The sequence below is a fragment of the Pelophylax lessonae genome, assembly GCF_965119305.1.
Source record: "Pelophylax lessonae genome assembly, chromosome: 12".
In the NCBI taxonomy this organism is placed as follows: Eukaryota; Metazoa; Chordata; class Amphibia; order Anura; family Ranidae; genus Pelophylax; species Pelophylax lessonae.
In genome coordinates this window covers 45542476-45686654 of record NC_138779.1, presented here as the reverse complement: position 1 = coordinate 45686654, position 144179 = coordinate 45542476, and the positions used below count along the sequence as shown (strand labels likewise).

The window sequence follows — 144179 nt, the reverse complement described above, 5'->3', positions numbered from 1 at the left end:
CAGCATACGCCTGAAAGGAGTGCAGATGGCAGACCTGCAGCAGACCTCCCCCCTGAGCTGCCTGCTTGATGTGACCCCTCCTCCCAGCCAGCATAAGTTTTACTTGCAGGATTAAGCACTCCAGATCTCAGAGCTGCACCATTGTTTGCAGGAGCATCAGAACCCCCGCACTGCAAATCACCACCAGAGGCAGCAGCTGTCACTCCATCCACCACCACACACAGAGGCGTAACTAGAACCTTCAGGGCCCCGATGCAAGAAACCATAAAGGGCCCCCCAAACCCCTGGCCGTGGCCCTTCCCTTCAAGCCCGGGGCTCTTCCCACTAATCCTGGGGCTCTTTACTCTCATTGCATGGCCTTTTATTATGGTCCCGCATCAGGATCCTTTCACAAGTTCTGCAGTGGGCCCCCTTCCTGCAATCTTGGGGCCTCCCCACAGTGGTGAAATGCCAGGGCCCGGTCGCAAGTGTGACCTTTGAGATCCTAGAAGTTCACCCACTGGTTTGCTACCGGGCCCCCTGGAGCATGGGGCCTGGTAGCGATTGCAACCCCTGCAACCCCTGTAGTTACGCCCCTGACCACACATACATTCCCCTTTCCAGCATTACAAGCAGCTTTATCATTCACATTAATTTTTCCATCTGTGGCACTACTGCTCCCAGAAGACTCACTCACACCAGATGCTGCTGTCCTCACCTCCTCCTCCCCAACATACTCCTCTTAGGAAAAAGCCTTCCACTCCTTGTCACTCTTCCTGGGATTTCAGTATCAGAAACACCTTTCACAGTGCAGCTGTCATTTCCTTTCCCATCATTATCTGCTATATCTGCAGCAACCAGTGGGGACTGTTCAGCAAAAATGGCAGATTTCCCTTCCTCCCAGTAGAGTTCACAGTCATAGTTTTCTTACTGTCATTGTTCAGAGACATAGAATTCATAGCAGCAGAGTTCACAGTAATAGACATCTTATGGCACTTTTCCACTGCAAGTACCGGCTCGGCTCTACTCGGCCCTGCTTGGCCCGGTTTGCTTTTCCACTGCTGGTACCGCATGGTACGGTGTTGGAACGGTTCGGTACGGTACGGTATGTTTTGCTTTTCCACTAAAGTAGTACTAAGGTTAAGTGGGTGGGATAACAACGGGGTGGGTGGGATTCTCTGACCAATCAGTGGCTAGTAGTGACTGCATGCAAAGGATTGTGGGATATGGTACCAGTTGTGGTACCTGTTGGAACCACAATCGAGTAGGTACTGTTTTTTCAGAGCCGTACCGTGCCGTATCGTTCGGTTCCATGCAGTGGAAAAGTGCCGCCGTACCGTACCGTACCGAACCGTTCCGACACTATACCATGCGGTACCAGCAGTGGAAAAGCACAAAAGCGTGCCGAACCGTTCGGTTCCATGCAGTGGAAAAGCGCCATTAGTAGCAGAGTCCAGTCCTGCAGACACAGCAGCCATCTTCACTGCAGAGTCATGTGCAGACACAGGAGGTTTTCCCTCCAAAACATTGCTCTGCATGTTGCTCTGCATGCTGGAGTCCATACTGCCAGTTTTTACAAAGCATGGCTTCTCAGTCACTTTTACCTTTTAGGGTCCAGGTACAGAGTCCTCATCATCATCATCCTCATCCGCAGAATCTGCTGAAAAGCGAAAGGTTCTTCCACTTAAGGGAGACTCCATTTCGTGAATAAAGTTCAGGAGCCCTCCACCATTTTCCTCTACCTCCTGTACTGTTCCTCCCGCATGCTGGGGAGGGAGGGAGGCAGACGCCGCCATTTCCTCCAGTGAAGCAGATCCTGAGGTGGATGGGCTTTCAGGGGCAGCATCCAGGACCCCCTCCTCCCTCTCCACCAGTACTGCCACCGCTGATGCTTTTCCGTGACTGGCGTCATCCTTCATTCTCCAGAACCTTTTCTCATTCTGGAACTTCTCCTTGAAAGCTCCGCTTTTCTTCTTCAACACTTTGACCAGATTCTGCTTTATGGCATCTGGTTTCTGAGTCTGACGCTCCTTGCTCCACGCTTTATCATGCACAGCTTTATTTTTTCTGTAGTCAGCTTTCAGACTCACCAGCTTTTTCTCCTTCTTTATTCTCTTTATATGATCAGCAACCCACTGTCTGAAAGCGGGGGTCGATTTCCCTTTTTAGGGCAATAGCCGAGGTCTTTAGGTGAAGATGTGGTTTGGGATTGAAGGTCAGATCCCTCAGGGGTACCAACGCCTGGGTTATCCCCAGAATCTCCCATCCTCACTGGGGCCAGGTAACTCACCTGGCCTCCTGGTGTCTGGAAAGGGAGAGCTATAGCACACTCAACCTCTCTGGTGCAGAGACTGATGTGACTGGCTCAGTGTTCTCTATACAGCACTGTGGCATATTTTAGAGCTATATAAATATATAATATTATTATTAATAGTGTGTGACTGTGGTGGGACATTAGACTGTAAGCTCCTCTGATGCTGAGACTCAGGGGTCATTTACTAAAACTGGAGCACTCAGAATCTGGTGCAGCTGTGCAAGGTAGCCAATCAGCTTCATACTTCAACTTGTTCAATAAAGCTTAAACAATAAAACCTGGAAGCTGATTGGTTTCTTTGCAGAGGTGCACCAGCTTTTGCACTTTCCAGTTTTAGTAAATCTCCCTCTCCGTGTTCTTTGTACAACACTGCAGAATGTGTCAGAGCTATAAAAATGGATAATAATAATAGCGTGTGTAGCCGGACTACAGTTATCTGACTCTGCAGACTTATTCTCTGCTCGCTGAGACTGTCTCTGTGCTCCCCTAGTGTTGGTCTCAGATCTTCATGCATCATACTCCTGAGACTGGAAGAGAGCATTGTGGGAACTGTAGTCTTCTGAAATATATTACTGCACTGTTGAACTGTTTGTGGACTACAACTCCCAGCAGGCCATTCACTCCAGAGGAAATTTGTGGGAGAGACTATAAAGTGATCGACTGACGAGGTCCACGCTCTCTTGCTTCTCGGGATCCATCGCGTGTGCGTGGGTCGGCCTTGGAGAAAGCTGACTGCGGCCTACTGCACAGTGGAGTGGAGAGTTAACTTTGCTTGTTCTTCCAGGAGTTATAAGAGGGTCATCAGGATTTGGGAGAGAGCACCTGCTAAAAGCCCAGTTATCAATTGCTACAGCATCTCTTGAACCCTGTATACAGACACCTTATAATTGGATCATCAGCAATCAGAACCAGCTATATAACATTGCCTGTCTCACACTGTGCTATACTTGGGAATTGTTTGTTCTTTGAGCTCCAACTTCCGGTGAAGATAATAGCAAGGACTTGCATTCTAAACATTGCTATTTTATTGCTTTTAAGGGGGACACGCTACTGGTATCTAGATTACCTCATCTCTCATTAGGATACAGGTACTGTAGGCAGGCCTGGGGTTCCCCTTTAGTAGGAGTATTTCATATAGCAATTCATAGCTTTTCTGTTAGATTCATTCACTTACTGTCAGATACTTTGTATATTGGTTTTATTTGCTTGTTACTATAACTGGTTGTTTAACTGTTCTCTTAGTATTTATATGAACGAAGTCCTGACGGTTTACCTAGGGCCTAGTTGATTATTATCTCCTTTAAGCCTTCTTTTTGAGTAAATTAAATCTAACAGTTAAAATAGACTTGCATTGTGTCAGTGTGTCATTTAACCACTTAAGCCCCGGAAGATTTTACCCACTTCCTGACCAGGGGGTAATTTGCGATTCGGCACTGCGTGACTTTAACGGACAATTGCGCGGTCGTGCGACGCTGTACCTAAACTAATTTGACGTCCTTTTTTTCCCACAAATAGAGCTTTCTTTTGGTGGTATTTGATCACCTGTGTGATTTTTTGATCATGCGCTATAAACAAAAAAAGAGCGTCAATTTTGCAAAAATAACAATATTTTTCACATTATTTTATATGAAATTCCCCCCCAAAAAAATGTAAAAATCTAAATTTTTTAACATTTTCGGCCAATTTGTTTTATGCTTCATATGTTTGGTTAAAAAAATCGCAAAAAGCGTATTTTGATTGGTTTGCGCAAAAGTTATCGCGTTTACTAACAAAGGGAAAGATTTTTGTCATTTTTGTTGTTTTTATTTTTAACGCGTAATGGCGGCAATCTGCGATTTCTTTTGCGGTACTGCAACATTGCGGCGGACAGATCGGACCCTTGACTGACATTTTTGACACTTTTGGGGTTACCAGTGACATTTCTACAGTAATCAGTGCTATACATATGCACTGTTACTGTAAAATTACACTGGCAGTGAAGGAGTTAACTTTATTTGAGAGGGAGGGGCTGTGTGTGTCCCTAGGGGCGTGATTCTTACTGTGATTGGCTGTGGCTTGAGCTGTAGGAACAATGATCAACGGTCCTACATAGTAGAACCGTATGATCACTGTTTCTACACAGGGGAGAATGACAGGCGGCTTGTTTACACTAGCCTTTCTCCCTCTCCACCGACGATCGCCGAGTGACCGGCGGACATTGGGTCCGCCGGTCACATGCGCGGGGGGGTCCGTGACCGCGCGGGAGCGCGCCTCCGCCAGCGCGCGCTCGCTTCCCAGAGCCTCACAGGCTAGTGACGTATATATGTCACTTTGCCTGTGAGGGGCTGACCGCCACAGTATATGTACTTGCGGCGGTCGGCGAGTGGTTAAAGGTATACACAACATATCTGAACCCAGGAGGGCTGGACAATTCACAGGGTCATGCAACCACCAGTAACCCCCAAGGGGGCAGTGCTACACGTGTAACTGTGGTGGAACACTAGAGTGTAAGCTCCTCTGGTACAGAGACTGATGTGACTGTCTCAGTGTTCTTTGCACAGCACCGTGGCATATGTCAGAGCTATATGAATATAAAATATTAATAATAGTGTGGGACATTAGCATACCTCTCATTTTTTTGCTATAGGAATGAGGGACCCCTATTGGCAAAAGTATATGGGCATAGGACACGCTCCCCTGTCACGCCCCCTTAAAGGAGAACTATACAAAAAAATTGTTGGTTAAACCCAAAAGTGTTTTTTTTTTTAATCACTACTATTCCTTTATACTGGCTTTGGAAATTACAAATGCAACAATTTAAAAATTGGATGAAAAGTTTAGCACTGGGAAACACTTTTTGATGATAAAAAAGAACATTTTAATTACAACTATATTGATCAGACCAAAATGAGGGACAAATGAGGAGAAAAGAGGGACTTCGTTCCAAATCAGGAACAGTTGAAAGCTATGCATTAGAGTGTAAGCTCCTCTGGTACAGAAACTGATGTGACTGGCTCAGTTTTCTCTGCACAGCACTGTGGCATGTGTTGGAGCTATATAAATGTATAATATTAATAATAGTGTATGACTGTGGTGGGACATTAAAGTGTAAGCTCCTTTGGTTCAGTAATCCCTGTACAATGTTGTGGAATATTTTATTACTAATAACTGCAAAGGAAATGATCTATGTCTCCTATAGGAACCCCTCAGCTGCAGAGAACACAATCCCGTCTCAGATGACATCATATATGAGACCCAGCGAACGTACAGAGCACGGTGAGTGTGCCGATCTCTGGCTGGACGCAGATCTGCCTCTTCTGTTCAGTCCTGGATTCACATGACTTTTTCCATGTATAGGAAACATCTGTACGTTTGTCATCGGGCACACCCATGTAACGCATACATGTGTTTATTATGTGAACACACAGATCACGGGCCAGGCCTCTGGGTCTAGCGGTGTATTTATACACACACTCAGCAGGGGTCTTTTCATGACACTCCGGCACTTTGCTGGTTTTGAAGCAGTTGTAAAACTCTTAGTCACAACATTAATCTTTTTTATCGTATATTTATCTGCAATCACAGCATTTTAGTTTTAGTAAGTTGGACATCATTGGGCTCCTTCACACTACCTGCTTGTAGTAATGCACAGTAAACTCACAAGTAACCACAACGTATGGAACCAGCTATCTAGCATTGCCTGTTTCACACTGTGCTATACTTGGGACTCGTTTGTTCTTTGATCTCCAACTGCCGGTGAAAATCACAGCAAGGTCTTGCTTTCTGAATATTGCTATTTTATTGCTTTTAAGGGGGACACACTGCTGGTATCTAGATTACTGGTATCTAGATGCATATGTGCATGTGCAATGGGGCCCCATTCCCTCCGGTGCAATAAACCTAAGAGAATTGCGGGCAGGGCTAGCCCTACTATGGGTCCCACTGGGTCCATTGGACCCAGGCAGCACTTGGAGAGGGGCAGCAAATTGACTCCCAAGATTTTTTTTTTCAGCAGTTTTTTGAGTCATCAATTTTCAGGGTCTTACAGGTGGCATTTCCCCATCTCATACTGCCGCCTGTAGTGCAAACTGATGAGTATGAGGAGGCAGAGTGTCTCCTCGGGGGAACATCCCTCATGTGATTGTGGTGTGTGCAAAGATGTCAGACAGCAGCGCACTCCATCTCACGCAGGGCAGGCTGGATCTTCTAGAGCGGTGGGCATTGCAGACACAGGAGTGACAGGAGGACTGAGGACAGACAGTGGGTGTTTGGTGGACCGGTCCGGTGGTGAGTTATGGAAGAAGATAACAGTATATATAATATTTTCTAAGGGTTATATTTATTTAAAATAATGGATGTGGGGGCCTTTTGTTGGGCATGATATATATATATATATATATATATATATATTTTTTTTTTTTTTGGGGGGGCGGGGGGCAGCATTTCATTCTTGGACACAGGCAGCACAATGTCTTGGGTCAGCCCTGATTGCGGGCATGCATTATTTTATACAACAGGTTTTTGGAGAAGAGGCATTGGACCATTTATAGCAGCAGGGAGGTGAAAATGTCAGCCAATCCTGTACAAACAGTAATTAACCTCTTGCTGACCGCCGCACAACTATATCTGGCGGAGGTCAGCCCCTCACAGGCAAAGTGACGTATGGGTACGTCACTAGCCTGTGAGCCAATAGGGGGCGAGCGTGCGCCACCGGAGGCGCGCTCCTGCCCACGCTCGTTCCCTAAGCAGTAGGCGCGTGTGACCGGCGGACCCGATGTCCGCCGGTCACGAGCGATCGTCGGTTACAGCGGGAGAAAGGCAGGTGGCTAATGTAAACAAAGCCGCCTGTCATTCTCCCCTGTGTAAGAACAGAGATCATACGGTCCTGCTATGCAGGATCGTATTTCTCTGCTGTTACACACACAGCCACATCCCTGCACAGCTAGAAGCACGCCCCTAGGGACACACTTAACCCCTCCTTCTCCAATAAAGTTAACCCCTTCCCTGCCAGTGTCATTTTTACAGTGACAGTGCATATTTATAGCATTGATTACTGTAGTAATGTCACTGGTACCCCCAAAAGTGTCAAAAATGTCAGTCAAGGGTCCGATCTGTCCGCCGCAATGTCGTAGTCCCGCAAAAAAAAAGATCGCAGATCGCCGCCATTAAATAAATAAATAAAAATTACAAAAATCTTTCCCTTAGTTAGTAGACGCAATAACTTTTGTGCAAAGCAATCAAAATACGCTTATTGCATTTTTTTTTACCAAACATATGTAGCAGAAAACAAATTGGCCTAAAATGTTAAAAAATTTTGATTTTTACATTTTTTGGGGGGAATTTCATATAAAAAAATGTGAAAAATATTGTTATTTTTGCAAAATTGCCGCTCTTTTTTTGTTTATAGCGCATGATCAAAAAATCGCACAGGTGATCAAATACCACCAAAAGAAAGCCCTGTTTGTGGGAAAAAAAGGACGTCAATTTCATTTGGGTACAGTTTTGCATGACCGCGCAATTGTCCGTTAAAGTCATGCAGTGCCGAATCGCAAAATAGGCCCTGGTCAGGAAGGGAGTAAAATCTTCCAGGGCTTAAGTGGTTAATTCTGGAAGTCTGTGGGCTGTCCATACATTAGACCTCAGTTAGGCAAAGTTATATATCATTCCAATGCAGATGTCGTACTGTGGTATTCTGCCTCAGTGTATGCAATGCCACCAAGCTGGGCTGCCAGATGCTGTGTTGGCGCTTGCCCGGTCAGAGGTCTGATTTTTTTTATTTTATATAGGCTGCAGGTAGTTTTTATAAAACTATTACCTATGTTGCTTGCCTTTATATTACAAAGTGATTTTGCAGCAGTTACAAATGTTCCTTTAACCACTTCTGGACTGGAAGGTTTTGCCCCCTCAATGACCAGGCCATTTTTTGCGATTCGGCACTGCGTTACTTTAACGGAAAATTGCGCGTGCAACACTGTACCAAAATAAAATTGATGTCCTTTTTTCCCACAAATAGATCTTTCTTTTGGTGGTATTTGATCACCTCTGCGATTTTTATTTTTTGCGCTAAAAACAAAAAAAGAGTGACAATTCTGGAAAAAAAGACAATATTTTTCACATTCTGTTATATACCATTCCCAAAACAAAAATGTAAAAATCAAAAATTTTCCTCCCACTTTGTATTCTGCTACATATTTTTGGTAAAAAAAAATCACAATAAGTGTATTTTGATTGGTTTGCGCAAAAGTTTTCGCATCTAAAAAGTAGGGGAAAGATTTATGTCATTTTTATTTATTTATTTTTACTAGTAATGGCGGCGATCTGCGATTTTTAGTGGGACTGTGACATTGCGGTGGACAGATCGGACCCCTAACTGACACTATTGGGGGGGACCAGTGACATTACTTCAGTAATCAGTACTAAAAATATGCAGTGTTACTATAATGACACTGGCAGGGAAAAGGGTTAACCCTGGGGTGATCAAAGGAATAAGTGTGAGCCTAGGGGAGTGTTTTCTAGCTGTGGGGGGTGATGGACTTGTGAAATGACCACAGAGACCTCTGATCCTATATAGAAGGATCACAGGCGCTCTGTGATCATTCCAGAGAGAAGAACGGTCTGCTGTGATTACAACAGCTGACCATCCTTCTCTCTCAGCGGGGAGCGATCGCGGGTGCCCGGCGGCTCACCAACCATCACCACTTGTGCGACCAACATAGCCCTACATCGTTTTGCGCAGCCGAGCCAGCCTGCCGCAGTAAAACTGCGGCGGGCAGTCGGCAAGTGGTTAACCACTTAAGCCCCGGAAGATTTTACCCCCATTCCGACCAGGGGGTATTTTGCGATTCGGCACTGCGTGACTTTAACGGACAATTGCGCGGTCGTGCGACGCTGTACCTAAACGAATTTGGCGTCCTTTTTTTCCCACAAACAGAGCTTTCTTTTGGTGGTATTTGATCACCTGTGCGATTTTTTGATCACGCGCTATAAACAAAAAAAGAGCGTCAATTTTGCAAAAATAGCAATATTTTTCACATTTTTTTATATGAAATTCCCCCCCAAAAAAAATTTAAAAATCAAAATTTTTTTACTTTTTCAGCCAATTTGTTTTATGCTACCTATGTTTGGTAAAAAAAATCGCAAAAAGCGTATTTTGATTGGTTTGCGCAAAAGTTATCGCGTTTACTAACAAAGGGAAAGATTTCTGTCATTTTTGTTGTTTTTTTTTTTAACGTGTAATGGTGGCGATCTGCGATTTTTTTTGCGGTACTGCGACATTGGGGCGGACAGATCGGACCCTTGACTGACATTTTTGACACTTTTGGGGTTACCAGTGACATTTCTACAGTAATCAGTGCTATATATATGCACTGTTACTGTAAAAATACACTGGTAGTGAAGGGGTTAACTTTATTTGGGAGGGAGGGGCTGTGTGTATCCCTAGGGGCGTGCTTTCTACTGTGATTGGCTGGGGCTTGAGCTGTATGGACACTGATCAACGGATCTACATACTAGATCCGAGTGATCAGTATCCTAACAGCAAGGAGAATGACAGGTGGCTTGTTTACACAAGCTGCCTGACATTCTCCCTCTCCCCCGCCGATCGCCGAGTGACCGGCGGACATCGGGTCCGCCGGTCACACGCGCGGGGGGGTCCGTGACCACGCGGGAGCGCGCCTCCGGGGGCGCGCGCTCGCTCCCTAGACCCTCACAAGCTAGTGACGTAGCCCTACGTCACTTTGCCTGTGAGGGGCTGACTGCCGACGTAGATCGGCGTTAGGCAGTCGGCAAGTGGTTAATGAGAAAAGCATCATGCATACTTACCAGCATTATGGTCCTACTTCCTGGGACACTGTTAAGTCTGCCCAGAGTCTGCAGTTTGCCTGCCACTTTCTGGGTGGGTGTGGCCAAACCACATACACATTGTGGGTTTGTCCAACATACATCCCACCTCTAAACACATGGGAACCAGCCACCATGCCAACTTTATAGTTGTTCCACCCAGACTCCACCTGTAAGTAGGCAGGGACCGCCCACTCACAGCCCCAATGTCAGGAAGGGCTTACCAGAAAACGAGATGGTTCCTGCAGGCAAATCTCTGTTCCCCATACTTCTCCTAGAAGAGGTGCGACAGTGGCTGCTAACGCGCGTGCATGCTCAAATAATATGTGCATGCGCGCATTAATGTGCACTGTGCATCCAGTGACAGATGAGGGCGCCTGTAACGGACCGTTTCAGCAGACAAGGGGTTAAAATCCGTTTAGGCGATATGCCCCTTTCTGAGAGACAGGCACAGCTACTGCAGAACACCAAATTCCCGAACTGGATACAAAAGAGCACTCCAACCTGGAACTTCTTGAATAGCTGCTAGCAGACGAACAGGAAAAGCATACATCAGCTTACACTCCTAGCAATCAGCCTCCAACAGCATACAGTGAATCCCCCCAAGAACGAGACAAAGCTCCGCGTTGAGGGTAAAACAGGAACAACATTTATTGGAAGAACACAGCACACTTTTATACAGAATTTGGAACATCCTTCCCCCAACAACCGCTTTCCCATTGGTCAATTGCACAGTACCTGCAGTTCCCAATAAGGTCCTCTCCAGCCATGCAAATGAGGGCTTGAAAATGAGTCAACAGGGATTGGTCAGATACAGAACAATGGTTCCCTAACGAGCCCTCAATACACATTACTCTGAGTGTCAATACATCCCTTAACAGACAACAGGTGAGGTCATTAGCACACCTGACAATAGGTGAATGGAGAGCCACCTCAGACAGTCCGTCTCCTCAGAACTTCCTGTAATGACCATATTAGGAGTTGACTTCCTGTTCAGAGACCTTATGGCAAATGGGAACAAAAATCTTCATATTACAAGGGAGACATTATTCCTGAATATGACTGTCCCATTTGTAGTAGTCCAAACCATATTTTCGGTGTTCACCACCCTCCTGGTCACCCTGCATCCATAACAGATGCAGGGTGACTTAAACATAAGAAAGACACACAAGGCTGGACATAGTGCCTCCCAACCTCTTTAAAGGAATTTGGGGTTCACAACCCCCATGCCCAAAGTGACTCCTGTCACATTTCTCCCCTTTTCCAAACAGACTAACAGGGTATCTGACCTTCTGCCGGTCAGTGCCCTTGTTAGTCCAGCAGCCCACCCGCAAAACAGAAACAGCAGTACAGCCCACCCAAAATAACTGGTTACTACACCTGGGTAGAAGAGAAATTTGTCCATGTCCAGGTGCCTCACCTTGGCTGTGTGGGGGACTGGTAGACTGCCTTGGTGGGTTGCTGAGTGGGCAGAGACCAGCGGTACTCTGCCCTGGTGCCAGCGCTACCACAGAAGTAGCCTGGTTGGAGACGGGTTGTTGGAGGGGGAGACCGCCTGTCTCCCCTTTAGATACACCACCATGCTGCTGTGGGGGAAGACTGACTGTCTTCCCTTTGGCTAAACAGCCCTGTTGCTGGGGGTCAGGACCGACTGTCCCTACCCCCTGTGCTGTGAGTGCAGAGACCACGGTCCCATCTGCACTGTTGGGGGGCTTACTGTCTCCCCCTGGTACGTTAAGCTGCTGCTGTGGGATGGAGACTGCGCTCCCAATTCCCTGGATATCACTCTGCCAATGGGGAGAGGGGGTAACAAGCTCCTCTCCCAAATATACTTCCAGCCCCTGGGGAGGGAGACCGACTGTCTCTGCTCCTAATACAGTGTCCTGTTGCTGGGGAAAGGAGACTGGGCTCTCTGTTCCCTGCAGGACACTCTGCTGCTGTGGGATGGAGACTGGGCTCCCAATTCCCTGCACTTCACTCGACTGCTGTGGGATGGAGACTGGGCTCCCAATTCCCAACAAATCAAACTGTCCGTGGGGAGAGGGGGTAACAAGCTCCTCTCCCAAATATACTTCCAGTCTTTGCGGAGGGAGACCGACTGTCTCTCCTCCCAACACAGAGTCCTGCTGCTGGGGAAAGGAGACTGGGCTCCCAATTCCCTGCTGTATCTCCCTCTGGGGAATGGAGACTGGGCTGCCAATTCCCGGCACATCACACTGCCGCTGGGGAATGGAGACTGGGCTCCCAATTCCCAAAAAATCACGCTGCCGCTGGGGAGGGAGGACACTGCTCTCCTCTCCCTGTACTTCACACTGCCTTCCCGGCATATAACTCTGCTGCTGGGGGGCAGGAACAACTACCTCTGCCCCCTGTAACTCAGCCTGGGGAGGGAGGACACTGCTCTCCTCTCCCTGCACTTTACACTGCCGCTGGGGAATGGAGACTGGGCTCCCAATTCCCTGCAGGACCGGTGGAGAGACCTCGGTCCCATCTCCACTGGCCACCTGGGGTTCTTCCCAGTAAAACTGTACAATCTCGTCCCCTCTGAATGGTTCTGGCTCTGGGTCTGTCCTGCTGCTCTCCTGCTGAGCCTTCTCACTGTATTGGAATAGCTACTGGTAGCCCTGTTCTAGCTCCATCTCCCGGGTCACCAGGTGGACCAGGTCTTGCTCAATTTCGTGAGCGTCGTCCCAGTCATACCTGCTCTCCCTCCACTCCAAGAGATCACTGAACCGGTCTTGTGTAGGGCTCCCAAATTCCAGCTCTGAAAAAGACTCCCATAACAAGCCAGGACCATCAAACTCCTCTCCCTCTGGCTTGTCATGCTCGGCTGTCCAGGGCAGGTACTGTGCAACATACCACCACAGCGCCTGGTAGGCATCCTCCAGCCACATCTCCTGCCATACCCGGAGCTCCAATTCTTTTACCCATTCCTCCCGGGGCTGCTCCCCCAGGAAGGGCATCCGCAGGGCTACTTGCTTCTGCAACTGCTGGTCTTCCTTGGGGAGTCTCTCACCCTGTTGGTACTCCACAATGCCCAGTGCCTGGTACCAGATGCCTTTACGGACTGCATCTCGGTCATCCATGGCACCCTCATCGAACTCCACTGCTGGTTCCATGCTGGTGCTGTCAGGGTCGCTGTACTGGGACACGTGTTGCCCTCAATTGTAAAATCCAGAGCAATGGTGTCTCCTGTAGCTGTCCTTCTGGCTGTAGGAACGATCCCGCCACTTGCCACCAATTGTAACGGATCGTTTCAGCAGACAAGGGGTTAAAATCCGTTTAGGCGATATGCCCCTTTCTGAGAGACAGGCACAGCTACTGCAGAACACCAAACTCCCGAACTGGATACAAAAGAGCACTCCAACCTGGAACCTCACGAATAGCTGCTAGCAGACGAACAGGAAAAGCATACATCAGCTTACACTCCTAGCAATCAGCCTCCAACAGCATACAGTGAATCCCCCCAAGAACGAAACAAAGCTCCGCATTGAGGGTAAAACAGGAACAACATTTATTGGAAGAACACAGCACACTTTTATACAGAATTTGGAACATCCTTCCCCCAACAACCGCTTTCCCATTGGTCAATTGCACAGTACCTGCAGTTCCCAATAAGGTCCTCTCCAGCCATGCAAATGAGGGCTTGAAAATGAGTCAACAGGAATTGGTCAGATACAGAACAATGGTTCCCTAACGAGCCCTCAATACACATTACTCTGAGAGTCAATACATCCCTTAGCAGACAACAGGTGAGGTCATTAGCACACCTGACAATAGGTGAATGGAGAGCCACCTCAGACAGTCCGTCTCCTCAGAACTTCCTGTAATGACCATATTAGGAGTTGACTTCCTGTTCAGAGACCTCATGGCAAATGGGAACAAAAATCTTCATATTACAAGGGAGACATTATTCCTGAATATGACTGTCTCATTTGTAGTAGTCAAAATCATATTTTCAGTGTTCACCACCCTCCTGGTCACCCTGCATCCATAACAGATGCAGGGTGACTTAAACATAAGAAAGCCACACAAGGCTGGACATAGTGCCTCCCAACCTCTATAAAGGAATTTGGGGTCCACAACCCCCATGCCCAAAGTGACTCCTGTCACATTCAAATGGACTATTTAAACTGGGTCAGTGCCTAGGATCAGTGTTGTCTTGTCTACAGGGTTCCCGTGATTGTCCTGTTCCTGGTTTATCTACACCTGCTTCCAGTTATCTACCCAGCTTGTTCTTACTACTCCTACTCTCCACCTGCACCGACCCCGCTTGTACCTTAATCGCTCTCCAGTCTCTGCATCTGTACCTGATCTGATGGCGCTGTGTATGACCCGGTTTGTCTGACTCTGTTTATGTTATAGTCCACATCTAACTGCAAGCTTCTTTCCATCTGCCATTGAGACCTGCGACCTGCTCATTCGCTGTCATCTGGCATACCACTCAACCCGGAGCCCAGCAGCTAGCATGACTACCGACACTCGTGCGACTCTGCCCTCCTGCTCCACCTGTCTAATCTATCAAGGGCCCTCAAGTTAGAGGTGTAAGAGAGGCCTTCCTCTGCAAACCAGGCTTTTCCTATCAGATGTTCCAAAAACAGTATCTCTCCTGCGCTCAAGTGGTATGCGGGAAGGTAAATGTTCTAAATGGTCTTTGTAACACAAAAATAGGTGGCCTTCTGCCCCCTCAGGGCCAAGGGTATCTGAAAAACACTGAAAGACAACAACAAGAGAAGGGCGCACCGACCTTGTGCAGTAACACTAAAAGTGTAGTGACGATTTTGGCTCTGAGGAAGAGGGTTCTCCCTCGAAAAGCGTAAGCCGGTCATTGTGCATCACACCATCCAGCAGTATAGAAGTAGTCTGGAGGCGATCTTTTCCCAATTCCTACATGCATGTATACATCTTATGTTTGTGAGTATAATATATGCTACCTATTTGGATTTTTATAAACTTTTTCAGTGGTAATGCACAAGGTCAGTGTGCCCTTCTCTTATTGTTGTCTTCCTACCAGGTACATGATGCCTGATCTTCACTATAATGCCTTTATAAGTTACTTTGCCTGTAGGCAGGTGCAGCCAGTTTTCTCTACTGGAGGTGGCACTCAACCATAGCGCCTCTGCAGCTGGAGAGGAAATCATGGGGAACAGGATTCCTTTATTCTTTCCCAGGGCCACCGGGAAAGCAATCTGGTTGGATGCTGTCGCCCCATGTGACTGTGGTGGCCATCTTGGGTCATGCAGAGCAAATTTAAGGCCCTGGCTTCCATGTTTGGTGCAGTTTATGCGAGTCGTTAGCATAGGGAAAGGTACCCATTTACTAGGGACAACACTATAGATAGTAAAAGGTTCCTGACTAGGAGTGAAAGTTTAGGGTTGCATACCTTCCCCAGTAAGTCACTTCCAGGTATGCTGAATTTTCCAGCGCCTTTACTTGAATTCCTCCTCTACATATTGTTATTAGCTCCATTTTAGATAAGTAGCCCCTGATTATACAACTGGCTGTAAGGTTGTATTGTTTGGTAATTATACTGCAAAACAGGGAATTTGTTCTCCACTTCTAATTATTGCTATAAGCCGGTCTTTGAAAAGTCATGCCAGTTGTTTTCCTGAACGAACCTTATGATTTCATTTTCCTTTCATGCACACAACACGCCATCATGCATGAAATATTACTTCTTCCCCGTAATGGCTGGACATTCTCCACATGTCTGTTCTCAATTATCACAGATCATCCTAAACACAAAGGTGTCCGTTTATGAAACAGAGATGAGCAGTGATGATCGCAGCTCATCTCGGATCATTATTAGTTTATGAAACAGAGATGATTGGGGGAGAATATGTTCTCCGCTGATCATCTCCACACACGGAGAATCTGTCATTGACTGACACAGAATTCACATTCTTCCCTTGGGAGCTGCTGGTTACGGATTCCCAAGGGTTACCCATAGCAACAACTTGACAATATAGCGTATTCTAAGTGCTTGGCTCAGTCAGAAAACAGTCCAGGGGTTTTGTTTTTTTGTTGATTTATTTGAGAACTGGGATGGGAGAAGGGATGAGTGGGATGCTCCAACTAGACAAACTATGCACAATTGCTGGGACTTCTATGTAACGCTAAGTGCGGCAAGGCTGCTGCTTCACCTTGCCGCTTTAGTGAAGAAGAATTACTGAACTGTACTGCACTGGGAATCACTCTTCAGGGTCCTACTTGGCCCCCCACTTTGTCCCTACTCTTCAGGGTTCTAAACGGCACCCTCTTTACTCTGACACTCTGTGTGAGCTGGCCCCCTGATCCTCTGACTTCACTGGAGTGGTCCCCCTTCCTGGGCAGACCCTTTGGCAAGTCCCCTGGTACTCACGGACACTGTTTTTCCTGGAAGACTCTGCCAGCAGCTCCACTGTCAGCTTTACAGGATCCTCTGCAGCTCAGCTCCACACCTGGTTCACTAGGCTGTCTGCCTAAGACCACCTTCCTCATACAGCAGGAGGAGAGACAGCCGTCTGCCTCCTCCTTGGACTCTGCTTCCCGCCAAAGACGCCCTGTCACATGTCCCCCAGCCTTTATGAGCAATCCCAGGATGCACTGCGATTGTGCCTTCCCACTAAGACCCTCACAAAAGCCTATGTGTCAATGGCTGGGTTTCCTCCACTGTCCAACAGGCTCCCCTATTGAATGCAACATGCCTGTTGCATGTTCCCATGTGTGAATCACACATGGGAACATGCAACAGGCAAAACTAGTAGATCAGGCTCCTCTGATAAGCAGATGGAACATACAATGCTTTTTCCTAGCACCTATTTAGGAGGGTGCTACACTACACTGTGCTTCATACTACACTGTGCTTCATACTACACTGTGCTTCACTCTAAACCGTGCTTCATACTACACCGTGCTTCATACTACACTGTGCTTCATACTAAACCGTGCTTCATACTACACCGTGCTTCATACTACACTCTGCCTACTACACCCTGCTTCATACTACACTGTGCTTCATACTACACTGTGCTTCACTCCAAACCGTGCTTCATACTACACCGTGCTTCATACTACACTGTGCTTCATACTAAACCGTGCTTCATACTACACCGTGCTTCATACTACACTCTGCCTACTACACCTTGCTTCATACTACACTGTGCTTCACTCTAAACCGTGCTTCATACTACACCGTGCTTCATACTACACTGTGCTTCATACTAAACCGTGCTTCATACTACACTCTGCCTACTACACCCTGCTTCATACTACACTGTGCTTCACTCCAAACCGTGCTTCATACTACACCGTGCTTCATACTACACTGTGCTTCATACTAAACCGTGCTTCATACTACACTCTGCCTACTACACCTTGCTTCATACTACACTGTGCTTCATACTACACCCTGCTTCATACTACACTGTGCTTCATACTATACTCTGCCTACTACACCTTGCTTCATATTACACCGTGCTTCATACTACACTCTGCCTACTACACCTTGCTTCATACTACACTGTGCTTCATACTACACCCTGCTTCATACTACACTGTGCTTCATACTATACTCTGCCTACTACACCTTGCTTCATATTACACCGTGCTTCATACTACACTCTGCCTACTACACCTTGCTTCATACTACACTGTGCTTCATACTACACCCTGCTTCATACTACACTCTGCTTCATACTACACTATGCTTCATACTACACCCTGCTTCATACTACACTGTGCTTCATACTACACTCTGCTTCATACTACACTCTGCTTCATACTACACCATGCTTCATACTACACTGTGCTTCATACTACACCCTGCTTCATACTACACTGTGCTTCATACTACACTGTGCTTCATACTACACTGTGCTTCACTCTAAACCGTGCTTCATACTACACTGTGCTTCATACTAAACAGTGCTTCATACTAAACTGTGCTTCATACTACGCTGTGCTTCATACTACACTCTGCTTCATACTACACTCTGCTTCATACTAAACCATGCTTCATACCACACTGTGCTTCATACTACACCCTGCTTCATACTACACTGTGCATCATACTACACCCTGCTTCATACTAAACCATGCTTCATACTACACTGTGCTTCATACTAAACCGTGCTTCATACTAAACCTTGCTTCATACTACACTGTGCTTCACTCTAAACCGTGCTCCATACTACACTGTGCTTCATACTACACCGTGCTTCATACTACACTGTGCTTCATACTAAACAGTGCTTCATACTAAACTGTGCTTCATACTACACCATGCTTCATACTACGCTGTGCTTACACTCTGCTTCATACTAAACCGTGCTTCATACCACACTGTGCTTCATACTACACCGTGCTTCATACTACACTGTGCTTCACTCTAAACCGTGCTCCATACTACACTGTGCTTCAAACTACACTCTGCTTCATACTACACTGTGCTTCATACTACACCGTGCTTCATACTACACTGTGCTTCATACTACACTCTGCTTCATACTACACTGTGCTTCATACTACACCGTGCTTCATACTACACTGTGCTTCATACTATACTCTGCTTCATACTACACCGTGCTTCATACTACACTGTGCTTCATACTACACTCTGCTTCATACTACACTGTGCTTCATACTACACTGTGCTTCACTCTAAACCGTGCTTCATACTACACCGTGCTTCATACTACACTGTGCTTCATACTACACTGTGCTTCATACTACACCCTGCTTCATACTACACTGTGCTTCATACTACACTCTGCTTCATACTACACTGTGCTTCATACTACACCGTGCTTCATACTACACCGTGCTTCATACTACGCTGTGCTTCATACTACGCTGTGCTTCATACTATGCTGTGCTTCATACTACACCGTGCTTCATACTACACTGTGCTTCATACTACACTCTGTTTCATACTACACCATGCTTCATACTACGCTGTGCTTCATACTACACCGTGCTTCATACTACGCTGTGCTTCATACTACACTGTGCTTCATACTACACTGTGCTTCATACTACACTGTGCTTCATACTACGCTGTGCTTCATACTACACCGTGCTTCATACTACACCGTGCTTCATACTACGCTGTGCTTCATACTACACCGTGCTTCATACTACGCTGTGCTTCATACTACACTGTGCTTCATACTACACCGTGCTTCATACTACACCGTGCTTCATACTACGCTGTGCTTCATACTACGCTGTGCTTCATACTACGCTGTGCTTCATACTACGCTGTGCTTCATACTACACCGTGCTTCATACTACACCGTGCTTCATACTACGCTGTGCTTCATACTACACTCTGCTTCATACTACACTGTGCTTCATACTACACCGTGCTTCATACTACACCGTGCTTCATACTACGCTGAGCTTCATACTACACCGTGCTTCATACTACGCTGTGCTTCATACTACACCGTGCTTCATACTACGCTGTGCTTCATACTACACTCTGCTTCATACTACACTGTGCTTCATACTACACTGTGCTTCATACTACACCGTGCTTCATACTACACCGTGCTTCATACTACACCGTGCTTCATACTACGCTGTGCTTCATACTACACTGTGCTTCATACTACACTGTGCTTCATACTACACCGTGCTTCATACTACACCGTGCTTCATACTACGCTGTGCTTCATAGTACACCGTGCTTCATACTACGCTGTGCTTCATACTACACCCTGCTTCATACTACACCATGCTTCATACTACACCCTGCTTCATACTACACTGTGCTTCATGATAGCATGAAGAAAACCCTCCAATTTCCACCCATTAATAAAAACATAACACCAGGTTTAGGATCATGACATTAAAAAAAGTTTGGGGAAGTACAAATTGGCAAACTTATCTCCAGACAACATTGAATTTTCTCACTGTGTCAATATGTTCCTGGAGGACTCTGCTCCTTCTGCTATCTAACTCTTCTCTAATAAAATACTATGCTCTGCTGGAGGACTTTGCTCATTCCTCTATCCTTCCTCTATCTATCTCTCCTCTCCTGAAATACTCTGCACTACTGAAGAACTCTGATCCTTCCTCTATCCAACTCTCCTCTCCTGAAATACTCTGCACTACTGAAGGACTCTGCTCCTTCCTCTATCTAACTCTCCTCTCCTGAAATACTCTGCACTACCGAAGAACTCTGATCCTTCCTCTATCTTTCCTCTATCTAACTCTCCTCTCCTGAAATACTCTGCACTTCTGGAGGACTCTGCTCCTTCCTCCATCTAACTCTTCTCTCCTGAAATACTCTGCACTACTGAAGGACTCTGCTCCTTCCTCTATCTAACTCTCCTGTCCTGAAATACTCTGCTCTTCTAGAGGACTCTGCTCCTTCCTCTATCTAACTCTCCTCTCCTGAAATACTCTGCCCTGCATGAGGACTTGTCATATTTCTCTTCCTAAAGCTGGCCATACACTAGCCGAAAAATCATTCAAACTCATTTTAGAAAAACGAAAAATCGTCCGTGAGAGCAGACGATCGTGCCATCATATAATAACCGAATTTCAAACGATAAATTGTTCAATGGACGTTTTTAGTTGAGTTTGTCACATATGCCTAATGCAAACAGTTCGGCCGAGAAACACATTAACCTTTCAATCTATCGTTCGTTCGGCAGAATTTTCCAAACTGTTCCTTCGATTTTTCGGCTTTGTAAAGTTAAAAACGATTTTCTATTTGTTCCCATTAACTGGACGAAAAACGAACAATTGGACCAAATGACAGATTTTCAAATGATTTTTCGGCTAGTGTATGGCCAGCATTACTCTCCTCTCCTACAGTTTTTTTCAGGCTGGTTTACCTCTGTTTGCAGTCAGTAGAGGAAGATATTCTTATCATGCTGAAGATGAAGAATATGGTGTTAGGTCATTTCTGACATAACTTATATTTTTCTGAAAACCTGTAACCAAGCTACATAATATTCCTGGAATGACTGGCATGTTTGTGCTGTGTGATTAGGAGGGTGGTGCTTCGCTATCTAGTATTACCCCACCACAGTACAAAGGTAGCAGCACTCTTCTACCTGCTCCATCTTCTTAGGATGTATAGGTGGAAATATAATGTGATTTCATCCCTAAGTAAATATATACTGTATATTCTAAAACAGATATGGAAGAAAGTCAAACATAGACTGATTAGTCCTGTGTGAATGGGATACATACCGTACATTCACCCCTTTCCTTTCACTTCTTTATCTGTGATTGTTGTGGAAACAGATGTTCTGTTGTAGTATTTTCTATGTTTGATGCCTGGAGAAATAAGATATGTCTCTATCACTTATATGTCACTTTTTTATTTCTTACATCATCTTTCATTTTGTTATCTTGTCAGAGGTTCTTCTCAGTAGTCCTCCAAAACTTGGTCAGTTGTCCCTTTCGAATGCTCTGCAACCCTCTGCTATATCTTATATATCCTTTGTGCATTGGCCACTTTTACCCCAGTTATCCTCCTGACTTAATTTATTACTCATCCTCATTTGTCAAATATGTTAACCTATCCTGAGCCTTATGACTTATACATATTTGACTTGATGTTACAAGTGCTTCTCACCCCTACCATTATTTTCCTTGCTTTTCTGTATGCTCTTCCTCCATTCTTCTCATTTGTCATTTCCCACACTCCTTTCTATCAATCCTCCTCTTCCCTTATTCTCATGCAACACATTACTCCCTCTTGCTCTCTTCTTCCTATCCCCCCTTCTCCATCCTTCTCCTCCTTTCTTCTTTTACATCTTTCTCCTGCCTCTTCCCTATCAATCATTCTCATCCCCCCTCCAAATCCATCATTCCCCTCCCCCCTCCAAATCCATCATTCTCCTCCATACATCTCCTCTATCACTCTCCTCACTCCTTCTCATACATCCTTATCTTACCTGCTTCCCATTCATTATTCTCCTGCCTCCTCCCTATTCATCATTTTCCTCCATACATCTCCACTATTACTGTCCTCCCTCCTTCCCATTCATCATTCTCCTCAAAACATCTCCTCCATCACTTTCCTCCCTCCTCCCTAGCCATCATTCTCCTCCATACATCTCCTCTATCAACCTCAACCCTCCTTCCTATTTATCATTCTCCTCCCTATCCATCATTCTCCTCCATACATCTCCTCTGTCACTCTCCTCCCTCCTTCTCATACATCCTTATCTTACCAAAAAAGATAAGTGCTGGACAGCACCCCCTTTCCTGCGCTCGGAACCTGGTCCTCAGGCTGTTTCAATCCTGGAGGCAGGTGTATGGAATTGATGTGCCTGAACTTCTTGTTTGTTTGTGAGTATTTGATTTTAAACAATTTTATCCAAATAAACTTGCTGAGGATAATGCGCTAGGCTGGTGCGCCCTTCTTTTGCTTTGTATTTTCAGTATCCTTATCTTACCTCCTTACCATTCATTATTCTCCTGCCTCCTCCCTATCCATCATTTTCCTCCATACATCTCCACTATTACTGTCCTCCCTCCTTCCCATTCATTATTCTACTCCCTCCTCATCATTCTCCTCCATACGTCTCCTCTATCACTTTCCTCCCTCATCCCCATCCATCATTTTCCTCCATATATCTCCTCTATCAACCTCAACCCTCCTTCCTATTTATCATTCTCCTCCCTATCCATCATTCTCCTCCATACATCTCCTCTGTCACTCTCCTCCCTCCTTCTCTTACCTCCTTCCCATTCATTATTCACCTCCCTATGCATCATTCTCCTCCATACATCTTCTCTGTCACTCTCCTCCCTCCTTCCCATTCATTATTCACCTCCCTATGCATCATTCTCCTCCATACATCTTCTCTGTCACTCTCCTCTCTCTTTCTTATGCATCCTTCTCCTACCTCCATCCCATCCATCATTCTCCTCCTCTCTCCCTGTCCATCATTCTCCTTTATACATCTCCTCTGTCATCCTTCTCTCTCCTTCTTATACATCCTTCTCTCACCTCCTTTCCATTCGTCATTCTCCTGCCTCCTCCCTTTCCATCATTCTCTTCCATACATCTCCTTTACAACTCTCCTCCCTCCTTCTCATACATCCTTCTCTCACCTCCTTCCCATAATTCTCCTCTATACATCAACTCTGTCACTCTATTCTCTCCTTCTCATAAATCCTTCATTTACCTCCTTCCCATTCATCACTCTCCTCCTTCCTCACTCTCCATCATTCTCCTCTATACAGCTTCTCTGTCACTCTCCTCTCTCCTTCTCATGCATTCTTCTCTTACCTCCTTCCCATCCATCATTCTCCTCCATACATCTCCTTTACAATTCTCCTCCCTCCCCCTCATACATCCTTCTCTTACCTCCTTCTCATTCGCCATTCTCCTCCTTCCTCCCTATTCATCATTCTCCTTCAAACATCTCCTCAGTCACTCTCCTCTCTCCTTCTCATACATCCTTCTCTTACCTCATTCCCATTCATCAAACGCCTTCTTCCTCCCTGTCCATCATTCTCCTCCATACATCTCCTCAGTCACTCTCCTCTTTCCTTCTCATACATCCTTCTCTTACTTCCTTCCTATTCATCATTCTCCTCCTTCCTCCCTATCCATCCATCATTCTCCTCTATACATCTCCTCTGTCACTCTCCTTCCTCCTGACAAACACTTCTCCTAGCTCCTTCCCATCTATCATTCTCCTCCCCATTCATCATTCTCCTTCATACATCTCCTCTGTCACTCTCCTCTCTCCTTCTCATACATCCTCCTTTTACCTCCTTCCCATTCGTCGTCCTCCTCCTTCCTCCCTATTCATCATTCTCCTTCAAACATCTCCTCCGTCACTCTCATCTCTCCATCTCATAGGTCATTCTCTTACCTCCTTCCCATTCATCATTCTCCTCCCTCCTCCCTTTCCATCATTCTCCTTCATACTTTTCCTCTGTCATGCTCCTCTCTCCTTCTCATGCATCCTTCTCCTACCTCCTTTCCCATCCATCATTCTCCTCCATAAATCTCTTTTACAACTCTTCTCCCTCCTCACACATACTTCTCCTACTTCCTTCCCGTCTATCAATCTCCTCCCTATCCATCATTCTCCTCCATACATCTCCTCTGTCACTCTCCTCTCTCCTTCCCATACATCTTCCTTTTACCACCTTCCCATTCATCGTCCTCCTCCTTTCTCCCTATTCATCATTTTCCTTCAAACATCTCCTCCGTCACTCTCCCCTCTCCTTCTCATACATCGTTCTCTTACCTCCTTCACATTCATCATTCACCTCCCCATCCATAATTCTCCTCCTATACATCTTCCCTGTCACTCTCCCCTCTCCTTCTCATACATCGTTCTCTTACCTCCTTCACATTCATCATTCACCTCCCCATCCATAATTCTCCTCCTATACATCTTCCCTGTCACTCTCCCCTCTCCTTCTCATACATCGTTCTCTTACCTCCTTCACATTCATCATTCACCTCCCCATCCATAATTCTCCTCCTATACATCTTCCCTGTCACTCTCCCCTCTCCTTCTCATACATCGTTCTCTTACCTCCTTCACATTCATCATTCACCTCCCCATCCATAATTCTCCTCCTATACATCTTCCCTGTCACTCTCCCCTCTCCTTCTCATACATCGTTCTCTTACCTCCTTCACATTCATCATTCACCTCCCCATCCATAATTCTCCTCCTATACATCTTCCCTGTCACTCTCCTCTCTCCTTCTCATACATCGTTCTCTTACCTCCTTCCTATCCATTATTCTCCTCCATGCATCTCCTTTACAACTCTCCACCCTCCTCCTCCTCATACATCCTTCTCTTACCTCCTTCCCATTACCCTTTCTCCTCCTTCCTCCCTTTCCATCATTCTTCTTCATACAGCTCCTCTGTCACTCTCCTCTTGCCTTCTTATACATACTTGTCTTACCTCCTTCCCTTTCATTCTCCTCCCTATTCATCATTGTCTTCTATACATCTCCTCTCTCCCTCTCATACATCCTTCTTTTACCTCCTTTCCATTCATCATTCTCTTCCCTCTTCCCTATCCATCATTCTCCTCATATCTCCTCAGTCACTCTCCTCTCTCCTTCTCATACATCCTTCTCTTACTTACTTCCCATTAATTATCCTCCTCCTTCCTCCCTATTCATCATTCTCCTTCATACATCAGCTCGGTCACGCTCCTCTCTCCTTATGCACACTTCTCTTACCTCCTTCCCTTTCATCATTCTCCTCCCTCCTCACTCTCCATCATTCTCCTCTATACATCTCCTCTGTCACTCTCCTTTCTCTTTCTCATGCATCCTTCTCCTACCTCCTTCCCATCTATCATTCTCCTCCCTTCTCCCTATCCATCATTCTCCTCCATACATTTCCTCAGTCACTCTCCTCCCTCCTTCTCATACATCCTTCTCTTACCTCCTTCCCTTTCATCATTCTCCTCCCTCCTCCCTTTCCATCATTCTCCTCCATACAACTCCTCTGTCACTCTCCTCCCTCCTTCTCATACATCCTTTTCTTACCTCCTTCCCTATCATCATTCTCCTCCCTCCTCCCTGTCCATAATTCTCCTCCATACGTCTCCTCTGTCACTCTCCTCTCTTCTTCTCATGAATCCTTTTCCTACCTCCTCCCTATCCATCAATCCTCTGTCACTCTCCTACCTCCTTCCCATCCAATCATTCTCCTCCATACATCTTCTTTACAATTCCACTCGCTCCTTCTCACACATCCATCTCCTATATCCTTCCCATTCATCATTCTCCTTCCTCACATCCATCATTCTCCTCCATAGATCTCCTTTATATCTCTCCACCCTTCTTTTCATACATCCTACTCCTACCCATCCATCATTCTCCTCCCTCCCCATCCCTCATTCTCCTCCATACTTCATTTTTATAACTCTCCTCCCTCCTTCGCATACTTCTTTCTCCTACCTTCCTCCCATTCATCATTCCTCTCCCTCCTCCTCTATTATTCTTCTCCATACTTCTCCATCACTCTAATCCCTCCTTCTCCTACCTCCTTACCATTCATTCTTCTCTTTCCTTCCCATCCATCGCTATCCTGTAATCCCTCCCCCCTTTTTATGCACTCTTTTCCTCCCTCCTTCTAATCCATCACTTTCCTCGCTCGCTAATCATTTATCATCCTCCTTCCTCCCTCCTGTCCATCACTCTTCTCCCTCCTTATCATCCATTATTCTCCTCCACCTAATCATGCATCCTTCTCCTACCTTCTTCCATTCATTCTCCTCTTTCCTGCACATCCATCACTTTCCTCCCTTTTCCTTCCTCCTCTCAATCCATTATTCTCCTCCCCCTCCCACATCCATCACTATCTTCCCTTCTTCTCATCTATCACTCACCTACCCACTTCTGTCCGTCACTCTCCTCCATCCTTCTCATGCATCTTTCTCCTCCCTCCTTTTCATACATCATTCTCCTCCCTTCTTCTGATCTCATCAATCATTCTCCTCCCTCCTTTTCATACATCATTCTCCTCCCTCCTTCCTACCCATCTTTCTCCTACCTCCTTCTCTTCCATCATTCCCCTCCCATCTCTTTCTTCCCTCGTTTACAATTATTATTCTCTTCTTTCCTTTTCCCCCTTTTGTCCTCCATCCTTCTCATGCACCATTCTCCGTCCTCCATTATCAATCTCCTCTTTCCTTTATACAAGTTTTACCTCTTTTTCCCCCTTCTTCTTATCTATCCTTCTTCATAGCTACTCCTTCATCCTTCTCTTACTTCTTTTTCCTCCATCATTCTTATCCCTCCTTTTTATTTATTATTCTCATTCCTCATTCACCTCTATATTTCCCATCCCTCCTTCCGTCTTCTCTTCCCTTATCTTCCTGTCTTCTTCTCCCTCATTCATTTTATTTTTATTCTCCACCCTCCTTCTCCTCCGTCACACTTTTCTCTCTGTCTCTTCCAACCTCCTCCTCTCTCCTTCTCCTACATCATTCTCCTTCATTCTAATCTTTCATTCTCCTCCATCCTTCTCCTTTATCATTCTCCTAACCATTCTCCTTCATTTCTAACCATCATTCTCCTTCATTCCTATCCATCATTCTCCTCTCTCCTTCTCCTACACCATTCTCCTTCCTCCTCCTTCATTCTAATCTTTCATTCTCCTCCATCCTTCTCCTCTATCATTCTCCTAACCATTCTCCTTCATTTCTAACCATCATTCTCCTTCATTCCTATCCATCATTCTCCTCTCTCCTTCTCCTACACCATTCTCCTTCCTCCTCCTTCATTCTAATCTTTCATTCTCCTCCATCCTTCTCCTCTATCATTCTCCTAATCATTCTCCTTCATTCCTATCCATCATTCTCCTTCATTCCTATCCATCATTCTCCTCTCTCCTTCTCCTACATCATTCTCCTTCCTCCTCCTTCATTCTAATCTTTCATTCTCCTCCATCTTTCTCCTCTATCATTCTCCTAACCATTCTCCTTCATTCCTATCCATCATTCTCCTCTCTCCTTTTCTTCCATCAGTCTCTTTTCTCCTTCTCGTCTATAATTCTTCCCCCTCCTTCTCCTCTATAATTTCCTCCCTCGTTCTCATTTATTATTCTCCTCTCTTCCTGCCACCATTGACCCTTCTTCCCCTCACAGACCCCTTCTGTTTGCTGGGAATTGTCATGAATGAATATTTCTTCTCTTATTTGCACCCATTAATCCATTTCACATAAATTACATAAAATATTTATTAGTGTTAACGCTGTTTAGGGCATGGGTGCTCAACCTGTGGCCCTCCAGCTGTTGCAGAACTACAAGTCCCAGCATGCCTCTGCCTGTGGGAGTCATGCTTGTAACTGTCAGCCGAGCAATGCCTTTGGGACTTGTAGTTCTGTAACAGCTGGAGGGCCACAGGTTGAGCACGCCGAGTAAACATATCCATATGAAAGAAAATGATATACTGTACTTTTGATTTTTCTAAACTTTTATTGTTAAATACTCCCTGCTGTGTATACCCTGTTTTCTGTTTATAGCTTCAGCCCCCGTACACACTGTTACATAGTTACATAGTTAGTGAGGTTGAAAAAAGACATCAGTCCATCCAGTTCAACCTATGATGTGTGTGTGTTTGATGTTATCCGTACATTGTATACCCCTGTATGCTGTGGTCTTTAAGGTGCCCATCTAATCGTTTTTTGAAACTATCAATGATCCCTGCTGATAAAACTGTTTGCGGAAGCGAATTCCACATCCTTACTGCTCTTACAGTGAAGAACCCCCTATGTATTTTAAGGTTAAACCGCCTTTCCTCTAGTTTTAGTGAGTGGCCACGTGTCTTATTGTATTCCCTTTCTCTGAATAGGTTTTTCCATAGGCTAGGGTTGCCAGTACAGTATTTGTACATTGATATCATATCCCCCCTCAATCGTCTCTTCTCCAGAGAGAATAGGTTCAGTGCTTGTAGTCTTTCCTCATAGCTGATGCCCTACATTCCCCTAATTATTTTTGTTGCCCTTCTCTGGACTCTTTCCAGTTCCAGCACATCCTTCCTGAGGACCGGTGCCCAGAACTGGACAGCATACTCCAGATGTGGCCGGACCAGAGTCTTGTAGAGTGGAAGAATAATCTCTTTATTTCTGGAGTAAATCCCCTTTTTTATACATCGCAGTATTCTGTTGGCTTTGCTTGCGGCGGCTTGGCATTGCATGCCACTGCCAAGCCTGTTGTCTACCAGTACCCCCAAGTCTTTTTCCATCCTAGACTCACCCAGAGGTCCCCCCCCCCTAGTGAGTAGCTTGCTTTCTGGCACCCAAGTGCATTACTTTACATTTTTCAACATTAAACCTCATCTGCCATGTAGTTGCCCACCCCGTTATTTTGTTCAGGTCCGCTTGTAAGGTTTCCACATCCTGCATAGAAGATATTGGCATGCTTAGTTTAGTATCATCCGCAAATACTGAGATTGTACTAGATATCCCCTCCTCTAGATCATTTATCAATAAATTAAACAGGATTGGCCCCAGGACAGAACCTTGGGGGACCCCACTTTCCACACCCGCCCAATCCGAGTACTTCCCATTAATCACCACCCTCTGTACTCTACCCTGGAGCCAGTTCTCTATCCAGGTACTCACCTTATGGTCCATACCTACCTTCCTTAGTTTGAACAGTAAGCGTTTGTGGGGAACGGTGTCAAAGGCCTTTGCGAAGTCCCGGTACACCACATCCACAGGCTTACCTTTATCTAGGTGGCAGCTCACTTCATCATAGAAGGTTAATAGATTGGTTTGGCAAGAACGATTTTTCATGAATCCATGCTGATTACTACTAATAATACCGTACCGTACATAAAGACATGGATGAGCGAGTTTGAGGTGGAGGAACCTGACTACCCTGCACAGAGTCCTGACCTTAACCTGATAGAACACCTTTGGGATGAATAAGAGCAGAGACTGCGAGCCAGGCCTTCTCATCCAACATAAACATTCCCATAGACACACTCCTAAACCTTGTGGACAGCCTTCCCAGAGGAGTTGAAGCTGTTATAGCTGCAATGGGTTGGCCAACTCAATATTGAACCCTACAGACTAAGGCTGGGATGCCATTAAAGTTCATGTGTGTGTAAAGACAGGCGTCCCAATACTTTTGATAATACAGTGTGTGTGCTTTATACTCCTTGCTTGAAAAAAAATGATTATTGATGTGAAACGTTGCTATGCAATTTTAGAGGGAATGTTTTTTTTATGATGTTGCCAAGACTACCCTTGTTTTTGAGTGACTCAAGATATGGAGGTGGTGTGTTTTGATTCACAAGGTAAAAGCTCTATTTCAGGTTACATATTAACCCCCTAGCTCTGGATGAATGTGGAAGCCGTGATTGGTGCAGTTTACACATCTGGGAAATGTGCAGTATTCCTGGAATGTTGCTGGATTTTACTTTCTATCAATAATTAAAGTCCACTCCAGCCTGTGTTTTGTTACCTTGGGGGAATACAAGGAAGAGATTTATAGCTACCGTAACAGTTTATAGCTCCTGTAACAATTAACCTTCACCCCTGATTTATATATCTCCCCAATCTCCTCTGTGCACCTGACCTGAGCCAGGCCTTCCCATCAGATTAGCCAGGATCTGCCATTCCCAAACTGCTCTCTGTTGGGGAACGTTGGTCTGGATTAGGTTTTGCACACAAAGAATGTGTCTGTGCCACTGAGTTATCTGAATTTACAACATTATATAGTACAAATAATAAATGAATAATAATAATAATATTAATTAATATTAATTTAACCACTTGCCGACCACTCACATTGACCATACTGCGGCAAAGTGGCTCGTTCCCGTCCAGCGGCGTAGACCTACGTCGCTGGACTCCTCCCCTTGTGGGCGGCGCGCCGCCGGAGGCTCGCTCCCGCTGTATTCATTCACAGCGGGAGTCGGGCCAGGGGAGGAGCAGCGGCGGTAATCACCGCCGCTCTTCCCCGATCGTCGGGGAATCGAGTGTGGAGATCCGCCCGCTTGTGTAAACAAAGCGGGCGGATCTCCTAAGTGACAGACAGGGTCAGATTGCAGGGTTCAGCATAGCTGAACCTGCGATCTGTCCCTGTGTCACTCAGTCCCCTCCCCCCACACACGTCAGTAAGCACCAGGCATACATTAACCCCTTGATCACCAATAAAAATTAACCCCTTCCCTGCCAGTGTCATTTTTACAGTAACAGTGCATATGTATAGCACTGATTACTGTAGTAATGTCACTGGTACCCCCAAAAGTGTCAAAAATGTCAGTCAAGGGTCCGATCTGTCTGCTGCAATGTCGCAGTCCCGCAAAAAAAAAAATCGCAGATCGCTGCCATTACTCGTTAAAAAAAAAAACCACCAAAAATGACAGAAATCTTTCCCTTAGTTAGTAAACGCAATAACTTTTGCGCAAACCAATCAAAATACGCTTATTGTGATTTTTTTTTACCAAAAATATGTAGCAGAAAACAAACTGGCCTAAAATGCTAAAAAAATTTGATTTTGACATTTTTTTGGGGGGAATTTCATATAAAAAAATGTGAAAAATATTGTTATTTTTTCAAAATTTACGCTTTTTTTGTTTATAGCGCAAAAAGTAAAAATCGCACAGGTGATCAAATACCACCAAAAGAAATCTCTGTTTGTGGGAAAAAAAGGACTTACATTTCGTTTGGGTACAGCGTTGCATGACCGCGCAATTGTCAGTTAAAGTCGCACAGTGCCGAATTGCAAAAAGTGGCCTGGACGTAAGACAGCAAAATCCTCCGGTGGTAAAGTGGTTAATAATAAATAATTAATTAATTAATAAATAAATAAGGTTGGCCAAACTACAACTAGATTTTTTTGATTTAGATCAGGCGTCTCCAAACTTGACTAGGTACCAAAGAAGCTTTTTTTCCAGACAAAAACTGCCTGACCACCACTCTACTAACCTATTCTCATGAATTAACTAGACACGACACCAACTGGAGCTTAATAGCCATAGCAGCCTTTTATTACCCAAATAGAAATAACATTAAAACATATTAACATATTAACACACAGATAGTATTCCCAGGGGCCCCAAGGTCCTCGTGTGCCTACACTTCAAGTACCTGTGAAACACCATTATAGGCCTCCAGCCACAGAAAACAACGGCTCTGAGACAAACCAGTATCACAGGTACCACCATCCATAATAATGGGAGCCGTACCCAAGATAAGTCCCTACAAAACGTACCTTTACTCACCTAATCATGATACCCAAGGACCTCGTGCCCCACCAGCCGCTATGACAAATCGCCAATGACTGATAAAACAGCAAAGACCAAAACACCATTAAACCATTTACTGTAAAGGGGGGGAGGGTGGGAAGTTGTCCCCTCCCGGCTAACTTTCCACCAATACGGTAAGTCTACCTCTTTAACCACTTGCCTACTGTGCACTTAAACACCCTTCCCATCCAGGCCAATTTTCAGCTTTCAGCGCTGTCACACTTTGACTGACAATTGCGCGGTCATGCTACACTGTACCCATTTGAAATTTTTATCATTTTTTTCACACAAATAGAGCTTTCTTTTGGTGGTATTTAATCATCTCTGGGTTTTTTATTTTTTACAAAAAAAAAAGAATAAAGACAGAAAATTTTGAAAAAAAAAAAAAAAGTTTCTTATTTTCTGTGAGTAAATTTTGAAAATAAATTTTTCTCCTTCACTGAAGGGCGCTGATGAGGCGGCACTGATGGGCACTGATAGGCTGCACTGATGGGCACTGATGAGGCGGCACTTATGGGCACTGATGAGGTGGCACTTATGGGCACTGATGAGGAGGTACTAATATGCCGCAATGATGAGCACTGATAGGCGGCACTGATAGGTGGCACTGATAGGCGGCACTGATGAGCACTGATAGGCGGCACTGATGAGCACTGATAGGTGGCACTGCTGGGCACTGAGAGGTGGCACTGCTGGGCACTGAGGTGGCACTGCTGGGCACTGAGAGGCGGCACTGGCGGGCGGCACTGCTGGGCACTGAGAGGCGGCACTGATGGGCACTGGCGGATGGCACTGATGGACACTGACGGGTGGCACTGATGGGCAGCACTGATGAGCACTGATGGGCAGCACCATCAGTGCCCACACTCAGTGCCCATAGTGCTGCCAGTCAGTGCTTATCAGTGCCTAGATGAGCAGGCACTGATGGGCACTGACTGGCAGAACTATGGGTACTGATTGTGGGCATTGATGGGGACACTGATGGCGGGCACTGATGGGGGGGCACTGTGTATGTTTTTTACCTTGTAGTAATCAGGGCACTGGTGATCAGTGCCCTGATTACATGTCTCTTTGTCCCTGGCGCTGTGCAGCTCTCCCTCCTTCCTCACACTGCAGGCTCCGTGTGAGGAAGGAGCGCCGGCAATGAGAGATGATCTCATATGTTTACATATGAGATCATCTCTCATTGGATGATCCGATCACGTGGTGAATGGCCGCTGTGATTGGCCATTCACCACGATCTGTTATCGGCCGTGTCCAAGGGACACGGCCGACACAGATTCTCCCCGCTGCGCGCTCGCGGGAGCGCGCGGGGGGCGTGTCACTGGGAGGCCGTTTAAAAACGGCCTCCCGAAAATTCGAGTCCGCGCTGCAGCCGTATATAGGCTGTAGCGCGGATGGCAAGTAGTTAATTAACTATTACTCCCCCAACTCCTCCTATTTCCGAAAAACCCTTTCTACTCAGTCATGCCGGCCCTGCGTCTATGCTTCTCTTTTTACTCCGGGCCTCACTTGCTAAACAAAGAGGAGTTTACTGTCTGTCAAACATTAGGGTGGGGGGGGGGGACTGTGGCCAGCGGGAGTGGAAATTTTCCTGGCATCAGTGGGTGCAAACATTACCACATTTAGTATCATTTAGCATCAGGTGGAGGAATAGTGCCCCATTGTTGGTATCATTGGGAGGAATGATGCCCCATTGTTGATATCATTGAAAGGAATAGTGTCCCATTGTTGGTATCATTGGGAGGAATAGTGCCCCATAGTAGGTATCATTGGGAGGAATGTTGCCCCATTGTTGGTATCATTGGGAGGAATGATGCCCCATTGTTGGTATCATTGGGAGGAATGGTGCCCCATTGTTGGTATCATTGGGAGGAATGGTGCCCCACTGTTGGTATCATTAGGAGGAATAGTGCCCCATCGTTGGAATCATTGGGGGGAATAGTGCCCTATAGTAGGTATCATTGGGAGGAATGGTGCCCCATTGTTGGTATCATTGGGAGGAATGGTGCCCCATTGTTGGTATCATTGGGAGGAATGGTGCCCCATTGTTGGTATCATTGGGAGGAATGGTGCCCCATTGTTGGTATCATTGGGAGGAATGGTGCCCCATTGTTGGTATCATTGGAAGGAATGGTGCCCCATTGTTGGTATCATTGGGGGGAATAGTGTTTCTTCCTTGGTGCCCCATTGTTGGTATCCTTGGGAGGAATGGTGCCCAAATGTTGGTATCATTGGGAGGAATGGTGCCCCACTGTTGGAATCATTGGGAGGAATAGTGCCCTATAGTAGGTATCATTGGGAGGAATGGTGCCCCATTGTTGGTATCATTGGGAGGAATGGTGCCCCATTGTTGGTATCATTTGGAGGAATGGTGCCCCATTGTTGGTATCATTGGGAGGAATAGTGTTTCTTCCTTGGTATCATTGGGAGAAATAGTGCCCCATCATTGGTATCATTGGGAGGAATAGTGCCCCGTTGTTGGTATTATTGGGAGAAACAGTGCCCCATCGTTGGTATCATTGGGAGGAATAGTGCCCCATTGTTGTTATTATTGGGAGAAAAAATGCCCCATTGTTGGTTAGTATCATTGGGAGGAATAGTGCCCCATTGTTGGTTAGTATCATTGGGAGGAATAGTGCCCCATCGTTGGTATCATTGGGAGGAATAGTTCCCCATTATTGATATCATTGGGAGGAATAGTTCCCCATTATTGATATCCAGAGATGTATGGTAACGAAGTAGAACTACTTAAGTACTGTACTTAAGTACCGAAATGCGGTATCTGTACTTTCCTAGAGTAGAATTTTTTTCTCCTACTTCTACTTTTACTTCACTACATTTTTTCGATGATTTCGATACTTCTACTCAAGTATTTTTTTTTTGTGCTGCATAGTTACTCGTTACTTTTAAAAAAATTACCACTGCCAGAACAGTAGATGGCAGGTTGCATAAAGCTCAAAAAAATGTGTATAATGTCATTTGTAAATCAGCGCATACGAAAATAAAGGCTGTGTATAATAAAAGCTGCTATACCAAATCTTTCCAATAAAAAGAAAATATGAAACAAACAAATAAATGGTGCTACAGCGCTTAAAGTGCATCAAGAAACTACTAACAAACACAGGTTAATCATTTGAATAAATCATTTGAAATAATAAAAACAATATGATGTTCAAACTTTTGACTTACTTCTTTAATAACTACATAACACAGTACTTGTACTTCTACTTTCAGTACTTGAGTAGAATTTTTTTTTCAAAACTACTGGTACTTTTTACTTTTAGTACTTAAGTAGCAATTTTTTTGAAAAAACTACTTGCAATACTTAAGTAAAAAAAATGTTGAATACTTTAGTACTTCTACTTAAGTAACTTTTTCTGCGAGCACTTCCACTTCTACTCAAGTAATTTTTTGATCGAGCACTTGTACTTTTACTCAAGTAGAAATTTCGAGTACTTTATACAAGTCTGTTGATATCATTGGGAGGAATAGTGCCCCATTGTTGGTATCATTGAGAGGAACAGTGCCTATTGTTGGTGTCAATAGGAAAAATGGTGCCCCATTGTTGATGATGTCAGTTGACAAAATAGTGTCTCGTGTAAGTAAGAGGAATACTGCCCCCGGGTCACAGTTTGGAGACCACTGCTTTAGATAAGTTGTCGGAAGATCAAATCATTGCACACAGACCGAAAAGCATGGAAGGTACCAACCAAGCTCAACCTCTTCCACCAAGTTGTAAGGAAATTTTAATTAAAGTTCTGGTGGTTTCAAAGGACAGATGTCTTACTGTCATTGTTCTCTAGGAGATGTCTTCACCCCTCATTTTGTACATTACTTGATTCTTCTCTATGCAGTGTTAATTTTGACATTAAATTTCATTTTAATTTTTGTTTTGTTATAGCCTTTTGACTAAAATGCCATTTTAGTTTGAGTCATATTTTAGTCATCTGAATTATTTTAGTTTTAGTCATATTTTAGTCGAGTAAAATCTCCAGTACATTTTAGTTGACTAAAACCTAATGGGTTTAGTTACATAGTAATGCATAGAATTGCCAAACTCATTATTTAATCCTGGAGTAAAAATCTAACTACATGTTATTATTTCTGGTATTAAGGTGTGAACATACACTACAGACACAGATTAAGGCTGGCCATACATTATACAATTTTCTTACAATTTTCTTTAGATTTACCTTCAACTATGTAATACAAAGGCCTGCCTAATAGGATACAATTGAAAGTGTTATTCAGTTTTTGACCTCATAATATATGGTTTTTGGTAAAACCAAATGTTATATACAAATAAAAATATTGCTTTTTGAAAGTGCAACAGAAGGGCAACTTGAAAATATAAAAATAACTGTAAACTCTATTTGGCTGTAATGCCATTGCACATATTACCTGAAAATATCACCAACAATAAAAATTAAGGAAAAAATAAGGAAAAGCATTTTCCTTAATTTGTTTTTCTTTCAGCAGCTTAGTAGATGCCCCTTACTTATTCTTATGAAGTAGTGCAGTTTTAATTTTGACGTCAAATTTTGATTTAGGTTTATTGACTAAAATGCCTTTTTATTTTTAGTCGTATTTTAGTCATCTGAATTGTTTTAGTCTTATTTTAGTCCTCTGATTTGTTTTAGTTTTAGTCGTATTTTAGTCCATTTTTAGTCATATTTTAGTCAACCAAAATAGTATTGATTTAGTCGACAAAAATATTTTAGTCTACGAAATTAGCATCGTCTCTACGTGCCTGACCAGAGCCAGACCTCCCAGATTAGTCAGGAACTTCTCTGCCATTCCCAAACTGTTCTCCGTTGGGAAGCTTTTGTCTGGTTTCAGTTTTACTCACATAGATTGTGTCCTGATTGTATGACAATATATAATACAAATAAATAAATAAAAAAAATACTAAGGTTAGCAAAACTACAACCTGATTTGCTTACTTAAGAAGATGCCTCTGTGTTGGGCTCAGTCCTGATTTTGCGACATTCTACATAAGACATATGCCTTAAATATGACTACTGTTTTCTATTACATGAGTCTATCTTTATCCCTTGAAATGCATGTGCAACCTTGAAAAAGTAGACATTGTTCCAAGAAACGCGTTGGATTGAAATTAGTGTAGGCAAGACATGACTGATGTATGTTACACAAACATGATGTTGTAATAGGCTGTTTCATGGTCTTAACCAGGTGAGTTTGTAAATGTCCTAAAACTCGGTTTCATGTAATAAAATGAGGGATGCTTTTGTTCATCTGCTAGTATTTAGTATCTGCATTCCGTAAATATCCTCTGTGCTATTTTTACACTCTTGATCGTTGTCATTTTTATTTCCCTTGTAATTACCCAGAGCCACAGGGGATATTCTGAAAATCTGTATTTGTTTTTGTTGTGTTTTATTAGGCAAGCATTTGCTTTTCTTTTAATCATTTTGGTGTGTTGAGTGTTTGTGTTTTGCCTGGTGGTGGAGCTGTTGTTTTTTAGTCTGGCATTGTCAGAGGGTGGGAGGACTGTCATGTCAGAGGGTGGGAGGACTGTCATGTCAGAGGGTGGGAGGACTGTCATGTCAGAGGGTGGGAGGACTGTCATGTCAGAGGGTGGGAGGACTGTCATGTCAGAGAGTGGGAGGACTGTCATGTCAGAGGGTGGGAGGACTGTCATGTCAGAGGGTGGGAGGACTGTCATGTCAGAAGGTGGGAGGACTGTCATGTCAGAGGGTGGGAGGACTGTCATGTCAGAGGGTGGAAGGACTGTCATGTCAAAGGCTGGGAGGACTGTCATGTCAGAGGGTGGGAGAACGGTCATGTCAGAGGGTGGAAGGACTGTCATGTCAGAGGGTGGGAGAACGGTCATGTCAGAGGGTGGAAGGACTGTCATGTCAGAGGGTGGGAGGACTGTCATGTCAGAGGGTGGAAGGACTGTCATGTCAAAGGCTGGGAGGACTGTCATGTCAGAGGGTGGGAGGACTGTCATGTCAGAGGGTGGAAGGACTGTCATGTCAGAGGGTGGGAGGACTGTCATGTCAGAAGGTGGGAGGACTGTCATGTCAGAGGGTGGGAGGACTGTCATGTCAGAGGGTGGGAGGACTGTCATGTCAGAGGGTGGGAGGACTGTCATGTCAGAGGGTGGGAGGACTGTCATGTCAGAGGGTGGGAGAACGGTCATGTCAGAGGGTGGAAGGACTGTCATGTCAGAGGGTGGAAGGACTGTCATGTCAGAGGGTGGGAGAACGGTCATGTCAGAGGGTGGAAGGACTGTCATGTCAGAGGGTGGAAGGACTGTCATGTCAGAGGGTGGAAGGACTGTCATGTCAGAGGGTGGGAGGACTGTCATGTCAGAGGGTGGGAGGACTGTCATGTCAGAGGGTGGAAGGACTGTCATGTCAGAGGGTGGGAGGACTGTCATGTCAGAAGGTGGGAGGACTGTCATGTCAGAGGGTGGGAGGACTGTCATGTCAGAGGGTGGGAGAACTGTCATGTCAAAGGCTGGGAGGACTGTCATGTCAGAGGGTGGGAGAACGGTCATGTCAGAGGGTGGAAGGACTGTCATGTCAGAGGGTGGAAGGACTGTCATGTCAGAGGGTGGAAGGACTGTCATGTCAGAGGGTGGGAGGACTGTCATGTCAGAGGGTGGGAGGACTGTCATGTCAGAGGGTGGGAGGACTGTCATGTCAGAGGGTGGAAGGACTGTCATGTCAGAGGGTGGGAGGACTGTCATGTCAGAAGGTGGGAGGACTGTCATGTCAGAGGGTGGGAGGACTGTCATGTCAGAGGGTGGGAGAACTGTCATGTCAAAGGCTGGGAGGACTGTCATGTCAGAGGGTGGGAGAACGGTCATGTCAGAGGGTGGAAGGACTGTCATGTCAGAGGGTGGAAGGACTGTCATGTCAGAGGGTGGGAGGACTGTCATGTCAGAGGTAGGAGAACTGTCATGTCAGAGGGTGGGAGGACTGTCATGTCAGAGGGTAGGAGGACTGTTATGTCAGAGGGTGGGAGGACTGTCATGTCAGAGGGTGGGAGGACTGTCATGTTAGAGGGTGGGAGGACTGTCATATCAGAAGGAGGGAGGACTGTCATGTTAGAGGGTGGGAGGACTGTCATATCAGAAGGAGGGAGGACTGTCATGTCAGAGGGTGGGAGAACGGTCATGTCAGAGGGTGGAAGGACTGTCATGTCAGAGGGTGGGAGGACTGTCATGTCAGAGGGTAGGAGGACTGTTATGTCAGAGGGTGGGAGGACTGTCATGTCAGAGGGTGGGAGGACTGTCATGTTAGAGGGTGGGAGGACTGTCATATCAGAAGGAGGGAGGACTGTCATGTCAGAGGTAGGAGAACTGTCAGATGGTGGGAGGACTGTCATGTCAGAGGGTGGGAGGACTGTCATGTCAGAGGGTGGGAGGACTGTCATGTCAGAGAGTGGGAGGACTGTCATGTCAGAAGGTCAGATGAAGAAATGTTTGGCTCATCCTTGAATATGTTAGGAGGGTCTTTCTTACACCTCTAAACTTTCTGAGATGGTGGAGAAAGATCCCGAATAGTGCAAAATGTTTAGGTTTAGAAGTTAGAACACATCCCGCGCACCTCTGATATCACACACCATAAAGTACAAAATGTATCTATAAGTCTAGGTTCCCACTTGTTCTTCATGCGCTTTTAAACTCGTCTTTGTAGCGTGTTTTAAAGCCCTTTTTGACGTCTATTTATGCTTTGATGCAATTTTTTTATTTTTGTTAAGAAGGAGACTAGATTTTATGCACAAAACTCTACCAAAAACACACTAAAAACACATATACATGCATTTTGTATGTACTTTCTATGCATTCCTGTTGAAGTCTAAGGGGCCAAAAATGCACCATGCTACACCAAAAGAACCCCACTGCACCATGTTGCATGGATGTGAATGGCACCATAGAGAATCATTGCACATGGCAGCTTGATAGCAGACACAGTAGAGATTGCACTAGTGTGAATGGGATCTTAGAAATTGTTCACACGTACAGCACTGGATATCTTTTCAGAGATTAGCACCCCCTCGCCCGCCTAATTTTTGTGAACTCTGACCTACCGCACCACAGCTGCATGCATTTCACGCAGTTTCAGGGCGGTTGTTGTGTGGCCCCATTCACTTGAATAGGTCGTGTTTGGTGGCAGTACCATTTGCGATTTGTTGCTTAATTATTGCATGGTCACAACCCTGGGTGGGTGCTCTGCTGTTTTTATGTGGGTGGCCGGGGAAGGGCGTGGGGGTTGTAAAACCGCAGCTTAACTGCCTGATTTTACCACCCCCTGGCCACCTGTGTGAGACTTGAAATCCTGTTGTGCCATTTCATCAATTCTTTATACTACCCAATAGGGTTAATAACCAGCGCAGCAATCTAAAGGTTGGATGAAAAGTTCAGTGCAATATACACATTTGGCAGGTAAAGTGGAACTGTAAAAATAATTTTTAGAAGGTAGACTGTGCATGTCTTTTCTGCCAAAAAACGTTTTCTTCTTTCTTTTGGCAATTATTTTTTTTTTTTTACATTCCTGGCACCTTCCGGGATCTGTAAAATGCAGAGAGTGGAGCCAGGTGCCGGGATGATGTAATTCCAGTATGTATGTGCAGTATTCAGTATTCAGTAGCTGTCCAATGGCCGAAGAGAAAAGAGGAAGGGAAGAAGGAGATGGCAGAGGTGGGGACCACGGAGCAGCGATGGGGATCGCCAAACTGTCAGCACCAGAGGAGGGCAGACCCAGAGCGGAACTCAGCATGGATGAGGCTAGGCGGCCCTTGCATGGCATAGTTTTACAAGTATGCAGTTCAAGCATCGCCTATCTTCGTCTATGCTAGAGTTCCACTTTGCACAGTACAGAAAGAGGGCCATCAAAGTATAATTTAAGGCAAAACTTTTTTTTTTAGTTTTGGATAGAGGGGAGGGGGATTGGAACCCCTGTCAGTTTTTATCGCTGTCCAGTGGCGGCCCGTCCATTGGGGGCGCAGGGGCGCCAACCCCCCATCCATGCGTCCGGCCCCCTAATCTACATGCAGGGCGCCAGACGCATGGATTCCAATGGGGTTTTTTTTTTTTTTTTTTTAAGCACGTGATTAGAGCCAGAGGCTCTTATAGGCTTCAAAAAAGGGTGGGCTCGGGGCGCAGAGCACTGTGCCCCGAGCCCACCCAGTTGTGTGACTGGAATGGATGGAATCAGTGGCAGAGGGATGGTGGGAGGATGGGATGGTGGGATCAGGGGCAGAGGATGGTGGCGGGGATGGGATGGTGGTGGAGGAATGGGATCAGGAGAAGAGGGATGGTGGGGGGGGTGGTATGGGATCAGTGGCAGAGGGATGGTGGGGTGGATGGGATCAGGGCCGGCCCTACCATGGGTCCCACTGGGTCCATTGGACCCAGGCAGCACTTGGAGAGGGGCAGCAAATTGACTCCCAAGATTTTTTTTTACAGCAGTTTTTTGTGTCATCAATTTGCAGGGTCTTACAGGTGGCATTTACCCATCTCATACTGTCGCCTGTAGTGCAAACTGATGAGTATGAGGAGGCAGAGTGTCTCCTCCGGGGAAAATCCCTCATGTGATTGTGGTGTGCGCAATGATGTCAGACAGCACCCAGGGCAGGCTGGATCTTCTAGGGCGGTGGGCACTGCAGGCACAGGAGTGATATATATATTTTTTTTGGGGGGGGGCGGGGGGCAGCATTTCATTCTTGGACACAGGCAGCACAATGTCTTGGGCCAGCCCAAAATGGGATAGTAGTGGAGTTATGGGATCAGGGGCAAAGGAATGGTGGGGGGTGGGATGGAGGGATGGGATCAGTGGCAGAGAGATGGTGGGAGGGATGGGATCAGGGGCAGAGGGATGGTGGGGGATGGAGGGATGGGATCAAGGGCAGAGGGATGGTGGGGGAGATGGGATTGAGGGATGGGATCAGTGGCAGAGGGATGGTGAGAGGGATCGGATCAGGGGCAGAGGGATGGTGGGGGGATGGGTTAGAGGGATGGGATCAGTGGCAGAGAGATGGTGGGGTGGATGGGATCAGTGGCAGAAGGATGTATGGTGGATGGTATGGAGGAATTGGATCAGTGGCAGAGGGATGGTGGGGGAGATGGGATGGAAGGATGGGATCAGTGGCAGAGGGATGGTGAGGGGGATGGGATGGTGACACTGGCACTCACCTGTTCTCAGTGTCAGTCGATCCCCGTCCTTGCTCAGCACTCTTAGTCTGGCTTCACATATAGATTACATATCTCAACGCAAGACCCGTGGGCTGACTTCAGCCCCCCAGGCCTTGCCATGTGGCCCTCGCACCCATATTTGCAGCCGGAATGTGGCGGAACTCCATTCTGCCCCGTCCACTCCCGCTCTCTGCTGTCACTTGTAAACACAGAAGCCTTGTAAGAGAGATGCAGAGCCGCCTACACAGGGAGGTACTACAGCCAAATAAACAGGTAGTAGAGCCTTCTACACAGGAAAGTACTAGAGCCGGGCCAGATAGGAGGGAGTAAAGATTTGAGGAAACTTTGGAGGGGGGGAGGGGTTGGGGTTGCACACTCTACACACCACTCTGTGCATAGGGCACCCCTAAACCCTGCACTTTGTACCAATGTTAATTTAGTCTACTAAAATGTTTTTGTCGACTAAATTAACACAATTTTAGTCAACTAAAATACGACTAAAACTAAAACAATTCAGATGACTAAAATACGACTAAAACTAAAATGGCATTTTAGTCATAAGACTAAAATACAACTAAAACTAAAATGGCATTTTAGTCATAAGACTATAACTAAAACTAAATTGAAAATTGACATCTTTAAAATTAACACTCCTCTGCTGGCCATTTCTAAATCGGCAACACAATTCCATCCAGAGCCTGGAAAAATAGCCCATTAAAGTTTAAACATGTATTGCACCACCGCATATGCATAAGTAAGGGGCATCTACCAAGCTGCTGAAAACTAAAAATATAAGAAAAAGGCTTTTCTTATATTTTTCCCTAATATTAAACGTTGGTAATATATTCAGGTAATATGTGCAATGACATTACAGCCAACGGAGTTTACAGTTTTTTTGTATTTTAAAGTTGCACTTCGGTTTGTCAAAAAGCAATATTTCTGTTTTAAAACTTGGTTTTATTTATAAAGATGTTATAAATCTGTGTTTGTAGTGCATGTTCAAACCTTATAATAACATATTATTAGATTTTTACTCCAGGAGTATACAATTCATTTGGAAATGCTAGAGAAATTTTTAAATAATGCATTACAATTAACCTAAACCTATTCGATTTGTAGTTGACTAAAATGTACTGGAGATTTTAGTCGACTAAAATATGACTAAAACTAAAACAATTCAGATGACTAAAATACAACTAAAACTAAAATTGCATTTCAGTCAAAAGACTAAAATATGACTAAAACTAAAATGGCATTTTAGTCAAAAAACTATAACTAAAACTAAATCGAAATTTGCTGCCAAAATTAACACTGCTTTGTACACAGCTCACTCCTGAACTCTGCACTCTGTACATAGCGCACTCCTGAACTCTACACTCTGTACATAACACACCCCTGAACTCTGCACTCTGAATATAGCATAATCCTGAACTCTGCACTCTGTATATAGCACACTCCTGAACCCTGTACGTAATGCACTCCTGAACTCTGCATTACATAGAGCACTCATGAACGCTGCACTCTGTACGTAGTGCACTTCTGAACTCTGCACTCTGTACGTAGTGCACTTCTGAACTCTGCACTCTGTTCATAGTACACTCCTGAACTCTGCTCTCTGTACATAGCGCACCCCTGAACTCTATACTCTGCATGTAGCATACCCCTGAACTCTGCACCCTGTATGTAGCATACCCCTGAACTCTGCACCCTGTATGTAGCATACCCCTGAACTCTGCACCCTGTATGTAGCGTAATCCTGATCTCTGCACCCTGTATGTAGCGTAATCCTGAACTCTGCACCCTGTATGTAGCATACCCCTGAACTCTGCACCCTGTATGTAGCATACCCCTGAACTCTGCACCCTGTATGTAGCGTAATCCTGATCTCTGCACCCTGTATGTAGCGTAATCCTGATCTCTGCACCCTGTATGAAGCGTAATCCTGATCTCTGCACCCTGTATGTAGCGTAATCCTGATCTCTGCACCCTGTATGTAGCGTAATCCTGATCTCTGCACCCTGTATGTAGCGTAATCCTGAACTCTGCACTCTGTATGTAGCATACCCCTGAACTCTGCACCCTGTATGTAGCGTAATCCTGAACTCTGCACCCTGTATATAGCATACCCCTGAACTCTGCACCCTGTATGTAGCGTAATCCTGATCTCTGCACCCTGTATGTAGCGTAATCCTGAACTCTGCACTTTGTACGTAGAGCACCCCAGATACAACCAGCCCTTTGAGGATAACCATACTGCTGATGCATCCCACAATGAAATTGAGTTTGACACCCCTGATATACAAGAGATGAAGTAGAGAAGAGCTCAGGTACACCTTCTGTTGGCTATTTATGTTACTGCACCACATTTCACATTCTGGAACAGAAATGTATCAATAATGAATTATGTTTTTCTCTAGATATTTTTTCTGTGTTGCATTCTGTGTTTCAGCTGTAATCATGTCGTCAGTGAAGGCCTGTGGTAATGTGCGTCGGTGGTGGTCAGTGCACGCGGTGATCTCAGTTTGTGTACACTGTCACTGTGCATGCAGGTCTGATGTGTCACCACACAACTGGCAGGGCCTCGGCTCCTCTTGGATTTTGTCCCTCTGCTGGAATACGGCTATAGAAATCTGGACTGCAGACCCTGTGAGATCATCAGTGTAAAGATCCAGTATAAATAGATATCATACAGGCACAGATGTCATTACACTGGAGGATACAAGCGGCAGAGCATGTAACTATAAGGAAAGTTCCTCTGCTAACGTCAACCCTTTAAAGGGGACCTGTCAGTATGGCTCCTATACAGCACCGGAAGCTGCCATTGGTCAACTATCAGAAATGTACCTGGGGTAGAGCGCACATCTTGAACATCACATTGTGATACACAGACTCCAGAACCAGTGCCGCCAGTGCCGGGACAAGGTCATCCAGCGCCCAGGGCTATGATGCCAAACTGTGCCCCCCCTTCCCTTAGGGTTAGGGTCAAGGCGCCCCCCCCCCCATCCCTGCAATAAACCATTGTGCCCAGGGCAACTGTCTCTCCTGCCCACCCCTTGTCCCGGCCCTAAGTGCCGGCAATGGAAGTTGGCCAATGGCAGCCCCAGCGCTGGATGTAATTCTGATTCCTCTGCGTTTCCTTTTAGATCACAGAAAGGAAGAAACCATTAGATATCCATTCCTCTTTCCCAGAGACTATGCCTGGAAATTAGGGTGTGCTTACTAATTAGCGAGTGCCATTATACCAAGTGCCCTTCCCAGATTAAAAAAAAGAAAACCTTCCACTCATTATATCATCAGTAGCTGTCATAGGAGCTTGCATTCTCCAGTCTACTACTAGTGCTCACAGCCTCCAGCCTTTTAGTAGAAAATGTCCATTTCCGTACTGGTTTTTGGGGTACAGAAAAGGTAAGAGAATAGAAAATTAGACTGTTGTATCTGCTAAAGAATTTGTAATTCTGTCCATCCAGTTCTGATGTCACCCAGCACAGACCTGCCTGGCAGGACAGGAAACCTGATTTTTCTCTACTGCAATTAAGTAACACAGGTTACCGGTCCCTCACCCAGCCTTTGACTGGACAGTGCATGGAGAAACAGCATACTGATGAGCTCATATCTCTGTCACTCTGCTCTCTCCTACTATCAGCATGCACTTTGTTCACACATGAGCACTGTAACACAACTGATTGGCTAGCTGTGCTTCTTCCTGCCTCAATTTGGGCTCTGCTGTACAGGAACTTATAGCAAGCTAAAGTGACTGTAAAGTCTGTAAACACAAACAAACAAACAAACATGTTATACTTACTATTTGGAAAAAACACATGTAGAAAGGAGAGGGCTGAACACCCCAAATTAATTGCAAAAGGGAAGGTTCCCCCAGGGGAGGGGGGGGGGGGTCTTTTAGCAGCAAAAAAATCTTTAAGATAGAATTATAAAATATTATTTTTTATTTATCAAAAAATGTATTAAAAATTATATTCCACATAGGATAAAACATGGGCTCATGGTTGCAACATAATCCATCAAAGATAATCATTAGAAGATTAAAAACAATGTGAAAGAGAAAGCCATCACAACCAATACAATGGTCCCCCATGTTATACTTACCTCCTCTTTGCAGTTGGTTTTGCACAGAGCAGCCCCGATCCTCCTCTTCTCAGGTCTCTTGCTCCTGCTCCTGGCCCCTCCCTCCTATTGAGTGCCCCCACAGCAAGCAGCTTGCTATGGGGGCACCCGAGCTGAGCTGCAGCTCCATGTGTCTGTTCAGACATGAAGCTGCCATCCAGTCCGCCCCCTCTCTCCCCTGATTGGCTGACTGACTTTTATTGAAAACCGTGGGAGCCAATGGCACCACTGCTGTGTCTCAGCCAATCAGGAGGGAGTCCCGGACGGCCGAGGGACTCGTGGATATCGCTGGACAGAAATGGGGCTCAGGTAAGTATTGGGGGGACTGCTTCACACAGAAAGCTTTTTATGTTAATGAATAGAATGCATAAAGATAAAAAAAACCTTCCTGCCTTTACACCACTTTACGTTTAGGCTCTGTTCACATATATGCGAATTTGATGCGTTTTGAACCGCATCCAATTCTCAGTCCTGTGCGTTTTTCAGTTTGGTTCAGGTGCGTTTTCAAGTATAAATTTATCTAGATCGCACCTGAATCGGTGAAAATTGCCCCGGACTCATTTCAAAAACGCCGGACATATGTGAACCGAGCCCGAGGTATTTACACTACTATAAATATAACAATACATACATGATTACTGAGCTGTATTCATTTGTATAAACACAAAACAATGATGGGAATTTTTTTAAAACTGGTGCAGCTGTGCATGGTAAACCAATCCGCTTTTAGCTTCAGCTTGCTGAATTAAGCTTTGAAAATGAAAGCTCGAAGCTGATTGGTTGTCATGCAAAACTGCCCCAGAATCTGACGGCTCTAGTCTTTGTAAAGTCTCCTGTTAAAAATGCAAATATAAAAAACATTTGTAATAACTTCAAAAAAGTAAATAAAAAAAATTTATGATGACTCTGCCAGTCTTCTTGCAGCTTTATTGTTATCAGCCAGAGGTCAGGCTGGAGGTCTATATAAGAAGTATTTTCTTCTTTTCTCTTTCAGTTAGTTCAGGTTAGTTTCTCATTTAGGCAACAGCGACCCCTAGCCTGCACAGAGTGCATAGAGCTGTCTCCGGAGTCTCCCTCCGATCACACATCTGTTCTGGAATCTTTACCGGCATCTGGAGGAGTCATGGAAGACATTTACCTGATCCATGAAGACTTGTCTCTTCCCAGTTCCATAAATGACAGCCATGTGATCATGAAGGTCAGCTGTTCTATGACAATAATCCACAAGACCCTCAGTAATGAGAAGAACATAGGGAGGGGGGCAGAAGCGCCTGGTATATACATACTCTGGGATCTTTATGTCTTATGGGGGTTGCAGCTACTGGAACCTGTGAACTCTTCCCCCTGTGTTCCCCCTGTGTATTTATTATAATTATATATTATATAATTATTATTATATATTATAGTTATCTAATCTATCATTGTATTATCTGTTGTTATTATTATGATTATATACTGTATCTATATTATTATATATTCTATCTATATTATTCTATAGTCTATCTATCAATATATCTAATATTTATTATGATCATATATCTATATTATTATATATTCTATATATATTAATATATATATATATATATATATATATATATATATATATATATATATATATATATATATATATATGCTATCTATCTATCTAGCTATATATCTCAATATTTATTATGATTATATATCTATATCTTTTTATATTCTATCTATCTATCTATCTATCTATCTATCTATCTATCTATCTATCTATCTATCTATCTATCTATCTATCTCAATATTTATTCTGATCTATGATAGATAGATAGATAGATAGATAGATAGATAGATAGATAGATAGATAGATAGATAGATAGATATATCATTGATATATACAGTTATCTCAGATATAGTACTATCTGTATACACTATATATATATATATGTATATATATACTCTGTATAGTACTATCTATATACTAGTAGTATCTGTATACTATCTGTATACAATGATATACAGATATAGTACTGTATAGTACAGATAAACTGTATCTGTATCTATCTATCTATGATGTTATACATAGATTATCAATCTATCTATAATATACCTATTACTTTAATAATAATATAAATATAATTATTAATATAATTATTATGAATATACTGTGTGTGTGTGTGTTTATATATATATATATATAGTAAAAATAATATATCACACAGTTTTTTACAGCTTCATTGTTAACAATCAGAGATCAGGCAATCTATATATATATATATATATAAAATTATTATTATACAGGATTTATATATGCCAACACGCAGCACTTCACAACATGAGGACAAACAGTACTGTTACAATACAATTTAATACGGGAGGAAACTATATGTATCTATCTATCTATCTATCTATCTATCTATCTATCTATCTATTTCACAATAATTTCATAAAACATTATATATATATATAAATAAATTGACAGCGCTATATAAGTACCTGAAATAAATAAATAAATAAATAAATATATATATATATATATATATATATATATATATATATATATATATATATATATATTTATTTATTTATTTATTTCAGGTACTTATATAGCGCTGTCAATTTATATATATATATATATATATATATATATATATATATATATAGTGTATATATATATATATATATATATATATATATATATATTTTTATGTTACTTTTAAAACTAGATATAATATCAATATCATGTTTTTGTAAAATGTTTGATTGCAATTATTGTGAAATAATATAGCACAAAGGACACGGCAGAGATCCTGCAAAGTGTGTACAAGGGTTCTGCAAACAGCCCAGAGACACAATGTGAAGGTAGTTGGGAGGACTCCTCATTCCATTCTGGTCATCCAGCACAGCATAGTCCTGACAGATCATCCAGTGCCTGCTGAGAAAGCCTCAGGGGAGGACATTTGCTGAGTGTAGAGAAGAGCTCCAACTTCCAAACAATGTGCAGAGGAGAGCCGGACAAGGGAGGGAAGAGAACAGCTGCTGGGAAGAGGCATTGAGCCTTGCTGGCTCTTTAAAATCTGCCGGCAATGGAAGGAGAGGGAGGTTGTGTGTATATGTGTGGCTGATAATGAGCTACAAGTGGCAGGGGAGAGTCCAATAAGCCTTCACTGCACCTCCCAGAGAAAAAAAAAAAAGTCAATTTGCACAGGACAGGGATGTATATAAAGCCCAACAAGAGCTGATGTTGCCTGTTTGCAGACAGGTAGTGGAGCAACAATGACTGCAGCACTGGGACACAGTGCAGCCTGAACATCTGGATTTTGTGGATGCAGAAGAAGCTGTGATTATTGGCTAAGGGGACGCCTGCCTGCGCTCCATTCTTATGGGCATCTTTTATTTCACTATTTTCTCACCAGTTCTTTTCCTCCAGTATATTTCTAAATCCCCCTTTTTATGGTGGATAGATTTTATTTCTCTTTAGCTGCACAATTCACCCCCTTTTGACTTTTTCTCGGTAAAGTCTATTATTTTCAGTCTCTGGACGGCTTGTAGCTGAGTCACCATGCAAGCACAGCTGGCTGTCACCTCTCTGCTTACTCTGGATCTGCTTTTTTTCTCCCCCTCTTTGTATGCCTGGTCAGATAAGGTTATGGTTACCCCCAAAAAAATGGATCCTGACATCAATGGAAGACAGTATTATAAAGAAGGCCAAGAACAAGTTAAGGACAGTGGAGTTATATTCCAGATCTCAGCTTTCCATGAGGATTTCTATTTGAACTTAAGTCCTGATTCTCAATTCATTGCCCCAGCTTTTTCAATGCATTTCCCTGGCACTGTCCCCAAACCCTCACCAAGCCTTAGACACTGCTTCTACTCTGGAGATGTCAATTCAGACCGGGATTCCTTTGCTGCTCTTAGCCTTTGTGGGGGACTTCAGGGGGCATTTGGCTATCAAGGGGTGGAATATTTCATTAGTCCGGTAAAGAATGGCACATGGGATCAGTTACAGGGTGGCCAGCAGGGGCCGCATCTCCTGCAGCGCAGGAGAGCATTGTCACCGTCAGCAGACACTACCTCAAGGTGTGGGGTCAACTCTGGTTTGAACCATGGCATTATGGAAGCTCTTCAGAGATACAAAAGTTCCAAACATGGCAAACGCCATATCAACGGCACAAGAAGAGGAGGCCAGAGGTCCAGACGCTTTGCCTCTATCACCAGGTACGTGGAGACACTGATTGTGGCAGATGAGACCATGCTTAAGTTCCACGGAGATGACCTTCAACACTATCTGCTCACTTTAATGGCCACAGCCGCACGTCTGTATCGCCACCCCAGCATCCAAAATCCCATCAACATAGCCGTGGTGAAGTTCATGGTCCTGACAGATGATGGAAAAGGACCCAAAGTTACCACCAACGCTGCCATGACACTGCGGAGCTTCTGTGCCTGGCAGAAGAAATGGAACAAAGTGAGTGACAAGCACCCCGAATACTGGGACACCGCCATCCTCTTCACCAAAACGGTGAGTCTGCAGAGAAGCGAACACTTGCTGCATGATGGCCAGGAATCCAGATGGGTGATATATAGGTGTGTGCAGATACAGTGCATTCGTGATGTCATGAATCATTGTGGACAGATGTTCTCTCTTAATAATTGAATATGTAGAGCCGAAAAATGTTGTTTTATTTTGGATAGAGTATATTTTCAGGTTTCTATTGAAGGGATTTTCCTTCACATCTTGTCCTGTAGGCACAAAGTGATGTGAAGGGACATCTCTCAATAGTGAGGGAATTCCATCTTATCTATGGTGATAGAAGACATTGAATAGTGCATTACCAGGGGTGGCAACCTGAATGCATAAGGTAAACGGTGTGCCACATCCTAATGGGAAGTATTGGGACTAGATTTTTTATTTATTTATTTCAGGTACTTGTATAGCGCTGTCAATTTACGCAGCGCTTTACATATACATTGCACATTCACATCAGTCCCTGCCCTCAAGGAGCTTACAATCTAAGGTCCCTAACTCACATACATACACAGTAGGGCCAATTTTTTTATACAGGATCCAATTAACCTACCAGCATGTCTTTGGAGTGTGGGAGGAAACCGGAGTACCTGGAGGAAACCCACGCAGGCACAGGGAGAACATGCAAACTCCAGGCAGGTAGTGTCGTGGTTGGGATTTGAACCTGCGACCCTCTTGCTGCTAGGTGAAAGTGCTAACCACTACACCACTGTGCCGCCACTAGATGTAAAAATATAGACTTTATAGGCACATATATAAAAAGTATCAAAATTAATTTATACATAAGAACAACATACAATTTATAAAAGAAGAAACATTAATGACTTGAAACGTGTAACAAAACCATAAACCCCAATAGCAATTGCGGTCATATAGCCAAATTCCCTAAGCGATTTATCATTATCCCCTTAGGGGATTTGGCTATATGACCGCAATTGCTATTGAGGGTTTATGGTTTTGTTACACATTAGCCATTAATGTTTCTTCTTTTTTAAATTGTATGTTGTTATGTATAAATACAGTTTGATACTTTTTATATATGTGCCTAAAAAAAGTCCATATTTTTACATCTAGTCCCAATTCTTCCCTCCTAATCTAGCCATACCCTGATCAAAATTAATCTGGTCCAATCAAATTTCCATCAGTCTGTGGACTCCCCCCTTGAACACAACTCATTTGTTTAATCACGTTCAGTTGAAGGGACATATTAGAAAATTTTCGTTGATTAGCAGCTGCAGCCAATGAGCTGCAGCTGCTAATCAGTGTTTTCTGACAGCGGCAGGTGCTGTCCATCCTATTTGTGCTGGCTGAATGGAAAAAAAATAAAATAAATGAACAGTGTATGGCTAGATTTAGACAGTTGTTACCTAAACAGGTGTCCCTACGGACAATTTCCCCTCTATTCCTGATTCAGGGACATCTCAAAATTTTAGATTTTCCCCTCACTATTAGTCCCAGTGACAATGGTGACTATGACAAATTTAGACGGTGAATCTCCCCAATGGGGACGTAGCTATAGAAACTTGTCAGGGTTGCTAATTCTTCATCATTTCCTCCCAAATTAAACTTTGCTACACTGTAATACTAACATTTCCAAAGTAGACTTGTGCAAAGCATACAATTGTTCACGTTTGGGTGATTAGGAATCGTAGGCAGAATTGGCGCAATTCTGCCCTAGATTCCGAACCGTGTCAAAATGTGCGACGCGCGATTGGATGCCTTTCATCCTTAATGGCACCCCAAACATGATGCAATGTGGTCACGGTTGTCACAAGACAAAACTCACGAGAATTGCAAAAAAATGCATGTGTAAAGGCTTGGCTCTGGGCCAAAATTTGGTCCCTGGGCTTCTTTAGCGCCACATACGCACATATGGCAGCCCAATCAAGTTAATAGGCTTCCCTATGTGGGACACACGGAAAGACGTGTAAGTTGCACTTGTGACAATCGGGACCACATTGCATCATGTTTGGGGTGCCATTAAGGATGAAAGGCATCCAAGCGCGCGTCGCACATTTTGACACGGTTCGGAATCTAGGGCAGAATTGCGCCAATTCTGCCTATGATTCCTAATCACCCAAATGTGAACAATTGTACGCAAGCGGGAACCTGGGTTCCTGCTACAGTATATGATATGTGAATGGGGCCCTAGGGCTGGTTCACGTCAAAATTCTGTGCAGGAAAGCAGTGTTTTGTGCAAGTTTCCTGCACCTCACTCGAAACGCACACAGCTTTTGCGATCTGCTGCAGATGCCAATTCAATATGAACGGCACCCCAAATGCAGATCACAAACAGGCACTAAATGGCACGGTACTACTATTCGGTGCAGCATGCTTTTTTTTTTTTTTTTAAAGTAATGCATTCACTACTTTCTCTGCGTTAATTTCAGCCCCGTTCAAATGAATGGACTGCAAAATCGCACTGCACTCGAACGTGTAGGAGCGTGTGCTGGGTTCCTGTGCAATCCTGTAGTAAACCAGCCCTAAACACAGGAATAGGTCTTCAAACTTTTCCTGAAAAATATGTCAGAACTGATCTGCAGGACAGTCCTGAGATTTTTTTTTTTTTTTGTAAACCTGCAAGGTAATGTTATAATGTGCTAGTATGCATTGCATAGGAGCACATTTTGTGAAACTTGCCTTTAAAACAGCCCTCCAGCAGCACGCTGTCACCGCTGACAGGGCTTCCATCTTCACCCGATCTTTCTTCCAGTTTGCCGGTTTCCGGTCTTTTGGTTGGATGAGCCGCGATGACGTCACTCATGCTCATGGGAACCGCTGTTAACTGCACAGGGCTCTGAAGGAATGACACGGAATACCGTTCCTTCAGAGAGCATGCGCTGGTGACGTCACTGGTGGCTTCACAAGTAAGTATCTCCTAAACAGGGCACGTGGAGGAGATACTTACTGTACCTATAGGTACAAATCATCAATGGGAGTTTAACCTTTTTAATGTAGAAGAGCTCTTGAAATGACTATCTGGTCTCAGGGAACCCCTGGTAATAATTACTATGTCCACGGCCTATGATACATTAGTGTGATGGTGACTGGGAAGACTTGTGGTGATTGGGGAAAAACTCCCGTTACACTTAGCTAAAAAGATCATTGGTGTCTGCAGTTCCATATCTGATAGGAAGAGATTGTGCATTGCTCAAGGAAACCTTCGCAGCCTCTGTAGGAACCCAAGGGTACTCAGCAAACCCTGGGGAAAGCTGGCCAAGAGGATAGGAAGATGGTCCTGGCCAGAGGCGTAACTAGAACCTACAGGGCCCCGATGCAAGAAACCATGAAGGGCCCCCGAACCCCTGGCCGAGTCCCTTCCCTTCAAACCTGGGGCTCCTCCCACTGATCCTGGGGCTCTTTACTCTCGTTACAGGGCCCTTTATTACAGTCCCGCAGTGGGACCCTTTCACAATTTCTAGAGTGGGCCCTCTTCCTGCCATCTTGGGGCTTCCCCACGCTGGTGGAATGCCAGGGCCTGGTCGCAATTGTGACCTTTGCGATTCTGGAAGTTCACCAACTGGTGTCAGTAGTTTTTTTTTTTTGGTATTTTAGTTGTATTATTTTTTATCATTTTATTTTATTTTTTTACAATGTCACTGACTATGACTCTGTCCATTCAGAAAAGGAAGGAGCTGGTAAATTACATATTTACCGACCCCTTCCTGGTTCCCTATTGTGACACATCCCCTGCAGCAGCCGGCAGGAGAGGGGAGGGGAGCACAGTGGGAGGGGAGCACAGTGGGGGGGGCAGGGGAGCACACAGGGGCCCAGAGACAGCCGAACACATGTGAACTGGATAGGAGGAGTGGCGGGGGCAGCATTCAGAGGAACCAATCTCCTCCATTTTCCTTCTGCAGCTACAAGAAGGAAAAAAAGGGCAACGCTGCCCGCCGCCCCTCCTATGGTGTACAGGGGAGCCGCACAGGCCCCCTGGAGCACGGGGCCCGGTTGCAATTGCAACAACTACAACCCCTGTAGTTACGCCCCGGGCTCCTGTAGGAACCCAAGGGTACCCCACAACCCTGGTTGAGGAAGGCTGGCCAAGAGCATCGGAAGATGGTCCTGGCAGTGAATGGCATCAAGCCAGTCTGTAAGCGACAGGGATGAAGTAGTGCAGTAGCTAGCAGCCAATCAGAAATCATCTTTCTTGGTTCAGACTGTCCTAGCCCAATGTAAGGTCATACTGAACTTTGTACAGCTTTATTGAACGGGTACACAGGTGACCTTGTATAGCATTTGTAATCTCTTGATGGTTAGGTCAGTTTTGTGTTTATATCAGCCTCTCCAGGGCTCGTGCAGTATGTTACCTTCACTGAACAGAAGTAAACCAAGAGGACGGATCCAGATAACAGTTTACTGTAGTGTGGGGAGATTGGTGCTTGCTGAGATTTGCAGCAGCTGGCTATTGTTAGGATCCAGGGATGGAGGGTGGATGATGGATGCTGGGAGATTAGAGGACCATCATTCCTGGAGGTGCTGACACTCTCCCCTCCTCTCAGTCACACTCACACTGGCTTTACCAGGTTTACATAAGAAGACAGAATGGAATCTGTTATTTTAGGGGTAGGAATGGTGTGATGGATACAGATGGTGTCTACACTTATCTAGGGAGGGAATGGAACTCCGAAACAGGAGGCTGAGATACAGTGCAGGCCTGTACACTAAACAAGCCAGGCCGCTACTGATTCATATAACACCAATGTAGACCACAGTGCTGCAAAACAGCATCCCTTGCAATAAATTGTTATTGATCGGGTGACTAATTCATCCATTGGTTTATAAATCTGTTCGATGTATCAAACCAAACTTTGTGTACAGCATCAAGATCAAAACCCAGCTTATCCCGAAGCACATTTTTTTTTCAACTAAACATATCTCGCTGTCCATCACTAGATCTGCCATTACATTTTATATTATAGTATGGGCAGAACAACAGGGACAGTCTGATATTTTTCTCACACTGCGTTTGTAGGCTTCCTTCATTGTTGTCACTAATGTAACCTGATAGACCATGAAACTTTGTTTAGTGTTCATCACATCATCATCATTTTTTACTTTTATAATTTTATTTACCTTTTTATATATTTTAGATGCTAATATGAATGAGATCTGCCTATTGTTATCTAAATGTAGCACTGCCCCCGTAGGGACTGCTGGATATTAACTCTGTGCCTGTGGGCTCCCCTGGTTACCAACACACGGTATTAAGCAAATGCAATTCTTGCATTCCTCTTGGCTCTTCACTTCAAAAAACAGTCAAGGGGAATTTGTTTTTTTTTTTTCTGTTTTATTTTGTAATGGGGATAGGAGAAGAGAATAGTGGGATACTCCAATTTAACTATTCATATTATCTGGGGACTTCTATCTTCTACTTCACTTGTAGGTATGGAACAGACAAGCTGTTAATTCATCCTGCCACTTTAGATGAATGGGGTTAAGTCTCTTGCTTTCTCTCAAGACGACTTGGTGAACAATCTTATTTTATCTTCAGGACACTCTTCCTAGCATCCTCTTTCTGCTGACACCGGTCCATGGACTACCCTATGAGTAGGGGTGACTCCCCTCAGGTCAGGCCCCTTGACACGAGTTCCTGTACTCACGATATTGCAGCCACAGGGTCTCCAGTGTCTCCCCTCTGTCAGCTTCCCTGGACCTCTGGGTTTAGCTCCTCTCAACCGCTCCTCTGGTCCTCAGAACGACCCCCTGCGACCACATGGCACCTCTATAGAGGAGGAGGCAGCGGCCCCTCCCTCCAGGACTCCACTCTCCAACGAAAGACCCTGAGCACATGTGCTCCTGGCTTTTATACATATCCCAGCATGCACCATCATCAGGACTGTATCAAAAGCCTATGCACCCATTCATCAGGTTTTCTCCCACTGTCCAACAAGCCTCCCTATTGGACCAGCATGAAAGACTCTCCAGACGGAATGAATCACCTCCTGAGCACAATGAGCAGACCTCACTAACAGATCCTGCTCTCTGGTAGGCAGAGAACAATATAGATTTACCTGCAGCCCCTCTGGTAAGCAGACAGAGCTCAAACTATACTCTGTCACTAGCACCTACCTAGGAGGGTGCTACATAAAGCTTAACTCCATGAAGGTGTAAAAGATGCAATATTATTGTGACTCTATTTTCATTATTTCAGCATTAAAGTGGTTATTAATTAAAATAATTTTTTTATCATAATTAATTAAGATAAAAAATGTCCCACTATCTGTTCCTTCTCCCCCTCCCTTCTGTCCCACTTACCTGTCTCCTCTCTCAATCCATCGCTGAGCCAATCTACAGCAGTACTGCTCTCTCTTCCTCTTCTCAAGGGGCAGATTAAGAGCAATGGGAGCCACTGGCATATGAATGCATTAGGCAGCAGCAAGGTTGCCTGCACATTTGTACACATTCTTTAAAGCGGAGTTGCACCCAAAAGTGAAACTTCCGCTTTAAATACTCCTGACCCTCTGATATGCTAAATTTGGCATGTCATTTTTTTTTGGGGGGGGGGGGGGAGCCGGTACCTAGATTTGACCGGTACCCGCTCCCACTTCTGCTCGGGACGCCTTGGCCCTCTCCCCCTCCCTCCCTGCAATCTTCTGGCACACGTCACAGGTCCCAAAAGATTGCCTGGACATTCACGACTCGCAGCGCGACTCGCGCATGCGCAATGCGCTCCTGGCTGTGGAGCCGCAAGCTGTCACAGTCAGAAGCCCACACTAGAGATGCCGGCGCCGCAGAGAGGAGAGGGGAAGGAGCGAGGCTTCGGGCAGCCTGGGCTGTGGGATAGGTGAGTGTGTTGTTTTTAAAAGTCAGCAGCTACACTTTTTGTAGCTGCTGACTTTTAATAAACACAAAAACGAGTGGAACTCCGCTTTAAAGTGAGCAAACAGGCATGCACCCCTGAGTGCACATGTGTGGTCAGTGGCAACTCTGCAAGAGGCTTCAAGCCAACCTTCATTATCTTCCATTCTGGCATGCCCTTCCTAACACCCAGACTATAAAGAACATTTCACCAGCACACCTTGGATCTTATTTTAAAGTCCTGAGTGTATAGTACATATAAAAGCATTGTTGTCTCCACAAAAATTTTTTTTTTTCGATAAAAGCATATGTCCTGCCCTCAAACCGTATTGTTTAAACCGGTTTTCATTTCACTACATATTGAACAGAAATAACGACTAGTGTTTCATATCATAAATCATGCATATCACCAAGTTCCATATATTAACAGAAAAAGTGAAGTGATAGCTCCCCAAAAAATAAAATGATAACTCACAACTGGAAGAAAATTAGATGTGAATACAGTACATATATAACCTAGCAATAATGGCGTTGACCCCCAAATGACAGTATGTAGTTAATAAAATTAAATTAAACAACACACATATATTCAAGGTAAATTATAATAAAAGTGACCACCTCACAGTGAATCTAGTATGACATCAATGTGCATAGATAATACTAAAAAAATATCAAGTCCTTCAATCAGGTAACATGCCAAAACACACTGTGGTGACAGTCATGAGCCAAATATCACACTTCTATGGGTGCTGAGTTCTTCACACATGAAAATCAAGTGCCCCCCTCCACCAGTCAAATTATGTTCTCACCTCCCCAAGGAGACCATGCAAGGGTCTACACACGTCTTCCCCTTAGTGGTATAACTCCAGTGGTTGGCAGCTTCCCTGTTACTCCTGGGACTCTTGTTCCCCCATATGTAGTGTACCTCATACAGGTGTTGTACATGGATAGGAGAAAACTGAAACAGTGCTTGAACTGTATATCTTTATTAAAAATTATAAAAATCGCACTCACATTTGTAGGTGCACTGCCTCCGGTGCACTCGGGTAGATCGCTAAACACGTGGGATGCATGGTCCCCTTAAAAGTCACTGAGATATCCACAAATACTTGGCTCCAAACACACCAGTATACTTCCTGGTGGTGGGTGATGATGGCCCCACTCCGACGCGTTTCGTCACTAATCACATGACTTGAGGGCCTCTGACCTTCTGGGGAGATTTTACCTCCTGTCCTCTCAAAACAGGAAGTAGAAGGAAGTCATTTCTTGTGATGGGTGGTGTGGCAATGGAACTGGTGTCCCCATTGGAAGATTTCCAACTCAAAAACATGGAATATTTTCTACACTTTCATTGAGAAGTCACCATCACAAACCCTGATAGGGGTTCTAACCTTTTCACCCTCCATTCAAAATGAAAAAAAGTTTTGACTTTAACTTAAAGGCATAGTCCATACAAAATGCATATCTCATGTCCCAATACATGGTAGAGCGTTAAACAATCTATTGTTTTCTTCTATCTCTCAGGGACCCCAGTACTAAGTTAGGCTGACCATACATGTTAATTTCTCTTCCTTTAGATTTCCCCTAAACTATGTAGTGCAAGGGCCTGCTTAATTGGATACAGTTGAGAGTTGGTTAGTTTTGACCTCCATATTATGTTTTTTGGTAAATCTAAAGGAAAATTGTACAGAATCATTGAACATGTATGGCCAGCCTTACTGTGTGTGTGCTTTTGTTCCCAGATCTGCCTCGCGTATCATTACCTCTAACATGTATAGGAAAACTAAGAGCTGGAATCTGGTTGCTTTAGAATAGCAACTCAGACACGGAAATGTGGCATCCATCCTCCAGTAACCCCATGTGTAGTGGGAGGTGAGGGACCATTGAGAGTAAGGCAGGCCATAGATGATGTGATTTTCTTTTCTGCAACCATGGGTTTCAGGAAAGAAAAAAGCTTGGTAACACTGACTGTGTTGATGGGGAAATCCTTCCTGCGGACCCATTATGTTATTATGGTGGAGGAGGTGCAGGAGGGAGCCATCCCTTCCAGGAGCACAAAGTGATAATCGCATGAAAAATCCATCATGTTGGTTGTACCCAAGTCATACAACAACCGAACTGGGTACAATCAGCCTGCCCATAGATGGTTTGAATCTTGGCTGGTGCCTGTTGAACTGGCCGGCATTGGGTAACCTCAGGTTTGTTATTCCTAAAGTTATCGTATTTTCCGGCGTATAAGACGATCCCCCTAATTTTCAAGTTAAAACATAGGTTTTGGGCTATACTCGCCGTATAAGACTACTGCCCTTCCGAAGCAAGGCAACACCATTGAAAAACATCAGATTTCTCATAGATCTCCAAGGTACCCCAAGTACTGTAATACATGTAATCTCTCATAATATCTCCAAGGTACCCTAGTACCTTGGAGATATTATGAGAGAGGATTCCCACACACCCAGTAGATGTAATCTCAAGACGCTGGCTGTGTGGGAATTCTGTACCGGTATACCGTATGTACCGTAGCTTCGGCTACATACAGTGTACCGCGCTGAGCCAATCACAGTGAGCGATGTATTCTATTATTGAATGCAAAGCCTGCTCGGATTGGCAGAGTCAGAGAGGCGGGCTGATGCTACTCCGCCAATCCGAGCAGGCTTTGCATTCAATAATAGAATACATCGCGCTCCCTGATTGGCTCAGCGCGGTATACTGTATGTAGCCGAAGCTACGGTATACCGGTACAGGATTCCCACACAGCCAGCGTCTAGAGAGATTACATCTACCGGTAATACTTATACTTAGGTTACCTTGGAGATATTATTCTCGGCATATAAGACGACCCCAAAAGTCTTGTACTCCAGAAAATACAGTAGTTGGGTTCTTAGTGGAAATTTTAGTGAGATTTTATACAGTTTTTACTGAACTATTGTAAGCATGAAATGAAGACTTAGTTCTGCATGTTTCTGTCCTGTCACTCTGTTACCTGTCAGATACGGACAACCCCCAGAACTGTATATTCCTGTCTGTCCCAGGGCCGAGGACAATCCAGACTGATGGGCCCTGCAGCAATATGACTCACTGGAGGACCATCTTCAGTTCCAGGCTCATTCATGGAGCTGTAATCAAACAAAAGCAGAGTCTTATCTCTAGCTAACAGAATCCTGCAAATCTCCGTACATACCCCTCTACTTCCCCGTCCTCATCCCAGCCAAGAATAACACAGCATGGAAGTCAGAAAGACGAGTCAGCTGGATGGAAAGTTGGTGGAGTTACATAGAGATGACTTCAGTGTATCTCCTGATCCTTTATAATGGTGATTTCAATTTAAATGAAATTTAAAAGGACGTTCCAGTCAGAACTGTGAAATAAAAGGTTAGCTAAACCCAAGAACAAAAATGTCATGCTATGCAGCTCACCAGTCCTTAGATGTGGTGGCTGCATTACTTTTTTTTTTCAGGCTAAAAACATTTTCAAAAAGTATAGAAAAGTATCTGCTGATCTTCTGGGTCCTACTCAGAGTCTTAGCAGCATCCCCTTCTGTATAATGATCACAGGCACCACTTCCATTCATGGAACACCTTATACTTTTAACCACTTGCCGACCGCCGCACGACTATTTACTGCGGCGGTCAGCCCCTCACAGGCAGAGCGACGTAGTACTACGTCGCTAGCCTGTGAGGGTCTAGGGAGCGAGCAAGCGCCCCCGGAGGCGCGCTCCCGTGTGGTCACGGACCCCCCCGCGTGTGTGACCGGCGGACCCGATGTCCGCCGGTCATTCAGCGATCATCGGTGCAGAGGGAGAAAGGCAGGCGGCTAATGTAAACAAAGCCGCCAGTCATTCTCCCCTGTGTATGAATGGTGATCATACGGTTCTACTATGTAGGACCGTTGATCATTGTTCATACACCTCAAGCCACAGCCAATCACAGTTAGAAGCACGCCCCTAGGGACACACATAACCCCTCCCTCTCAAAAAAAGTTAACCCCGTCACTGCCAGTGTAATTTTACAGTAACAGTGCATATATATAGCACTGATTACTGTAGTAATGTCACTGGTAACCCCATAAGTGTCAAAAATGTCAGTCAAGGGTCCGATCTGTCCGCCGCAATGTCGCAGTACCGCAAAAAGAATTGCAGATTACAAAAATCTTTCCCTTTGTTAGTAAATGCGATAACTTTTGCACAAACCAATCAAAATACGCTTTTTGCGATTTTTTTTTTTTTTTTTTTTTTACCAAACATATGTAGCATAAAACAAATCGGCCGAAAATTTTAAAAAATTTTGATTTTTACATTTTTTTGGGGGGGAATTTCATATAAAAAAATGTGAAAAATATTGTTATTTTTGCAAAATTGACGCCCTTTTTTTGTTTATAGCGCAAAAAGTAAAAATCGCACAGGTGATCAAATACCACCAAAAGAAAGCTCTGTTTGTGGGGAAAAAAGGACGTTAAATTCGTTTGGGTACAGCGTCGCACGGCCGTGCAATTGTCCGTTAAAGTCACTCAGTGCCGAATTGCAAAATAGGCCCTGGTCAGGAAGGGGGTAAAATCTTCCGGGGCTTAAGTGATTAAAATGAATGCAAGGTATTCTCTATTTGGACGAGGTGGAGATTGTGACACCATCACAACCTTGTCCAATCAGACAACACCTGTTAAAGAAAGTCAGAGAGGTACCTCCCTAAATGTCCCACATCCCTATTAGATAAACCATGAACAAAATTGCCGATGAGGTGGGACTTTGAAGGCACTAAGTACTAAATAATGTGAATAAAAATCAGTTTTATTTAAATTAGCATAAAAACACCAATGCTATATGGACATGGTTGTACATGGAATACATATACATATTATACCAATATCAATAGGCGAAAAAGGATTGACGTCCTCCACCCGACACGTTTCGGGGCTTTCACAGCTCCTTCTTAAGGGGTGTGGTTGGAATCAACCTTATAGATTCCATTGGTGTATACAGCATTGCAATGTCAGCATTTAAAAACAAGATCTCAGGAGAGCTGCCACTTTGCCTAAGGATATGAATACTACCCAATGTATACACAAGGCCGTGAGGTAGGTAAGTAAGCAATACTTAGCCCGACCAGTGTGATTCTTGGCTACTGAGGCCTGACAGACAGGTTCCAGTATCAGTGAGCATCTAATGTGGCCTTTCTCTCCTGAGGTTTGAAGATGTTTGATGGATGACGTCAATCCTTTTTCGCCTATTAATATTGGTGTAAAAAAAAACGACTTTTTTTTGCCTGATTCATAGTCCCTGGGGCATGACCCAGAACCCTAGGCACTTTTTAGGGGCATTTATTGGGTTTTAGGGCTTCAAAATTGTGTTTTTTTTTATTCCAGAAGTTCGGGTCCCATTGATTTCAATGGGGTTCTGGAATCCGAACCAAACTTTTGGGAAATTCAGGTGTTCTGGTCGAACCAAACTTTTCAAAAGTTCAATCATCCCTAGTGCCGACATCGCTGGACTGCAGGACAGGTAAGTGTCCTCATAGTAAAAGTCAGCAGCTACAGTATGTATAGCTGCTGACTTTTAATTTTTGGAGGGGGGAGGGGGGGGGACTCTGCTTTAAGCCCTCTCTAATAGGTCCCTTGCCTGTGCCAGCATCTTTTCCCTGGGTACCCGTCTTCAGGCATCTCTACGGGATGATCCTGCCAATGCACAGGGTCATCCCGGCACACCGGGACCATGCCAGCGATGTAAGCTGAGCATGTGCATCTTGGGGTACTTTGTAAGGAGGACAGTGAGCAGGCAGGTAGGTGTACATGTCTCTTCTGCAATAATAGCCGGTCTGCTCGCAGTCTGTTGTAAAATGCATTCAGTTCCACTTTAAGTTGATGACAGTTTGGCAGTGACGCGGTTAATATATAAAGTCCTATATAAAGTGCATCTTGCACCGTCGGTGACACTTCCTCACATCTGGCCAAATCGCTCACTACACTCTCCTAAATCCACTGCGATTCCACAAATCCCCAACTGCCGTCTCCTTCCCAGTTCCGTCCTCCTGACCGTGTGCTGCTTCCTGTTCTGTCAGACGTTTCCCAGCGCTGGATTTCAGGGACTCCCCCCCCCCCCCCCCCGGTTCATATAAGTTCATTGTGCAGCAAGCGCCCTGGCCGGGTGTCCTCATCTGCTCCTGGCTCCGTATAATAACATACTTTATGGAGTCTCTTCCTATATACTCCTCTGGATGAGGCTGCCATTCATGTCACAGCTCATCTGGACGGGAAGGGCCCCATCCTTCTGCCTGATATATATATATATATATATATATATATATATATACAGTTTAGCATCTCCAGTTCATTGTCTCTGTGCAGGTCAGAGAATAAATTCCATCATTCTGATTGGTTGCTTTGGGTAGCACCATCAGTTTTCCTTTGCTGCAGTTTTGATATTCACACTCACCCATAACCTCCTGTATAATAAGCTGCCCCTGGGGGAAGGGGGTGACAGCGGGAATGACAAAATACCCAAAAGAGTTGTTTCAATTATTGTTTTCAATGAACCATTCACAAAAACCTGGGGTATATTTATAATGCGTAATGCAGGGAATCTGAAATTTGCCAAATGTCTTCCTAGTCCATGTGTTTTGATTGGCCACTTTTTGGTAAAAGTTACATTCACGGCTTAAAGTCCAACCAAGGTGCAATCTCACTGTAAGGGTTAATTGCTCATTTTGTCCAGGGGAGAGGAGAAACAGTTTTACTTACCTGGTCCTCCACTCCCCCGGAAGGTGGCACTCCTTGATGATGGTTATGCTGTCGGTTGCAGATCCGAATAGCAACATCTACGCCCTGAAGAAGGAGTCTCTGCTCCCCTGAAACGCATTGGCTTTAACATGTTCTGCTACCAATAAAACAAGGATCTTTTGATCTAAGTGGGATTCTTATTGCTGATTTTGGGTGTTCCCTTAACCGACTACCACTAGCTCCTTGATGATACGGCAGTGGGCTGTGCCTTAATGTCCTCAGGTCCAGAGCAGGTCTATGAATGCTGCTCTTGTTTTAATGATATCAGGACCCCAGAGACTTATAAGCAGGGGCGTAACTACAGGGGTTGCAGGGGTTGCAATCGCTACCGGGCCCCATGCTCCAGGGGGCCCGGTAGCAAACCAGTGGGTGAACTTTCAGGATCGCAAAGGTCACACTTGCGACCGGACCCTGGCATTGCACCACTGTGGGGAGGCCCCAGGATTGTAGGAAGGGGGCCCACTGCAGAACTTGTGAAAGAATCCTGCTGCGGGACTGAAATAAAAGGCCATGCAACGAGTGTAAAGAGCCCCAGGATTAGTGGGAAGAGCCCTGGGCTTGAAGGTAAGGGCCCCGGCCAGGGGTCTGGGGGGCCCTTCATGGTTTCTTGCATCAGGGCCCTGAAGGTTCTAGTTACGCCTCTGCTTATAAGCACAGGGGTGCAGAAGCTGTGAGGACTGGTCTATCTTCGGGGAGGAGTGGAGGACCACTCCTAGACCAGGGTTTCTCAACCAGGGTTCCATGGAACACGAGGATTCCTCCAGAGGTTGCTAGGGGTACCTTGAGCAATGAGCAAATGTCTGCTTTAATTATAATTTTAATCATTCTATATATGATCCTTTATTTTTTTTAGTCTTATGTTTTTACTGTGGAGGGATCAGAAACACTTTTGCTAATATTTACTAAGATTTACCTGAAAGAATGTGCAAAGTGCATTGACCCCTAACACTGGATGTCGCCACATCAGTGCAGAGATAACAAGAAGTTGAATTCTGATTGGCTGTTAGGGTCACTGCTTGCTTTACACTAGGCTGTATATTACTCCTGACCACTGCACTCTGATATGTACCATATTTTCCGGCGTATAAGACGACCCCCCTATTACATGATCTACCGGTAATACTTATACTTAGGTTACCTTGGAGATATTCTACTTGGCGTATAAGACGACCCCCCATTTTTGGGGGATTTTTTTGAGGTTCAAAAGTAGTCCAAAGCCCCATACACATGTACCGATTGTCGGCCATAAATATTCGGCCAACTTCCGATCGGCCGATTGTCGGCTTGTTAGTATGATGCTTCCGACAACCGACTGCGACTTTTCGGCCGAACAAAATCTGGTGTGCAGGCTATAAAAATTTTGTTGGCCAACAAAGAACGGCCGATTGTTCGTCAGTCAGTACAGATTTCGGCCGACAAAAAGCAGATGAGCAAGACTGGGCATGCTCAAAAAGAAAAAAACACACGAAAAGTAGACCAGAACATGACATCACTTCTGCAGTTGGTTGTTGTTGGCCGACAAAATTCGTGTGCAGTCTAGAGCACATTTCAACCAACAAAAAACACTGGACAATAGACGGCCGATCGTTCGGCCGACAATCGGTGCGTGTGTACGGGGCATTATACGCCAGAAAATACAGTACATTACATACTCCTGACAATGTGTGCCACATTTTTTGCAGCATCTTTGGAGCGACACTATTCAATTGAGTGGGCTGCCGTCTCCTCCAAAAACGTGCCAAAGTAGCTCATGCGCCCTTTTTTAGAGGCAACTTTGACCCATTATTGGACAGCATGATTTGGCTTGTTTGGGGTGCCCAGAAGAATGAATGGCACCCAAATGTGCATTGATTTTCTGCTGTGATTGATTTCTGTTTAGAAATATTTAATCCTCTGTTTTTGCGTGGCTCAGTTGCAAAATAACAAATTGGTCCTTCTATAAGCCTGGGTTCACACTGGGGCGGCTTCAAAGTTGCCCAACTCTGAAGCCGCCCCGTGCAGTGCGACTTCAGCGGGGCTTGCATACGACTTCTCTAATAGAAGTCAATGCAGGTCGCCCCCCAAAGTAGTGCAGGAACCTTTTCTAAGTCTGAGTGACTTGAGTTGCTCCGATTAGCGGTTCCATTGCACTGAATGGAGCGCGACTTGTCAGGCGGAACCAGGACTTAACATCGTCCTATGAGTACATTCTTTGTGTATGTAGCAGTGAGACGGTGACTTCTGGTTGGTGGGTTTGTGTTGGTAAATATCAGTCCAGGGCTGTTCGGGGATTATGATGTGTCATCAGTGACAGCTGCATTCCTGGATGAGAAGCATTAAATCCTCATTCAGGAGCCGCAGCTCATCTCTGTACAGTGACAGGGCTTGTGTCAGTCTTCTGGGAACACAGCAGAGATAACAAATGATCATTATCCCCAAATAGCTGCAGGCACCCCCCAGCACCCCGAATCAGGAATGTCAGGAATCCCCAGCAGAGGAAGCTCCATGTTCATTCTACTGCTGGGAAGGGGCCTAGAGCTACCCAGTGCATCCCCTCCACTGTGGTGGACTGTATTTGGTGACATATATATATATATATATATATATTATAGATATCTTTTGGCATGCACAATTCTTGTCACAGCAGTATTTTCCATGCACACAGGCCTCATACAGCGTATACCTGCACAAGGCTGTATTTACCCACATGGGCCTACACAGGTGTTCCATGCAGGCAATCACAATGATGTCAGATGGGATGCAGCAGCTGCACAGACTCAGCCATTGCCCCCATTTTGACCTCCATATGGGTGCGGGTGAGGGTGCACGCTCCGAAAACGCACAGTGTGATTTCAGGGACAAGCACCTGCACCCATTCATATTTAAAATTGGGAGGAGTGGCTTTCTCTGTGCAGCCGCTGCATCGCATTTGACATCAAGGTGACTGCCTGCATGGAACACCTGTGCAACCCCAGGTGGGTAAACATGGCCTCGCATGGGTGTATGCTGTAGTACACTCCATGTACATGAGGCCTAACGGGTTTACAACTCTCCGCTTCCACTGTGATGCATTGGGGTTGATTTACTAAAACTGGAGAGTCTGGTGCAGCTGTGCATAGTAGCCAATCAGCTTCTAACTTCAGCTTGTTCAATTAGGCTTTGACAAAAAAGCTGCAAGCTGATTGGCTACCATGCACAGCTGCACCAGACTATGCACTCTACAGTTTCAGTAAATCAATACCCATTGTTTCTTGTGTTTTGTTTGTCCTTAACACCCGTTTTTAGGCTAGGCTACTGTGGCACTTGTTCTGCATGTACATAGTTGCCAACATTTGAAAAAAATTTCCAGGGACACTTTGCAGCACAGCTATTAATTACTTACCACACCCACTTCCCCGAGGCTCCGCCCACTCCACATTATTAATCTCCGCCTACTTATCATCAAATTATAGGGTCTACTCAATAAAGAATTAGAGGAAATTGAAAAGGGAATTTTAAACTTGAGGCCATAGTAGCAGGGTTGGAATAATTCTCCCATTCAGCTGCTCTACTTCTGCCTAAAGTTTAAAATTCTCATCACAATTCCCTGCAATTCTAAAGTGTCAAATGTGCTCAGGTGTGACCATACAAAAAATGTAAATATAAATAAAGTGCAAAGTGTAAATAAGTACATTAAGTAAGTGCAAAGTGTAAATTAAATACATTAAGCGCCCATTCAGACTGGCGCGACACGATTTTGTGGGGCGACCTGTGAAGTCGCGGTGCACATATAATTGAAGTCAATGCAAGTCGCCTCCAGGTCGCCCCAAAGTAGTACAGGACCCTTTTTCAAAGTCGGAGCGACTTGTGTCGCTCCTATTAGAACGGGTCCTGTACTACTCAATGGCGAACGACCCACCGCGAATTGTCAGGTGACTTGGTCGCCTGACAAGTCGCGCTAGTGTGAATGGACTCTAAGTAAGTGCAAAGTGTAAATAAGTACATTGCCGGGACAATGTAAATTACCCGGGACAGGCTCCCATTTGCCGGGACTGTTCCGGCAAAAACGGGACAGTTGGCAAGTATGTGTGTAGACAGCCCATTCATTCCAATAAGCTGAACTACCCAGAGAAATGCAGGGAAAGAAGTCCCCAGACCTTTCTTTTGAATCCCATTGCACTGAACTGTGGAAATGAGCCAAGGTTGCCAATGAGTGAGAGTGCCATTAACAATTACTGGTACCCCCATGCACCTGCTAAAGCGCAGTGCGGTTTTCTGCAGGTCAGGAACACACCCCCATGCACCTGCTAAAGCGCAGCGCGGTTCTCTGCAGGTCAGGAACATGCACAATTTTTCTAGACATGGACTTTAATGAGGCCAGAAAAAGCAGGTACATGCATAAAATATCAGACATTACTTTTTTTTTACAATGCAGCATACAGAAGCAAACAGCCTCCTTGGAAATTCTGTATTTACATGTGTTTTTATGCACTGCAAGACGAACATAAAAGCACACGGGGTGAACAAGGCCAAAGACCCATTGTTGCCAACCTACCGCAGCATTTTTTACTGACAAAATATGGAAAATTTTCTGACAGAGCACATTTTTTACTGACAACCTGAAAATTTACAGAATTAAAAACGAAGACAACCAATATTTAAAGAGAAACTGCAGTCTGCTCACATAAATTGTAATAAAACATCTTTGCTGTTTTGAAGCTTTCTTCCAACCACTTTCCATATTATTTTATATATACTGAGATTCTGTACTTGCCAAATATGCTGCAGAAATCTCCTTCCCCTAAGTCTGGCTTCAGCCATTTTAACTGTGGGCAGCTAAAGCTACTGACTGTTCACTTCCTGGATTTACACAGACACACACACAATTTATATATATATATTGTACAGGTCGTAGAGGGTGGGTCCTTGAAGGACGCTATATTTCCCCTCTGTTTGGGCTCTGGGCCCTTTAAGGGAGCAAAAGGGGTTAACTCATTGATCAGAGGAAGTGGGTTTAAGAAGGACAGGAAGTTGTAGATTGGGTGTGGTGGAGCATAGAGGAGACTGTGGACTTTTGTACAGCCGAGAAGGTGCATGTCAGTGTGCTGACTGGGAACCTATTGCCAGGGGAAGCTACCCTCTTCAAAAGTTGGGACTGTTTGACTGCAAAAGCAGCTCTGAACTCTTCAAGTCGGTGAGACTGTCTGTTCCTTGTTGTGTTTCTTTTGCTGCTATGAAGCCTGTTTAAGTTAATAAACATTTCTTTGGTTGCAACGCCTGTGTCCTGCGATCCAGCTGATCCCCCAAACATTACAATATATATATATATATATATATATATATATATATATATATACATACACAGTGTGTGTGTGTATATATATATATATAGATAGATAGATAGATAGATGCTTGCCTGCACATTTCCCCTCTCTGGATGAATACTCATGGATCTCTGTAGTCTCCTGTCATCTTTGCCTTCATCCAGCCCCCTCCAGCTCTGCAGCTGACTCATCCCTCCATCCCTTGCTGGCAAACTCTCAAGAGAGTTAGAGAGAGCTGTGCATGATGTCATTAGCCCTAGGCCAATGACCAGACAAGAAAGAGGAAGTGGGCTGTATAAGGCTCTATTCACACCTGGGCATATTGTTTTCAGGCGTTTTTTTTTTTTTTTTTTTTTTTTGCTTATTTTTTTTTTTGGGCTTTTTCCAGGCATTTTTCAGGCATTTTTCGCAGGTGTTTGAAGTCAGGCATTGATATCAAACAAAAACGCTTGTAATTTGCCAAAAAAAGATGCTCACGTATTTTTTGAGCTTCAGGCGTTTTGCTTTAGGCGACAAAACCCTCATATGTGAACGGGGGCCATATAAATGAATAGGATTTTGCTTGTTGGGCATTTTTGAGACTTTAGAGATGAGCGTTTTACGAGCTGAAAAACATTCAGGTGTGAACCAAAGTTAAAAAAAAAAAAAAACAAGGACAGAGGATTTAATAGATGGACAGATGTAAAAATGACTGAAGAGCCGCTTTAAACACAATACTGAAACACTGATAATACCCATAACAAGTTGTTTGCCTGGTGTACACTTAAAAAGTCAACAAAAAAAATAGGGAGATGAACTGTGGTTTTACTGCTCCACACCGGTCGGGTAAAAATGATCTGTTGAATTTCTGGGGTGGCAGATTTCTATGAGTGTGCAGTTATGTGCACCCAGTGACCTTAATGCAGACATTGCAGTCCCTGTCTTGCATCTCATTTTATTGTGCCCAGCACGGCATAGGCCTCTTTCACATGGGCTTTCCTATCCAATCCACCTGTCAGTTTTTCAGGCGGACCGGATCAGATGCTCCATGAAGCCATATGGAGCAGCGGATGTCAGCGGAGGCATCTTCACTGACACCTGCTGCTATCTGATCCAATGTGGTCCGTGAAATCCGGATGGAACGAAACCCTATTTTCCATCCATCTGGAGGATCGGATCGGATTGGATCGGATGAGAATGAACAGGCAGTCCGTTATCATCCGATCTCCCATAGAGGACAGCGGGGATCAGACAGCTCCGTCTCTGCACACAGAGCGGAGATGGACCAGTCATCCGCCTGCTTAGTGGGGATTGGCGGATCGATCCTTCGCGGAGCAAAACGGTCTCTATTGGGCGCACCGCCCGTGTAAAAGGAGCTATATATAGCACCTGTAGATTCTAGGCCATATTACCCTATCTATAGGTGAGCCATTCCTTCACACTGACACAGGGTGATTATATTCCCAGCACCGCAGATATACAGCCTACAGATTCATCTTCCCTTTATATTGCAACTGCTCTTGGAATTCTGTCTCTTCAATATCCACGTGTGTGCAGTATTATGTCTGTGTGCTTTCGGTAGCATCCTTGTAGTCTTGGGTCAGGAAAACATTCAATAGAAAATGATTGGCAGAGAAACAATAATGTAACACAGTCCGATTTATCTCACAGGGCAAAGTAGAATCTCTGTACAGAAGTGATACTTTGTAACACGCTTCCAGTCCTCTGTTGCTGTTGAAAGCGCCACAGTTGGGCAGAATTATTTTTTAGGGAGGTGCACAGAAATGAAGGACAATTATTTTATCAGAAAACGCAAAACTTTCAGTGTAGTTAGCTACATTGGGCACATCTGGGCACATCAAAACAAAGGTGTGAAAGCCGAGCCGGGACAAGGCCATCCAGTGCCCAGGGTGAAGATGGCAATCTGTACTTTGTACCTAACATCATTCTGACTGCTGCAATCTGTACACTTACTCCTGACCACTACCCCCTGTATACTGTGCTATACGTTATTTCATCCTGATCCCTGCTCTCTCTATACTAGGCCGTATGTTACTCCTGACCACTACCCCCTGTACACTGTGCTATACATTATTTCATCCTGATCCCTACTCTCTCTACACTAGGCTGTATGCTACTCCTGACCACTACCCCCTGTATACTGTGCTATACGTTATTTCATCCTGATCCCTACTCTATTTACACTAGGCTGTATGCTACTCCTGACCACTACCCCTGGTATACTGTGCTATACATTATTTCATCCTGATCTCTGCTCTCTCTACACTAGGCTGTATGTTACTCCTGACCACTACCCCTGGTATACTGTGCTATATATTATTTCATCCCGATCCCTGCTCTACTTACACCAGGCCATATGTTACTCCTGACCACTACCCCCCGGTATACTGTGCTATATATTATTTCATCCTGATCCCCCTGCTCTCTTTACACTAGGCTGTATGTTACTCCTGACCACTGCACTGAGATATGTTCATTGCATACTCCTGACTGCTGCACTCCCAGCATATAGAGTGTTCAGTATTATGTAATATATAGGCTTGTGGTCAGGAGTATGTAACATACCCCCTAAAACAGCAGCCCCCTCATTCACCTCTGCACCCTGTCCACAGCTCAACTCTGCACCTCCCACATCCACAGCTAACCTCTGCACCCTGTGTTCACAACTCATCTCTGCACCCCCTTTCCATAGCTCATCTCTGCACCCCCTTTCCATAACTCATCTCTGCAACCCCTATCCACAGGTCGCTTCTGCACCACCCATCCATAGCTAACCTTGCATCTCCTGCACACAGCTCACCTCTGCACCTCCTACGTCCACAGCGCTCACCTCTGCAGCTCTGATGTCCACAGCTCATCTCTGCACCTCAGATGTCCACAGCTCATCTCTGCACCTTCTGTAACAGATCCCCCAATACTTGGACCAAGTATTTCTGTCTTGGGTCCCCTGAATCTCACGTGATGCAGTGACCTAGCCCCTCCTCAATCCCCCCCCCCCCCAAACATCAACCGAAGCTTGATGAAGGGTAAAACAAATGACACTTTATTCACCAACTCACTTCCAATATATACAGCCTCGTGAGTTTGATTTCATTATCATATGCAAATGTAATTGTATACAGAACATAGTTAACATACCTTGGCCTTCTGGAAAGAGACAATAGGTGAATGAGACTGCAACATTATCATAAGTCATTCAACAAACAACAAGCCCAAAACATAGCCGAATACGCATTCCTAGAAGTGTGAACACACTCCACCTCTAAACAGATGAATGCAGAAGACGTATGCTCTCAGACTGCCCATCTCCATTTTCAACACACCTTATCATAACTTAAGTGTCAGTTCACATGCCCACAGTATACCAAAGCTGAGTCTTATGTCATTAGCATCTGTTTAGTCTCTCATGGTGTGAAGTCCTTTGTTGTAATATGCAGCTTAGGCCCAAAATCTGTGTCACTTGGGGTGACAGGGACTTGAATTCAAAGTAACAGTACTCCAAGGGTCCCCCCATCATACACCCCCAACCAGAGCCACGCTCCCCTACAAGCCAGGGCTGTAGTTCATGGGCAGGAGGCTGGCCTCCACACTCCTCCAGTAAACCGTGACGAACGTCCCAGCAAATGGGCGTTCCTCACACCTTCTATTTGGAGATCACTTCTGCACCTTCTATTTGCAGCTCACCTCTGCACCTCCAGCGTCCACAGATAAACTCTGTGCCCTCTGTCCACAGCTCACCGCTGTAACACCCATCCATAGCGCACCTCTGCACTCCTTGACCACAACTCGCCTCTGCATCTTCCATGTGCACAACTTCCCTCTGCACCTCCCATTCGCAGCTCACCTCTCCACCTCCCACATCCACAGCTCACCTCTGCACCTCCTGTCCACAGCTCAACTCTGCATCACCTAACCATAGCTCACCTATGCACCCTGTGCTCACAACTCCCCTTTGCACCCCCTGGCCACAGCTCACCTCGGCACCCCTTGTCCAAAACTCATCTTGGTTCCCCTTGTCCACAGCTCATCTCTGCACCTCCCATTCATAGTTCACTTCTGCACACCCATCCACAGCTCACCTCCCTCCCCCTATCCACAGTTTACCTTTGCAATCCATGTCCACTGCTCACCTCTGCGCCACTCTTGCCCACAGCTCTCCCCTGCATGCCCAGCCATAGCTGGCTTTTGTACTCTTTCCTGCTATCTATAGAAAACCAACGGTAGGCCTTGTTTGCACACATTTTGTTTTTATGCACCCTGAATGAATTTCCAGTAAAAAGTTCAGTTGGGCTTTAATAATAATCCATTAATGTATGTATTGTCATGATCTGTGCTGGGGATTTGTTCCAGTAAACTTGTCATGGAAGCTGCCATTACTGGCCTCTCCTTCTGAGAATGCTGGTTGCTTGGCTCTTGTTCCTAGTCTCTTGTTTTCAATGACCCAAACTTCCTTGTAGCATACTTGTGTGAGGCAATGGCAGGCTGTGTAATTCTCTCCTGACAGGTTCATGTGGCATATCCTAAGCATCCAGTGTAACAATGTCAGCACAGATGTAGCGGAGTTGGTGCCAGTTCCTGGCGCAGTGTATGATGTCAGCCGGTGTTTATAATTAGCAGTGCACACGCCCTGACATGAGCTCCCTCCATATTATGTCATGGGTGGGAGGCTTGGACCATGTCAGGGAAAAACTGATGATGCCAAATATCAGAATATTGGAAGAATTTCCCATGTAGAAGCCAGCCAATTGTTGGTTTATATAGTGCCAGCATGCACTGTAGTGCTGTACTGCTAATAGGCCTATTGCTCTGTACCATCATACATGGGACGCTGTGATTCACAGGTTTGGGGTCAGCGTGTCAGGGTTGGTGCTGGGCCACATTGTCATCAGGATGGAAAGAGTCTATTCTTACACAGTGGGGTGTCCCTGCAAATTGGATGTTTGTGACCACTGTGCAGCATGATGAATCAAAGGCCTGAGCTGAGCCCTGAGCTATGCGGACGGATGGATAGATGGATGGACATTGGCTCCGGTGATCACTGTGCAGCATGATGAATCAAAGGCCTGAGCTGAGCCCTGAGCTATGCGGATGGATGGATGGACATTGGCTCCGGTGAGCTGCACACAATGCCACTGGTCCTGTGCATGGCAGTGAAGTGCCTGAAGTAGACATACAGCACCCAATGCCACTAACAACCAATCAGGTTTTAGCTGTCATTTTCTGAATGCAGCTTAGAGGATGAAGACCAACAATGAACAGATCTGTTCCTTTCATCAGCGTTTATATATCAGCCCCAGTGCTGTCATTCACCTCGCCTCAAAGGGATGTACAGTACATAATTAACTAGGTTGATAGAAGATAGATGTCCTTTAAATTGATCTTCTTACAGATTCTTAGGGCCCATTCACACCAGAAACTGCGCATTTCTGCATGTACATTGATGTGCTTTCGATACATGCTTTTATGTGCATTTACATTTATTTGCGTTTTTAGGGGCTCGTCTGATTGCATTTCCTATGAGGACACTTTTTCTTCTTCCTTCTTTTGGGTTTTTTATATACTGCATTGCGTTTTTCATGTGTTAACATGAATTTGTGTTGCGAAAAAATGCAACTTGATGTTCTTTTTTGCACTGCAGTAGTGTGCAATATCCATTAGTTTAGTGGTCACCAACCTTTCGGACCTCACAGACCACTAAACTCACAACTTTGTATCCCGCGGACCACTAACATTAATTTTGCATGCCTTATACACACAATGCCCCGGCTCTCTGCCCCCCTCCCCCCTGGATCACACTGCTGCCCTATATACATAATGCTTGATTCTCTGCCCCTCTCCCACTGGATCACACTGCTGCCCTATATACATAATGCTCCGGCTCTCTGCCCCCTCCCACTGGATCACACTGCTGCCTTTTATATAAAATGCTCTGGCTTTCTGCCCCCCCGATCACACTGCTTCCTTTTACACACAATGCTCCAGCTCTCTGTCCCCCTCTCCTGGATCAGACCCCTGCCTTAAACACACAATGCTGCTCTCCCGATCACACTGCTGCTTTATACACACAATGCTCCAGCTCTCTGCACCCCTGATCACACTGCTGCCTTATACCCGCCATGCTCCAGCTCTCTGTCCCCCTCTCCTGGATCAGACTGCTGCATTATACACACAATGATCCAGCTCTCTGCCCCCCTGATCATACTGCTGCCTCATACACATAATGCCCCCCCTCCCCCTGGATCACACTGCTGCCTTATACACACAATGCTCCTGCTCTCTGCTCTCCCCTGATCACACTGCTGCCTTATACACACAATGCTCCAGTTCTCTGCCCCCTCCCCCTAGATCACACTGCTGCCTTATACACAAAATGCTCCTGCTCTCTGCCCCCCACCCCCTGGATCACACTGCTGCCTTATACACACAATGCTCCTGCTCTCTGCCCCCACCCCCTGGATCACACTGCTGCCTTATACACACAATGCTCCTGCTCTCCCCTGATCACACTGCTGCCTTATACACACAATGCTCCTGCTCTCTGCTCTCCCCTGATCACACTGCTGCCTTATACACACAATGCTCCAGTTCTCTGTCCCCTCCCCCTGGATCACACTGCTGCCTTATACACACAATGTCCAGGCTGGGTGGAAAATTGCCAGATGAAGTCACAGTTCGAGTATTCTGACAGCTGTGGGTGCTGTGTCTATCACAATATAATAGCAGGAACAATTCCTCCATCTATGCTGTTGAGTGTGGATGTGAAGTCAAGAGGTTTCTCTTGTTCAGCAAGATGTGGCTGATCAAGGTAAATACCTCCTTACAGATAGCTAAAAAGATGAATGGTGTCAGTGGGAACTTATCTGAGAGGCAAAAATTGGTTATTGCTCAAGGAACCCCTAGCCACCTCTGGAAGAACCATAGGGATCCATGGAACCCTAGTTGAGAAACTCTGCCCTAGAGCAAGGGTCTCCAAACTATGGCCCTCCAACTGTTTCGGAACTACAATTCCCATCATGCCTAGTCATGTCTGTGAATGTCAGAGTTTAACAATGCCTCATGGGATGTGTAGTTCTGCAACAGCTGGAGGGCCGTAGTTTGAGGATCCCTGCAAGGCAAAAGAAGACCTCCCAATTCTTCCCTGCCCCATTTGTGGCATTGCTAAAATGTCCATTATATGTAAGATAAGTGTCCCATTCATTTAAAAATTGTACTGTATAGTCTGCCGATACTACCTCATGCAGTACTACTTTCCTTCGCTAGAGTGGGGAAGGCTAGAGCCCCTGTCAGACCTTTATTTCTGTCCATAAAGTAAAAAAGTAAAATAGAAAAGAGGTTCTTAACAAACCCACCCCCCCCCCCCCCCACTCCTCAAACAAAAAAGTTTTTGTCTGGGCATGCACTAACACATCTATTCATATAGTCAGGGATTCCCCATATATCAGGTAAGGTGTCGGGGTCACTGCACTCTGTAATCTAACATGACAACCTTATCACACAGAATGAATCTCTGTAAGCTCTATGAAGTATTTAGTATATACAGTATTATCCTACTGAGGATTTCTATATCAATGCGGGGGGGGGGGGGTGATGACAGACCAGGATGAGCGCACAGCTGACAGTCCGATCTGTCTGAACCTGCTCCTGTCATCTCTGCTGGTTTACTAGAATGAAACCATCAGCCCCCCCTGTATGTCAATCAGGGGTTGGAGAAATCACATCGTAAAAATAAAATGTAATTCTGTAACCAGTCACATTCTACCCCCGAATCCTCACCAAGGATGTGCAGAAACTTTCATTCAGCTGATTAGGGGAAATTCTGAAAATAAAACAAAAACCTAATTTTTTTATCCAATGTGTTTTTAGTATATTTATGGTAGATTGTTTTTTAAACGTTTATTGTATTTTTTTAGATTGTGTTTTTTCTTATTTTTGTGTATTTTAATTTTTGTTTGTAAAATTTGCTTCTAAATGCTACTAACAGCTTTTTTTGAGCATTCGTTTTTTTTTTTTCTCTTTATGTACTGCAAACACTCTAATGCTAATGCTCATAAATACTCCTAAAAGCTTCTAAAATCCTACTAGAAGCTGGCACAAAATTGCTATTCGCATTTTTCAACCATCGTTTTTTTTCTATTTTATTTTTTAATTTTTTATGGGTTTATGAAAAACACTAGTGTGCATTGAGCCTTAACGAGGAAAAAAAAAATTCCCCTCTCGGAGATCTGTGTACATTGCAGGAAATTTAACAAACTTTGTTGCAGATTCCTACCTTTTGTAAGGCCCGGTTCACACTGAGGCGATCCGACTTGCCGGGGCGACCTGTGAAGTCGCGGTGCACAGCGCACACCGCGACCTCGGAGCGACATGCACGGACTTCATATCATTGAAGTCCATGCAGGTCGCTCCAGGTCGCCCCAAAGTAGTACAGGACCCTTTTTCTAAGTCGAAGCGACTTGTGTCGCTCCTATTAGAACGGGTCCTGTGCTAATCAATGGCAGGCGACCCACGGCGACTTGTCAGGGGACCTAGTCGTCTGACAAGTCGCCCCAGTGTGAACCGGCTCTTAAGGCCCGTACACACGTAGCGATTGTCGGCTGTAAATATTCGGCCAACGTCCGATCGGCCGATTGTCGGCTTGTTAGTATGATGCTTCCGACAACCGACTGCGACTTTTCGGCCGAACAGAATCTGGTGTGCAGGCTTTAAAATTTTTGTTGGCCAACACCAGAACGGCCGATTGTTCGTCAGTCAGTACAGAATTCGGGCGACAAACAGCAGATGAGCAAGACTGGGCATGCTCAGAGAAGAAAAAACACACGGAAAGTCAACCATCACATGACATCACTTCTGCAGTCGGCTGTTGTTGGCCGTCAAAATTCGTGTGCAGTCTTCAACCGACAGGACAGCACCGGACAAAAGACGGCCGATCGGTCGGCCGACAATCGGTGCGTGTGTACGGGGCTTTATTCTGAAGAAATAGCAGTTTGTTTTTGTCTATGCGCAGAACACAGCTGGCCATAGACGCTTCAAATCTTGGCCAGTTCAGCAGGGACTGACCTAGAATCAAGCCATGTATGGGCAGGCTGCATGTACGCAAGTTGATTGATTACTCATTAATTTCTAGCAGCCAATATAGCCGTTAGCAGTAATCAATGGCTTCACAGGAAGGATTCCCCCATCAACACTAACTGTGTTGATGGAGTAAATCAGCTGCTGCACTTGGTACAAGAAAAGGTCAAGGACCATTGGTAGCACATTGAGCTCATTTTTTAGCCTTCTGCCGCTGACATTGGGTTACCCTCTACACTTTTCCACTCCATCGCACTCTTACAGAATGTGCATTAATGAGCAGTGATTAATGCATTAACATGTGTAGCATTAAAGAAACTCATTCAGTTTGAATAAGCTGCTGACATTTCCCAACTGTCAAAAAACTTCCCTGCCCCATTTTTGTAACACAGTGCACCACAACACATGGCATGTGTGTCCTGGTGTGCCACAGAGCAGGGGTGCTGCCAGCTACTGTATTTGTAAGTTGGGGTGCCATTCTAACCACTTAAGCCCCGGAAGATTTTACCCCCTTCCTAACCAGGGGGTTTTTTGCAATTTTTTTTTAATTTTTTTTTTTACTGCGTGACTTTAACGGACAATTGCGCGGTCGTGCGACGCTGTACCTAAACTAATTTCACGTCCTTTTTTTCTCACAAACAGAGCTTTCTTTTGGTGGTATTTGATCACCTGTGCGATTTTTTTGATCATGCGCTATAAACAAAAAAAGAGCGAAAATTTTGCCAAAAATTTTTCCTTTTTTTTTATATGAAATTCCCCCCAAAAAAATGTAAAAATCTACATTTTTTAACATTTTCGGCCAAATTGTTTTATGCTACATATGTTTGGTAAAAAAAATCGCAATAAGCGTATTTTGATTAGTTTGCGCAAAAGTTATCGCATTTACTAACAAAGGGAAAGATTTTTGTCGTTTTTGGTGGGTTTTTTTTAATGAGTAATGGCGGCGATCTGCGATTTTTTTTTTTTTTTTTTTTTTTTTTTTTTTTTTTTTGCGGTACTGATTCATTGCGGCGGACAGATCGGACCCTTGACTGACATTTTTGACACTTTTGGGGGTACCAGTGACATTACTACAGTAATCAGTGCTATACATATGCACTGTTACTGTAAAAATTACACTGTCAGGGAAGGGGTTAACTGTATTGGACAGGGAGGGGTTAAGTGTGTCCTAGGGGCGTGTTTCTAACTGTGATTGGACATGGCTATTGGTGTAAAAACAGAGATCAACGGTCCTACATAGTAGAACCGTCTGATCTCCATTTATACACAGGGGAGAATGACAGGCGGCTTGTTTACATAAGCCGCTCCGCCTTTCTCCCCCTCTACCGACGGTCACACGCCCGCTCTCCTCCGTGAACGAGCCGAGGCGGGCGCGCGCCTCAGCGGGCTCGCGCGCGCTCGCCCGCTATTGGCTCGAAACCCAGTGACAGGCGAGCGACGTAGATCTACCTCACTCTGCCTGGCCAGGGCTGACTGCCGCAGTAAACATACTGTGTGCAGTCGGCAACCGGTTAAGGGCTAAATCATACTATCAGCATAAAGACTCAAAGCAGTCAAAATGAAGAGCATGTAAATCCAGCATTTCATATTCCTGATATGTGCCTGCTGTACTATCTACTTGCATGAGAAAGTCTCCTGTTCTCTATGTATTGCTTCCTATACAAAACTGACCACACAAATCAGGAGAACACAGTGTGGCCAGTTCCCTAGCGGTGCTCTCCTTCAATGACAAGACTTGCCCTGACAACTCCCCCCCCCCCTCCCCCATCGCCAATCACTGGGAAAATCAGTGTACTGCTGTTTCTCCTCCCCCCAGCTCTTATGCAGCTTAGAAAAAAAGGGAACAAATTTTATGTGATGACTTATAAAAGGGAAAACAGTATTTATATATATAGATAGATAGATAGATAGATAGATAGATAGATAGATAGATAGATAGATAGATAGATAGATATATAGATATATAGATATATAGATATATAGATATAGATATAGATATAGATATAGATATAGATATAGATATAGATATAGATATAGATATAGATATAGATATAGATATATATAGATATATATAATTTTATTTTTTTTTATCTATACACAAATGTTTTGCCTTTCTACTTTAAACCTGAAGGGATTGTTTTTACAATCGCTTACAATCACTTTGCAGTTCAGACAAAAATATTGCCGTTTTCACTGATGCCAGTGCCCGGAAATGCCAAAAAATGGGACAGATTGCATTTTATTGCAGCATGAATTGGACAGACAGAAATTCAATATAAAAGGGAAAAATGCACCGCAATGTGTTAAAAACACATTAAAGCGCAATCGATTGGAAGATGGTAATTCAGCACGTGTATATTATGCATGCATTAATTATGTGAATGAGCCCTAAATGAATGGCACTCCATACAAAGCGCAGTACATTCATGTGCGTTGCGGTAATGCTTGGTAAAATGCCAGTTACTTAAGTATGAAGCCAGAAAGTGAAGTCAATCATCAGGGGAATAAAGTTGGAAAGTCTAAACTGGCGAAATGATCAATTAAACAGATTTTACCACTAGCGCAAATACCCCAAGGCAGCTTTATAAGAAGGAGGAATCCTTGGGTTGATATTTTCCCTTGAAGTACTGGCCCCAGGGGCAGAGAAATTGATATACTGTATATAAAGGGGCACTATTACAAATGGATACCTGTTAGGGTTCATTCATTCTAGTGGTGCTCTCTGAAGAACAATCTGCATTCAGATCGCTCTTCAGAGAGCATTTGCCAGATGTTGAGGAGACGTTGTAGCTCCTCTTCACCATCTGCTTTAACCCCATGATCCCCGCACTAGGGCACTTCATACCTCCCAACATTTTGGGATGGGAACGAGGAACACCTATTAGCAAAAGTATGTAGGCATAGGACACCCCCCTGCCACGCCCCCTTAAAGGAGAATTATACAAAAATAATGATTGGTTAAACCCACAAGTGCTTTATTTTAACCACTATTATTCCTTTATACCAGCTTTTGAAATTTATAAATGCAGCAATTTAGAAATTGGAGGAAAGGTTTAGCACTGGGAAATACTTTTTGAAAGATAAAAAGTGCATTTTATATACAAATTTATAGATCAGACCAAAATGAGGAGGAAAGAGGGACAGAGGGACTTTGTTCCAAATCAGGGTCAGATGGGACCTATGGCACACCTGCAGAAAAGGCCCCCATTCACTTGAATGGGTCGTGTTTGGTGGGTGCTTCAGAGGGTATAATTCTAGCTGCAGTTTCAAAGCAAACAATGACGGCCCCAATGCCCAAAATCTGACATATCCTAGTATAGACTTCTGGCAAAATCAGTGAGCCAATCACACAAGCAGGAAATGACATTTCTGGGTGTTGTTCTTTCTGTGCCATATTGCATTTTGCAGAAAATTACAGCGGTAGCAGATTGAAAAGGAAAGGTAATTTTTAATAACATTCAATTACAATATGACTCGTGTGGCAATTTTATATGCTATAATTTTTTTTTTATTTTATTTTATTTACTATTTTTTCTTACAAAAGTGTAGTGACCCTTTAAAAGAGAAGTAAGTTTTTTTTTTTTTTTTTTTTTTTAACCACTTAAGCCCCGGAAGATTTTACCCCCTTCCTGACCAGGGGGTATTTTGCGATTCGGCACTGCGTGACTTTAACGGACAATTGCACGGTCGTGCGACGCTGTACCTAAACGAATTTGACGTCCTTTTTTTCCCACAAACAGAGCTTTCTTTTGGTGGTATTTGATCACCTGTGCGATTTTTTGATCACGCGCTATAAACAAAAAAAGAGCGTCAATTTTGCAAAAATAACAATATTTTTCACATTTTTTTATATGAAATTCCCCCCAAAAAAAAAGTAAAAATCAAAATTTTTTAAAATTTTCGGCCAATTTGCGCAAAAGTTATCGCGTTTACTAACAAAGGGAAAGATTTTTGTCATTTTTGTTGTTTTTTTTTTAACGCGTAATGGCGGCGATCTGCGATTTGTTTTGCGGTACTGCGACATTGGGGCGGACAGATCGGACCCTTGACTGACATTTGTGACACTTTTGGGGTTACCAGTGACATTTCTACAGTAATCAGTGCTATACATATGCACTGTTACTGTAAAAATACACTGGTTGTGAAGGGGTTAACTTTATTTGGGAGGGAGGGGCTGTGTGTATCCCTAGGGGCGTGCTTTTCACTGTGATTGGCTGTGGCTTGAGCTGTAAGGACACTGATCAACGGATCTACATACTAGATCCGTTTGATCAGTGTCTTTACAGCGAGGAGAATGACAGGTGGCTTGTTTACACAAGCTGCCTGACATTCTCCCTCTCCCCCGCCGATCACCGAGTGACCGGCGGACATCGGGTCCGCTGGTCACACGCGCGGGGGGGTCCGTGACCACACGGGAGCGGGAGCGCGCCTCCGGGGGCGCGCGCTCGCTCCCTAGACCCTCACAAGCTAGTGACGTAGCCCTACGTCACTTTGCCTGTGAGGGGCTGACTGCCGACGTAGATCGGCGTTAGGCAGTCGGCAAGTGGTTAAGAATCATACTTACTTAGGTGGATGCAGCATGTGTCCCCCACCCGCTCTAACACTAAGAACCGAGCGATCAAACACCTCCAATCACTCAGTTCTCACAGCTCCCTGAGCAGAGAGCTGCTGACTGTTAGTCACTCTTGTCTGCTCTGCCTCCTCCACGCTCAGTGGAGCGCTGGGCTGTGGAGGGGGCGGGAGCGGCCAGCTTAGGCTTTCACTGGCTCGCTGAGTGACTGAGCTGGGTGCTGATCCAGGCATGTGGGCGGATTCCAACCATATGGTTGCGACCTTGCCCAAGCCTGGACCGGCTCTCAGGGCCGGATTAAGAGCATCATGGGCTTGGTGCTGAGGATTTTGAAGGGCCTTAAGGGCCGTGCCTTGGCATGCACCCAGAGGAGGAAGGGTGCAGCCATGCATGCCTAATTCAACATGGGATGCTGTCTCTGAAGCCCATAAACACATCCATGCATCGGCAACTGTCCCTCCTTGTCCGGCCTTCGTGCTGTGTGGGGAGGTTCTGAGGGAGCTGCCTGGGGAAGCGAGCATAGAAGCCAGACTTCTGTGTTTACAAGTGACAGAAGAGCGGTAACAGTGAATATGGCCAACCCAGGGCCTATATAAAGGTAGGGGCCTGGAGCTGCAGCTCCAATAGCCCCTACGTTAATCTGGCCCTGCCGGCTCTGTGATATCAGCTGACAGCATGCTTCACCTGCGTGCTTCACCTGCAGTGCAGTGATCCCCAGGAGACGAACAGCCAAACGAGCTTTGGCTGTACTTCTCCTTTAATCTGACCAAACATTAGTAGAATTTCACTTAATGTTAATTTTCAGGGTTTTTTCATTTTTTTTTTCAATTTCCTAATATTTAGTGAGGTCATATTGACATTCATTTTGGACCGAAGTGACAAAAAAAGAGTTTGGTGGAACATTTTGAAGTACTTTCAAACCACCTTCGTCAAGTCTTAAGATTTATTAAGTCAGTGAATTGTCAGATCTTCTCTGGAACCATAACTTTGAGTTTTTTTTATGACCTTTAGGAGAAGAGGTTCAAAATCAGACAAATGCCATTAACATTTGGATTCATTGTGCAATTAAAGTAGAATTCCAGCCAAACATTATCTGGCTTTAGAAATGTCCCTTCTCCCCTCCTGCTACCTATACTGATTAACCTGTGTAAAAAAGATCCATATACTTACTATTTTCAGTCTGCTCCAATCTGGTCACATGCAGTGGCTGCAGGGGAGAGGAGGAAGTGCAGACAACAGTTGCCATGGGAGCCTATGGGTGATGTCAGCACACACTGGAATTCCCAGTCGTTGTTGAGCGCTCCCTCCTCTCCCCTGCAGCCACTATAAGCTGATAGCGGGGATCACAAGATGGAGCCGGAGTGGTCTGAAAATAGGTAGATACAGGGCTTTTTTTCTCAGAGAATAGGTGCAGGAACTCCTCCCTTCTGAGTCAGCCCTTAACTCTGTCCCCTCCCCACCCCCGAGCACCATTCCTTGGTTTCACCTTCTACCCACCTCCCAGTACCACCCCTTTTAGAGAATTAATGATCACAAGAAAGGCAATATAATAGATCTAGAAACAATGGACACCCCAGCGACAAAAGATCCACCCCTGCAACAATGGACTTCCAACATCCAGCATCAATAGACTCTCCAACAGCATTAGGCCCCTCCCTCAACAGTAGATCCCTCCCAGCAATGATTGATTCCCTGCAACATGATACCCCACCAGCAACAACAGACTTCCCCAGCAACAATAGACCCTCTGCGCAAATAGATCCTCTCCAGCAGCAAATAGATCCCCTCCAGCAACACTAGATTCCCCAGTAGCCAGCATCAATAGACCCTCCAGCAGCCAGCAACAAAGACCCCCTCCCTCAACAATAAATCCCTTCCAGCAACAACTGGCCCACCAGCAGCAAAAGACCCACCCCATCAACAATAAATCCCTATGAGCAACAGAAAACCTCCCCAGCAACAATAGATCCCCATCCTCTGCAGCAATAGATTCCATATTAGCCAGCATCAATAGACCCTCCAGCACACCCCAGCACCCCTTGCCATTACATACATTCAGTTCTGGAGGTGCCGGAACTGCGTTCCCCCGCGTTCCCGCTGAAAAAAAGCCCTGGGTAGATATGTTAGTCAGCATAGGTTGCAGGAGGGGAGATTGGGACCATTTCTTAAGGTTAGTTAGGTTTATGCTGTAATTCTACCTAAACTTCTGAGGGAGAACTTGTTGAGTCTTTATTTTGTGCATACCTGACCTGTGAGGGCCTGCGGAGGGCCGATCATTACCGTAATTCACAGGTATTTCTTGTGCGTTGAATAATGAGGTTGTTGATTTCATTAGATCAGTGTTTGCTGTGCGTCTCATCTCCTCGCCTCATTCAGCACACAGATAATGATGTTGATTACAGTTGAATGGCTCCTCAGTTATACAGTTTGTTAGAGAGGGAAAAAAGAGCATTTACCAAAAAAAAAAAAAAAAAAAGAAATAAGACCAGGTTGTAAACACTGCGATATTCTCTGTACTACATGATGGTCTGTGGTGACACTTCCACTGCTAATTATCCCCCCCCCCCTGCTTCTTCTGCACCAGTGCTGATCCATTCATTATAATAAATTGGACATTTCCCCCAACCCACCAGGACTGACGCTCCACCAACACACTTGTCAGTAAAACAGCTTGGAGTGTAAAGCTGGGAAAGCTGAAAGCCCAACTCTAGGAAACTTAAAAATTATCCCTAGCAATTGGGCTGTGCCTGCACTGCAAAAGTTGACTGCTCGTATAGCCTAGGTAGTCTAGGGCAGTGGTCTCCAAAATGGTGTCACGATGTGGCCCTTTGCTTGCTTTTATCTGGCTCTTGAGGCACTATTCTATCCACTGACACCAACAATTGGGCACGTGTCCTCCAATTTACAACAAACAATTGGGCATACTGTATGCCTTCCCACTGACACAAATGAGAGGGTACAATTCCTGCCAATGACACCAAGGGTGGGGGGGGGGGGGGGCAATTCCTCCCAATGAAACCAACAGTGGGGCGCAATTCCTCCCAATGACACCAACGATGGGGCACAATTATTCCCACCGATACCAACAATGGGGCACTATTACTTACATTGACACCAACAATTGGGCATATGTTTCCCACTGACACCAATGAAGGGGCAAAATTCCTCATAATGACACCAATTATGGGGCACTATTCATACCACTGACCAACAATGGGGTACAATTCATAGTTACATAGTTAGTGAGGTTGACAAAAGACACAAGTCCATCTGGCTCAAGCAGCGAGTGTAGAAATGTGAACAGCCAGAATTGAATCAAATCTAATCTATTCTAAACTAATCAGGCTCTTGATGTTGAGTGTTGTCATGTGCGGGGAAATTCGTGAACAAGTTGGATAAAACACTCAGGTATTAATGAGGGCTCAAGCATCCAAGTTTATATACTGAGAACCGCCCACATTGTGGAAGCTCCACCAATAAGATTGAAGCCTAACCTGGAAAACAACATTTGGAATCTTCAATGTTGGACAGTGACAGTTCTTTGTCCTGGCACATGGATATGTGAGGCCCACTATGTGTGTGTAGGCTTTACCATGAATATTCATAGGAGTTTCTATGAGATCACTGGCTATTCGCACAATTTCACGCTCACTTTCAGTTACAATATTCCGATTCCAGTAGCGGAACGTTGTGATTAAACTGCTTTCCTTCAATTCACAGGAGCCCCAGCCTGACAGCTTGTAATGACAGTCTTCTTCTGTCTCATAAAAGAGGTTATTGAAGCTCGGTGCAGTAAATGGTGTTTTCAGAGATTCTTTTCTCATTATATAATGCATATAAACCTGCATTATGGGGTGCAGAATAATTTATTTCTGCTTCTCAAAACTTCTCAAAGAAATATGATTTTTGTGTAACCAACAGAGCTTAATTTTATAGGAAGAGGGGATCATGACTACTGCTATTTCATCATCACTTAGGGTGTCCCGGGGAAGCACACCACCCTGCTCTACCTATCGGTTTCATTCCTATCAAACAAGACAAAGCACCTGAGTGTGGTGGTCTACCACCAAGTCTTCCTACACATCAATTTCTTTGTTATAGGAGTAAACATGCCATGCTTTGCTGCCCTCTTAGGACTGGGGGGAGGTCCCAACAGTGTACTAGAAATAACACAAGCAAGAGAGGGCACATTAGCCTAGTGCATTGTCTCAAAAAACATTTATTGTAAAATTATAAAACATATATATACTTACAAATGACAAAACAGACCAGGCTCATCAACAAAGCAGTTCTGATCGCTCTGCGTGATCCTAAGCTTGGGAGGACATCTCCTAGATCCAACTGGCTTACACGTTTTTAGGTTTATACCCTCTTCTTCAGGGCCAAAACCTTTAGGCTCTGATGAAGAGGGTAAAACCCTCGAAACACGTACCCTTTATGTGTTTCGAGGGTTATACCCTCTTCATCAACTGGCTTACATGTTTCAAGGGTTATACTCTCTTCTTCAGAGCCAAAAGCCATTTGAATCTAGGAGATGTCCTCCCAAGCTTAGAAGCACGCAGAGCAATCAGAACTGCTTTGATACCTTGATGAGCCTTGTCTGTTTTATTGTTTGTAAGTAGATATGTTTATTTTTACAATAAATGGCTTTTGGGATAATGCTCTAGGCTGGTGTGCCCTCTCTTGCTTGTGTTTTGGCCATTACTATCAAGCATAAGACATAACTTCTCCACCATGTTCTATGTATGCTGGGACCTGCCTGGTACAGCTCCCAGAAGACCATCTGTATAACTCAAACCACCCTGAATGCCCTTTCACAATTTTAAGAAGCAGGGACTTTATCCTAAGTGGCTCTTGGACCTCCATGCATTGCTCCTCAGAAAAACATGAGAGAGGACCAAGCTCTGTTAAAGAGAAGCTCCAGTTGGTTTTCTGAAAATTAAAAGTCCAGCAGCTAAAAAAAAACGGTAGCTGCAGACATTTAACAATCAGACACTTACTTGTATCAGGACCCAGCACTGTGCTCACCTGAGGGGGCTCTGGGGAAAGTGTTCGGTTGTCGGCACCAGCATCTAAACTGTGGGCACCCAGCTGTGACAGCTTGTGGCTTCACAGTTGGGTGCCCACTGCACATGTTCGAGCCGCACTGCACATTGTGAATGGTCCCGCAGTGTTCTGGGACCTGTGACATGTCCCAGAAGACTGCGGGGAAGGAGGGGGGGAAGAAGAAATACCACTCAGTTTGCCTAGGAGTGCGGAGCGGGTCCCTGGTTTTGAAAGGTACCTGCCCCCCCCCCCCTCCCCCCAAAAAAAAGCAAAATGTCAGAGGAGCAGGGAAGAGGCCTTAAAGCAGAACTTGATCTTTTGGGTAGAGTTCCCCTTTAAAGTCCAAATGTAATTTATTCATAATAAAGCCCATTCAAAAAGCTATCTTCAATACTTACCTGACTGTTTGTTGGCAGCACGGATTGACCTGACTACTCTCTTGCCTGCCATCACCTCTCAGCCTGGATATGACTACTCTTATGTTTTGTCACTTGCCATGACCTCAGCCTGGACCTGACTACTCCTATGTTTAGTCAGGTCTAGGCTGAGGTTATGGCAAGTGACAAACATAAGAGTGGTCAGGTCCAGCCTGAGGTCATGGCAAGTGACAAACATAAGAGTAGTCAGGTCTAGGCTGAGGTTATGGCAAGTGACAAACCTAAGATTGGTCAGGTCCAGGCTGAGGTCATGGCAAGTGACAAACATAAGAGTGGTCAGGTCTAGGCTGAGGTCATGGCAAGTGACAAACATAAGAGTGGTCAGGTCCAGGCTGAGGTCATGGCAAGTGACAAACATAAGAGTGGTCAGGTCCAGGCTGAGGTCATAGCAAGTGACACTCTTATGTTTGTCACTTGCCATGACCTCAACCTGGACCTGACTACTTTTATGTTTGTCACTTGCCACGACCTCTGCTTAGATGTGATACTGTCCTGAACCGTCTCTGCACTATAGCCCTTCTGTCCCAGAAACCGAGGGGTGATCCTGAGGGTCTTGACCTGGTGTCAGTTTGCAGCAAAGAAAACCTGGGACCACTAGGGTTTGCAGTCCATCTCCACCATCAAGAGGTCCAATGAAGACCAACTGGTGTTATCATGGTGTTTTATCGTTTTTGAAGACCAACTGGTACTTAGACTCCACACCTTGGGTGAGCTTGCGTCACCTGCCAGGGGACACCATAACAGCCACCTAACTTTTTATGTTTTTATCAATATATGAGATCTGCTTGGGGTTGATCTGTCTGTGAGGTCTGTTATTTGAATTGTTCTCCCAGAAGTGTTTGAGGAAAGGATGGAACACTATGTATAACTGTGTGATTACTGCACACCGTGATGAAAAATGTATCTACAACCAGAATAGTGACATCACTCATTTGTGAGTCCATGAAAACATCCCCGAGGGATTAGTGGGTCGCTGTACATTCATAGCTGGGGGTGATGACACCTCTGTGTATTTGGGGCCCCTTCATCATAAAAGACGCTAAAAGATTAAAATCCTGTTGGAGACAGAAAGTAAACTCTGTTCATCCAGGATGTTTTCCTTACATTGCGCTGACAGCATAATAACACTTTACACCAGCTAATAATATCCCACACCAGGGTAGAAGAGCACACAATGACAGACACCGGAGGGCAGTGTGCTGGAGCGCAGACACAGCGATTACAGATTTACCATGTAGGACAATGCAGGGACAATGACACTTTCCCCTTTCCATGGTCATTCTTTCCAATGGTGGAAAGAAAGAGACACTGGAGAATAGAAAACACACACTGTAGTTACTGTAATCTGGTGCTGCTACCTTCTCATCCTTCTCCATGAGTTCTTTATGGTAATTACAACTCTTATAATGGATCGGTGGCTATCGGCAAACTCTATCAACATAGATCCATACAGGCTCTGCAATAGTGTTATCCTACAGCTAGAAGACATTGGAATGGGCAATGATTGTGTTTCTCCTATTCATTTATTATTATTTTAACCACTTAAGCCCCGGAAGATTTTACCCCCTTCCTGACCAGGGCCTATTTTGCGATTCGGCACTGCGTGACTTTAATGGACAATTGCGCGGTCATTCGACACTGTACCCAAACGAAATTTTTTCCCCACAAACAGAGCTTTCTTTTGGTGGTATTTGATCACCTGTGCGATTTTTACTTTTTGCGCTATAAACAAAAAAAGAGCAACAATTTTGCAAAAATAACAATATTTTTCACATTTTTTTTATATGAAATTCCCCCCCAAAAAAATGTAAAAATCAAAATTTTTTAACACTTTCGGCCAATTTGTTTTATGCTACATATGTTTGGTAAAAAAAATCGCAAAGAGCGTATTTTGATTGGTTTGCGCAAAAGTTATCGCATTTACTAACCAAGGGAAAGATTTTTGTCATTTTTGTTGTTTTTTCTTTTAACGCGTAATGGCGGCGATCTGCGATTTTTTTTTTTTTTTTTTTTTTTTGCGGTACTGCGACATTGCGGTGGACAGATCGGACCCTTGACTGACATTTTTGACACTTTTGGGGTTACCAGTGACATTTCTACAGTAATCAGTGCTATACATATGCACTGTTACTGTAAAATGACACTGGCAGTGAAGGGGTTAACTTTTTTTGAGAGGGAGGGGTTATGTGTGTCCCTAGGGGCATGATTCTAACTGTGATTGGCTGTGGCTTGTGGTGTAGGAACAGTGATCAATGGTCCTACATAGTAGAACCGTATGATCACTGTTTCTACACAGGGGAGAATGACAGGCGGCTTGTTTACATTAGCTGCCTGCCTTTCTCCCTCTGCACCGACGATCGCCGAGTGACCGGCGGACATCGCGTCCGCCGGTCACATGCACGGGGGGGTCCGTGACCACGCGGGAGCGCGCCTTCCGGGGGCGCGCGCTCTAGCGACGTAGTACTACGTCGCTCTGCCTGTGAGGGGCTGACCGCCGCAGTAAATAGTCGTGCGGCAGTCGGCAAGTGGTTAAAGATTAAATTCAGTATTTACACAGTTGTACAGCCTCCTCTCCTGTGCTGAAATAGCTTTCTTGGATTTCACTGCATACTATGAGCTTCTCACAGTGTACATTAGAAACAGCAGCAAGTCAGATAAAGCCTCACCTCCTGGTTGGAGGATGTCCAGCATTATCTAGCTCTTTCCTAACTAAGAGGTCATATAAGGACAGGTAACTTTAACTTGCTAAGTAGACAAAACGTAGTAAAAATGCATATACATTTTTACAATGTTTTTGTCACATTTCTGGTGCGTTTTGCATCTGTAAAAAAAAAAAAAAGACACGTAACTCAAAAAAATGCACCAAAAACCCAACTTTGGATGTGTGTTTTTGAAGCATTTTTGATCCATTTTCTATTAGTTTCAATGGGAAGGTGCGTTTTTGGGGTGTTTTTTTTTTTTTTTTACAGCACCAAACGTGCATCAAAAGTTCAGCAAGCAGGATTTTGAAAAACGGACCCGCAACTGACTAGTGTGAAGAATTCCACAAGATTTAATGGTTGTGCATTTTACCTCTGCTTTTTTTAATGCAAAAACGGAAGAAAGACTGATCAGTGTGAAAGCAGCCTAGGAAGATGAGCTGCTTTCCTATAGCTGGTGGCATGATGTTTTTTGTTTAACACAAGCAGATGGTGGATGAAGATAATTTCATAGCTCCCCATTCTACATAGGCTGCTAGGTAAATGTAGTTTTTGACTCCATTGCAGTGAATGGAAAAGTGATTGATTGTGTAGGTCTACTCTGGGTTTCCTGAGCTGAGAATTTGATTACACCCACCTGCCACTGAAAGAAGATTCCAGAGTATAAGGCTGGGGGATTCAAGTGACCAGAGGATTTTGTATCATTCTCAAGCCAATCCCTGGAAGGAGGTGTCCAGAATGTGGATGGGGAGATGATAAATGTGCAGGAGGCTCAATTGGGGGGATGTTGCCCCTGGGAAATAGCCAGAGGGACAAGAAATTACAGTCTGGGCCTCAGTAGCTGCTGGGCAGAGGGCTTGGATATGATTGCTAGAAGATTATTTGCTGGAGAGTACTATCCTGAAGTCCTGGTCTGGAGAAGGATCTTTGTCTTCCTCAATGAGGATCTACCTGTGGATGATGGGTGGCAGACAACTCCTGGGACACTGAGTAAAAACCTTGCTGTGGACTGTATGTTATACAAGTAGCAGAAGCTGCTATATGGACTGGGACTGCTATAGGGTCCTAAATATACTGGCTATACCCGTTTACCTCCAGGAAAGGCTGCTGTTAAAAGACCAGTGAGAAGTTTGTCCTCTTATTGTTGCTATTGATCATTTTGAAGTATCCTGTGACCCTAAACCCCTCTACTGTTAATGTTCTTCAGCAATAATTACTAAGAAGACATCCCTTAGACCAAGGTTTCTCAACCAGGGTTGCATGGAACCTAGGTTTCTTCAGAGGTTGCTAGGGGTTCCTTGAGCAATGAGCATTTTCTGCCTCTCAGATCAGTTCACACTGACACCATTGATCCTTTTAGCTGTCTGTAAGGGGGTTTTATTCCTAATAACCACAAGTGTAAGGAGCATTTTTCCCAACGACCATCACATTAATGTATCGTGAGTTGTACATTAGTACTGCACAGTGGCTAAGTGGTTAGCACTTCCACCTGGCAGCACTAAGGTCATCAGTATGAATCCCAAACATGCCACTACCTGCCTGGAGTTTGCATGTTCTCCCTGTGCCTGCATTGGTTTCCTTCGGATACTCTGGTTTCCTCCCACACTTCAAAGACATGCTGGTAGGTTAAAGCGGAGTTCCGGCCACAAAATCGACATAATCGATTTTGGGCCATCCGCTTGCTCTTGGTCACCTGAAAAACAAATGGATAGTTACGATTTTTTTTTTTGTTTACTTACCTTATTATTGAAGAAAAATATACTCACCTTTCTTCCACTTCCTCCCTGCGCCGTCACTTCCTCTTTGCATTGATTCCTGGGAGCTGAACGTCATCGCTCCCAGGAATCAATGCGCCTGCACCGGCCCCGCTCGTCAGTTCCGGTGCGGGCGCCTCATTGCCTGCTAAACAGCTTCTGGGCATGCCCAGAAGCTGTGGAGGGATGACGTGCCCGCACCGGAAGTGACAAGCGGGGCCGGTGAAGGCGCATTCTTGGAGAAGAGGACACGGAAGAGGACACAGAAGAGGACGCGCTGGCTTCAGCTGCCCACATCCGAGATGGTAGCACTGGAGAAGAAATTTTCAAGGTAAGTATTTCTTCTAAAAGGTAAGTGCGACCCGGGACAGTACAGAGGCTATCCATTATGGAATGTACTAGCCCTGACTGTCCTGGGAGTATTTTAAGCAAAATTTCACCCCCATGGCCGGAACTCCGCTTTAATTGGCTCCTTTCTAAAATTAACCCTTGAATGTATGTGTATGAATGTGAGTTAGGCACCTTAGATTGTAAGCTCACGCCTGCCTTTACACGCACATGAACTTTAATGGCATCCCAGTCTTAGTCCATAGGGTTCAATATTGAGTTGGCCCACCCTTTGCAGCTATAACGGCTTCAACTCTTCTGGGAAGGCTGTCCACAAGGTTTAGGAGTGTCTATAGGAATGTCTGACCATTCTTCCATAAGAGCATTTTGTGAGGTCGGATTCATCCCAAAGGTGTTCTATCGGGTTGAGGTCAGCACTCATGGGATAGCAGATGGCATGTTATAGTGTTCCACCCTATATGTACCACAGACCACCTGTGTGATGACAGAGATGGATGCAGCTTGGCCTGGTCATGAATCACAGAATAAATATAGGTGGATAAGTACAGTCTATTCATCCTGTGTACAACTTTCCCTTCTTACTGCTCAGCAGCCGCAGCCGAGACAAGGAATGTGGCCACATATACCAGATACAGCACACTCTCCACTCATCATCACTTCTCATCTACACTATGTTACCAAAAGTATTGGGACGTTTGCCTTTAATCGCACAATAACTTTAATGGCATCCCAGTCTTAGTCCATAGGGTTCAATATTAAGTTGGCCCACCCTTTGCAGCTATAACAGCTTCAACTCTTCTGGGAAGGCTGTCCACAAGGTTTAGGAGTGTGTCTATGGGAATGTTTGACCATTCTTCCAGAAGCATATTTTGTGAGGTCAGATTCATCCCAAAGGTGTTCTATTGGGTTGAGCTCAGGACTCTGTGCAGGCCAGTCAAGTTCCTCCACCCCAAACTCGCTCATCCATGTCTTTATGGACCTTGCTTTGTACACTGGTGTGCAGTCATGTTGGAACAGGAAGGAGCCAGTGTCTATTAAAATGTTTGACCATTCTTCCAGAAGTTCATTTGAGAGGTCAGGCACTGATGGGGACAAGAAGGCATAGCTCACAGTTTGCGCTCTAATTTATCCCAAAGGTGTTCTATTGGGTTGAGGTGCAGGCCAGTCAAGTTTCTCCACCCCATACTTGCTTTGTGCACTAGTCCAAATCATTTGGTGGAGGAGGAATTATGGTGTGGGGTTGCTTTTCAGGGGTTTGGCTTGGCCTCTTAGTTCCAGTGAAGGGAACTCTTAAGGCATCAGCATACCAAGACATTTTGGACAATTTCATGCTCCCAACTTAGTGGGAACAGTTTGGGGATGGCCCCTCCCTGTCCCAACATGACTGAGCACCAGTGCACAAAGCAAGGTCCATAAAGACATGGATGAACGAGTTTGGGGTGGAGGAACTTGACTGACCTGACCTCAACCCGACAGAACACCTTTGTAATGAATTATCGCAGAGACTGTGAGCCAGGCCTTCTAGTCCAACATCAGTGCCTGACCTCACAAATGCGCTTATGGAAGAATAGTCAAATAATTCCATAGACACACTCCTAAACCTTATGGACAACCTTCCCAGAAGAGTTGAAGCTGTTATAGCTGCAAAGGGTGGGCCAACTCAATATTGAACCCTACAGACTAAGACTGGGATGCCATTAAAGTTTATGTGCGTGTAAAGGCAGGCGTCCCAATACTTTTGACAATATAGTGTATATCGTCACAGTTTATCAACGCTTCCTTAACCACTTAAGCCCCGGAGGATTTGGCTGCTGAAAGACATGGGGGTATTTTGCGATTCGGCACTGTGTGACTTTAACAGACAATTGCGCGGTCGTGCGACATTGTACCCAAATAAAATTGATGTCTTTTTTTTCCCGACAAACAGGGCTTTCTTTTGGTGGTATTTGATCACCTGTGCGATTTTTACTTTCTGCGCTATAAACAAAAAAAGAGCGACAATTTTGAAAAAATTAAAATATTTTTCACATTTTTTTTACATGAAATTCCCCCAAAAAAATGTAAAAATCTAAATTTTATAAAATTTTAGGCCAATTTGTTCTCTGCTACATATGTTTGGTAAAAAAAAAATTGATTGGTTTGCGCAAAAGTTATTGCGTTTACTAAGGGAAAGATTTCTGTCATTTTTGGTGTTTGTTTTTTTAACGAGTAATGGGGGCGATCTGTGATTTTATTTGCGGGACTACGACATTGCGGCGGACAGATCGGACCCTTGACAGACATTTTTGACACTTTTGGGGGTACCAGTGACATTACTACAGTAATCAGTGCTGTACATATGCACTGTTACTGTAAAAATGACACTGGCAGGGAAGGGCTTAACTTTATTGGTGATGCAGGGGTTAAGTGTGTCCCTAGGGGCGTGCTTCTAACTGTAAAGGGGTGTGGCTAGTGATGTAACCACAGAGACCTACGATCCTACATAGCAGGACCGTATGATCTCTGCAGTTACACCAGGGAGAATGACAGGCGGCTTTGTTTACATCAGCCTCCTGCCTTTCTCCCTCTCCATGGGGAGATCGCGAGTGACCGGCGGACATCGGGTCTGCCGGTCTTACGCGCGGACTTGTTAGGGAATGAACGGGGGTGGGAGCGCGCCTCTGGCGGCGCGCGCTCGCTCCCTAGAGGCTCTCAGGCTAGCGACGTAGTACTACGTCACTTTGCCTGTACGGGGCTGACTGCCGCAGTAAATAGTCGTGCGGCGGTCGGCAAGCGGTTAATATTTTGTTTTATATAATGGTGTATTGTTGGATGACGGCACTCATGGAAGTATTATTTCTTCTATTTACTTGAACAGGTTTTGTGCATGCGATGATCCCGGATATATCAATAATCCCCTCAATCTCCAGACATTAAACATGTGACTGACTTGTAGTAATAATATGTCAGATTTATAGACGCTCGCTGCCTCTGGGGTTACGTCCCAGGCCTTTGGAATAATTACCTTGGTGAGAAGCCGTGGCCTGCAGCCTGTACACGTGGGTGAGACAGCCGTGTCCTGTCCTGTTCTAATGTGCAATGGGGAAAGCGCTATGAGGCAGGTCGGGAAGGTCAGGTAGAGGACAATTTTAATAGCGTAGGTGGGGACAGGCGAGGTATACATCTCTCCCTGGGGGCATCCGCAAAGGAAAGTGAGTGAGGAAGTTGTAGAGTAAAGCAGTTATCACACTGGCAGGTGGGGAAATGAAGGGAGAAGATTAGAATAGGAAACAGGATATGTAGAAACCCGCAGAGAGGAACGGAGTTCAGTACAACGTGATGGCCTATGTTAGCTCTATCCTGGGATGAGACTGAATCCGCCGTGCCCTCAGTGTGCCCCCAGTCATACTGGGAATTTGCTGGGTGCCCCAAGACGTGGCCCAGAAAAGCTGCTCTCCGCGAGAAAGCTTTCACAAAGCTGGACCCCGGCCACAAATAACACAGGATCTGCCAAAGAGCCGAGGAATTCAAACAATCAAAATTGTTCTCAAACTGGCACAAATGAAAATGAGTAATTCCATCACAGCCAGCCGCTAGACAAACACTTTTATGTGTCCTTACAAACGATTATATAAAACAATGCCTGCCATGGCACTGCATTGCCCGGAATATCTGCAGAATGCCACACGGCACCCATGCCAGCCAATGGGGGCGACTTACAAGTTTTGTGTTCCATTTACGATTTATAAAGACTGCGGCTTGGCAATTACAGGAATAGTTCTCCCAACAACAGTCGCAGTTTAGTAGTTCTGCAATCATATTGTTCTTGACTTATATTGGTAAAGAGGAAATGAAGTTGCCTCCAAATAAAAGAGCCAGAAATAACACTTAATGTAATGTATGTGCCGTTGGGAAATATAAAATTAAAGTACAACTATAGCCAAATTAACCTCTTCCCGCCCACGTAATGCATATGTGCAGCGGAAAAGAGGGAGGGCTTCAACGCCCACAGGCCACACATGAGCATCCATGGGCAGCCAAGGTTTCTGTGATGAGAGCGCGCACACTGCGTGCTGCCAGTACAGTGACCGTGCTGTCATAGCAAACCCCTGTCTCTAGTAATGATCGGGAGCCGACAGGAAAAGGACAACCAATCACAGTAGACAATCAAATAAATCACAATAAGTACCCTGCGCCCTTACATAAGCAGCAAACTCCAAACACTGGTATGTTAAAACTGAAATGCATATAAAGAGGGTTGCGCTAAAAACAATTCGAAAAGATCACAACAGTTCACATGCATTCAATTGCTTGAAGACGTAGGCGTGCAGGATGATGGTAAACTCTAGCAATAGTCCAACATTGCAATGCTTAAGGATGTGTAATAGTATACTTATAAATCATCCACCCAGGTGCTTGATCAATACAAAAAAAGATGAGTTCCCAGCCACCACATACTGCCTCTTACCAGACAATGGTGGGTTTGGAGCAGTGAGTGGTTAAGGACCACTACATCCTCTTTCCAGAACCGTGCAGGTCCCAATACTTCCAAAGCCAAAACGTGGATGCAAGGTAGTGGATACAAATTCCTCTCAGAATCCTTTTGGTACCGTGTCTCACATGCAGTGGGGGATATTAAACAAAAGGGACAGGCCCATAGTGCATTATCTCAAGACCACTTTATTGAGGTATAAACACAAGTGTGCACTCATTCAATCATTCAATGTTAAAATCAGGCATGTAATATCTAAAGTTGCAGCAAGCCGGAGGCTGTCTCGCAGTGTTCCTTCCGCTTAACCAACAAAATGGCCGTGCTCGGACTTCTGGGTGTGACGTGATTGACGCTCGGCTAGTTCCTTCTGACGCGTTTCGTCATTACGACGTCTTCAACTACAACTATAGCCAAATTAACCTCTTCCCGTCCACGTAATGCATATGTGCAGCGGAAAAGAGGGAGGGCTTCAATGCCCACAGGCCACACATGAGCATCCATGGGCAGCCAAGGTTTCTGTGCTGAGAGTGCGCATGCTGCCAGTACAGTGACCGTGCTGTCATAGCAAACCCCTGTCTCTAGTAATGATCGGGAGCCGACAGGAAAAGGACAACCAATCACAGTAGGCGCATGATCAGGCAGTCCTTCTTGCCCCCTGGGCATAAAGACCGCGACAAAGACATCAGGGCTGGGCTGGAACACAATAAAAAGATGCAAGACAAGTATAATTTTTCAATAATTCATCCTATACTAAAAGAACCAGTATCTCCCTCTTTTTATGTGTGCACAGCCTATAGCATTAGGGTGTGCACCCCAAAGCTCAAACATATTTGCGTGTGTGCATGTGTATATACAATCAGGGCCAGGACAAGGGGTGGGCAGGAGGGTCGGTTGCCCTGGGGCAATGGTTTATTGCAGGGATGGGGGGGGGGGCGCCTTGACCCTAACTCTAAGGGAAGGGCGCAGTTTGGCATCCTTGCCCTGGGCACTGGATGACCTTGTCCGGGCTCTGTATAAAGTATACTGAGGGTGTCAGCAGAGCAATGGACAGTGTCAGCACGGCAGTGGACAGTGTCAGTAGTTTTGATTTTTATTATTTTTTTAAAAAAATTTTAGGAGTTCTGTTAGGGGGCTTTGGTGAAATATCAGGGAGCTAAACAGGGGGAATCTGTAATCTAAAATAGGGTGATTAGGGTGTGCCCAGGCCTATGTCCCTCTTCCTTCCACAGAGTTACAACGCTATTTGACCTGTAGTGAATTAACTGCAGCGTTGTCACCCTGCACAGTGGCATCCTGTTATTTGCCTTGTAGGAGCATTATTGATGTTGTTACCGCTGATAACCTTCCCTGCCAATCAGAGCAGGACCAATACACCTGAGCCAGAGGGAGGTATCTTATAGGGTGTTCTGTGCCTCCAAACACAGGGCGCCCTCTTGGATCCCTCCTTCCAGCTCCAGCGGACCGAAGATTTCATTGTACCCTGTGATGTTGTCACATAAGCCAAGAGGAAGATTTCAGTGCTTTGTGAAGAGTGCAATAAAGAAATGAATAAAGGATTACGCAGTTATGGGAACAAGGTGGGCAGATAAAAAAATTTGCCCACGGAGAGACTTTAAATACCAAAATTGAAAAAATACCCAAACTATTCAGAATTCAGGATGCTGGTGGCCATCGTCCCAGTAGATACACTAGAAACAACAAAACCCCTAGAGGAGGGTCTATAAGGGCAACCAAACATCCAATAGTGTATCCGATATTTATTTAGTCATATGAGAGTAGACAGAACATGTTCCTTAAAATAACTTCAACAATCAATTTGATAACAAATATACAAAAAGGCATAAAAGCATTCACGGGTTATACAGGATACTGTGCGATAATGGAACTTCAATGCAAAAACTGTGTGATAATAATAATAATAAAATACTGTGTGATAATGGAACTTCAATGCAAAAGATTTCTCCATTCCCGACATGTTTCAGGTGAACAACACCTTTCATCAGGGGTATTGATTGTGGAGCTGTGTAGTTCCATACACTGATATAACAAAAAAGCAGAGATTATACATTTTTAGTTTTAAACATCTGTATAAATTGGTGTATATCTACATACACCCATCATACAGTATCTAACAAAAGTGAGTACACCCCGCACATTTTTGTAAATATTTTATTCTATATTTTCATGTGACAACACTGAAGAAATGACACTTTGCTACAATGTAAAGTAGTGAGTCCCCTCAAAATAACTCAACACACAGCCATTAATATAACAAGTAGTATGCTGCGCCAAACTTAACCTGTTTACGACCGCCCGCCGCAGATCTACTGTGGCAGGCAGCCCCTCCTGCGCTACTCACCGTAAATGTACGGTGCTTGCTCACAGGAGGCTAGGGGGCGAGCGTCCACCCCCACACATCAGCGGGGAAGCCGATGCAGCGGGCAGGCGGCTCTGATTGCTACCTGACACCCGCGATTGCTAACCGCTGAGAGAGAAGGACGGTTGGCTGTTGTAAACACAGCCAACCGTTCTTCTCCCTGGAATGATCATAGAGCCCCTGTGATCCTTCTATATAGGAACACAGGTCTCTATGGTCATCTCAGAAGCCATGCCCCCCCCCACAGTTAGAATCACTCCCCTAGGCTTACATTTCACCCCTGCCAGTGGCTATATTACAGTAACAGTAATTGTTTTATTCAGCAAAGGTTCAAGAGGATTCTGTATGTTATTTACAGTATATGAACGATAAAAAAACTTGCACTTATTATCCCCCAGCCAGTACCTGTGGTTATTGTAATGGTGCTGTAAGAGATTGGGAATGATGATTAAGACCGATTAATTTATAAAGGGTTTGACAGCTTCCAAGGATCAATATCCTCAAAGACAGAGGGATTCTGGGTAAGTGAAGATGTATGTGGAGACAAGATGTTCCAGTTGTGTCCTTATAGCCATGATGTTTGGGGGGGTCTTGGGGTGCCCCCTTCTGCAGGGCGGATCCGTTTGGGGAAGCACTGCTGCAAGTGTCTTGCTATATCTCTTCACCAAGCATGATCCACCCTACAGAAGTGGGCTCCTACTAAGACTCCCCCCAAAACACGTTGGCTGGTTTTATGGGTAACTGAGCACATAAGTAGACCCAATGGGAATATGCTGTCTGCAGATCTTTCCATGTGTCCCGCTTATACCTTGCCTTACTCACAGCCTTCTTTTACACATTTTTATCTATATTGTTATACTGATTGTAATTTTTGTCCTCCATACAGGACCTGTGCGGAGCCTCTACCTGCGACACTCTAGGCATGGCAGATGTGGGCACCATGTGCGATCCGAAACGCAGCTGCTCAGTGATAGAGGACGATGGTCTGCCATCCGCCTTCACCACGGCGCATGAGCTGGGTGAGTCTTCCATCCAAATTCAACACTAGGGGCCTCACATGTATAACTGAGATGATGCTGGAAACAATGAAGGCCTCTTGATCCCTTTGGGAAAGAGAGCCTTGACTGATGAGGCATGGCCAGGGCATGGGTGGAGGAAGGAGGGATTAAGTGGTCTCTGAGGATTGGTTAAGGGCAGGGCCGCTGATAGGGGGGGACCACCAGCCCTCTTGTGGGGGGCCCGAGCACACAGGGGGGCCCACACAGAGAGGGGGAATTAGTGATGGACAACAAGTACAGAAATCTTCCTCCAGCACCTGAGAGCCGGTTCACACTGGGGCGACTTGTCAGGCGACTTGGTCGCCTGACAAGTCGCCATGGGTCGCCTGCCATAGATTAGCACAGGACCCGTTCTAATAGGAGCGACACAAGTCGCTCCGACTTAGAAAAAGGGTCCTGTACTACTTTGGGGCGACCTGCATTGACTTCAATGATATGAAGTCCGTGCGACTTCAATGATATGATGTCCGTGCATGTCGCTCCGAGGTCGCGGTGCGCGCTGTGCACCTCGACTTCACAGGTCGCCCCGGCATGTCGGGTCGCTTGTATGTGAACCGGCTCTTAATCTGATCTGCCCCTCTCCCTGCTATCAGCTTTTATCTGTTGAGAAAAGTCGTCCCTCACTAATCCCCCTCCCTTGTGTGGCCCCCCCTCCCAGCACTTATCTCTGCTCAGGAGTTTATTTGTAAATTGTAACTTTGTTTCTCTCTCTCTGTCTCTCTGATCACTGAGCTCCAACTGCCCAGCCTGTATATTTTTCTCATCTTTTTTATTTAACATAGTTTTTTTTTTTTAGATTTAGCAGGAATTATGCGAGTTATGTTATATTTGTGTCTGCTAATAGTGATTTTGTTATAATTTTAGCTAAATATATCTTTAATATTTTCTTGGGGGGGGGGGGCCCTGCCAGGTAGTCTGTACGGGGCCCCGCAATTTCTAATAGCAGCCCTGGTTAAGGGGGATCTGGGGCTGGGGCATGAGCACAAGGGAATTCTGGGCCTTTTGAACACGCGTGGATGCAAGAGCTGCCCACTCTACTGCCCCTTTTATGGATGGTCTGTCACAGCTTTAACTGCAGTTTTCTGACCTTGTCAGCACTTTAAAGTTGCTATAACAGGAACAACATTAGACATGTGTTAGTATCAAATCCTAGAGTATATGAGTCACATAAATGTGGCACCGGAGGGGGGAGGAAGCACTTTTGGGTGGAACTCCGCTTTAAGTATTCAGCTCCCCACCCAAAGCCCTCCCTAATACTTATCCGAGGCAATCAATGTGCATGAGAGCGGCTACTTTCCTGGGTCTTTTCTTCCTGATTGGCTGACAGACAGCATTGGCTCCTGCTGCTGTAAATCACAGTTCACAGCCAGTAAGGAGAGAGCGGAGGGTGGGGCCAAGCCCCATTCTGTGTGTCTACTGGGCACACAGCGGGGCTCAGGAGCATATATGAACGAGTGCCCCCATAGCATGCAGGAAGGGCCAGGACCTGAGAAGAGGATTGGGGCTGCTCTGTGCAAAACCATTACACAGAGCAGGTAAAGATAACTTGTTTATTTAGAAAAAAGAAAATACCTTTAATATCACTTTAAATCAGTGCTTTGACAACTTTACAGGAACAATGTCCCTGCATGTTATATTGGCCTCCACCGTACATACACTATAAGAAAGTGTCTTTATCCTCCACCAGCCTTATCCTGCAGCAGATAACTGGTATTTGGTTACAGTGACCCGTCAGTCACATTTGCTCCATGCTGTCGAGTTGGGGAGAACATAAATATCATAGCAGAGCTGTGATTGAGAATGAAGTGTCAGGAAATACAGTCATTTCTGTGTGGATAAATCGGGCAGCTGCACAGAGAGATGAGAGGGTGCAAACAATTCAGAGACTTCTTATTTCCATCCTGGGCCGATGTGGTCAGAGTCCGGGTTTGGCAGCAGCACAGGATCCAGAAATACCCTGACCTCTCTGCACTGACTCCTCTCTGGTGCTGCCTTCTGCCACCCATACCAGCATGGCACTATAATAGCCAGGAGTATGCAGTGCATGAGAGGACATACTGTGTGTGTGATGGTCCTCAGAGCCAAAAGGATAAGGGAGGAGAACAACAAGGTGTAGGCAGTGGAGGTCACAATGTAAATGTCCTGGGAGTTTGGGTTGGAGGCTGGTCCTTGCTGGGAGGCACCATGTAAAGATGTCAAACTTAGGGCCCTTTCACACTGATATGTTTATACCTTGCTGAATAACGCATGAAAAAGGCAATAAAAAATATTTCCCTTTAAATCTTAGAGAACTCTACAGGCTTGATGCAATAACACAAATGTTCACAACATGCAGGTGCATGTCTGCATTTTAATGCCGCACAATGTACAAAACCGCGTTAAACCGCACGCCGGAGTGTCACATTTCTGTGTTGTCCATAGAAATAAATGACATTTTCGTTGGGGGTCCTTATTCCAGATTCCTGCCAGGAGACATGAGGCTCCCTGAGAGCAAAGACAAGACAAGAGTTTAAGGCACCTTTCACACAAAGGGTCCAATCAGGTCCATCTGTCAGTTTTTCAGGCGGACCTGATTGGGCAGTTCTTTCACCCCTATCGACTGGTCCAATCTGGTCCACTAAAGAAACCTGGAACAGCATCTGTTCCCCTCCATCTTGGTGGATCAGATTGGAGAGCAGTCAGTTGTGAAGGACAGCAGAGTCTATTTGCATCCACCAGTTCATAGAGAAGAGCAGGCTCTGTCCGTGTCCACTCTGCATAAACTGAGCAGACACGGACCTCTCATCCACCCGTTCTGCTCTGATCAGCAGAGGATCAACAGACATATTCCCTGCTTATCTAATCAGAGTCCACCCCCGTGTGAAAGAGGCCTTAGTTGGACCTGATCAGATGTTCCATTCACCCCTCTGGGGCAGCGGTTGTCAGTGGTGACATGTCCGCTGACACCCGCTGCTATCCATATTGATCCTGTCCATGAATTTCATACAGATTGTAAACCTATTTTCCATCCATCTGGTGGATCGGATTGGATGGGATCCTTTCACACAGGCCTTCTGCCCGGTGGACTCTGTTTTGCTCAGCGGGGGAATCGATCCACTGATTCTCGCTCAGCAGGCGGATGACAGATCCGTCCCTGCTCTCCTCTATGATCCTCCAGACGGATGGAAAATAGGGTTACCATCCATCTGTATTTCACGACCAGGATCGGATCGGATAGCAGCGGGTGTAGGCGGAGATGTCACCGCTGACATCTGCTGCTCCATAGGGGTGAATGGAGGGTCCGATTAGGTCCGCCTGAAAAACTGACAGGACCGCCCACGTGAAAGGGGCCTAAGAGCTTTTTTTAAGGGACTATCAGAGCCTGCCATGTTATTAAAATAAACTTTCAGAGCTTGCTGCTTTGTTAGAGTAGACCGTCAGATTCTGTTGCTTTGTCAGAGTCTGCCATTTTGTTACAAGAAACTATTAGGCCTTGTTTACATATGCGGTGCCCTCTGAAGAGTGATGCACATTGGATAACTTTTTAGAGGGCACTTGGCAGGCAGTGAAGAGGTGTTATGTCGCTTCCTCACTGCCTGTTATAGCCCCTAAAACCTCAAATCGAAGGAAAGGAAAGGGTCATGTTTAGCAGGCATTGCCAGGGGGATAATTTTTGCTAGGCAATCCACCACATTGCACCACGCAGTGACCAATAAAACATAATGAAATGTCACTGTGTGTTGTATTTATAAAGTTCACAAAAAAAAATAAAAATATTGTGATGCGCCATGATCAGTTATCCCGGCCACACCATACACCAATGTTGTAAAGCAGAGGCTGGTGTGAAAAGACCCTCACTTTGTTCTTACAAGAGGCTATCAGAGCCTGCTGCTTTGTAAGGATAGACTATCAGAGCTTGCTGCTTTGTGGCCAGAGACCATCAGAGCCTGCTGCTTTCTGACCATAGACTATCAGAGCCTGCTGCTTTGTGACCGGAGACTATCAGAGCCTGCTGCTTTCTGACCATAGACTATCAGAGCCTGCTGCTTTGTGACCGGAGACTATCAGAGCCTGCTGCTTTCTGACCATAGACTATCAGAGCCTGCTGCTTTCTGACCGGAGACCATCAGAGCCTGCTGCTTTGTGGCCAGAGACCATCAGAGCCTGCTGCTTTGTGACCATAGACTATCAGAGCCTGCTGCTTTGTGATCATAGACTATCAGAGCCTGCTGCTTTGTGACCATAGACTATCAGAGCCTGCTGCTTTGTGACCATAGACTATCAGAGCCTGCTGCTTTGTGATCATAGACTATCAGAGCCTGCTGCTTTGTGGCCAGAGACCATCAGAGCCTGCTGCTTTATGATGATAGACTATCAGAGCCTGCTGCTTTCTGACCATAGACTATCAGAGCCTGCTGCTTTCTGACCATAGACTATCAGAGCCTGCTGCTTTGTGACCGGAGACTATCAGAGCCTGCTGCTTTCTGACCATAGACTATCAGAGCCTGCTGCTTTCTGACCATAGACTATCAGAGCCTGCTGCTTTCTGACCATAGACCATCAGAGCCTGCTGCTTTCTGACCATAGACTATCAGAGCCTGCTGCTTTCTGATCATAGACCATCAGAGCCTGCTGCTTTGTGACCATAGACTATCAGAGCCTGCTGCTTTGTGACCATAGACTATCAGAGCCTGCTGCTTTGTGATCATAGACTATCAGAGCCTGCTGCTTTGTGGCCAGAGACCATCAGAGCCTGCTGCTTTATGATGATAGACTATCAGAGCCTGCTGCTTTCTGACCATAGACTATCAGAGCCTGCTGCTTTCTGACCATAGACTATCAGAGCCTGCTGCTTTGTGATCATAGACTATCAGAGCCTGCTGCTTTGTGACCAGAGGCTATCAGAGCCTGCTGCTTTGTGACCAGAGGCTATCAGAGCCTGCTGCTTTGTGACCAGAGGCTATCAGAGCCTGCTGCTTTGTGACCAGAGGCTATCAGAGCCTGCTGCTTTGTGACCAGAGGCTATCAGAGCCTGCTGCTTTGTGACCAGAGGCTATCAGAGCCTGCTGCTTTGTGACCAGAGGCTATCAGAGCCTGCTGCTTTGTGACCAGAGGCTATCAGAGCCTGCTGCTTTGTGACCAGAGGCTATCAGAGCCTGCTGCTTTGTGACCAGAGGCTATCAGAGCCTGCTGCTTTGTGACCAGAGGCTATCAGAGCCTACTGCTTTGTGACCAGAGACTATCGGATCCTGCTGCTTTGTGACCAGAGACTATCAGAGCCTGCTGCTTTGTGACCAGAGACTATCAGAGCCTGCTGCTTTGTGACCAGAGACTATCGGACCCTGCTGCTTTGTGACCAGAGACTATCAGACCCTGCTGCTTTGTGACCAGAGACTATCAGACCCTGCTGCTTTGTGACCAGAGACTATCAGACCCTGCTGCTTTGTGACCAGAGACTATCAGACCCTGCTGCTTTGTGACCATAGACTATCAGAGCCTGCTGCTTTGTGACCAGAGGCTATCAGAGCCTGCTGCTTTGTGACCAGAGACTATCAGAGCCTGCTGCTTTGTTACAATAAAATATGAGCACCTGTTTCTATGTGACAAAAGACTGCCTGAGCCTGCTGCTATCTTATAACATACCATCATGCAGCAGTACTGAACCACAACCCTTGGTGTTGCCCGGTACCTCTGATTGTCTTCACATTGCCGGTAACCTGCAGTGTGCCATCCTACCCCAGCACTTCACTTTCTACAACCTCCTTCTCAGACACATTGGTGTCCATCGGTAGAATGTTCTGGATCCATAGTGATTATGTCCCCCCTGCAGACAGTCTGGAATTTTCAAACCTCTAGTAAGTCAAAGCATTAGAAGGAATGTCCTCCAAGTGTTACCAATCAGATGTACGCTCTCCTACTGCTCTCCCCTCTCGCTGTAGCCGGGATAGGGAAAGTTTTTTCCATTTAGATTATAAAAGCCATAAATCTGACCATCCTGACTCCAATGCTGGGCGGCCTGCGGTGCTCATAAAACCAGAGCAACGTGGAAATGGAGGCCGGCTTCTCCAACAGGATGATGGAGGGGGGTCATTCACACTGTGTACCCCCTCCAGCCTCCTCTATGATCTGTAGATGTGACAGACTAACCTGTTAAAACCCCCTAAAGGTGGGGGAAGAGTCCAAAACCCCTTTTTTTGACCACTTGGCATCCAATCATGTGCTACAAGTGCCCATTAACCATTTGAATGCCAGCTATGCATGCATAGCTCCCAACTGTCCCTGATTTTGAGGGACTTTCCCTGATTTGGAACAAAGTCCTTCTTTCCTCCTCATTTGTCCCTCACTTTGGTCTGATCTATAAAGTTGTATATAAAATGCACAATTTATCATTTAAAAAGAGTTTCCCCATGCTAAACTTTTCATCTAACTTCTAATTTGCATTATTTGTACATTTCAAAAGCCAGTATAAAGGAATAGTAGTGGTAAAAAAAAAGCACTTGAGGGTTTAACTAATCACTTTTTTTTGTATAATTCTCCTTAAAGAGGGTATGACAGGGGGTGTGTCCTATGCCTACATACTTTTGCTAATAGGTGTCCCTCATTCCCATTTCAAAAAGTTGGGAGGTATGTGTATGGTAAATGTCACTACAATCAATGGGTTAAGGGAGTTATATGATTGGTTTAAAATGATATTAAAGTGATAATAAAGTCTCTTCTCTAATAACAAACATGGTATACACAGTATATTGTCAAAAGTATTGGGACGCATGCCTTTACACGCACATATACTTTAATGGCATCCCAGTCTTAGTCTGTAGGGTTCAATATTGAGTTGGCCCACCCTTTGCAGCTATAACACCTTCAACTCTTCTGGGAAGGCTGTCCACAAGGTTTAGGAGTGTCTATGGGAATGTTTGACCATTCTTCCAGAAGCACATTTGTGAGGTCAGGCACTGATGTTGGAGAGAAGGCCTGGCTAGCAGTCTCCACTCTAATACATCCCAAAGGTGTTCTATGGGGTTGAGGTCAGGACTCTGTGCAGGCCAGTCAAATTCCTCCACCCCAAACTCACCCATCCATGTCTTTATGGACCTTGCTTTGTACACTGGTGCACAGTCATGTTGGAACAGGAAGGGGTCATCCCCAAACTCTTCTCACAAAGTTGGGAGCATGAAATTCTCCAAAATATCTTGGTATGCTGATGCCTTAAGAGTTCCCTTCACTGGAACTAAGGGGCCAAGCCCTACCCCTGAAAAACAACCCCACACCATAATCCCCCCTCCACTAAATAATTTGGACAAGTGAACAGAGCAAGGTCCTTACTGCTGTACTTACCTGCTGTGTTCAATGGTTTTGCATAGAGCAGCCCCCATCCTCCTCTTCTGGGGTCACCCGCCAACGCCCCTGGCTCCTCCTGCCTTCAAATTCCCACAAGTGGCTTGCTGGGGGGGTTACACATGCGGGCTCGCTCCCCAGCCCCACTGTGCCTCTATTGACACACGCAGTGCGGCTTGGCCCCGCACCCCACTCTCTTTGTCACTGGATTTAATTGACAGCAGCAGGAGCCAATGGCTTCGCTGCTTTCACTAAGTCCAGTGAGACAGGAGAGAGAGAGCAGCGCCCATCCTGGGCATAGCGGTGAATCCACATCAGGCTCATGTAAGAATTTAGGGGGGCTGAGGAGGGGGCACCTAAAAGGTTTTTTTTTTTTTTTTTTACCTTAATTTAGAGAATGCATTAAGGTAAAAAAAAAAAACCTTTAGCCTTTACAGCCACTTTAAAATGATTGTAATATTTTTTTTTCTCTAAATTAAAAATATTAGTTTTTTTTTTTATACACCTGCTCTGTGCAATGGTATTGCACTGAATGGCCACTTACTTACTCCTCTTCTGGGGTCCTCCGCCGGTGCTCTCGGCTCCTCCCCTTCTGTGTGTGCCCCAATAGTAAGCCACTTGTACTGTCATTAATAAGTATTATAACTCCGCACATTTACCAGATATTTTTTTCATCCTATAGTGGGGCTTTAAATGTCTCTCCGGTTGTCACATCCTAGTGACATATTAATTGCAGTGTCTGTACACAGATGTATTGTTGAGGTTGTGGCGTGTCCTTTGTATGATTTGTGTTCTGTAAGTGAAGTCACCCTGTCTGTACATACATTCCTCGTATCTCTCAGAGATTAGGACAAATCTCTCACCCCCCCTCCTCTTCCGCACTCAATGTCTTCCACATGTCTGTACAGTTTCGGGATGTGATCCCCAGGGATTCTGGGAGTAAATCACAATTGCTCAATATTACCACTTTTCATTTTTCCAATCTCAGAAATAATTTGGTAAAAGATCTCGTCAGCCTCCTCCCTTAACGCTTTCCTCTCCCTGTAGGTCACGTCTTCAATATGCCACATGACAACGTCAAGGCCTGCGAGGAGGTTTTTGGAAAACTCAAGGAGAATCATATGATGTCACCCACATTAATCCAGATTGACCGAGCCAAGCCCTGGTCAGGGTGCAGTGCCGCCATCATCACCGACTTCTTAGACAGTGGGCATGGTGAGTCAAGTGTGCTTCTATCACAAATTGCAATTCTATGGCACAATGATACCATAACAGTGACTAGTGAGGGGTGCAATGGGTCCTGTAGTGTGATAGATGGAGGGATACATGGGCACCTGAACAGTGACAGGTGATGGGTACAGGTGGTACCTGCACAGTGACAAGTGAGGGGTACACTGGGTCCTGTACAGTCCTAGTATGGGGTTCACTGGTGCCTGTTTCCTATTCAGTGATAGATAGGGTTACACTGACACTTACTATACAATAATGGATGGGGGGTACACTGGTGCCTGTACAGTGAGAGATATAGGGTACACTGACACCTGTAGAGTAATAGATGGGGGGGGGGGGGGAGTTACACTGATGCTTGTACAGTGATGGGTAAGGGTATAATGGCACCTGTACAGTATTAGATGGTGGGAAGGGGGGGGGGGTACTTACTGAAACCTGTACAGTAAAAGACAGGGAATACACTGTCACCTGCACAGTGATAGGTAAGGAAAACACTGATAACTGTACAGTGATAGGTAATGGGTACACTGACACCTGTACAGTAATAGATGGGGTAACCTGGTGCCTCTTCAGTGATAGATGGGTGGGGGGAGGGGGACACTGACACCTATAGATAGAGTAACAGATGGGTGGTACACTGACATCTGGCACTTTTACAGTGATAGTGGAGGGGTATACAGACACTTGTACAGTGATAGGGGTATACAGACACTTGTACAATATTAGTGGAGGGGTATACAGACACTTGTACAGTATTAGTGGAGGGGTATACAGACACTGGTACAGTGATAGTGGAGGGGTATACAGACACTGGTACAGTGATAGATAGGGGTATACAGACACTTGTACAGTGATAGTGGAGGGGTATACAGACACTGGTACAGTGATAGTGGAGGGGTATACAGACACTGGTACAGTGATAGATAGGGGTATACAGACACTTGTACAGTGATAGTGGAGGGGTATACAGACACTGGTACAGTGATAGTGGAGGGGTATACAGACACTGGTACAGTGATAGTTGAGGGGTATACAGACACTGGTACAGTGATAGTGGAGGGGTATACAGACACTGGTACAATGATAGTGGAGGGGTATACAGACACTGGTAAAGTGATAGTGGATGGGTATACAGACACTGGTACAGTAATAGTGGAGGGGTATACAGACACTGGTACAGTGATAGTGGAGGGGTATACAGACACTGGTACAGTGATAGATAGGGGTATACAGACACTTGTACAGTGATAGTGGAGGGGTATACAGACACTGGTACAGTGATAGTGGAGGGGTATACAGACACTGGTACAGTGATAGTGGAGGGGTATACAGACACTGGTACAATGATAGTGGAGGGGTATACAGACACTGGTAAAGTGATAGTGGATGGGTATACAGACACTGGTACAGTAATAGTGGAGGGGTATACAGACACTGGTACAGTGATAGATAGGGGTATACAGACACTTATACAGTGATAGTGAAGGGGTATGATGATGGCTGTGCATCCAATGTCCTCAGCCCATACACAAGGTGTACACAGATAGACTTCTCTGGTCTCCAATGATTGTACCCCTAATCTATCCATCCATCCATCCCTCGCTGGCTTGGTCCATCCATCCATCCCTCGCTGGCTCGGCTCTCACATCTGACCATCTATTGTTGGCATTTCGCTACATTTGTAATCTCAGCACAGAATCTGCCAGACGGAGATGTTGGCTGAGAAAATGTTTCTGGGGGATAGAGGTTACTATGGTTAGAGAGACAGTAGTCTTTTAAGTTTTAACATTATACATAATTTTAGCATTTTACTTTTCAATAAATGTGTTTTTAATGCAAGTATTTTTAAATATTCAAATTCATAATACAAGTTGATTTACACGGCCTTTTAAACGATGGTTCAAAAATACTAATAGGCAGACTTATACTGATTTTGATTGATCATGGGTTAGATCTAGTTATGGATCCTCTTCCAATATCTATCAGCTTATTGCTAATATTGCCAAACGCTTATTTTTAATTTATTTATTTAAAGAAATGTGTTTTTGTATTGGTTTTAGCTCAGACAAAGGGGGCATCCTTAAGCCCCCTGACCACGTTGGTTACTTTTGAGGACATTTTTTTTGGAGTGGATTATTTTGATGGTTTTCCGTTCTCTGCTTAGGTGAATGTCTCCTGGATGAGCCGGCGAAGCCTATCTCCCTTCCTGATGAGCTCCCCGGAGTGCGCTATAGTTTGAGCCGACAATGCGAGTTGGCGTTTGGCCTGGGCTCCAAGCCTTGCCCTTACATGCAGTATTGTACCAAGCTCTGGTGTACGGGCAGAGCCCGGGGGCAGCTGGTGTGCCAGACCCGCCATTTTCCCTGGGCCGATGGTACCAGCTGTAGTGAGGGAAGGTTCTGCCTAAATGGAGAGTGTGTGGAGAAGCACAACACCAACCGATATAAGGTGAGAAATAATTCATATTATACAAGTAATTTCAGTTCAAAGAAACACAATGGCCACTATTTATATATAATTAGATGTGCGAATGCCTCGTTTTTGCACAGTTGTTGCAAACAGTGCCCATAATGGTTATATTTTAAATAATTCTTATAATCATCAGCTCCAACTAGTAGTCATAATGCCGTATTTTCCTGAGGGACTGGGCTTTGAGTTTGATGGCTTTTTGTATTGTATGCTCTGAGACAACACACTTAACATAGAGACTACTAGACATGTGCCATTCATTTCGTAACAAATCGAAAAGCGGACAAAATGTTCATTATTCAGAGATTTGGATGTATTCTAATTTCGGAATCACACTAATAACAAATTTCAACGAATCCAAAAAAAATATAATTAAACTAAGTATTTAAATTGAAAAATTAATTTGAATTTAAATTATAAAATTAATTTGATTATGAAAATGAATTGAAACTTGAATTTGAAAATGAATTTGAAATCGAGTTGGAAATATATTGCAAAAAATACAGTAATGTATAAAAGTGAAATAAGATGATGATTCCTACTTGGGCTGCCTTAAAGAATAGAACAGAACAGAACAGAACAAAATAAAGATAGAATAGAATAGAATAAAACAGAATAGGATAGAAGAGAAAGTAAAGGAATAGAAAAGAATAGAATAAAAAATAAATAGAATAGAAAGCAAAAGAATAGAAAAGAACAGAATAGAATAAAATAGAATAGAAAATAATTGAAAATAATAGAATACAGTAGAATTGAATAGAAAATTAAAGAATAGAATAGAAAAATAGAATAGTTTAGAATAGAATAAATAGAATGAATATAGCTGTCTTCCGAAATTCGAATTTTGAATCGATTTGAAAATAAAAAATATACAAAATGAATCGGAATATACAAATTGAATTCCGAAAAAGAATCATTCTAACATACTGAATATGACAAAAACAAAATCATTAACTTAACAAATACATTTGAAATTAAACAAAGTTTTTCATTGTGTACTTCTCTAAAGGCTATAGAACAAGCATTGGGATATACATAATTGTGTCATCTCTAGGCCAGCATCTCAGTCCAGGGAGTAGATGCTAACTCCAAGTGATGCCTAAACAAAGATGGCACTGTCCTTCTGGGAAGATAGCAAGATGGAGTCATTGGGTTACACCAATTTTAGCATGCATTTCAACAAGTAACATTATTGGAAGTATCTCTAACAAACCCAAGCCCGGCATGGCAGTGGGGATTCCCATTTCTCTCTGGGATGGTTGTGGTCATATATGTAGGTTTGGGAGTTTATTTTGTTTTTTAATATCCTGGAGCCCAACGATAATAAGAATTTGTTAAAAATTATCCAAGAACAAAAATCCAGTGAAATACATCTTGGAAATACTTTACCAATTTATAGGGATTTTTTAGCCTTCTTTTCCCCAAGGTATTGCTGACATTTATTCCACCTCTAACCTTATATTAGCTATTAATGGAGGGAGACTGGCAAAGCATTGTTCCTGGAGTAAACCTTTGTAAGTGCGTAGAGGGTCACAGATACATACAGTAGCTGTTCTTATATACAGCATATGACATACATCTGCACTAGCAGTAAATGCTCCTGGAAGAGATAAGGAGGTTTGATCTCTGTGGATGGGGGGTATTTCTCACCCTGTTACATAACTCCCTTCATATGTCTGAGGAATAGAAACTCGAAACATTTGTTTCCTGTAACACTGTACAGCACTGGGTCCAGATACATCCAGGAGTCTTCCTTCTCTTCCTGATGCCTGGGGTAATAGAGTTCAATAGGCCATTCCAGTGTGATGTATAGGGGAACATTACAGATCCTCATATACAGGTCAGGAGAACAGAACAGGACATTATAATACAGCAGAGTAACACATAAAGACATATCATCAAGGTATTATTATTATTATATAGCAGATTAGAATATGTCGGGGTATTATAATACAGCAAAGTAAAAACAACAGAGTAGAACATGTTGGGGGTATTGTAATACAGTGAAGTGGAACATACCAGGGGCAGTATAATACAGCAGAGCAGAACATACCTGGGTATTATAAAACATGAAGTATAATAATGTATCAGAAAAGAACATATTTGTGGATATTTTATTTCAGCAGAGTAAAACATAACAGTGTATTATAATACAGCAGAGTCAGACATGTTTGGGGTATTCTAATACAGCAGAGTAGAGTATACCTGGGTATTAAAAAACAGCAGAATAGAGCATGTCCATAATACAACATAGTAGAACAAAATGGGGTATTATAATACTGCAGAATAGAACATAATGGGGTATTATAATACTGCCGAGTAGAACATAATGGGGTATTATAATACAACAGAGAAGTACATAACATGTAACTATAATACAGTAGAGCGTGTCCAGAGTAATATATTACTACATAGTAGAACATAATGGGGCATTATATTAAGGCAGAGTAAAACATGTTCATGGCATTATACTACAGTAGAGTATAAAATGCCCAGGATGTTATAAAACAAAAGAGTAGAATATAATGGGGGTATTATTATACAGAAGAGTAGAATATAATGGAGATATTATTATACAGAAGAGTAGAATATAATGGGGGTATTATTATACAACAGAGTAGAATATAATGAGGTATTAGAATACAGCAGAGTATGACATGATGAGGTATTAGAATACAGCAGAGTATGACATAATGAGGTATTAGAATACAGCAGAGTATGACATAACATAGTTACATAGTAGGTGAGGTTGAATAAAGACAATAGTCCATCCAGTTCAACCTGTGTAGGTGTGTGTGGCTGTACTCATCTCACATACCCCTGAATGTTCTGATCCTTGAGATGTAAGTCTAAGAGTCTTTTGAAAGCCACCATACTACCCGCAGAAACCACCTCTTGTGGTAGAGAATTCCACAATCTTGTAGCCCTAACAGTAAAGAACCCCCCACGTTGCCTGTGGTTAAAACGCTTCTCCTCTAATCGCATTGTATGCCCTCGAGTCCTCATGCATTCCCTTCGAATGAACAGCTTTTTTTCTAAGCTGGGATCCCCATTAAGATATTTATAAATTGCTATCATGTCCCCCCTCAGACGTCTCTTCTCCAGGGAGAATAAATCGAGCGATTGTAGACGCTCTTCATAGTCAAGGTCCTCCAATCCCCTAATTAGTTTAGTTGCCCTTCTCTGGACTCTCTCCAGCTCCAACACATCCCTCCTGAGGACTGGCGACCAGAACTGGACAGAATACTCCAGATGCGGTCGGACCAGAGTTTTATAAAGTGGAAGGATTATAGTCTTATCTCTGGAATACATCCCTTTCTTTATGCATGCTAATATTCTGCTGGCTTTGGCAGCTGCCGCTTGACATTGCATGCTGTTGCCTAATCTATCATCAACCAAGACTCCCAGATCCTTCTCCATTTTTGATTCCCCCAAGGGTTCCCCTCCTAACGTGTATTGTGTTTTTATGTTTTTAGTCCCCAAGTGCAAAACCTTACACTTCTCCACGTTAAACCTCATTTGCCATGTCGTTGCCCACTCTGTAATTTTGTCCAGGTCATTCTGTAGGATATCTGCTTCATGCTGTGCAGTTATTGCCCTGGCCAATTTTGTGTCATCTGCAAAAACTGATAACGCACTACTGATCCCGTCCTCAATGCTGTTTATGAATAAATTGAACAAGGTTGGTCCCAGGACTGAGCCCTGGGGCACCCCGCTTACAACCTCAGACCAGTCTGAGTATGCGCTGTTTATTACCACCCTTTGGACACGCCCTTTAAGCCAATTCCGTATCCAAGAGCAAACTCTGCTGTCGATACCTGCAGACCTTATTTTATAAATTAAGCGCTTGTGGGGAACTGTATCAAACGCCTTAGCGAAATCCAAGTACACCACATCCACTGGTCTCCCCCTATCTAGCTAACCGCTTACCTCCTCGTAGAATGCTAAGAGATTGGTTTGACAAGAACGCCCATTTGTAAACCCGTGCTGATTACTGCTGATGATGTTGTTGTCTTTAGCAAACTCTACGATATAGTCCCTTATCATCCCCTCCAGAAGTTTACATACTATTGATGTCAAACTGACAGGCCTATAATTTCCCGGTATATGCCTCTGGCCCTTTTTGAATATCGGAATCACGTTAGCTTTCTTCCAATCCCCTGGTACATCTCCTGTCCTAATACTGTCAGCAAAGATCAGGAACAGTGGTCTGGATATAACCTTACTGAGTTCCTTGAGTACTCTCGGATGTACGCCATCCGGGCCTGGCAGCTGGGGGAGGGTGCATGCTCCAGCTCTGCCACCCCTGATTTGATAACGAGGTATTAGAATAGAGCAGAGTATGACATAACGAGGTATTAGAATAGAGCAGAGTATGACATAATGAGGTATTAGAATATAGCAGAGTATGACATAATGAGGTATTAGAATAGAGCAGAGTATGACATAATGAGGTATTAGAATACAGCAGAGTATGACATAATGAGGTATTAGAATACAGCAGAGTATGACATAATGCGGTATTAGAATAGAGCAGAGTATGACATAATGAGGTATTAGAATACAGCAGAGTATGACATAATGAGGTATTAGAATACAGCAGAGTATGACATAATGCGGTATTAGAATAGAGCAGAGTATGACATAATGCGGTATTAGAATAGAGCAGAGTATGACATAATGCGGTATTAGAATAGAGCAGAGTATGACATAATGAGGTATTAGAATACAGCAGAGTATGACATAATGAGGTATTAGAATAGAGCAGAGTATGACATAATGAGGTATTAGAATACAGCAGAGTATGACATAATGAGGTATTAGAATATTTCTGGGGTGAATAGGCCCTTAGAATACAGCATAGTATTACATATGAGGACATTGTAATATAGCACGAGATAACACAAACTTGCACAGTTGATTCTTGCCATACAACATGAAGGTGACGCTGATCAGTGATTGGTCCATGTGTAGATGGAAGATGACTCTATGTATACATTCTCCTGGGTTATTAATGGTTGTTTTATTCTATCTGCTGTGTCCATGAATGTCACTAGAGGAAAATAATCTTCCTTAGACGCATCTATTACAAGCTGCGATCATTTTCACATCTGTTCCTGTTTGTACGTTCAGTCATTACTATGAGTTATGAGAAGAGAGTATATATCCTGCCCATCATCCTCTCCAGCTGCAACATCAAACACATTTACTGCTTTCCACGCATGTACGCTCACATACATCTCTGCTGTGTTTTATAGACTCAAGACATTAAGGACAGGGATATGCCCCCCTCAGTCCATGACCCAATGCGTGTGACCTTCAGTATACAGTGCTGCTCCTCCTACCATCATAGGGACAGGTTTCCTCCATTCTTTTTACCAATTATTTCACTACCGCAGTCACTTACATTTTATAGTCCCATACAGCCCCCCAGGGATGGATTACAATAAACACAGTGAAATAACGTTTAATATAACCCCCTGGAGTATTACACCTACACTGTGATAGCAGTTCTTCAATTAAATTTATCTGTAGCATGAGCTCCGCCCTGCTTTCTGTGCCCCTCCCACAATGGGGAGATTTCTCCACAGATGTTGGTGTCTCTGCCCCTCCCACAATGGTGAGATTTCCTGCAGAAGGTTGTGTCTCTGCCCCTCCCACAATGGTGAGATTTCCTGCAGTAGTTTGTGTCTCTGCCCCTCCCACAATGGTAGCATTTCCCTACAGTAGTTTGTGTCTCTGCCCCTCCCACAATGGTGAGATTTCCCGCAGTAGGTTGTCTCTGCCCCTCCCACAATGGTGAGATTTCCTGCAGAAGGTTGTGTCTCTGCCCCTCCCACAATGGTGAGATTTCCTGTAGTAGTTTGTGTCTCTGCCCCTCCCACAATGGTAACCTTTTCCTACAGTAGTTTGTGTCTTTGCCCCTCCCACAATGGTGAGATTTCCTGCAGTAGTTTGTGTCTCTGCCCCGCCCACAATACGGAGATTTCCTGCAGAAGGTTGTGTCTCTGCTTCTTCCACAATGGGGGAGAGTTCTATTTTTTACCTTTAAGTGTTTCTTCTGGTGGCTGTTCTCCAGCAAAAAAAAAAAAAAAATCAGCAGCTACAAATCCTGTAGATGCTGACTTAGTAAATGGCCACTTACCTGTCCAGGGATCCAGCGCCGTCCTCACCCAGGCTGGTTCTTTACCAGCCTTTCCCAACTCTTATGCTGCTTTTGGCTGCACAGCTGGCTGGGACCAGTAACGTGTCCTAGAAGACTGCGGGGAAGGAGGAGGAGAGAAGAACTGGGAGTGAGTACCGGTCAAAACTAGGTACCTACCTGCTCTCTACCCATAAAAGTCAAATATGGCAGGGGAAGAGGGGAGGAGAACTTCCAATCTTAAATGGAATTCTACTTTACCTACTTGCCATTCACCCACCGTCAAATGACAGTGGAGCGGTGCGACTCTCGTTCTGGGAGGACCTCCTATGACGGTGCCGTAGAACGGCCCCTCTTGCACGCCCGTGGGGGTGTGCAGCGCAGCGATCACGGCCACGCCGTGTTCCTAGGACACGGCGCAACACTGATCCTGGTAAAGAGCCAATGACGTCGCTCTTTACCCGTGTTTTCTGCTGTGTCCAAATCAGCCGGTCACATGTAAATGAGGAAGTGCCGTTTATCGGCTCTCGTCGCCTCGCGCTGTCAGAGTGTGTGGCGAGGAGAGCCGATTGGCGGCTCCTCCTCAAAGGGAGTCCAGGACAAGTAATCATAGCACTGATCATCAGTGCCCTGATTACAGTAAAGAAAAAACAATGCCCATAAGTGACACTCATCAATGACACCAACCAATGCCCATCAGTGACACCAATCAGTGACCTCAAACAGTGCCCACAATCAGTGCCCATTAGTGATGCCAGTCAGTGCTCATCAGTGTATGCTCATCTGTGCTGCCCATCAGTGCAGCCTGTCAGTGCCCATCAGTGCCTGCTCAGCTGTGCTGCCCATCAGTGCCGCCTGTCAGTGCCCATCAGTGTCCCCCATCAGTGCCGCCTATCGGTGCTCATAAGTGCCACCTATCAGTGCGGCATATTAGTGCCTCCTCATCAGTGCCACCTCATAAGTGCCCAAAAGTGCAACCTCATCAGTGCCCATAAGTGCCAAGTCATCAGTGCTAATCAGTGCAGTCTATCAGTGCCCATCAGTGCCGCCTCATAAGCGCACATCAGTGAAGGAGAAAAATTATTTATTTTCAAAATTTACTGACAGAAATTAAGAAAAACTTTTTTTTTTCTCAAAAATTTCTCTTTTTTTCTTTTTTGTAAAAAATAAAAAACCAAGCGGTGATTAAATACCACCAAAAGAAAGCTCTATTTGTGTGAAAAAAATGATAAAAATTTAATTTGGGTACAGTGTTGCACGACCGCGCAATTGTCATTCAAAATGTGACAGCACTGAAAGCTGAAAATTGGCCTGGGCAGGAAGGGGGTGAAAGTGCCCGGTATTGAAGTAGTTAAATGCTACAAAAATGTAATATTTTCCTATAGAGTGCAGACCAGCATCTGCCGCGTGCGCTGTCATTTATTGCGTTATCATCAAGGATGCTGCCAGATCCATTCCCTATAGGGCCGGGCACAGCCTGTCCTGTGTCTGTCTGTACATCTCACTGCCATGAAAGGTAAATAGGATCCCTCAGGTGGGATGAAGATGTGTTCCTCTGTGTTGGCCAGAGATGTCATGTTCCATAGCAATGTCCTTGGCACCTCCTGTGATAAATAAATATCTGTGCCCCTTCCTCCTCCGCCTGTGGACCTGCTCACACATGTAAGGGGGATTGGGTAATAATGGAAATGTTTCATAGCACAGCACAACCTCCAGCTTCTATCACACCAACATGTGCTGCGGCATTCATTGTACACTGAACACAGGGGTGCCATGGTCCTGAGGGTAGCATTGGTGGTGGGGGGGCGTAAAGGTAGGAGGATGGAAATGACACATCATGGTGTAATAATGACATCATGTCTGCTTGGAACTGATTATCGCTTAATTCTGTATTTCATCCTATGTCTAGGTGGATGGGTCTTGGGGGAAGTGGACCCCCTATGGACAGTGCTCCAGGACATGTGGTGGAGGGGTTCAGCTGGCAAAGAGAGAATGCAAGAACCCAGAACCATCGCACGGAGGGACCTTCTGTGAGGGTCTACGGGTCAAATACAGATCCTGCTCATTGAATCCCTGTCCCGATACAGGTGAGTGTCCTCTCCCGTCTATTACTGACACATTACTTACTGACCCCTCCCATCTATTACTGACACATTACATACTGACCCCTACCATCTATTACTGACACATTACTTACTGACCCCTCCCATCTATTACTGACACATTACATACTGACCCCTACCATCTATTACTGACACATTACATACTGACCCCTACCATCTATTACTGACACATTACATACTGACCCCTACCATCTATTACTGACACATTACATACTGACCCCTACCATCTATTACTGACACATTACATACTGACCCCTACCGTCTATTACTGACACATTACATACTGGCCTCTCCCGTCTATTACTGACACATTACATACTGACCCCTACCATCTATTACTGACACATTACTTACTGACCCCTCCCATCTATTACTGACACATTGCATACTGACCCCTACCATCTATTACTGACACATTACATACTGACCCCTACCATCTATTACTGACACATTACATACTGACCTCTACCATCTATTACTGACACATTACATACTGACCCCTACCATCTATTACTGACACTTTATTTTACTGACCCCTACCATCTATTACTGACACATTACTTACTGACCCCTACCATCTATTACTGACACATTACTGACCCTTCTCATCTATTAGTGACACATTCAATACTGACCCCTCCTGTCTATTACTGACACATTACATACTGACCCCTACCATCTATTACTGACACATTACATACTGACCCCTACCATCTATTACTGACAATTTATTTACTGACCCCTACCATCTATTACTGACACATTACTTACTGACTCCTCACATCTATTACTGACACATTACTGACCCTTCTCATCTATTATTGACACATTACATACTGACCCCTCCTGTCTATTACTGACACATTACATACTGACCCCTACCATCTATTACTGACACTTTATTTACTGACCCCTACCATCTATTACTGACACATTACTTACTGACTCCTCACATCTATTACTGACACTTTATATACTGACCCCTACCATCTATTACTGACACATTACTTACTGACCCCTCCCATCTATTACTGACACATTACTGACCCTTCTCATCTATTAGTGACACATTACATACTGACCCCTCCCATCCATTACTGACACATTACTGACCCTTCTCATCTATCAGTGACACATTACATACTGACCCCTCCCATCTATTACTGACACTTTATATACTGACCCCTACCATCTATTACTGACACATTACTTACTGACCCCTCCCATCTATTACTGACACATTACATACTGACCCCTCCCATCTATTACTGACACATTACTGACCCTTCCCATCTATTACTGACAAATTACATACTAACCCCTCCTGTCTATTACTGACACATTACATACTGACCCCTCCCATCTATTACTGACACATTACTTACTGACCCCTCCTGTCTATTACTGACACATTACTGACCCTTCTCATCTATTATTGACACATTACATACACACCCCTCCCGTCTATTACTGACACATTACATACTGACCCCTCCCATCTATTGCTGACACTTTATTTACTGACCCCTACCATCTATTACTGACACATTACTTACTGACTCCTCACATCTATTAGTGACACTTTATATACTGACCCCTACCATCTATTACTGACACATTACTTACTGACCCCTCCCATCTATTACTGACACATTACTGTCCCTTCTCATCTATTAGTGACACATTACATACTGACCCCTCCCATCCATTACTGACACATTACTGACCCTTCTCATCTATCAGTGACACATTACATACTGACCCCTCCCATCTATTAATGACACTTTATATACTGACCCCTACCATCTATTACTGACACATTACTTACTGACCCCTCCCATCTATTACTGACACATTACATACTGACCCCTACCATCTATTACTGACAAATTACATACTAACCCCGCCTGTCTATTACTGACACATTACTGACCCTTCTCATCTATTAGTGACACATTACATACTGACCCCTCCCGTCTATTACTGACACATTACATACTGGCCTCTCCTGTCTATTATTGACACATTATATCACCCTTCCTATCTATTACTGACACGTTATATACTGACCCCTCCCATTTATTATTGACACATTACATACTGACCCCTCCCATCTATTGCTGACACATTACATACTGACCCCTCCCATCTATTGCTGACACAAATTAAATACTGACCCCCTACCATCTATTGCTGACACAAATTAAATACTGACCCCCTACCATCTATTACTGACACATTACATACTGACCCCTACCATCTATTACTGACACATTACATACTGACCCCTACCATCTATTACTGACACATTATAACACCCCTCCTATCTATTATTGGCACATGACATACTGACCCCTCCCATTTAATACTGACAAATTACATATTGACCCCTCCCATCTATTACTGACACATTAAATACTGACCTCTCCCATCTGTTACTGGCACATTGCTCTGTCATCATCGTCAGTGAGTTTTCTCCCCCTATAGTATACAGTAATTCTGTATTCCAGGTAAAGGCTTCCGGGAGGAGCAATGTGAAAATTTCAATGGTTACAACCACAGCACCAATCGACTGACATCCACAGTAGGCTGGGTCCCCAAATACTCCGGAGTGTCCGCAAGAGACAAGTGCAAGCTGATCTGCAGAGCCAATGGCACCGGCTACTTCTACGTCCTGGCACCCAAGGTTGGTACCCTAAAGGACGGAGACTGTACAGACAGACAGACAGACAGACAGATGTGGTGGAGTGGAGGCATCTGTGTAAAAGTTGTTTATCTGCTGACATAAAAAAGAAGATGGCAGACAAATCCTTAAAGTGGTGCTTTACTCTCTCAATCAACATTGACTATTTTTATGCTGCTGATATTAGTAAATAGATAGGAAAGTGTGTTACATTTTTTTTTTTTTACAATTTTTCAGTTACTTCCTGGATTCCAGGCCTAGGCCAAAATTATGTCATACATCCCAGGAGTCTTCAGGAGGGGAGGATGGGGTTTCTCTGTTAAGCACACCCTCGTTTCTGCATGCATGAGCTAAAGACAGATGGATTCCAGGAAGTAAATGCTACATGAATCATCTGCCCATAGTTAATTCTGGTGAAACCCAGGTGTCACTCCACCCTTAGTAGAATGTTCTCACTCCACCCTTAGTAGAATGTTCTCACTCCACCTTTTACATTCACCATAATATATAATACATAAAGTCCAGCAAGGATGGTGGGAGACACTCATAATGGGCACAGAAGTTGTGCAGACCTGGGGACTCAGCACAGGGATGATGGGAACCCCTCAAAATGGGTGCGGCAGATGTACAAACCCAGGAACTTAGCTCAAGGATGGTGGGAACCCCTCATAATAGGTGCAGCAGGTGTACAGGCCTGGGAACGCAGCTCAGGGATAGTGGGAACCCCTCATAATAGGTACAGCAGGTGTACAGACTTGGGAACTCAGTGCAGGAATGGTGGGAATCCCCCATAATAGGTATGGCAGGTGTACAGCCCCCCAGAACTCAGCACGGGGATGGTGGAAATCCCTCATAATAGGTACTCAGATGTACAGACCGGGAACCTCAGCTCAGAGATGGCGGGAACCCCTCATAATAGATGCAGCAGGTGTACAGACCTGGGAACTCAGCTCAGGGGTGGTGGGAACCCCTCATAATAGATGCAGCAGGTGTACAGACCCGAACCTCAGCTCAGGGATGGCGGGAACCCCTCATAATAGATGTAGCAGGTGTACAGACCTGGGAACTCAGCTCAGGGGTGGTGGGAACTCCTCATAATAGATGCAGCAGGTGTACAGACCCGAACCTCAGCTCAGGGATGGCGGGAACCCCTCATAATAGATGTAGCAGGTGTACAGACCTGGGAACTCAGCTCAGGGATAGTGGGAACCCCTCATAATAGGTGCAGCAGGTGTACAGACCTGGGAACTCAGCTCAGGGGTGGTGGGAACCCCTCATAATAGGTGCAGCAGGTGTACAGACCTGGGAACTCAGCTCAGGGGTGGTGGGAACTCCTCATAATAGGTGCAGCAGGTGTACAGACCTGGGAACTCAGCTCAGGGGTGGTGGGAACTCCTCATAATAGATGCAGCAGGTGTACAGACCCGAACCTCAGCTCAGGGATGGCGGGAACCCCTCATAATAGATGCAGCAGGTGTACAGACCCGAACCTCAGCTCAGGGATGGTGGGAACCCCTCATAATAGATGTAGCAGGTGTACAGACCTGGGAACTCAGCTCAGGGGTGGTGGGAACTCCTCATAATAGGTGCAGCAGGTGTACAGACTCGGGAGCTCTGCTCGGGGATGTGGAAACCCCTCATAATCGGTACAGCAAGTGTACAGACCCAGAGACTAAGTGCAGGGATGGTGGGAATTCACCATAATAGGTATGGCAGATGTACAGACCCGGGAACTCAGCTCAGGGATGGTGGGAACCCCTCACAATAGGTACAGCAGGTGTGCAGACCCAGGAATTCAGCACAGAGATATTACCAGTCCTTGATAGATAGAAGAGATGGATGTTTGGTGAAATGGCTCCTTAGATATTCAGTAAATGTCTAAAAAATGAATATTCTTGCAGTTCATTTCTAGGTGTCACTAATGCTGACTGCTGTGCGTTTCCTGGCTCTTTTCATTATAACACTGATATTCTGTCCTAACAGGTAGTAGATGGGACGGCATGTGCACCGGACTCCACATCAGTCTGTGTACAGGGAAAGTGTATTAAAGCCGGCTGTGACGGGCAGCTGGGCTCCAAGAAGAAATTCGACAAATGCAGAGTGTGCGGAGGGGACAATAAAAGCTGCAAGAAGGTGTCCGGACTCTTCACTAAACCCATGTGAGTGCCAATGGGAGCCAGAGAAGCTGCTTAAACTGATGTTCCAGCTGGGGAAAAATATATATAAATATATAGACATTTACCTGCCCAATTTCCGGATCAGTTGCCGGGTGCTTCTGCCGCCATTCATTGTAAGGGAAACCGGCAGTGAAGCCTTTCAGCTCCACAGCCCGGTTCCCTACTGCACATGCGTGAAGCGCGCTGCACTTTCTATTTGGCCCAGGGGCAGGGGAAGGAGGAGGGGGGCCGAACTTCTGGGCGACGCCATCTCCTGGAAGTGGGGAAGGGTACCTGTCAAAAACAGGTACCCGCTTCCCCCTCCCCTCTGAAAGGTGCCAAATGTGGCACGGAGGGGGGGGGGGGGGGAAGCAGATTGGTGGAAGTTCCACTGTTGGGTGGAACTCTGCTTTAATAAACGATGCCAAAATTCTGACACATTCACCACCCCCACAACAGATCCATTCTCACAAGCAAACGCTGAGTACACATAGGGCACTTTGTGGATAATGCGACTCCCCTTATCACATATATGCAAAGCCACCAGAGGAAAAGGGTTGAAAGTAAAGCACTGACACCTGTATACACTGAGAGGAACTGTCTCATTTTTTTGTAGAGTTGGAAGTTGCTAGAGATTGTCTAAAGCAGTGGTCTCCAACTGTGGGTCACAGGGCAGATACGACCCTTTGCTTATGTTTATCTGGCCCTTGGAGAACTATTCCTCTTACTGACACCAACAATGAGGCATCATTCCATCCACTAACACCAACAGCTGGGCATAATTGCTCCCACTGACACCCAATGATGGGGCATTATCCCTCCCACTGATACCAATGATGGGGCATTATCCCTCCCACTGATACCAATGATGGGGCACTATCCCTCCCACTGATACCAATGATGTACACTATTTCTCCCATTCATCCAAACGATGGGACACTATTCCTCCCATTGATACCAATGATGGGGCACAATTCCTCCCACTGATACCAATGACGAGGCTGATGCCAATGATGGAACATTATTACTCGCATTGATCCCAACAATGGGGCACTATTCCTACCATTGATCCCAATGATGGGCACTATTCCTCCCATTGATGCCAACAGTGGGGCACGATTCCTCCCACTGACACCAATGATAGGGTGCTATTTTTCTCACGGATATCAAATATGGGGCACTATACCTTCCACTGACACCAACAATGGGGCACTATTAAAATATTTTTTTACTCACACCGACCACCTAGCCTGAGACATTCATTACTCCCACCAATGCTGGCGCATTTTCTACTTGAAGATTGCAGATTTGAAGATTCACATGTATAAAGTCTGATGAGAGTACCAAACAAACAGTCTGAGGATCCAGAAACATTTGAAAATCATTATTAGTTAACAAATGACAACATAGAACAGCCAACACAATTTGGGTGCTCAAAGAACTCCCTCTACATCAAGAATTAAACATAATGAATAATTATGAGGATTTAAAGAGGGCATAATCACCAGGGTTTCATTATTTGCGGTGTAGAGATCCATGTATACTCCACAAATAATTATTCCTGGTGAATATGCTATTCTTGAGTCCTCATAATTAGCCAATGGGGGGGATTTTCTAAAACCGTTGCACACAGAATCTGGTGCAACTGGGCATAGTAACCAATCTGCTTCCAGGTTTTATTTGTCAAAACCTAATCGAACAAGCTGAAGTTAGAACCTGATTGGTTACTATGCACAGCTGCACCATATTTTGTGTGCTCCAGTTATAGTAAACCCTCCCCCCCCCCCCCCCCATTATGTTTAACCACTGATCAATGGGAAGGTCTTCGAGCCGCAGAAACATGTAGAGCAGGGGTAATTGTGTGTGAACCAGGCAGGGACTTTACAAGCACGATTTTCATAAAACACATTTTATTGAAGAATATTTAGATTAAAATCTACAATGGGGATGCATATATTTCAATGCGAAATTTGACATGTACAAATCATGATAAGCACAAAAAGACAAAAAGAAAATATCATAAAAAATCCTACTACATATTAGGATATGCACTGGTGGATATTTGCGATGCTCGACATGTTGCGCTTTATGTATAAAGCTTCATCAGGAGCTAAACATGACTCTGTATAGAATTTGTAGTAGCATGGGCCGGATTAGAGGGCCCATCACATTGAGTTTAACGAGGAAGGTGATCAATTAGGCAGTTGGATTCCAAAAATCAAAGGATTGTAGAGCAAAAAGAGACTAGTAATAAAACTCGCTGGTTTGTAAATCCAGCTAAGCCTGCAGACTAAGCCATACAACGCCTGAGTTTATAGGGTCTGCAATATGTAGCTATAGAGAAAGCCCCACAAAGGAGCGCTGCTTTGCGCAGGGTAAGAACGGGTTATACAGCCTAAGATTCCAGGTGCGTGTGATCACCTCGCTCGCACCCAGAGCAGGGGTGTCAAACTAAATTTAATCGTGGGCCGCATCAGCATTATGATTGCCCTCAAAAGGGCTGGTTGCATCTGTAAGACTAGATGTAAAGAGCATTCCCTACCCTTACATAAGATGTCAAGAGCCTCTCCACCATCAAAAGTTGAGTCCCCCACCCTCCCTTACATCACAGTGCACCTCCCTTACCTTGTGGTGCTGCTGGGAGAAGAAGCTGGAGGCATTGCTGGAAAGCAGAAAGTATAAGGTCTGGAGGAGGACTGGAGCTCTCCTGCAGCTACAGGAGAGGTGCAAGGGCCACAAAAAATGGCCTGGAGGGCCGGATTCAGCCCGCGGGCCTTGCGTTTGACACCTGTGATGTATGTAGAGTGTTATGCTGTCATTTGTGAACTCTCAGACTGTCCCTTTGGCACTCTTATTAAACTTTATGACTATAAGGGAGGTGACAGAACAGAAATATTGAAGAGTATAGTTGGAAGATCCAGCTCCATATCAATGGTTTGGCAGTCCAGAATTATTTATTTCATTTTGAAAATCCAAGGTAAAGATTCAACAAATTTCGGCTTTTTTGTTACAGTACCATTTTTATCAGGGCTTTCAACTCCTAGTTTACAACTAAAACTGGTGGAATGGTGGAGGTGAGGGCTGTCCAGGACTTCTCATGTCAGGAGAAGATCACGGATTGTACAATCCCCTCAGAGCTGACAATCAGTGTAGAAGTGAGTAGAGAGGACTCCGACAGTGTCAGAATTGCAGCAGTTTTTGGAAGAATATCCTTCTAGTCTGCAGAGAAATGTTGAGTCAAACAAGTGCTGTTCACACCTACATTGTGTTCAAAACATTCTTATCTTGCCAGGATCCTCAGCCAAAAACCACTGAATCTGATCCTCTGATCCGACCATTCTGTAGCCTTTCTCATCCGCTGGACTCTTATCTAAGCTGAAGGCTTGCTGTGAATAATGTCCGATCAGCATTTCTTCACCACATAATAAAATCTTCCCTACCTTTGTCTTATTGTGAGAGTTGTGTGCCAAATGTTCCCTCACATAAATCTGACTCTACTGTGCCCACATCCTCCCCACCCCAGAAATTTGTATTCGCACATAGTACAGAGAAACTCCATTCTTCTTCAGACAGATGCAGAGAACCTACTTCGCAAATATAATACTGTCAAAGGCTGGGCTTTTGCTGAGATTAATTTAGGTGGAACAAGGATAGTTGCTGAAAATTATACCGGGGGCCAGGAGGAACATAGAAAGCCAGATGTGGCCCTTTGATTTCCTTTATTTGGTCCTTGGGACACTATTTCTCCCACTAATATGAAACACTATTCCTCCCACTGACACCAATGATGGGGCACTATTCCTCCCACTGATACCCATGATGGGGCACTATTCTTCCTCCCACTGACACCAATGATGGGGCACTATTCCTCCCACTGACACCCATGATGGGACACTATTCCTCCCACTGACACCAATGATGGGGCACTATTCCTCCCACTGACACCCATGATGGGACACTATTCCTCCAACTGACACCAATGATGGGGCACTATTCCTCCCACTGACACCAATGATGGGGCACTATTCCTCCCACTGACACCAATGATGGGGCACTATTCCTCCCACTGACACCCATGATGGGACACTATTCCTCCAACTGACACCAATGATGGGGCACTATTCATCCCACTGGCGCCAATGACGAGGCACTATTCATCTCACTGACATGATGGGGCATTATTCCCCCTATAGACACCAATGATGGGGCACTGTTCTTCCCACTGACACCAAGGATGGGGCACTATTCCTCCCACCGCCACCAATGATGGGGCACTATTCCTGCCACTGACACCAATAATAGGGCACTATTCCTCCCACTGACACCAAGGATGGGTCACTATTCCTCCCACTGCCACCAATGATGGGGCACTATTCCTGCTACTGACACCAAAGATGGGGCACTATTCCTCCCACTACCACCAAATATAGGGCACTATTCCTCCCACTGACACCAATGATGGGGCACTATTCCTCCCATTACCACCAATAATAGGGCACAATTCCTCCCACTGACACCAATGATGGCGCACTATTCCTCCCACAACCACCAATAATAGGGCACTATTCCTCCCACTGACACCAATGATGGGGCACTATTCCTCCCACTGACACCCATGATGGGACACTATTCCTCCAACTGACACCAATGATGGGGCACTATTCATCCCACTGGCGCCAATGACGAGGCACTATTCCTCTCACTGACATGATGGGGCATTATTCCCCCTATAGACACCAATGATGGGGCACTGTTCTTCCCACTGACACCAAGGATGGGGCACTATTCCTCCCACCGCCACCAATGATGGGGCACTATTCCTGCCACTAACACCAATAATAGGGCACTATTCCTCCCACTGACACCAAGGATGGGTCACTATTCCTCCCACTGCCACCAATGATGGGGCACTATTCCTGCTACTGACACCAATGATGGGGCACTATTCCTCCCACTACCACCAAATATAGGGCACTATTCCTCCCACTGACACCAATGATGGGGCACTATTCCTCCCTCTGCCACAAACGATGAAGCACTATTCCTCACATTTACACCAATGATGGGGTACAATTCCTTCCACTGACACCAATGCAAAGTAACTATTCTTCTCACTGACACAATCAATACCATTTTTTACTTCCACTGGCCACAGTCCAGCCCCCCTAACGTATATAAGGCAGTAAATTAGCCCTTTTTTTTGAAAGTTTGGAGACTCCTGGTCTAGATGCAGCCTAAATATAGAGCCCTTTATCCAACTATACATCCAGAGCTGCTGATTCATAGCACAGATACAGCTTAAACACGGAGCCATTTATCCAACCCTCCACCCAGAGTTTATGGTTTATAGCCGAGTTAAAGCTTTAAGAAGAATTCCAGGTATTAAAGCGAAGTTTCAGTCCCCCAAATCATTATTTTTTTAAACACTCTGCTGTAATTGCTTACACTTATACTGCAACATTTAGATAATGTCATACATTTGTTCCTTTTATTTTATGTTAAAATAGTTGAAAACTGACTAGATCTCGGAAGCAGGCAGGTTTCATCTCTACTGTGGGCATCTGAAGCCCTCTTCTCTTAATTTCTGGGATTCGGTGCAGCTGGCTTCCCAGCATGCACCTCCCGATCTTACGCCTGCGCAGTAATGCTACTGCGCGGCCCTCTCTTCCTGACAGGTTGTCACAGCAATGGCGGTGTCAGTGAAAATTCCCACCCTGTTGCTATAGCAACCTGTCAATCAGGACATCCCAGTCCTCTCATTCACGTCATTTCAGGTCCGGAATTCACGTGAGATTTCGGTATTAGGGGATTCCCATGAACTCCTGGGATAGATGACGCCAATATCCCAGGAGTCCATGGGAATCGCCTAGTTACGTCATCGTCTAGGTGGCTGAGCCACAAGTGCTCCACACTACATGGAAAGAAAGGTATTTAAAAAAAATATATATATATTTGCCATTTTAAATATAGAGGAGGATGGGAGATTAATCTCAAATAAAAAAAAAAATGGGTGGAACTCCGCTTTAAGATTTTATACATAGTTACATTGGTCTAGTTTGGACCAATGTAACTATGTATATACTATACCTGACCGATAGCCCTGGAAGCTGGAAATCCCTAAAGTACACACTGCTACTCCAGGGATCTCCAATAGCTCCCATTGTCCCACGGTGAGCGCAGAGGCACTGAATTAATGCAAAGTGTTCTCTGATTGGACGAGGTGGAAGGCATGACATTACCACCTAGCCTCTCCACCTTGTCTAACCTGAGAATGCCCTGCATTCATTAGAAAATTACAAAGCATCCTCTCAATGGCACCCATGCCAAGTGGCCAACCTCCTGTGTTTAGAATGCAGTAGGGCCGCCGCTCTGCACAGTAGATTAGTGGAGTGGTGGTGTCTACTTCAGTGATTTCCAGCTTCCAGGGGTATCAGTCAGGGATGGTATATACATAGTTACATTGGTCCTACCTGGACCAATATAACCATGTAAAAAATATCTATACCTGGAATTCATCTTTGAATATGTATTTTATTTTAGAGTGGCATTGATATTCTATAGAGACAGTGTTATGCATACTTACTGCATGGGATTTGTAAAGCAAGAACATAAAGCACCCAATGGGGATCTCACGTATAGAGGGAATAAGTGTGGGTGAATCACCAATTACTTATTGCACCACATCCCGTATATATATAAAAGTTGAGTCAGGTACGTATTAGGGATTTTTCAGGTGCTTTTCATCAAACAACACTTGATTCATTAAAAGATCATAGTTTATTTTGAACATCATTAAAACCTTTTGATTTGTACAAGAAAAATTGTACAAGAAAAATAAGAAAGAAGTATACGTATACACATTAGAACCTTATATCATACAGTTCCCTCTTGGCATGACTATGTTTTGATGGCAAAATCCCAACATGTTTCACCCTCTGGGCTTCTTCAGGGGATATATTTGTCAATTGCAGGTCATACCATTTTACCAAGTAAACATATAGTGTAAGTATGCATATCAGCAAGGAAATGTTATATTCACGATGTATCATTTACATGCTTACCCCACAGATATTAATATATTACTTAGAAAGATAACTTGAGAACATTCTGCTGTCATCCAACCCAGTAATGGGGTTCTCAGTTTCTTTCTCTCAGGTTGCTTGAGAGAAATAAAATGAAGCCTGGCTGGTTGTTCATTATCTAAAAAAGACAAATTTTCACTTTGATAAATAATACTTGATACTGTTGCTTGAAGTAATATCTTATGTTCTCTCATACACAGACATGGTTACAACTTTGTGGTCACTGTTCCGGCCGGTGCTAGCAACCTGGATGTGAGACAACGTGGGTATAAAGGCCTAATCAGTGATGACAACTACTTAGCAGTGAAGAACTCCCAGGGTCGCTACCTGCTGAATGGGAATTACATTGTGTCTGCGGTGGAGCGCGACATTCCGATACGTGGCAGCCTGCTGAAGTACAGCGGTACGGGGACTTCAGTGGAGGCCTTACAGGCAATCAACAACATACAAGAGGCATTGACCATAGAAGTATTATGTGTTGGCAAAATGACCCCTCCACGTCTCCGGTACACCTACTACATCCCCAGAGAAAAGAGAGACAATTCTGCTGGACAAATAATAAGTAACAACCTGGCTGCTCTGCCCCCTCCCCCTCCAAGGCCCAAACCACAGTCTCAGTGGTCGACCGGCAACTGGGGAGAATGTTCAGTCACCTGTGGCAACGGGCAGCAGACTCGAATAGTGGAATGTCGCGACCCCTGGGAACATCTGGCATCTGACTGCCCGGCCTCTCTTCGTCCACCAGTGATAAGGACCTGTGGTGACCCGTGCCCCATGTGGGAGGCTGGAGAGTGGACAAGCTGTTCAAAGGCCTGTGGCAGGGGGTTCAGGAGGCGGCAGCTGAGGTGCAGTGCAGGCGGAGGAGTAACTTTACCCAGAGAGCACTGTAAGTTAAAGAGAAAACCTCAGGAGCTAGACTTTTGTATGGTTCGACCGTGTTAATGCAGGGGGGGTAAAAAAAAAAAAACTGATGACAAATCTAGAACTTCCTCCAGGCCCGGAGTGGAGGGGATGTGCCAAAATAAATCCATCACCCAAATACCCGGAGCACCACGTCCAATGACCAAAGAATCTACTGTTACATTCTGATGGTAACGGCAGTAATAGTGAACTAAGGGACATTTGAAGTCTAATTGCTTTGCACTTTCTCTTCGTGGGTCTATGTCCGTTGTGTCCGTTTTCCATGTTGGCAAGTCTAGCGTTCCTTCCAGGATGCAGACTGTATTGTAGAAATGGATTTTCCTAAAGAGTTTTAGACTGGAGCTTTTTCTAAAGACAGTAGAGAAAAAGTTTTCTCCAATTTTTATATTTTTGTAAGAAGTGTTCTAATGAAAAAGTGCTCATCTTACCCCTAATTAATGGATCAGATTATGTGATTCATTTTTAAATCTGGACTTTAAAATAAGACATAGAACTCTTGCACTGGGGCCACAGGAGTACTTTTTCTTGGAACAGTTTTCATATATAAGGGTCTTTATATTTTGTCACTGGAACGATCCAACATACGGGCTTAAGTGTCTTGTATCCTCCTAAAGGTCTGAGCCCTTTTCTGATAACTCCGAGAAGTCAGTATCTTGTGTACTGTGCTGAATTCTCTGTCACAGCAGAACTGGGACCTCATACGCAATATACAGTCAATCCAGTATATTAGAACATGATGATATATAATGGTGCAGCTATTATTTCCATGGCAGGATTAGATGGTCAGAAAGCTGGTAAACCGGAGGATTCTTCAGAGCCCTGGAAACATTTAGGGGCCTATTTAGAAAGATCCACAAAATAATTTCTTCTCATTTTCCGCCCTTTTATCTGTTTCACTGCCAAATTCCAGCTGATTTTCCCTCAGTTCTTAAAGTCCGACATGGGAAGTTATAAGGAAGTGCAGTGCAAAACTTTTTTTGATTGGTTTAAAAAAAAGCAAAGAGAAAAAAAAAAAGTTGCATAATTAAACCTGCTTCTTCAAATGGGACTTTAAAGGTAACAATGAATTAAATATAGCGAATTAATTTTCTAAAATATTTTAGAAAATTAATTCGCTATATTTAATTCATTGTTACCTTTAAAGTCCCATTTGAAGAAGGGGGTTTTTCCTCAAAACCTTGTTTCAGGGATTATGGTAACACCATACCTTCCAGTTGTCTACATAACTTTATATGCATAATTAAACCTGAACTCCTGGTATGATCCATATTGTATACTTCCTTTGATCCAATGTGGCATAATGTAAGTAGGCATATCTTGAACTTGAGGGGCCATCACTGTGGTAGTTAGTGCTACTAAATTGATAATCTTCTGGCTTCTGTGTTGAGAAGCTTTCCCTCTGCACACTGGCTATAGGGGGTCGCCCGCTCATCACCACCGCCATTTATAAAATGCCTTGTATTTTTTTTAATGAATACAAGTTGTTCTCCGATTTGACAGGGTGGAGATTGTGATCTCACTGACCCTCCTCTCCACCTCATCCAATCAAAGGATGCCTTGAATTCATTGAAAAATTACAAGGTGTTACATGAATTACGGCAAGCAACCCCCATGAGCAAGGTGCAGAGGACAGGGTGCTTGCACAGAAAATAGAGGACTGTGGCTATCACTATAGTAGCAGTGATTTTCATTAGCCCCACAGGTATGAGCTATGCATACTTGACATTGTGCAAAGCTGGACCACAGTCAGAGTGCAATAAAGATCATACCTGGAGTTCAGCTTTAGGCTTCTTTCACACGGCCGCTCAGTTTATTTTGTCCGCTGCGGCACTTTTTTTTTTTTTTCACGGACACGGAGCACATTTATGTCATCCGGTCCGTATGTCCGCATATTATCCCATCCGTTTGCGGATGATATACGGACATAACGTATGTCTGTGGGAGTGCGGATGTCAGCGGATGACACCACTGACATCCGATTTTGCGTCCTTTCCGTTTTTTAAACGGTAGAAAAAATAGGGTTCTGTTCCGTTCCAAAAAACGGAACAGAACTGAAAGGACGCAAATCGGATGTCAGCGGATGGTCATCAGCTGACATCCGCAATCCCATTGACATGCATTATGTCCGTATATCATCCGCAAACGGATGGGGTGATATATGGACATACGGAACGCCCGTGTGAAAGAGGCCTTAGGGAAAAATACAATTACTTTTACTTTAACAGCAAAGTCGAGTACTGTCAACACGCGCACTAATATGGCTAAACTCACCTTCACCAGCTTTCCTTCATTGAACGTAGTGGATAATGCCAAGTTTAGGGATTTGTACATTTCTGCAACATATTCCTTAAAAGCTTTGGGAAGTCTTTTAAACCAATATGATTTATCCATAACATGGACATCACGGAGTAGTTTTTACTTTTCTCAAACTATGACGCAAGTGACAGTAAAAATTGTCCAAGCAGCTTTATAAATAGGCAACATATCAGAGCTTTTATTTCTTCTATAAATGGGTCCCATTGAGGGTGAGGCTGATATCAGTGGCACATTGAGCTTACAATCAAATTTCTCCTTATATCTCTGAACAGTATTAAGCAGTGTTAGCTCATCGTTCCACGACACAGGACTATGTGGGTGAATGTCCTGCCAGGGTGATAGGGCAATGAAGCTTACCATTTAAATTAGAACAGCGTTTGTCTTTGGCACCAGTGTGCAATAATGTAATAGAGCAAGGCAACAGCATGCCAAAGGATTACATTGTTGCCAATGTAACATGTCATATGTTTTAACTCATATGCGACACAAATAATGCCCAGTATCCATCAGGTTAAGGTATTGCTGGAGGTGAGGGTTGCACGGGTCTTCTTTATAGACTGGGAGACAATCACTCAAAGTTGCACAATTTTGTCCAAAACTATAATATGGAGCTGTAAGTCAGAAGTAGCACATGAAAGCCTCTCTGTGTAAAACATACATATATTCTCATAGTAGGGCAGTATGGGAAATCTGGGGTCCAACAAACCTCCTGGTAAATCTACCTCTGTGTATCTCCGATCAGGGATGATGGCGAGGGGAGGGGCTTTAGAACAAAACATGGATGTTGGACTGTGCCGCGAGCACAGGATAATCATTTAGTAAATGACAGGTCTCATTTACACCTCCTTTAAGGAATGCCTATTATGGCTTTTCTAAAAGCACCAAGAAAAACTCACCTTTTCTTCCTTTTTCGCACATCTTTAAAGTACAACCTTTTAGGTAGTAAGTCATTAATAATTCGCCTTAAAGGATAACTAAACCCAAGAACAAAAATGTAATATATTGCAGCTCACAGTCCTTACAAGTGGTAGGGATACATTGGTTTTCGTTTTCTTTTTTTTCAAGCTAAGAACATTTTTAGCAAATACAGAAAATACTTGTTGATCCTTCCAGAAATGCAGAGCCCTTCCAGTGAGCTGCACATAATATCTTCCTTCCTAGTTATCTTCCGTAAACGACCAACTACTGCCCTCCATTTACAAAGAAAGACAGAGGCGCCTCTAAGTGTAGACTTTTTATGGTAAGTTTAATAGATAAAATTATACACTCACATCTGCAAGCATATGTTCATGCCCATAGACAAGGTTCCGATGAGGAATGGTCATCCAGTCCTAAACATCCATCCCGCTGGATTCCTCATCGGCTCCAGCGGGATGGATGTTTAGGACTGGATGACCATTCCTCATCGGCTCCAGCGGGATGGATGTTTAGGACTGGATGACCATTCCTCGTCGGAACCTTGTCTATGGGCATAAAAATATGCTTGCAGATGTGAGTGTATAATTTTATCTATTAAACTTACCATGAAAAGTCTACTCTTAGAGGCGCCTCTGGCTTTCTTTGTTTCTAGCCCTGTGGAACCTCTGGCTTTTGTTTCTGGATGGCTGCCCTATATGGTGAACTTTTTTTCTCCCTGTGCCATTCATGACTTCTTGACTCCCATGGACTCTGGTCTAAAATATGTGACTAATGCGCCTGTTACAATTTTGTATTACTGCCCTCCATATAATGGAGATAAAGCGATACGGACATGTTTAGTGCATAGCAGGAGAGCAGCCTAGGGTGACAACCACAACTCCCTCCATAGATACAGCAGAGGAGTGACATAGCCACCCAGAGACAGGAATTGTGTTATTTGCAGGATTACCAGGAGCAAAAAAAGCAAAGGAAGTTTGAAGTAAGAAACCAAATGCAACCACCAAACCAAGCACTGCAATATTTTACATTTTTGGGTTTGGGTTGAGATAAACCTTAGCATGGGGTAAGACACATTAATGAACAATACCTAGTTTTGTGCATTTTGAGACACACATTGCATTCATAGCATGTCTGGATTGCATGTAATGGCCTTGCACAGCACAACTGCCCACAGCGCTAGTAAGAACAATACACTGATAACTGTCACATAATAAAATACTCACTGTAACATTTCCATATATTTAGGAATGTTGGGTCATTCAGAAAAAAAATTCAGCATGAATTTACTGGCCATGTAAAAGAGGCCTCGCTGTTTGTTTGCAATTGATGTGCATTGTCTAACCCAGAGTTTCTCGGCTAGGGTTCCTCCAATGGTTGCTAGGGGTTCCTTGAGCAATGACCAATCTTTTTCTCTCAAATAAGTTCCCAGTGACACCAATTACTTTTTATCTATCCATAGGGGGGAAATTCTTCCAAATGACCAAGAATGCAAGGAACACTCTTCCCACTGACCGTCACACTCAGTTGTAGATATAGTCATTTTTACCAGGGGTTCCCTGAGACCGGAAAGCTCATTCAAGGATTCCTCTGTGTTGAAAAGGTTGAGAAACTCTGGTCCAATCTAATAGGTGCTATAGGAGATCTGTCTGTCTGGGGTCCACGGTACCAACTGCACTCCAACCAGTACTAAGTGACGCACAATTCTTACTTGATTATTAATAGAAGGCAGATCAGGCTTATATATCCGGTCTGTCCTGTTTTGTAGATTGACAAGCTGGATGGATTCGGTAAGGGGGGGGGGTTTGTCAACCATCCTGAAGTTTATGGACAGACTTCAATGCTGATTGTCCAAAAAGAAAGAAAAAATGAATGCCCAGTAAATATCCAGCCAGTCACAGTGTTATCATCAAGGGTTTGGATATTTATTGGGCCTAGCCATCCAGATATAGGAGAGCTCTCTGTAATGGCGCACCTTACACTATGACTGCAGTCCATGTCATAACACACGTATGTGTTCATACATGATACCTCTTATATTGTTACTTACATTGTATTACTGTTACAATGAGACTTTTATCATAGAGCAGCTCAAAGCCCATTTGCGGGAATAAGGCCCCTTTTACACCAGTGAACCGTCTGTTCGATTTTCAGATGGACCAGACCCGACCACCCATTATTTTCTATGGGGTGGCAGATTCAGCGGACATATGTCCGCTGACACCCGCCAGCATCTGATCTGGTCTGCTAAAAACAGAAAGATGGGGATTCATTCCCCATCCGTCTGGTGGATCGGATGACAATCAGATGGAAACGGACAGGCAGTCCGTTTCCATCTGACCACCCCATAGAGAACAGTGGGCTGTATCCGTGTCCACTCTGCATAGCGGAGAGGACACAGACCTTTCATCTGCCTGCTCAGTGTGGATCAACGGAGAGATCCCTTGCTAAGCTGGCGGATCTGCTTGGACGGATTCCGCTCCGTCTAAAAGGCACCTTAGAAAAAAATCTGCCCTTAAAGTGGGGCTCCCCCGCATTTCAAAGGTTAAATGCTCAGTATGTTTAGGGGGTACAGGAACAGGTATCATTACTCACCATATACTCCACTTTGGCTGGCTATGGCGCTGGCCTCTTCTTCCCGAAATTTGGACCTGTGTGGGTCTCTCTGAGTTATCATGTACAATAGCGGCCATGAGCAGCTTAGAGGGGAGGCTGCTGGGGACCCATCGCACTGACAGATGGACTCTGCTGGAGTGCAGAATAGGGTAAGTATATCTCCTTTTTCATGCACCCCTGGATATAACAAGTATTTATCCCTTTCAGTGCGGGGGCTCCACCGTAGGGGTAGATTTTTTTTCTAATTCCTAGTGTTGGGTTTTAATGCAGTCATAGTGGTGTGTCCTTAAAGCAGAACTCCAGGCAGATATAAAAAAAACACAAATTAATGCAGCTCTGTAACAATTAATACATCATTAAATATATTTTTAATGAAAGCACTGTAAGTATTTGAATTCAACCTAGTATCAACCTCTTGCAGTCCCTGTACAACTGATCTCAGACTGGAAGAGAGGGAGAAACAGTCCAGGGAGCCAATCAGTTGTAATGCAGCACTCTTGTGCTAACAAGGGCCATGCTGATAGGAGGAGAGAGTAGAGTGATATGAAGATGAGCAGTTTGCTGCTTCTCCTTTCACAATCCAATCACAGGAGGGAAAGGCAAGACACCTGTAAGTGTTACTTAATGGCAGCAGAGAAAAACCAGGTCTCCTGCCCTGCCAGATTGGAGAGTGCTTTGGGGCAGAGCTATGTAAATCTCAGTAGATGGATAGAAATACAAATTCTTTTGCAGATAAAACAGCTGTCATGTATCTATTTCATTTGTGTATTTAGTTGTTTGTCTGGAGTTCAGTTTGATATAAATACACTATATTGCCAAAAGTATTGGGACGCCTGCCTTTACATGCAGATGAACTTTAATGGCATCCCAGTCTTAGTCCGTAATGTTCAATATTGAGTTGGCCCACCCTTTGCAGCTATAGCAGCTTCAACTTTTCTGAAGCTGTCCACAAGGTTTAGGAGTGTGTCTATGGGAATGTTTGACCCTTCTGCTCACAGTCTCCTCTCAAATTCATCCCAAAGGTGTTCTATCGGGTTGAGGGTTGTGCAGGCCAGTCAAGTTTCTCCACCCCAAACTCGCTCGTCCAAGTCTTTATGGACCTTGCTTTGTGCACTGGTCCAAATCATTTGTTGGAAGGGGGATTACGGTGCGGGGTTGTTTTTCAGAGGTTGGGCTTGGCCCCTTAGTCTCATTGAAGGGAACTCTTAAGGCGTCAGCATACCAAGACATTTTTGGACAATTTCATGCTCCCAACTTTGTGGGAACAGTTTGGAGATGGCCCCTTCCTGTTCCAACATAACTGCAACCAGTGCACAAAGCAAGGTCCATAAAGACATGGATGAATGAGTTTGGGGGGAGGAACTTGACTTGCTTGCACGGAGTTTTGACCTTAACCCGCTAGAACACCTTTGGGATGAATTAGAGTGGAGTTGTCCAACATCAGTCACTGACCTCACAAATTAGCTTCTGGAAGAATGGTCAAACATTCCCATAGACACACTCCTAAACCTTGTGGACAGCTTTCCTAGAGGAGTTGAAGCTGTTAAAGCTGCAAAGGGTGGGCCAACTCAATATTGAACCCTACAGACTAAGACTGGGATGCCATTAAAGTTCATGTGCGTGTAAAGGCAGGCGACCAAATACTTTTGACAAAATAGTGTATATATATAATATTTAAAATTCTGGGCTGGCATTCCTAAAATGTAGCTGTTATGATGTGAATTTCCTTCACATGGCCTGTATATGGTGCTTTCACAATGCAATGACCAAGGACAGAGCAGTAACGAGACGGAATGACTATCGGTTAGGAGTCGTGTTCCTTGTAAAAATCTGGACGGCACTGCGAATGACTTAATACGCCTGAATCAGATCATCGCGTTCTATGGACTTTTCACCGAAAACGCTGGCCAATGATAGCGGGAGATAAGATCTGCTCTGCTGATTGGATAACATTCCTGGCAGAAGGCTGATTATTCCCATGTGGGACTGCTGTGTTCTTCTGTATTATTTGTGTGTTTTTTTTTTGTACATTCATTTGTGTTATTTTTGATACAGACAAGCCAAGATACAGGCTGTATGTATGTATATATGTATGTATACTGTGTATACTCTATATAGGCATGTACTAACAGAAATAAACATGCACAGATCCAGGTCAATCCTTGGTGTATGCACTGCACAAATCTTGTGTCGTCTTGTCATTTCCCTCTATTGTCAAAATGAAAAGCTGGCTGTAGGTTAGGGGGCAGCTGAATGAGAAAGTGGTAGCCAAAAGCAGCTTACCTACATGTTGCTAATTAATATATTATGCAGGATTTACATAGCACTAACAGTTTGCGCAATGCTTTACAATGTCAGCGATAACAGTACAGTTACAATATCATTAAATACAGGAGAAATCCGAGGGCCCTGCTCGTTAGAGCTTACTATCCAGGAGGGAGGGTCAAGTAATACAAAAGGTTATAACTGGGGGATGAGCTGATGAAGAAAATGTTAGTGCAGTTGTTAGGTGGGGGCAGGATAGGCTTCATTGAGTAGAAAAGTTTTCAGGGATCGCCTAAAAGTGGATAGAGTTGAAGATAGTCGGACAGATTGGGGTAGGGAATTCCAAAGGATGGAAGAGAGGCTCGGGAGTCCTGGAGGCGAGTATGGGTGGAGGTTACAAGGAAGCTAGAGAGCAGGAGGTCTTGGGATGAACAAAGAAGACGATTTGGTTTGTATTTTAAAACTAGGTTAGTGATGTAGCTGGGGTCCAAGTTGTGGATGGCTTTGTAATTTATTGTTAGTATTTTGAATTGAATAAATTGGGTGAATGGCAGACAGTTGGAGGGATTGGCAGAGAGGGGTAGCAGGTGGTAAGGTGTATGAGCCTGGCAGCAGCATTCATAACGGACTGAAGGGGGATAGCCTATGTAAAGGTAAGCCAATGAGGAGGGAGTTGCAGTAGTCGAGGCGCGAGATGTTGCGGAGGTTGAGGGGGCAAGTTGTGGACAGTGGTTGGATGTGGGGCCGAAAGGAGAGTTCAGAGTCCAGGATAACACCTAGCACCCTGCCATGCGGGGATGGGTTGATGGTTGTTCCATTGCTCTGGACAGAGAAGTCAGGGGAAGGGGCACGTGGGAGAGGAAATATTATGAGCTCGGCTTTGGACAGTTTGAGTTTGAAGAAGTGGTTTGACATGTCTGTTAGTAAATTAGTGATGCGTTAGGAGACTGATGGAGTGAGCTGAGGGGTGGAGAGATAGATTTGGGTGTTGTTAGCGTAGAAATTATATTGAAAGCCGTGGGAGGCTATCAACTGACCCAGCGGGGATGTGTAGATTGAGAATAGGAGAGGTCCAAGAACAGAACTTTGGGGGACCCTGGTGGAGAAAGGCGAGGAGAGGAAGAAGTGACACTGAAGATGCGGTGGGATGGAAAGAATGAGAGCCAGCGAAGAGCACAGTCACCGAGACCAAAGGAGTAAAGTAGTTTGAGGAGGAGGGGGTGGTCAACCATATCAAAGTCAGCCAAAAGATCCAGCCTGTGCCAAAGGTTTTTGCTTTTAGTAAGTCGTTTGTGAGTTTTAAAAGAACAGTTTCTGTGGAACGTGGAGGACGAAATCCAGACTGAAGGTTTTTTTAATGATGTAGTCACTCAGTTGGTTGTAGGCTTATTTTCCTTATTTCAAAACTCTTCTTTGGTAAAGAGAAAATGGAGCCATTTAGTCAGTTTATAACTTTTCAAGGGTAATGTCACTTTCGTGGAAAAAAATTTAGCAAATAAAAGAAAATATTAATATAGGGTATACAACTGCTATACAAGCCAAGTTGTAATTTAAGGTTATTAAAAAGTACCTTTCATTTTCAATCAATTACACCCAGTGTAATTTTCTGTAAAGTTCAATGCAATATGGCCACCTGGAGGTGCTCTGTACATGGTTAGTGTGCAAATTGCCTCCAAAAATATAATCTCCTGCTTGTGTGATTGAATCACTAATTCTAAGACCGCATTTACACTGGTAAGACTTGGACTGCGACTTGTCAGCCTGACAAGTCGCGGTCCTCACGCTCCCATTGAGTGGTACAGGAGCCGTTCTAATAGTCGCTCCGACTTAGAAAAAGGGTCCTGTACTACTTCGGGGCGACCTGGAGGCGACTTGCATTGACTTCCATTATGTGAAGTCCCTGCAAGTCATGCCGAAGTCGCGCTGCACGTGACTTCACAGGTCGACCCCTAAGACGGAGAGACCTAATGTGAACGGAGGCTAAAAGTCTGCACTAAGATACAATTAAAAATGTAAGTAGTCCCTGCAAGAGGAATTTCAGTTTTGCAAGGGTACTCCCCAAGGCAGAGGCGTAACTAGAACCTTCAGGGCCCCGGTGCAAGAAACCATAAAGGGCCCCCCAGGCCCCTGGCCGGGACCCTTCCCTTCAAGCCTGGGGCTCTTCCCACTGATCCTGGTGCCCTTTACTCTCCTTGCGGGGCCCTTTATTATGGTCCCGCAGTGGCACCCTTTCACAAGTTCTGCACTGGGCCCCCTTCCTGCAATCTTGGGGCCTCCCCACGTTGGTGGAATGCCAGGGCTTGGTCGCAAGTGTGACCTCTGCGATCCTGGAAGTTCACCCACTGGTGCCAGTAGTTTTTATTTTTTGGTATTATAATTGTATTATTTTTTATCATTTTATTTTTTTACAATGTCACTGACTATGACTCTGTCCATTCAGAAAAGGAAGGAGCTGGTAAATTACATATTTACCGACCCTTCCTGGTTCTCTATTGTGACACATCCCTTGCAGCAGCCGGCAGGGGAGGGAGCACAGTGGGGGGGGGGGACCAGGGGAGAACACAGGGGCCCAAAGTCAGCAGAACACAAGTGAACTGGATAGGAGGAGTGGCGGGGGCAGCATACAGAGGAACCAATCTCCTCCATTTTCCTCCTGCAGCTAC

General features: G+C 44.7%; 1 protein-coding gene across 1 annotated transcript; it reads left to right on the top strand.

Moving 5' to 3' along the window:
• The first annotated feature begins 48949 nt into the window (after positions 1-48949).
• ADAMTS15 (ADAM metallopeptidase with thrombospondin type 1 motif 15) lies at positions 48950-134413 on the top strand. The gene is made up of 8 exons (XM_082273857.1): positions 48950-50598; positions 101113-101245; positions 109646-109813; positions 111993-112276; positions 120349-120526; positions 123073-123248; positions 125229-125404; positions 132684-134413. Exons 1-8 carry the CDS (start codon positions 49639-49641, stop codon positions 133423-133425), a joined length of 2817 nt encoding a protein of 938 aa, XP_082129983.1. The 5' UTR covers positions 48950-49638; the 3' UTR covers positions 133426-134413.
• Positions 134414-144179: the final 9766 nt, after the last annotated feature.

Excerpts from the sequence above, each read along its gene's own strand:
- ADAMTS15 (XM_082273857.1), top strand. The coding sequence starts at position 49,639 with ATGCAAGCACAGCTGGCTGTCACCTCTCTGCTTACTCTGGATCTGCTT. Across the intron at positions 50,599-101,112 it reads CCATCCTCTTCACCAAAACG|GACCTGTGCGGAGCCTCTAC; the intron begins GTGAGTCTGCAG and ends TCCTCCATACAG. Across the intron at positions 123,249-125,228 it reads TCTACGTCCTGGCACCCAAG|GTAGTAGATGGGACGGCATG; the intron begins GTTGGTACCCTA and ends CTGTCCTAACAG.